The sequence below is a fragment of the Sceloporus occidentalis genome, unplaced genomic scaffold (assembly GCF_023333645.1).
Source record: "Sceloporus occidentalis isolate IW3139 unplaced genomic scaffold, rSceOcc1.0.p SCAF_76, whole genome shotgun sequence".
Taxonomy (NCBI): domain Eukaryota; kingdom Metazoa; phylum Chordata; class Lepidosauria; order Squamata; family Phrynosomatidae; genus Sceloporus; species Sceloporus occidentalis.
The window spans coordinates 4,856,716-4,991,477 of record NW_028317056.1 but is presented as its reverse complement, the minus strand read 5'-3'; the positions used below and the strand labels follow the sequence as shown (position 1 = coordinate 4,991,477).

Below are 134,762 nucleotides of genomic sequence, written 5' to 3'. Positions count from 1 at the left end.
CACACATAAATATAAATATGTGTGTATGCCTTTAAATATTCAACATACACATGCCTGTACATACATGTTATTTGCATGTCTGGATTCACTCACCTGTAACAAAAGCATGCTTTAATCAATCATTCAATAAACCCTAATAGCCAGATGTGGAATCTGTGTTAATATAATGTATATCTATAGATCACTCTTATCCAGATATATATATATATATATTTATTTATTATATATTTATATAAATATATTTAAAAGGAAGGGAAACTTAAGAAAGAGGAACCCACCGAATTCCTGCCCCGTATATCCGGGAGAAGAATACGAGATGATGTCTTCCTTTGTGTTTTTATATCACTAATATATGTAACTCCGTGAGACGCTTGACATTCTTTGCACATCCTTCTTGATTTCAGAGAGAGACTCGCAGGGAGACTGTTAACTCTATCAGTCACTTGGTTTTAAATTAAATAGAATTTTTTTTCATACTATTTTGTCGTTTTAAGCAAAATGACACATCACGATGACACGTACGTCTCTTCTTTGGCTGATAACTACAGAGCTGGAGAAATCCAAGCCATCATGTAACCATGGCTTCTAAAAATGTATTGCTGGCATGCAAATTTAGAAATTTCGCTTATATTACCGGTAAATATATATATATATATATAATGGAACCGCGCAGTAAAGGACAGTGGCACATGAAGGTACTCAGTCTGCATTAGTAAATTTGGTGGAAGACATTGAGTTTTCAGTTAATCCCAAGATAATGTTGTTCTTGTGTTATTACAGGAGTAAGTCATGCAAGAACACCACCCGGCGGGCAATTAGTTCCAGAGGAGATATAATGCATGGCTTTCCTCAAAACCTCGACAACATAAAGCGTTGGCTTCAGCAGATCGGACAGAATTTCAGAGACATCGATTCGTTCGCTCAACAGGTCCCAGATGGAAAGAGAACCGGCGGGTTCTTTCTTCTCCGCTCTGACCATTTTGACCCAGAAAGTGACGTCACTGATGGTGGCAAATTAATTCTCGGAGCAGAAGCTTTGCCAACCGTATTCCCAAACATGGAGACCTCCGCCGCCCAGGAAGATGATGCTCCTTTGCCGTCCGGCGGAGGTGAGGCAGAGATGTTTGAAGAATGTATCGGCTCAGACCAGGAAAGCGAACAGGACCGGTCCGACGGCAGTTACGTGGACGGAAGCCCGCTGATGCTTGTTACTGTAGAGGAGGAAGAATTTTGTCCAAACAATGACATTGATTATCATCCGAAAGATGCCAGCACAAGCACCGAGAGGTCCATTCCCTACATTTCAACGAGACTACTCATGGTTGATGCTTCTACATCCACGGAGCCGGTTCCCGAGACAGAAGACAAATGCTGTCAGTGTCCTGAGTATGAACTGGACCTTGAAACCCATCCTTGGAATATTCACCACGACCAGTTCTACAGAACTCCTTGTTTCACTCCATTGAAATATTCGGTTCCCCGCCAGGCGTCCACCCAAAGACATTCTCTTCATGGCTGGCCCTTACAGAAAGCCGACTCCATCATAGACTATGTGACCACATACAGGAGATCCGTGTACAACGGTGCCGAGTACCCCCCCAATTACACAGACAAGAAGACCAAATTGGAACAAGAGCTTAAGTATGAGCTGGTATGAGTGATTTTGGCAAGAATTTATCATTTGCTAATTTTTTGGGGGGGTGGGGGGTGGCTGCAGGTTATTTAACATCATTCTCATTTTGGAGGAGGGGTACTTTATTGATTGGTACTGGAAATACTGGCTTTAGTAATAATTAATACGTTTCTAACTAAATAGTAAATTCATAGTTGCTATTGATATTTTATTTTTATTTTTAATTTCCCCAAAATTTACAAAATTGTAAAAGGAATCATATTATGCAGTAAATATTTACTTTATTTTTAGGATTAATCCAGAATGGACCTGCCTTGTTCAGCACTATGAATGAATGTTATTTATGAAGAGTGAAAAGTGATCTAATCACCCTAGCAACCAATGGATTGTTTCTGCTGATTGGACCATTCAGTTGGTTGCTATAGTGATAAGACCACTTACTGCTACTTTGTAGCAAAAAGTAGCAATATTCCCTGTACCTACTGCTGGATACATTGTATTATTAATGTTCCAACCCCTTTTGCTCCTACTGATTAATTCAATTATAACAGCCGAAGGAATGACGTGATATTTTTTTTAATTAAAAAACAAGAATTGATCCTCAAAATAAAACGAGGAGCATTAACTGGAGAATCTGTTCTTTCAGAAACAATCCGAGTTTCATGAAGTCGCAGTTTACTTTTCCAAGGAGGAATGGGACGTCTTGAAGAAAGATCAGAAGGAGCTTTATAAAGATGTTATGATGGGGCATTACCAGATCCTCTGCTCTCTGGGTAAGGTCATTGCATCCTAATGAAAAAGAAATGGGGGAAAAACTCAGATTTTTTAAGGAAATGGCTTTTAGACATTTGTTTGGAAATTGTATTTGAAATTCTTAATAATAGAAATCTTTAATATGTATATATACAGGTCTGGCTCTTATAAAACCCGAGGTTATATCCAAGATTGAACAAGGGCAAGATCCTTATGTATCAGATTGCTGGCACGACGAGGAGACGTCTCAAATAGTGAGCAATATGGGTGAGTAATAAGTACTTCATTTAGAATTCATAAAATAGAAAATCTCACCAGCCTTGCTCAATATATATATATATATATATATAATTACACTACTGTACAAAAGTTTGGGGTCACTTAGAAATGTACTTAAAATGTTTTTAAAAGAACAAAAAAAAAGTCCATTAAAATAACATGCATATTTAAATGCCTCCTGTATTTAACCTTTTACTGTTAAATTGTTCACTCTGTAAAATATGTAATTATACAGGACATGCTTATATGAAGCCAGCTGTTATTACAAAGGTTGAAAGCGGACAAGAGCCCTACACAACAAATCACTGGCAAATTGAGGACGGATCTCCTATAATTAACAGCATAGGTAAGTAATGGGTTAACAAGGGGTTTCTTTCTACTTTAGTATGTTTCGCTAGGAACCAGAAAGTGGAGATGTGTGTATGTGTATATACTGTGTATAAATATATATATATATATATATATATATATATATATATATATATATATATATATATATATATATATATATATATATATATAGATTCCAAGAATAGTTGCCGGCACTTCTGGGACTTGGTTTCAATAAATCTCTCAAAGCTCTGTATTACAAGTCAACGTTTCAGTCTTTTATTCTCAGACTTTCATCAGGATTGGATTTTGTAGATATATATATATATATATATATGTGTGTGTGTGTGTGTACACTGTATAAATACGTGAAAACACCACCCAGGTAGCATAAAACAACCAGCTTCCAAAAGGAAGGATATTTCATTAAGCATTGTCAGGGGCAAAGCCTTCATAATAGAAACTGAAGACAGGGAGATGTGTATGGAAACATCACAAAATGTGTTTAGTAGAAGAATGATGCGGTGTATTTACACAATCTAATTTATAAAGACATAAATAGCTAATAATAGGTCAAAAAGTCACATAAAAGTCTTTACAAAGTCCTGTCTCTAAATCAAAAGTGAGAAGTGCGGAATATTTATTATACGAATGCAGTGGGAACAAGTTTGGACCTCACAGGTTCCCTGACAATCAGCAGATCAGCTTAGCTGCTCTTACAGTACAGCATTTTAACCACAACAGCCTGTATTTGTGCTCTTTTCCTTTAATTTGTCTGAAATGAATACCAGCTCAATCTTTTGTCCATCTTTCCCCAGATTGGATGACGTTACAAGGTTACGAGGGAAGCCTGTATGATTGCCCTAAGTTACAGCAAAGCTTTGCCTCTAACGCAAGCCTCATTCGTCATCACGCCAACCCCAGCATGGATGTCAGTCTGAGGTTTATCAAACGCGAAGACCAGTTCTCTCGCGAGCCCGACCTTCCCCAACAACCGAGGATTCGGCCCGCGAAGAGATCGTTTCCGTGCCCGGAATGCGGAAAGACCTTCTCCTCGGCCATTCAGAGTTTAAAGCACCAGAGGATGCATGAAGGCAGCGGACAGTTCGCTTGCTCACAATGCGGCAAATGTTTCAAGTCAAAGTCTTACCTCACTATTCACGAAAGGACGCACACAGGTGAGAAGCCATTCCTGTGCTCGGAATGCGGGGAGGGATTCATCAGCATGTCGCATTTGGTTGTACACCACAGGACGCACGTAGGAGCGGCTCAGTTGGTCTGCCCGGAATGCGGGGAATCCTTCGCCCGGAAATCCGAGCTCGTCCGACATCGGAAGCTTCACACGGGAGGGAAACCGTATACGTGCCCTGAATGCGGCAAATGTTTCAAGCGGAAATCCGAGCTCATGTCGCACGACAAGAGTCACGGTGGGGAGAAGCCATTCGCGTGTTCTCGGTGCCACAAAGTGTTCAGCAGAAGGTCGCACCTCATCGTCCATGAAAGGACACACACGGGAGAGAAGCCGTTCCTGTGTACGATCTGCGGGAAGGGTTTCATCAAGAATTCCGACGTGGTTCGACATTACAAAACCCACGCTGAGGATACACCTCATAAATGCCCGGAGTGTGGGATCGGATTTACTAAGAACTCGTGTCTATTAGAGCATCTCGATAAGCACCTGACCCCCGACAAAGAAGAGAAGTCATTCATATGTGCAGAATGCGGGGAAGGCTTCGCGAGTATGTCCGACCTATCGGCCCACGAGGCTGGCCACGTGGACAAATCCTATATTTGCTCGGAGTGCGGGAAATGCTTCAGTGACATCTCCAACTTGGTAACTCACCAAATGCACCACAAAGGGGAGAGAACCTTTGCGTGTTTGGAGTGCGGAAAATGTTTCACCAAAAACTTATACCTGGTGAGACATCAAAGGACTCACAGCGCCGATAAATCCTTCCTGTGCTCAGAATGCGGCAAATGTTTCACCAGCAAGTCTGATCTGGACATCCACGAGACCATCCACACCGTGGAAAAATCATTTGTGTGTTCCGAGTGCGGCAAGTGTTTCAGCCAAAAGGCTAACCTCGTCACGCATCAACGTAACCACAAGGGAAAGAAAGCGTTCGCCTGTTCGGAGTGCGGGAAATGTTTCACCAAAAGCCTGTATCTCTCGCGGCACCAGCGGATCCACACGGGGGACAAATCCTTCATATGCTCGGAATGCGGCAAATGCTTTACCAGTAAAGCCGATCTCGACATCCACGAGACCATTCACACAGCCGGTTTTCTCAGTCTGCACTCGGTTTGAAGATTCCGATCGTTCTAAAACTTGTTTATCAGAGAGGAAATATTTTAGAAGTCGCTCACGGAGGAGATCGGGGGCATCTGCAGATTCCCAAGTGAACAACAGTGCCGAGAAATGCTAGGAGTGATTGCAAAGCCCCCGCTTCTGCGTCCCTCTATAACGAAGCCATGGAATTCCCCCTCAGCACTTGTGACGTGTCATTGAGGGTCCCGAGGAGACCCTTTGTGACCGCCGCTTACTCATGGGATGGAAACGGACGCACTTTGACCATTCGTTGAAATGTCTCGACCGGGGAACTTGCTGCCTGTTAATGCTTTGTATGATTTTAGCTAGGTTTTCATAGACACGTAAACTCGTTGAGCCCTTTTACCGGGGTTTGACCCAAAATTGGTGTCCAGAGAATTGAAACATTTAGGACATGATTTTAAGGACATCGGTTCCAACCAGCACAGATCTGACCTCTGTCTGTTCATATCTGCTACTTCACTTCAACAAGAAACATTATTGTCTGGAAAACACTCTGAGGTTCAGCAATTGCCTGGATGCGCAGGTTTGTAAATACTATCTCTTGACGTGATTTTGTCTGCCACTGACTGACAGACCCATGTGCCTACTTACCAGGGAAGTCTCTGCTCATCAATCCATGTTCGGTGGTTGTGGAAGGACTCCATGCTCCAAGGCATTGCTGTATTTACCTTCGGGGCCGCCCCGTTCCTCTCCACCTCCATGGTCAGCATCTCTAATCCAATAAAAGGCGCAGGACCTCCCACTGACATCCGGGGGAACTCCCACCGACATCACGGGACCGCCCCCTGACATCAGTGGGCAGCCCTGGTCGCCTCCCACAAGGGAAGGCTCCGGGTAGCCGGAGCCCAGAAGTCCCCGGGTATGGTGGGAAGGATTCTGGTCTATAATACAAACAGGTGTATGTGAAGCCCTCTGGATCCAGGCACAGTCAGGCCCTGGATTGAAGCTCCACTAGCGCATGGTGTATGGTCCTTTTTAATGTATTTTTTTACTATAATATTGATAGGTTGCTATGTAAATAGTAACCGTATCTCCTGTAAACTACTAGCTGTTTTCTTGGTTGAAAGGTGGAACCAGAGAACAATATTCTGGTTATAACCATGCAAACCAAAATCACTAACTCATCCTACACCTACACACACTCACACGAATACAAGGAGATGTGCCTCTGCCTATAGGTAACTAAGGAGCCCCAATAACACAAGAACTGGTAACTAGCCGTTATCGCCTCAGGCTGGGATTTCTAGGGCAACTATTAACCAGTAGGTCAACAGTAAAGCTCGTATTTAGTAACTTTGTTGTTGTTGGGATCCCAGGACAACCATTGATCAGTAGGCCAATACTTCAGCCTTTATATCAGATCAGTTCTGCTGTCATTCTGCCGTCTATGACGTAAATCACATTTTGGAAAATCATATTCATAACAAATTGTAATATTTCCCGTTCTCTATGATAAAAATGCCTTATTGCTGGCTGACTCCTATAATAGGAAATAATTAGCAAAATTCATATTTATCTTTTATTTATTTATTTTTTAAGTAATTTAAGACTCGGTTTTAAAGATCGCATAGTATTTTATTATACAGAAAAACTGCAGAACTTGGTCTTCCAAGTGTTGAGGTTATCCTGGTTTGCTAAACCTGCTCTAATTGTGAGCTGTATTAATAAAATCTCTAAGTTTTATTCTTTTTATTATAATGAATCCAATATTCTCTTTATTTTATACTTATTAATATGGATGATGTGCGATGTCATAATGTCTCTACACGTTCTGCCTAAGCCATTGGCAGCTATCCATAGATTAGAATCATCCCTAAATAAAAACTTTGCATTGATCATGTGACTGTCTACATGTAATGTTAATGTGTTGTTAAAGGGCTTCGTTTTTCAAGGCAACATTAATATTACCCAGCATGGACTCGCCCTTCTCTCCTGATTTGACTCCTCAATTTAAATATTGTTTATGATTTATTTATGACAGGGAAGGCAAATGTCGGGGCAAATTGAGTTTGGAATGCCCCTAGCAAAAGTCACCTTTAATGCCCCCCCCCCCTCCAACTCATATGTTGGAAGCTCATATGTTTCAGCAACAGTTTGAATCGGATGTTATTGTCTCAGGTCTCAGTTTTTTCCGTGCTGCTTCTTGCGGTATCACCGTGTAAAATATGTTCTGTTTTCTAGTAATAAGAATACTGATCCTCTGTTGGCACGTTGGCTCCAATCAGACAGTTCCCGGCAGTGTCACATCAACACCGATACATGGTATCCTCTTAGTCGCCGACCATGAATAAAAGTATATGATGACTTCCAACACAAGCATTACCAAACAATAACATTGAGACTGTTCATTACTCATTGCCCTTTTAAGAAATGGTTGCGGGTCGCCACCCCAAAAAACAAGACTATTTTACAAGTGTTAAAACGAGCCATTTTTAATTTCACTCACGGACTGGACTTCCTCTGTCGTTTTCCATGAAGTGGAGTATTTTGAGCAGCGCTGGATTTCCAAGATCAACCATGCACTTCAAAAAAAGCACTTTGTTACTGTTGATCTAGAAGAACAAAAAACAAACAAACATATTTTTGATTGAAAAACAAAAACTGGATGGTTTCTTGGATGACTGATATCAGTTTTTTAAAATGTATATACTGTATCTACTAACACAACGTCTCAAGGCGGTGAATTCCTCATCTTTACTGCTCTTGCTGAATAGAACCTTTTCCATTGATGAAGTCGAGTGAACTTTATTGACTTTGAAAGGATTTGTTTATAGTTATAATTTTTTTAGGTGCCTCGGATCTAGTAAGCACTAAACCCCCTGTTCTATCTAGACGATTAATTTGTTCTTTGACATATTTCAAGTATAATGTCTTTATTGTAACATAATAGGAAGTTATGTTTTTTATACAATTAGCTAAAGACTAAATGAAAATTAAAAAAAAACTACTGTGTATAGTGTATTTTTTATTTATGAAACAAAAATATCAAAATGTTGCGAATTTCTTCTGAAACACGCTTCCATCCTGCCAGAGCACAAGTGAAATTATTGTGTTAAGTAAAACCTCAGGTGCTACACTGGAGTTTGAGCATGAATCTAGATATCCTTAAAGAGTTTTGTGCGCCATCATAGTACTTCTACACTCGACCAATGTCACAAACCCAGTGATTATCCTACAGGCTCCCAGTGGGATTTGTAATACTACAAAATGACCACAAGGTGTCACTGTGTCCCAGTAAATAACCAAGGGGTTTATAAGTTTCCAGTGTTCCTTCAAAGGCTTAAGTAGGGTTATTTACATATATTTGATTTTTTATATATTTTTCATTGTTCATAATTCCATAGATTAACGCAAAATGTGTAAAAGAATAGTCACAGGGTCTGTTATGTTAATTCTTGCCCATGTTATCTAAATCAACGTTATAAATATAATGGCCGATAATAAACTGCGCTCACCATGGGAAGCCATAGTCTTTAAACTGGAAACAGAGGATGTTTGCCTGACCCGTGACCCAACGCGTTTTCATTAACAGGGGTCACTGGTATAAAAAATGATATGTACGTGAGATCTGCTGTGATGTTACTACTACGTCTTTAAGTACAAATCTTCTGTAGTGACTCGCGAATGGTGGCCAAATAGCCAACATGAGTTGCCAGGAGCTAAATATATTCTGGATAAAGTCACCTGTTCTTAAGCAGGGATTCCATCTATACCAAGTGAGTAAAGCACCAGTGCTCATCGTGGCCGAATGTGAAGGAGGCAGCCCCAGACATTAAGAATGGGGTAAAAAAACACAAGACTCAAGTTCCCCGGAATCGTAATACCGTATCGCTAGAGTCACGGACATTCTTATATTTTTCCTTTTTTTTAAACGTGTTACTGATTGTACTCCCCCTGATGGCAGCCCTGTTAATATTGTCTTTGAGTCTCTCCCCACCAGCCCGCGTTCTAAATGGTATGGGATCCGTGCCATAAACCCCAAAGGTTGGTGAAAAAATACATCAGCCCCTACATGAAACCTTCAGGAGAATTGCCCCGGTGTCGGAGCCCGAGCTTCAGTGATCATTTTACCATCTCAGGCTGTAGTATGGAGCCCTGGGCTGACCATCACTGCTATCACTACCATCACTACCATCACTACAATCACTACTATCACTATAGAAGTGAGAAATGTCTACAGAGAATTCTGTGACTTTACAACAGAAAACATACAAAACTTTTTTTTTACATTTTGTAAAAATTGATTAGGTTTCATTTATTATGGGAGCGCTTTCCACGCATGCGTAAAGGAGGATCTCATCAGACCACCGGGCTGACTGGCGGTGAGTATATCACGGTCCTGGAGATGTGTTCAGCCCAGCAAATAATAGGTGGGATGAGGAACGGGACAAATGCATATAGGGGATTCATGCATTAGCATGGGGGACACCACGTAAATGTATAGGAACTGCTCACCTATCATGTGCGTTAAAGTTTTTGGGGACATTCCCCAGATTAAGACGTATGTCTCCGGTTAAGGTGTTCTGAACAAGGGATGATTCCTGATTTTTAACAGTTACATTTAAAAAACAAGATAATTTTTCGGTGATGCTACAATATTTGATTTTTTTCATATATATTGCAGAAAAATACATGAAATACATAGTTGTTCATATAATGATTCGCAAGTTTGTGTTTGGTAAAGCTAACGTTGTAACTGTATTTCAGATCTGCATCGATAGCCCGGGGTAGTTCACCCCCAATATACCCCCCTCCCTGCCAGGAACCATCCAGAAACAGTCACATTCCACCTGCCCAGAAAGCTTGTCTTCTCTGCTGCCCCAGGACAGGGGAGGAGTTTATTGACAATCCCTTAGCAGTTGAGGCTTGAGAATCTCTGCGTCCTCATTGGCTAAGGGTGAAAAGGAACTCCAGGCAACCGGTAGCCAATCAGAGGCCAGAGATCTGTTTAAAGGACTGAGGTCCCCAGAGAGGTAAGGTGACAGAGCCGATTCAGGAGGAACAGTGTTACAAAGTAATCCAGGGGCACAGATCACCGCCCCACACTGTATACTATATACCCTTCATCCGAGAGCCCCGTATAGCTCAGGTAAGATATATATATATATGTATATATAGATATGTATTTAATCCATACGTAATGTATCGCTGCGTCTTAGTCCGTCGGTTCTAGTTTTATCCGACCCTTTAAATGTATGGACTGTAAGAAACTCTGAGGAAATTGTTGGTGCTATAAAAAATAAAACATAATAATAAAATAAATAATAATAGTAATAATGTATGTTAAGTGGTATTATATATATATATATATATATATATATATATATATATATATATGTATGAGTGATACATACACAAATAATCAACGAAACCTAGTTGGGTGTCTTAAATTCTATTTTTTATCTATTATAATGAAGTTTTTTCATTAAAAAAAATTTTATGCAGTAAACATATATGTGTTTTAGCTGCTACCATCATTGATACAAAATGCATTATTTCAAGTTATAGCAATGAAACGTCACTATTGTACAGTTATTTGGACAGTTATTTTTTTTATTGATTCTGAATGCATACATGATGCAGGTGTGTGTGTGCGAGATTAGATATGGTTACTCAGGCATGTATGTAAACACACATACATATATATATTTATAATCCATATTTATATATATATATATATATACTGTCTTATTTATGTATGCAGACACAGTGCAAACTCCCTTAAAGTGTGAGAATTCCGAACCGTATTGACATGACAGCTGGTGTTGTGTATAGAGATTCTGGATACATAAATACGTATATATATTCACATGAAGCGTTACGGGTCACACGGATCAGGTAGATTCTGCTGTATAGAACGGGCTAATGGCTCTTTACTAGCCGTATACCTGTGTTGATTGCCCTGGTAGTCTGTGACATAGTAAGTGATCTCCTGGTAATGATCCCGGGGGATGTCGTCACATCAAGCCCTGCGTAGGAACCGCTAGGAGATCATTCAGATAATGCATGTTATCGCCTAAGAGCACAATATCGGGACTGGCTCAGAGACTGCTGGGTTTGTGTCTAATGTAGGGATCTGACTGCACATTATCAGGACCGGCTCAGCCAGTACTGATTTATATCTAATATAGGAGATCTGACTGCACGTTATCAGGACAGGCTTAGACGGTGCTGGTTTGTATTGCACGTTATCAGGACAGGCTCATGTAGGTTAGTGATCTCTTCCAGGCAGTGAAAGGGTTACTCCGCGGATATAGGAACACTCCCAGGGTGACCCGATGGCAGGCGCTCTGGCAGCGGCAATATATGCTATTTGTTCTGAACACATTAGAACAAACAGTCTCCGGGGTGAGGTCCAGGGGGAGGTGACGGTGCCGTGACAAGCCCCGCTGGGGACAATAATCTTGCTATATTTACGGTCATTATGCAAGAAGCAGCTAAATGGGGAGCAAACGGCAAACAAGCGGCTGTAGAGCTGTGCAGAGCCTCGCGCTAATTGCCGGGTCTGGTAACCTCATAACGTTATAAATCATTTCATCCCCCAGCTACGGGCAGTTCATTCTTCTTATTAATTACATAATATCTATCAGAATAATGTTAATATATGGTTTTCAGACAGCTAGATATTAGTCATTTGCATGTGTTCCTCGCTCTGTTACCTTATCATACTGTCTTATGGTAAAAGGTAGAATGGCTCAGTCTTAATCACTCACATGGACCATTTGACTCATGAAAGTCTATGGGGGAAAGGACTTCATTAAATAAACATGACTTCATTAGCATTTCCATAAGCTGAGTGTGATGTTTGAGCAGGGAATGTCCCCCAAAATGTCACCTACAACGGTGACCTACAGGTTCTCAAAAAACGTTTACTGGAATTAAACTAAATAAAACCCATTGCCGTGAGATTATACTGACTTGCCCTTCTCTCCTCACAGGGCTAGTATCATCTTTCTACCAAGCCAGCACAATGCCAGTGCTCTCTGCTTCCCACCATCACCGAAATCCTGCGGAAGGACAATTTATTCGGGAAGATGACAGCCTCACCAACCTCCAGTGGCTAACAGACTTCTCCATTCTAAGTACAGACTTGTCCTCCATCGCCACAACCTACCCTCCTCCCCCGCGTACTTCCCATGGTCCATGCAGTCCTCCAGCTGGTGATACAGCCACATGCCAGTCTTCCCGTCCCGGCAAACAGAGGTCTGTTATTGGGTCCAGCTCTTGGCCCTCTTTGCCTTCTTCATCACCAAGTCCTGCCCAGGAAGTGGACTATAGAACCAACCCAAATGTCAAGCCACCTTACTCCTACGCCAGCCTCATCTGCATGGCCATGGAAGCCAGCCAACAGCGAAAGCTCACCCTATCCGCCATATACAACTGGATTACACAAAACTTCTGTTATTACCGACATGCAGACCCCAGCTGGCAGGTAAGATAAACCCAACCAACCAAATACAGATCTTCATCTGTCTGCGAAACAGCAGGTCCTGATAACCTTCACCAACCTAAAGGGGCTAACAAAATATTATGGGACTCATAGCCCGATAACCAGTGAACGTTGAAGATATCTAACAAAATAACAAAATCTGTTGAGGTGTAGACTTTGGTTAAGGGGGTTCTCATGAGTTGGAGATATGAGAGAAAATCTGGCTACATATCTCTGTTTTTTTGTATTCATACAGAATATCTCAGAGGGTTCCATTCCTACTTGTGGCCGCTTAAATATTTATTGGTAGCCTGTCTATAGTTTGACATATGCTCTCTACGGTGATCTCAAAGACAGCTGGATAATGGAGCACTTTGTCTGTACTGGAAATGGGATACCTGGGCCAGAGAAGATGGGGAGGGGGGGGGGGGGAGAGAAAGAAGAGAGAAGTCCTTATTCTATTCACTAACGAGTAGGTTACCCAGTGCTGGAAGTCTGTCTCTGGACAGTATCCTGTAAGATATGATGTAATGTATTCTCCACTTAGTTTCATGTGATTGTTGTTGACAAAGGGAAAGGGCCACATACAGGTTGGGGTCAGCTGTGGATGGACTGGCTCTGGTGGCACATATACCTAGTTATCTTTCCTTTAGTGGTTTATTATCCGCATAACGCCATTGTTTATTTTCCTTTGTTTCAGAATTCCATCCGCCACAACCTCTCCCTGAATAAATGCTTCATGAAGGTTCCTCGGGGAAAGGATGAACCTGGGAAGGGTGGATTCTGGCAGATGGATCCCCGTTATGCCGACATGTTTGTGAATGGGGTACTGAAGAGGCGACGGATGCCCACTTCTCACCATGATCCTCCAAGGAGCAGCAAAGTGGCATCCCACCACCCCTATCAGACAGTCAACTGCCCCAACAAGCACCACCTACAGCAGATCTCTTGTGGGTACAAACAGCCTCGCAGGCACGAGAAGCCAAGTCCCGTTTTACCAGCTCTAAGAGTCCAAGAACGACAAGGAGACACGCTCTTTGCATCTGAAGACCCTCTTTACGGCAGCAATTTTGACGACCTAGATCTTCAAACGGCCTTAATATCGATGTGGTGGGAGGGAGACAGCGCAGTTTCTGCTATGAACTCCTCTATGTCAGTCTCCCATGAGATGGAAGCAGCTCAGCAGGAGGCTCCAAGGATGGAAAGCTCTTGGTTTGTGCAGGCAGACAATCAGCCATCTTGGGAAGAAGTGAATGAAGAGCCAGTAGTAGAGCAATGGTACAGTGAAAGCGGCTACACTGAAGATGTACTCTACGAGTGCCCACCTTGGGAACGAGTCGATACTTTGCTATGACATGTAACTTGCTAACAGCCTAGAGCTGTATGACATAAAACAAGATGGCTGACACAGGAGACAAAATGGCTGCAGACTTTTATTGACTATTACCCCTCACATGGGGAGATGTAGTATTTTGTGTGGGACTTTGCCATGGCACTACTTGACAATTAACTCATCTACTTGCAACATTAAACACCCATGGTGGCGGGCAAAATGGCGGGGGTTAGTTTGTTGCCATGGAGATGCGACATCACCGTCCTTCAGTTGCTTTGTGTGTTTTAACCATAGATCAACAAGCAAGGCTTTTTACTTATTTTAATGGATCTGATTATTTTCTTTGGGATGTTTTCTGTAATCGCGGGTCTATATCCATGAACATTAAAGTTTAACGCTGCACTGAAACCAATACTAAAGCTAATAATAATAATAAATAAATAAAAAACGCCAACTTTAATATACCAAGGGAAACAAAAATGTTAAAAATATTTTTTTACAATTTATTTAAAACAGCAAAAAAAAAATATAAATGGCAATAATTAGTGAGACACGGGGCCACGATGTGGAGGAGGGAGGGCGGCTTACATGATACGTCTTGGAGGACGTCGGAAAATGGTTTTGGACATTCTGCCTAAATTGTGGGCGATGTCTCTGGAGCAAAAAAATAAATAAATGAAACCAGACTGAAGTGTCTCCTAGTGTGATTTGAGGGCCGGAAAAATGGTATATATTAATAAAAAAGATAAATAAATGGTATATATTAATAGCTAATAAAAAAGATAAGTTCCATTTACATAAAAAAATAGGTTACTTTCTGATCTATCAACAGCTTAATTTGATTTATATGCTGTTTCTATACACATTATTGGGGCTTTTAGGGCTGTAGAACCCTGCGATGCCCTCATACCCGGCGAACATTCTGAGCTCCTAGAAAAGAGAGGCATCAGGGGAGGAAAGAGGGACTGTCACTCCTGAACAGAGACACTTAGGAGGTATGTAAATGCATCCTGCTGAGCAGTAATGATTTTGATGCGGCGTGGGTCTCCAGTTACAGGTGGGGGTCTGGTTACACTTTGTATACTTCTTGACTACAGGTGGGGTCCACATTAAGCGAGTGCTTTCTGCGCATGGACTGGCATTGTGGACTCGGGGCTGTTGGGTTATCGCGCGCTGCGAGTCTCCCAATGTAATCCTAGAGACCTGCGTGATCATCACTTCTCTCAGCGGATGTCAGCTAATTATTTCCAGCAGGGTCTCAGTTACACCTGGGGTAATTAGACAGAGCCAGGCAACGATTTAATGCAGGAGGTAAAGAAATGGGGGGGGGGGCCACATGTGACCTCGGTGACCCCGGTTTAATTAAAATCCGAGGATGATCAGAGCTGTCATGCTTCGGACTGCGGGTTTTCTTTCTGCCACCCTGCAATCGGCGTGGGGGGTTATAATGCCTCGTCTGTCATCGTCTCCATGAAAGCCCCCCGCAGCCTCTGCACTCAGCTTGTGTATAAAGAGAACAAATGTGAGCAGGTTGCACCTGGATATAGGCCGGCTGAGGGTGATGGGATTTTATAAACCCTTCCAAAAGCTGCATTACAATTGCCCCTATAACGTCCATCTTCCATCTATCCATCGCTTCCTCCATTTTGTTCTCTACATACAAACGAAACCACTTTTTCTGCCCCATTCTCGCCATCATTTATCATGACTTCCTTTCCACTCTTAGCTTTTTTGGCTTCCTTAACCCTTTGAGAATCAGAGGGGTGACCGGCGCACGGGACGCCAGCGGGGTTCAGTCTCAGCTTAAGCAAAGTAGGCCTACCCCTCGTTCTCCACCACTGACCCTTAAAACACGGGGCAAAAGGACGCCCTGATCGGTGCTCGGGTACCTGTGCACATGGGGGGGGGTTACCCCCAGAGCTTCTTTAGCCTGATCTCCCATCATCCTTTTCAGTTCCTCAGTGTTTTCCTCCTCTCTGATCTCCTATCCTACGCTGATTATCTCCGTTTCCACTTCAAGCACGGAACCTTTTAGATTCTTCCTCCTCGTTACAGACACCGGCCTTTCAAGCCTTTACATAAAAAGACAATGCACCGGGCGGTATAAATATTCCAAGACCAAATCTATTATTTACGTGAACAGTCACCTTCCGTGTCTGTCCCTATCAAGCATCTGTTTCTACCACGTCCCTCCTGTCTACCATTTAGGAGTCCGTTACCTCCCCTCCCGTCCATTGATATCTTTTGTATGTAGAAGTCTGGCTCGTATTCTGTTCCATAAAGATGGCCGATGAATGGTCTATTCACCCAATTCCAGCTTCACTCCAAGCTGTGTCCACATCCGCCTCTACTAAAACACTAAAGGAGTCCTTCGGAATCCACCGGCCGGGTCCATGACACCGGTGGCCAACAACCACATAAGTGAAAACTCCAGTTTATGCCAAAGAATACATTGAAACAATCGGCAACTTGGAAACGAACCGCGTTCCACCGGGGGGGGGGGGTTGGTAAACTGACCTTCTAGAAGCTCTGGAAGGCCTTCAGGAAAGGGGCGAAGGCCACAGGTTGGGTCTCCAAAGGCTGCGGACGAGGTGGTGCGGTCGGCCATGACGTTGAAATAATTTTCTAATCCCTTCCTTGTGTTACATTTGATCGAACAAAGAAATGTAACCTTATCAGCCCGCTGTCCCGGTATCAGATAGCTAGAAGTGTTAACTCCGCGCCTGCCAAGCCCGCAACCAGGCTTATTACATACTACATACATGCCTGCCCTGCATGTACCCCGGGATCTGATCGTCTCCAAGAGGCGATCCTGATTGATCCGCCTTCTACGGCGTGACCTCCGGGTTCACGGTGGGCCGGTTTCGGTGGACGTTTGATTCGACGGCACAATGCAAGAGAATACGTTCTATCATTATAACAAAGTAAATGTTTGTTTTAATCAGAGATCTGTTGCTTTCATTCCTCTTTTTCAATATCTGTAAATGGCTACCCTGTTTATTTCACCCCAAAGCCTTTAACGCTACAGATAATGTCATCTGTAAAGTCTAATATATATATACTTCATATGTATAGATCAAGTAAAAAAAGTGGCGTCTCTACCCTTTTGTGTCATTACGGTGTGTCATTTTCGCACAGCCCTTCTTTCTTGGTCTATGCAGTCTACTGCTACAACTATATTAAGTTCTACGTTAACACTGGTTCCCAATTTCCCAACTAGAGTTACCTTTCACCAGATCAGCCATTTAAACCGGACATCTATGATTAGTTGCCGGAGTTAGAGAAGGGCAGCCCAGCCGTGGGCAGAATTCATACACCGGGGGATCCTAAACCCGTTCAGCGAACGGATTCGCCAAGATTTCCCCGTATTATGCAAGATTCAATGCGTCCCGTTACAGTTGGACAATCTGAAAAGCCTAATTATAGACTCAAAACAACAGGTCTTGCAGGTTTTTAACCCTTTTTTCATCGGCAAGAATTTTTTGACATGACCAGACCTGCCCGGCCCTGCCTAGTTGACCCGGCTTCCTCCATTTACTACCTCCCAGGGCAAAGTGACTGGCAGCGGCATAATGTGCTGCTGTCACCGGGGCATGTCCAGACACATCCCCGGTATCACTACCCGCATTCCATCACACGCACTTAACCCCTTGCCCCCTGTGACTACACAGGGGGTGGCATTTTGCAGCCAGTTACAAGGAAAACAAACCTAAAAAAAGCCACTTTGCTTTCCTGGTAAAAGAAATCCTCAAAAACCACAAGCCTCCTATGCACGACAGGCTTAACATTAAATACCCCTTCTCAATAAATGCCAGGTCCTTATGCTTGGGGGCACGTTTTTTTTCTGGTTTTTAGTCTAAAGACATACAACCGGTACTAAGACGATAGAAGATTAGTGACCGTATGCCCCAAATGTCCGGGGTATAGCAGGGCATCATCAGCTGCCCCTCATCTGGGACCGGTGCCATATTGCCATTCCATACACCAAGGACTACCAACACCCATCTCTCCGTGCACCCAAAATAAATATACAGAATGTTGTGGGAGGGGTATAGCCTGGAAGTGGGTGGAGCATGCTACTTGTAAGCCCCTCCCACACCACTGCAAAAAAGCAGCATTATTCAGAATTGGCTACAGGGAACCCTAATTTTTTTTTTTTTATCAGACATTGAGTCAGAAACACAGCCCTATATATACACTAATATATATATATATATATATATTAGTTTCTTATGCAACATCAGACTCGTTTTACATCATTTCAGCATATCGCCCTTTCTTGGAGCCCGACGTAAGCGTGAAGACCTGTATATTCTTACAGCACATCATACGAAGCTAGAAGACTAAGAGAAACAAAAATCCACAGGGGATTCATGGTTACTCTGGCATAAATTTTATTATAATTTTACAACATTATTTTTTTTCATAAATAGAAAACACCCATATGATTTTACGACGACTCGTGTGATTATCTAAATGCAAAATTAAACGGTACTCAAGGACCGGAAAAAAAATAATAATAATCACAGGGTGTTACATATATGGTACACGCACGCACAAACACTCCATATATACTATCCATGAATACACGTATACATCGGGATCGTAGGACTCCAGCCTTCAAGGTAGCAGACACCCTAAGGGTTTAAAGGTAATTATTACTAACTTGTTTAGTGCTACTTAATTAACATTAATTAAAACGACACAAGGAAAGTGGTCTTCGTGCACTGAGCCTGACCCCCTAAACACTCATGCTTATACATATTAATATGCATCATTATATACGTACGATTCAGTGCATGAATGAAAGCGGCCCTTTAACTAGGAGCCCCGCAGAACGCCCGGAGGCTTACAGGGAAGGAAGCTTTGTATGACTTGTCCCGGTTGTACCTATCGGTACAGCCATGTGAGCTGAAAAATATAAATCGGAATAACTTAAAAAATGGTAAAAATAATAATTACGCAAGCGATATATGATATTCAACGCTATATTAAGGGTTTTTATTATTAATCTAGGACGTGATGCTCCCTCTCAACTTTTTTTTTTTTTTTAAATAAAAAGACTTGAGGGTAGGACTAGCCTTCTATTATACATATATATTATTATATATATTATATATGTTACAGTAAGAGGGCTCACTATGAAACAGGTGATAATGCTACTATACGTATCACTCACGTGACATATGTACATATTCAATCACATACATGCGTATACCATATATCATCATATTCCATGTGGTCCCTTAAAAGGAACTATCGCCTAAAAAGAAACGACAACAAAAGCTTCATAAACATCGAAGTAATCATTAAAAAAAAAAAAAGAAAAAGACATTTCTCAAGATTATTAAATGGGATCCAATGTAAAGTGCTAAATCTGGAACATTCTCCCCCATTTCTGATGAGCTGTTTTTCTTTTCTGAATTTACCATTTTACATCGGAATTCCTCCATTTTCTCTGATAGATCTCGGCCCATATTCTCTGTAATAACGTTACTTTTCTGACGAAAGCTGCAAACGTCATCCTCGAGCGGATAAATCTCTAGTCTCCGAGAAAAGATCCGCTTCCGGTTTAAGGATTTGTCCTTAAACTGCACACATTTCTGCTCACGGCTGCCTCCATGAAAGGCTTCAGGACCATAATTCCAGACGATGATGTTTTATTGATGCTGGCTAGCAGTGGCCAAGTAGTTTAATGTGTTACTGTCCCTTTAATGCTACCTGACTGTATGCATATTTATATACAGCGGGGTCCCTCACCTATACACCAGCAGACAAAAGATACAACTTGCCACGTTTCTGTGACTTTCTACAAGAGACTCCATCACATGGCATGAAGTCCTCAGTTCCCAGACTTCTCTCCAACACGGCAGGCTTTCAGGACCTCCTTGCAGAAGCAACGATCAATCAATGTATGAATATTGGCTAAAACCATTTGCCGATCCCAAAATCACAGGTTTCCCGAGGTGGAAAAGTCAGTGTTTCAGTCTTTCTTGAGGATCCATTTGCCTTCAAGCGAGGAGATCCGAATAATCTGCCACATTACGGAGAAGTGTTATGGGGAGAAAATGTCTCCGCCAGTCCTCAAGGGTCACAAATGCACAAGGGCTGTATACACATTCTGTATAACAACCAGCATACTGCCTAGAGATTCACAATGCATTTTATCACACAAAAAAAACATGTAATTCGGCCCTCTATTTATCCGCATAGTGGAATATATGGGAAGGAGATACCTCATCTAGCCCTCTACAAACCCACATTTACAGAGTTATGGTTTTCACCCGATGTGACTTCGCTGTACGCCGATTCTACCCTCCAAGCTGTAAAAAGTCGCCTCACCGTCCCTCTGCAGGCGTGCCGAGGGCAAGTTACTAAGTCGGGCGCCAATAGGTGTCACGTTATTCTTCAACACAACCAGAAACTCTAAAGCACAAAAAACATACAGCCCTAGGGCTCCAAAATGAGGAAGAAATAGGTTGTGCTAATGGGAGAATATTATTAAATTAGATCCAAAGGGGGGGGGGGGGGGGGGTAGGCTACTGGAGAAAGTAGAAGTAAACAAGGGACATAACAATAGGTAGAAGGATACACCCTTTGACGTAGCAGGGTAACCCGTTTAAAGTCATTGTTTTAAGTTCGGATGCACAGTGGACCCATAATGCGTCATGAACAGTAACCCCAACAGGCCTTAAAACAACTATACACATCGTGTCAGATCATAGAGGAGCCCCGTACGATGCGGGTCATAAGGCGGCACTGTCCTGCTGAGACATTGGCTCCGTGTCCTGTCTTGAGTCGGTGGAGAAGTAGATGGTGGAGGGCATCATTCATAGGTCAACTGCTGCTGTTTTGAGGCTCACAGATCTACAGAGAGAAAAACAGTCAGTCTTGACCTAAGACAGCCAGAAACGTAGAAAGCGTTCTGGACGGGCGTTTCAAGAGTTGTGATACAAACAATGACACCCCAAGGACTCGACAACTCAAAGAGTGTAAGTATAATGGCAGACAGAGCTCAAGCTGCCCAAACAGGCTTTGAATAGGACTTTCCCCAGGGCTGAGCAGAAGCACATGTACAGAGATAGCGCTAACTTCGGGAAGAGCATAAAGGACATTCCGGAATATATCGCACTGGTTGGTGGAAACGTACGTCCAACTCCACTACTGCAGTTACCTGCGGTCACATCGTGCGGCTGTACTCGATCCCGCTCTTGGCAGAGATGCCGGACCAGGGCAGCAGGCTGCGCAGGAGAGTGTGAGCTTGACGGTAGATCCTTTGTGGCAGAGAACAAGGACTGAGACCAGCCAGAGCAGAGCCCAAATGCTGCAGATAATCCGTGCGATAGAAGTTAAAGAAAATATTATATATATGGGCTGCTTGGAAGGAAGGAGAAAGATGGAAGAGAGAGATGCGGATATTTACAATCAGGTACAGAAGGGAAGCCGCAAGCATTATTAAGGTAGAAAAATAATAATGGAAGTGTACATTTTTCACTAAAAATGTATCAACAATACTAAATGGTTCTGAAACAATATTCTGAACAACTTCATATTATACTTTACCGAGTGATATATTGACAAACGGTTTTAAACCATAGTATAAAGCAGATATAACTAGAGAAGAATAAAGCGAGGAGTTAGATCTGAGAACATTTTGTTAGACAAACTGCAAGCGGTGCAGCGTATAACGCTCATTGAAGGATATAGGACTGTCCAAGGAGGGTGCCCTCCGTTGAGGTACAGCACGTAGGTGTAGGCGTCCTGCAGGACCCCGCGGATGGAGTAGTAGTAGGGCAGGTAGTGGTGCTGGTGGAAGTGGCGGTTCTCATAGAAGCGGATGGCGCTGCTGTTGGTGGTCAGGACATGCAGGTAGAGAGCCTTGCAATGATCCTGGGCTGTGCTGGAGATGTGGGTCTTCAAACTCTCCAACAGCAGAGAACCTGAACAGAGACACAAAAGGGGAGTAAAAACCGACGGCAAGCGTATTTGAATATTAATAGTGTTTTTGCTGGCCACCACTGGAGAACTTAACCAAAAACACCTAACACAGTAATATGAATGTTTAAAAGTCAACGAAACCACGCTTAAGGGTTTCTAATAAAAGAAACCTTGATTTGATAAGGGAATTATTATTTATACAGCAGTTCAGCCTCCATCCGAATCACAGCATATAATATTTAACGATGATTTAACACCAGTTACAAATACTGAAAGCGCTCATCCAGGCGTACCGTAACTTGGAGTACGCCATGGCCCTTGGTAGGGATCACTCATTAAAGAAAAGAATCATTCGAAATGTACTTTGCTGGGACACAAACCAACGTCACACATAATTAATGAAGCAATCAACATAGCTGGCAGATTTCATGTTCCTTTGTATATTTCCGATACACGCCGGGATTATTTTATACTATCTGGTCCCTGCTAGTGCTTAGCGGCTGATCACTCAACCCGATCAGACTACAGAACCACATTTACCGACAGATCGCCATTTGATGAGCGTATCTTGGAATAACATACTCCTCCGCTTTGCACACAGCTATAAACGTTACTTCATTTTTGACCGTCTGCTCCGAGTAACGGTGAACTGATCGCACGAGCAGCAGCCTTCGATGAATCTAGTGACCGACTTGGTCCTGGCTCTCATCAGAATGGTTTTTTATACTTTTTATTCTGCAGCGTTCATAATGTTGACTTGTTGATGTTTGAATTCCCTTTTCAATATAAATTACTTAAAGGGGGAGTCCTTGAACATAAAGCACGTGGGTTAACGTTGACAAAACCTGCTTTTACATAATTTTGCTCCAGTCAACTTTCTTTGCCTGCAGACCTGGAGGCCGCCATTTTCTTTGCACAAACACTTCACTGAGCAGTTACTTTACGGCAACGCTAAAGAAGTCCATTCGTCCATAGACTTTCATTAGCCAGAGTGTCCGGCTATGTGAGCAAGACTGAGCCATTCTACTGTTTCCCAACAGGCAGTTTGATAAGGAGTCAGGGTATTTGTCTAGTAGATTGGGGATCAGATAACAGAGCGAGAACTCATACAAATGGCTAATATGCAGCTTCCTGAAAACATTATATTATGGGGCAAAAACTAGAACAGCTTAAAAAAAAGTGCATTATTTTTAAAAATATCTGATACTAGTTATAATTAAAAAACTAATTTTAACTAATCAACTTTAAGTTTTTCGGTGTAATTATATCAGAGCTATTTGATTACAATTACAGCCAAATCTACATCAGCTCAGTTGGGTTCAATTGAACAACAAATTACCATTACCAACCCCCCCCCATGCATTTGTAATGCGGACTGAGCCAATCAGCAGCCACCTACGTGAATGAAGAATCATCCAAGTGTGGCTTTACTCAGGCATATCGATTTCAAAGGTTTGTCAGCTAGTTAAAGAAAAGTATCATGTCCATTTAAAAAGTGTTCCTTTGTCACGTGAGCAAAAATGCCATCAGCTGAAGAGGGGAAGGAGTGGAAACCACTGAAATCTGTCACTGCCATCGGTACCGGCAGCATCTGAGCCATTTCTTCAATCAATCGTATCAAGGTGTAGCCACGCGTGAAGTGGCTGCAAAACATTTGGTTCGCGAAGTGCAACAAAAATAACAGAAGTCAGAAAGTCACTAATAAAATGCATCGTTTCAGCCCTTCATGGGCTTTTATTAGGATTTTCGGTCTACGCGTCAGACAAAAAAAAAAAAAAAAAAAAAAAAAAAAAATTCGCACAAAATTTACACAACCCTAGCAAAAGGCTTCTGTAATCACGAGCGCTGACAAAGTTTTTCCTCACCGATCCCTTGTTTGCGGAAGTCCTTCACTACTCCCAGGCTCAGGATGTATGCCACCTGCGTGTCCCCAGAGAATCCGGATGCCAAGATGTCCCCATCCTACCAAAAGGAGGAAAAGGAGAGGGTAGAGAAGGCTTTCAGTCTTCAAATAACACAAATATAAGCAATGCCACTAATTCATATCTCAGGCTATCATGCTTTCTGACCTCTTTGTGCACTTTGGTCCTGCTCTTTATTTCTGCCACAATCATGCCCACGATTTGCCCGTGGTAAGTGGCAGCCAGGGAAAAGAATTTCTTGTTGGATGTGATGTCCCTGTACCAGGAGTCCGGGTACCTGCAGGACACAAAGACAGGGCTAATGATCAAATAGTCGGAGGGTCCGTGTGTTCAGTATCTTCCAACAAGTCCATCAGCAGATGCCGGGATCTGTGTCCTCAATGGGATGGCATGTCGTGAGACAGGTCACAACCCCAGAGGATGGATTTGGGAAGCTTGACCGGCTAAAATGGGATTTACTCCAAAAAAAAAAACGATACTCACTCGATGGGGAACCAATCGGCACATAGCTCCTTCACTGTGTCTATGTCATCATGGCAGAGGAAACGTAGGACGGTTTCAGCGAGGGCAGTGGTGGTATCCTCCTCGCTCATTCACACCTGCGAGGAACAGAAATACAGACGAAGCCTTTGAAACAACGTCATGACATGCAAAGGCAGGCAACCTCAGGCCAACAGGTACATGTCCTGGGGTCGCAAGAAAACATCAGCAGATAATTTTACTCATCTCAACATCTCTGTTCCTCTCCTTTAGACCAGGGGTTTTAAAATCAGCCCCTAACCTAACAAATGCACATAAAACATGCATGCCAATTAGCTATGTACTGGGCATTATCTGGTAAACGCAGTGTGTTTATGACCATAAATTACTGGGATCACTGCCTTGGATGCTAAATATATGCTTTTCTTATATTGATCCCCCAGGCGCTTACAAATAAGTGGCAATTTATGCACAGCAGATCTAGATCAGATCAGACCTCTGCACCATTTATCAAGCCTCACATACTGTGCCTAACGTCAATTAACACCCTCCGCTTTCCAGGTAGTACCGCTCGAGCTCAGCCTCCTGAATGTACGTACTGAAAGAGAAGATCAGCCCCGTGCACACTGACTCTCCGAAACATATTCTTGCAAAATGTAAACACAGACGACTCTTCCTGTGCCGAACGGTGCAAGACGAAAGCCACATCCTTTATCCTGTACCCCAGAAAAGCTTCCTTATTGCTTTACATAAATACAAATTACGCTCCCTCGCACCCACAGATACCTCCATCCTTAATGTAGGTCCTACTGATACATATGAACCCGATAACACGCAATGCATCCTCACCTTGTATCCGGAGCAGGCTGGTCTCCGGTCAGCTTCTCCTGGCTGAACCCTGAGCTTCCACAACGCTTACAGACACTCCATAAGCTAAATGGATACAAAGAGTCAATTGCGTCCCCTCCAAAAAAAAAACACATTATGGTAAATAACGTTAATCAATGATTGATAATAATATCCCTTTTTTTTTTTTCTTTTCTTTTCAGAACGACCAGCATCACTTCCTAAAGAAGCGTATCGCAGAACCACCATTATTTGGACAATGAGTAAAATAGCGCCACTGTAACGCTAGAGCTTCTTTATTATATATATATATATATATATATTCTTACTGAATCCAGGCCCCTGAAGAAGTCCAAAGGCCCTTCGGGATAATACCCGCATATAACAAAGACAGGGTATAGACGACACTAGCCTCTGACACCCCCGTGATCTAATGAGCTGACCACACGCAATGTCACGGCCACCGCTGCCTAATGGGATACGGGTATGGAGATTACATACTTCTGGGTTGCATTACAAGCACCGCATCCCGGTAAAAAAAAAAAAAAAGCACAAATAAATGGAACCTCCTGGTATCGTAGTTTGATGCGGACGCCGGACATTAAAAAATATTTCCACTAATAACAGGTTACGGGGTATAGGGCCACCGTTATAAACTAGATTAAGGGGTCCTAGGCCTCGCTATATCTCATACAATATTATAGAGTTAAAAGGTAGCAGCACAATCAGCAAAGATGCCTGCAATGGGGGGCTGTGACTGTGCCCCGTTATACCGGATTTCTATGAAGACTGGTCCTGAAAAACTGAGCTATGGGCCAGATACTAGCCAGGGTGGGCTCTGACCCTACTACACAAAGCCCCTCGCTCTGGCCCAGCCTTACCGGGAGTCACTGTCTCCGCAGACTGGGTGATTTTGCAAAGGTCACCGAACCAGCTCTACCCTGTAGGTTACGGACCCCCGGGCCCCTGTTGTGTTATATAAACCCGTTACCCTTTTACTGAAGCCTCGGCGTACGGAGCGGGGTCCCCGGCAGGGCTGTCCCAGCGTCACACTGCCCCCGTTACTTCCGCAGCTCCACTGCCCGTTGTTTTGCTGTCACCGCTACGGGAACTCGACAGGGTCAATCCCTGACCGCGGGAGCGAGCGCCTTTTTTTTTTTCCATCATCGGGGCTCGGGCACGTTTGCGTCTCCATAACAACAGGAGGGAGCTGGGAGCGTCTACGCATGCGCTGCTGGGGCTGTGCGCGATCTGGTTGACATGATTTGGTTGGCAAACCTTTCGCCAGGGCTGGCATATGGGTTGGATGGCAACTAGGGGTCCATCAGTTGTGTCAGTATTAACTACAGGGCTTAGAACATGGCTCTTAGAGTTGAGCTCAATTCACAAAACAGAACCATACACTTGGGGTGCAAGTTCACTAATTTGCGTTCCAATTTGTAATTTAAATCACTTCTTTATCAGGTTTTAAGATGATGATTCTCAGGGATCTATTATGAACCAACGTCGGCATCTGTGCAAAAGCATTTCCCAAGTAGCCTCTAAATACATCTGACATTTATTAACCCGTTCTCAGTGAGGGTATTTTGTACCCCAAATTTTTTTTTTCCATTTTTATATTAAGTTTCTTTAACTACGATTCTCTTTTTTGATTTTTCATGCATATTTGTTTTTTCAATGAGATAGAGCTTTCTTTTGATACCATTCCTAGATGTCGTGTATAGTCCAACATTTATTATGAACACATGAAACCTTTCTTGCAATATTTACCTATAATTGTCCCTTAATAAAAGTTTATACTTGAGCAAAATACCACAAAATATATTGTGTCTTGAAAATACCCGTGTATATTTTTGAATGGTTTGCCCGTTCCCAAACTAAAAATTTTCAGCTTTGATTTTGTGAGCCCTATGACCCATTTGGGACTGTTTAGCAGCCCGTCATTTTAAAATACCCCAGCAAATACCCCTTATCATGCAACCAGCTTTTCACCCATCTCTGGCAAAGTGGGCCGCAACATTTGTTTGTCACCTTTTTCTCCAACGCTTCTAAGTTTATTAGGAACGTTCGCACAGATTACACGCAACCGCAGAGAAACCGACCAAAGTGTATTCAGCTGCGTCACCAGATTACAGAAATACCCCACATGCATAGGTTTCTGTCTAATTTTTTAAATCTACGGGGCACATCACAAGACATGTTCACCCAGAATATAAAGAGTTAAAGGATAATACACCATTAAAGCACAGTTTAGATTTTAAAAAAAAAAGGGTATTTTTACAAGTATGCCAGCCTTTTTCTTTTCCTTGTGTACCCGTTTTTCTGGGCCAACACACCCATCATTTTGTTTGTGATTTATTGATTTTATTTGCATTTACTTACCATTTACTTTTTTTTTTTTTTTTTTTTTAAACAAAACGTTTTATAACATAGTATTATTGCATGACGGCATGGAAAATCACGAAGGCTTTAACGGGTTAAAGAAAGACTCGCATAAGAAAGAAAAAAAAAATGAATTTATTTATCCAGGAATCGAGGGGTTGTGCTTTAATCTTAGCTCCAAATTGAGTTAACCCTTTGAATGGCAGATTTGTTGTTTTTTTTCCTTGGATCACCAGGAGAAGGGACGATCTTCCTCTGCATACAGCGCATAACGGGACTCAGTAAAGGCAATGCTCATTCGTTAGGGAATCCGTTCCCTCCCCAGTACCGGCACTCGGATTCATAGAGGAGTGCAAACTGTTGTATCAACGTGGGACTTCTAATGTCAACATGTACAGAATGATGGGGTTATAGTTCATCACCACTCGAACTATATTGTGCCTGGCCTCCTTGCTTATGTTGTCCCTACACTATGGGTCTGTGGATCAGCACAGGGTAACAACACGGCTTCCCTCTGCTCCCAGCAATGCAAACGCGAGTCCAGCCTTACAGCAGAGGATAACTCAACGCATCGGTCGAAAAGGGAAGGTCATTCCCGGCATGAAAGTCTGTACAGGGTGCTCTGGTAGGGCTGAATGGGCTGGTAGTGGGGCATGGGCGGGTAGTGGGGCATGGGCTGGCATGGCAGGGTAGCCCAGCGGCGGTGTGTGAATATGAGGGTAAAATCCTTGGGTCAAAGTGGGGTGAGCAGGAGGAGGCTGTACAGGACCGGAGATCACCAGTTGCAGGAGGCTGAAAAACAGACATACAGAGGAGTTAAGAGATTTCACTGATTTATAAACATATGTATGTGCGGAGTAACTACGAGCTGAACTGTGTACAAAAATGAAACATTCTGTGCAACATAAATGGCCAAACTAGCCTTATCAGACTAGAAAGTCACCTGGGGCGCCCTCATCATCAGACTGTGGCAATTCTCACTAAAAGTTTGGTGAGACCTCTGCATGTTGGACAATTCATGAAAACCAACAGCATACCAATTTCCAACAACACACCAAAATAAGTGAGCGGTTATTCCCATTAGTTCCTTAGTTTAGGAAAGGACCCTCTGCACTACTCACTTGTTATGGGGAAGCCGGCCACAAAGCGTCCGAAGGTCATCTGCAAAGGACAAGAGAAGTGTCTGTTACCGGGGGCCACGACTCTGGTGGCTACTGATAATGAATACGCAGACTCACAGAGGATAGGAACACACAGGAACAGCTAACACACTATAGCATCCTTTTATTCAGCACAGGAACAGGTTAAATATTTTGGAGAAAAACATGTTTAAATTGTTTAGTACTTCCCGTTTGAATTAGTCAGCTTTCCTCATCGAGTACTCACCGCGTGCACAAAGCAAGGCCCCAGTAGCCATGGCCACTTGCAGGGCTTGCGCCAGCCGATCCAGGGCCAACTCCATTTCCTTCTCAGCGTTCAAAGGGTTAAGTTCTTCGCAAAGCTGTCCCAGCTCATCCACGAGAGGCACGAGCTGCTCAAATAAGAGAAGTCCCAGCCGCCCGTAAAGGCTCTTCTCGGTCAGGTGGGTCTGAAGAACCATTAGACCTTGTAGCACGCTCAGGTGGAGCTTGGAGTACAGGTTCTGAGTCTCCGCCATTGGCCCGCTTCCCGCGGCTTTCTGCTTGCGCCTGTAGGCCAACGGGGCTATCACGCACCATCGTATAAGACCCATGAGAGGCGAGAAGTCCAGGAAGCCAAGAGGAAGGTTGGCAGTTATAGGGGTGTTAAGGAAAGTGATGAGGATAAGTCGAGGGTCCTCAAAAATCCAAGAGACGATCATTTCTAGGAGCTCGTGAGGGGGAAGCAGCTCCTCTATATGGAGAGAAGTATAATTTTAAGCATTTCATTTTGTTAGTTATGGCAGCTTCAAGCTATTACAGGGCTGCTCTAAACATTCAGTTTAATAGAACCTATGGTGTTTTTCAGCAGTAAAGCCCTGAACAAAAAGCTTTACCACTGGTCAGCCTTATCATTACGAGAACAAACAAAAACCAAAATAACAGAACACTGTAAATAACTGTATTAATAGCTAGGAAGTTCTGTATGTCCTGGGTGTGACACAACACCAGGAGAAATAAAAATGGACCTCCGGTTGTTTTTTTTGTCTGCACCAAGTGCAGTGCGGAATCTAACTAAACAAACTAAAGCAGAAGTAGCCTCTACTCAAGCCTCGGTGAAGGGACTTTTCAGTGGAGCAACATTATTCACTAACCCGCGGTGGAGAGGGTGAAACTGGAAAGTTGGTCACTCACCTGTGGACATATCATAAAGAGCTGCCACTGCGGTGATGAACTGGCAGCAGAAGCGAGGGCTGACATTGAAGATCTGTTTGAGTGTATGGATGGAGCCAGGAACCAGACCACAATAATCATCTACAAGTGTCTTGGCCAGACGTACACAGTACACTGCCGGGGTCCGCTGTCAGGGGTGAAAGAGTTTACAAATTATACCATAGCTAAATAGGACTATTCCTTAGTAGTCATTACCACTCAAAATTCCACTGGTAGCCTTAATAATGCTTGACTTCGTAGCACAGCGATAAACTGCATACATAGCGTGTAGGTGATGGTTTTTAATTGTGCTTTCCACAGCCCTCTGACATTGTGCTCTCAGAACGCTTATTATCATTAAACATTCTGATGGCTTTAAACATTCTTTGTATTAACAGCTTGCAATGCTGAAGTTGTCTGGTTTGTAAAGGAGTCAAAACTCAAATCACTGAAGCTTATGTATAGAAAGCAGTTCTGATGCAGTTTTTAAAATAGTCTGATCACCATGGAAACCAATGGAAAAGCCCAAACTAGAGGCTCGTTCCATAAGCTGCTATGATAATTATAATTATGATATTTTAACCTAACATGACCTTTATTGTGCCAAGGACTTTGCACCATAGTAGAAAATTAGAGGTGTTCTCTACCTGCAGCCAAGAGGCAGCACACTCCAGCACAGGCACCTTACACACAGCGACGGCCATGGACGTCAGCTTCCCCAGCAGTACCATCCGCTGGTCATCCGCTTTGTTGCCTTGCGGGCTGAAGAGTGAAGAGAAGATAACTTGCCGCACTGGCTCCTTGTTCTGGTCCTGAAAGTAGCTGCATAGTATCTCCAGCAGCTGAAGCTCCTGTATGGCACTAAGACGCTGTATAGAATAGAAGAAAACATTATTAGCCGGCTGATAATTAACTGAAAAAAATGGGGGGAGAACGCACAACGTCAAAATTAATTTAAAATCATTCAAACCCGTATCAAAAAGGACTGAAAGAAAGGTAGAGAAGCTCTGTGTGATGTCTCTTTGCCCATCATTATTTCTCCCATGCATCTTAGTGCCTTACCCATCTTCTAGTTCCGTTGCAAATCACCTGAATGGGGCTTATTCGCTAAAGATAGAGTTTGCAGGAGAGTTGCAGTTTCATCTCACTCATGCTACATTCTGAAGAGCAAATCCCAGTGACCCTTGGCTTCTAGAAAATCTACCACACTTATTGAAATATGCATTATGCAGGGCCACCTCACAGATGTTTACCTGCCAGGAATGATCCTTTATAATGCATACCGAGTTAATTACGGCCTCCACCTTTCCCCATTTTACATGCAAGGTCCGGTGTCTCTCATCGCGTTTGTTACCCCGCTGTACCGCACAGAACTGCCGAACCTAGTGTCGGCTTAGCCCCTTGTGCACCACAAACTGCATATTTAAAACGATTAAAACATTGATCACGTAGAAAGCAGCCATGATTTGCTTCTGTTGCTTCAAATAAATAAAATCTGCTACAAACATTAAGCGCTGTGAATCCCCGTGACAATCAGCACTGCAGATCTGTACTGTCAGCGTTACCTTGGGGTGAGAGCCACGATCTTTCGGAACCTGGAAAACAAATTCTTCTAGCAGCTCGATGGGCCCTTTCTCCACCAGCGGCACTGGGGCGTTCTGCAGCTGGCTGCTAAAGTAGATATCTAAGTGGTACAGGACTTCCTTGGCTGCACTGAGAGCGTCTCTGCGCAGGAGGGAATGGCGGATGTCACTCATCTTGTTCCTAAAATAAAAAATAAGTGTTGCTTAAGACAGTCTTACAAATAACACAGCCTGGTTTATTATTTATTATTATTATTATTGCTACACTTAAAGCACAAATATGACACGCTATATTTACAATATACTTGTTAATATGTATTATTATTACTAAAAATATTAATAACGTGGCTATGAAGAGCCCATTGCCGTAAACCAGTATAAAGTAGAGGTTTCGGGAAATGTAGCACTTCGGAGTTACCCCAAACCCCCCCAAAAACAAATAAAGCCTTGGCATAGCTTATCACCTCTTCCCCTCAGGGTCATCAGCTCTTACTTTAATAATAATAATAATAATACACAACCAGAACCATGCACCGGCAAGGACGGCGGCCGCAAAGGCCCAATCCAGCCCTAAACGGCCACCATACTCACGGATGGGTGGTGCTAGAACCCACGCCTCGCTTCCGTACGGCCATTCTTTGACATGCTTTTTTTTTTACATTCAGGATAAAACTTTATTATTCTAAACAAGGCCGACACAGGCGCTCACAAACACACACGCACGCACGGAGCTGCTCGCTGCGGAGGGAGAGTGATGCTCCAAGCAATATGGGGATTATTGTGAATACAAATTATTTAAATTACAAGAAATGAAATAAAATTGATTTTCAAAATATAAAACTTTAACCTAAAATGTATTTACACCAAAATGGATCCTGTATGATTGACACATGTATAAGGACCGAATATTCGGTCACTAATGGCATTTTTTGCCAAGGATTCCCAGAAAAAAAAATATTTTGGCAACACAAAGTAACTGGGTGTTCTTATTAAATTGATAGTACGGTGCAGCAGAAAATACCGTCCCCCATCCTCTGCAATCTGTTCAGTGGCACCTACCCATGTATATATCCTGTTGCATGGTACAGTATGGGGCCAAATACATTTGATTGTTGTAAATCTACGAGCCGTTGGTATGTCAGCAAGGCCCCGTATGCTTACTAAAAAAAAAATACAAATGTCATTAACGGGCTAGTAAGGACATTCTTAAAGTGCCCCCATCTGCACCAAGAACCTTAGGGGCCACTAAGACTCTCCTAAGTGTATACTCATCCTCACCGTCAGCCCTAAAATCCTAACGTCACCCATCACTCTCAGAAACACCCAGCACTTTAGGAGGATGTCTGGCAGAGGTGTGACAAACCCATCAACATGATATTCCCTAGAACTGAAATACATATCTGCCCCAAGGTTCTAAAGCCAACGTAACAAGAAAACACGTAACGATGATTCGGTGTTTTGATTTTGCGGAGATTATCTAATAAAATACATGTGACAAGTGACATCAGATAAATAAATAGCGTGCCTTCGTGATGTTCGTAGGGCGCTATTTACTTATGATCATCTCCTTCTGGGGGTTATATTACTGTATACAGCGCTGGGGGGGTTATATTACTGTATACAGCACTGGGGGTTATTACTGTATACAGCACTGGGGGTTATTACTGTATACAGCACTGGGGGTTATTACTGTATACAGCGCTGGGGATATATTACTGTATGTAATACTGTACTGTGTATTTTATTCCCTTTTGATCATGTGGTTATCGTGCTTAGTTAGCAGAAAACTATTTCCCTATCAACTTCTCAGTTTAGAACTAATTATAATACAAATTAAAATGACAGCCGGTTCCATGTTTCAGGATATTTACCAAAGAATTCGAAAAGCCAGTTAAATGATTCCTTGAACGACAGACAGCATAGAAACGTTATCAGAGCAGCGTCAAAGGGTGCGGCGCAAAACCAAAATCATTTAAAAAATCTTAGGGATTTTACAAAGTTCTTAAGAATTCTTTAAGGTCAATAATGTGATTATCAGGGCATGCTGTCTGTTTTCAGGCCAGGGCCACCTCCAGCTTTGGGCTTAAATTCCAGACACCCCTAAGGTACAAGAACCATTGGCGTTCACTCGTTAAGGCTGTAAAGGGGGACCTTAGGCAGAATCCCCATAAGGATTAACGGCCGTCCTCTCGCCTTGCCACAAGGTCCTCTTAAAACCATGGTGCTCTAAGACATGCCTAGTGGACCATTCTGCCTGGGGTCTGCATCTATGGTGCACCTCAAGGACTTTAAAATGTGTTAGTTGTATATATATGTGTGCCAAATACCACTTCGGTGACCCAATAAAATATCTGCAAATATCAAAAATCAGTTTTGGCCACTTATTTTACATGATACAGAAAAAAAAAAACCTACAAAAAAGATATATAGTGTGTCTTTACAACCCCGCTTCTAGAGATTTAGAGCAGGTCTATTTCAGATGAGGGTTCATGTGATTCCATTCCAGACCAGACAAAAAGTGTGAGCTTTAGAATTCCAGTAAAAAAAAACACATTTTGAGTGATTTTCTCCAAACCTAGATCAGACCAAAAGCCAAGTCTGTGGCTGTTGTTCTACTAGAGCTTCTATTTTCATCAAACCTTGATGCTGTCACATATTGGGATCATAGGAATTGTAGTTTGGGGGAAAAAAGAACATTTGAGATGCTACCAAAACACATCACACCATCCTATATACAAAATGAAGCTTAAATTGTTTCAGCCCTTCCTGTATGCTTATTCTTTTAATTGCGTGTTTTGCCATCGCTTCGTATAATGCAGATTCTTGGTAATACAAAGTATCTCTCCCGAGTGCCATACGGATGTGCAATGTATTTCTTAGCAATGTTTGGTTACATAGAATGGCTTGATCACATACAATAACAGTCTCAAGGGTTTAGTCACAAAGAAGCACATGCGGGACATCTGCCCCAGGGCTCTTTAGGGCGTCATCATATACCTTTACAAGGCCCTATTACATCATTTTCTTTTCATTCACCGGTTTCTTTCCGCATGTCTAGCTGTCAGAAAAACAAGACAAAGGCATAATAACCATGTACTACAGAGCGATACAAAAAATGAATACGAGTGTCTGACTAGTTATTATACCTGCGGACTTGGAGCTCACCACTTGGTTAGTCCTGACTCGTTCTCCACAGATCCTAAGCTTTCTGGAGGTCATTACTTTTTATTAAGACCATAACATAGAAACACAGAGTTTGTCAGAAGATAAGAACCATTCAGCCCTATCTAGTCTGGAAGTCAAAAGCTTGTCCCCAAAGTTTACTTTTTTAGACAATCACCGCTGTGTATCTTAAGGGTCCCCCGTTATCCCTGTTGACAGCTTTGTAAAGTCAGAAGACAGATCTGAACCCTCAGGGTATCTTGCATTAAAACGTTTTAAAAGTGGTCATATTACAACCCCACCTAAAAGAAGTCCACTTGTCTTATTACAATACCACGTCATAGAATGTTCCTTGTCTTATCATGATACCATGTAATAAAATGTTCTTTCTGATTGATCCATTCCGTTGGTTTCTATGGTGATAAGACCACTTTCTAAAAGTGGCACCAGAATCACTTTTTTTTTATAATCTATGATCATATTCTACGTATGCTGCTATACATAAAGAAGCAAGTCTGACCATGAGGACGTCTGCCATCACAGCCGGCCAAAGGGGCCAAATCGGGTACTTAATAGCTATCAAATACATGAATAAAAATCTTGTAGTGATTTGGGGGCTTTTGTGTATTTGGGGATGTTTTGTATTCCCCTGTGGCGAGACTACAAAGCCTATCATCCAAACCCAACCCCCTGGATGATGGAGTTTGCAGTGTAACAGCAGCTGGAGAGCAGTCATTGGCAGGTATTATATGTAATATTTGCTTACACTGGATTAGCGTATGGATTGTAGCCCTAATAAACCCTATTATAACCGGATAATGTCAATATCCCTGGAGTTTTCCTGCTCTTATCTTCGTGGACCTTGAGTTCTGTTTTTTTTACAGAAAGACACCATTGTGCTTTGCTTTTATACGCTGACGAGGAACTGACTTTAGGACAAAGATAAAAAAATTGGGAGGTGCAGAATTGGGTCACCTCTGGCTTCGTGGGAGGATCTGTCCTATATAACCCTGAGGATCTCATGAAACAAGCCCAGAACCTGTTATTATCGGGTGGAACGGAGACGACTCACGGAACGAAGAGACAGCCTCACGGAACTCATCAGACACCTGCAGGTAAGAGACAATGGCGGAGCAATTTACATCATCCCGGTCATCATACTTACTATAGAAAATATTTGTATTAAATATATTTGAACCAAACTACAATCTCCTACACCGTTATCTTCGGTTTATGATTGAAGAAAGGTTGCGGAAGTATAAATGATGAGACTCACGGCAATGTATTCCGTCACGCGCCTGAACTGATTTTGATGGATCTTGGGGGTCCTATAACGAAGTCCTTTAACCCACAAACTATCATTGATTAGAAGGTCATTCTAGGTCATAAAGACAGACACACATTCTTTTATGTACCAGAATGAAACAAAAGCAGTATGATAAGGACGTTTGTCTAGTAGATTTAACTAACATGACAGAATAAGCAAAAATATGTACGTTCAGCTTCTACGCAGCCGGCCTACACTTTGTAGTATATAGAAAATAATATTATTTTGAAACAGAAAAAAACATTCTGTTTTCATTTGATAATTGTAGCAATAAGATCATCCTGTGAGTTCCCTGTAAAAGGACCATATTTTCATTTTAAATACATATTGGAGTCTGTTTTGCCGCACATGCTCAGTAGCACTTTTATTTTCTGGTCATGTTTAGCCAACATACATGTATATGAGACTGGCTGCCCCTGCCCCATTGATTTAAGCGGGGAAGTTACAGAGCGTTGTACAGGAAGTATACTTAAGTACGCTTCCTCCTTAAACTTCCTGGTTTCAGTTAAGCAGCCCGGGCAGAAGTTAAATGTAACAGAAGTCTGATTGAATTAATTTAAGAATGCATGCAGCAATATACGCACAAAATTGACTTAAAATATGCAATAAAATGTTAAAAACGTTATTTAAAAATGCATACACAATCTGAGTCCAGGACACTTTCCAGTTAAAGAGCGACGCAGCAGGCGGGGTATAAGTGGGAGGGGCATTCAATGGGCGGAGCCAACAGGACAGCAAAATTAGGTTTTGTCTAAGGTGGTAAAATCCTTGCACCAACCCCGCATTGGAGCTTATTTACCAAAATGTAGATATGTAAAATGCTTAAATGTAAAGAAATCGTCAGGAACATTCCATTCATTTCCATGGTAACTAATCCTCATTCAGGCCGGATATATAACACGGTATTCTATTAAATGGCAGGGATGTCAGATACAATTAATTAAAGTGATTTAATTGGCTATAATTTGCTAATGAACATGTGCCGTAGTATGTATATGATGTTTACGTTACAGAGTATGGAATGTAGAGTGTTCATTTACCCAACAGCTCAATAACAACCGATAATTACAGGCCACGGCATATATGTAATTCCTTAAGAGTCCGTGTCAGGTTGATGGAATGATTCATTCGCAACAATGTGTACAAATAACACACCCTCTTGTTTCGAGGGGATCTGGTTTTAGGCATCTGGTTATTCCCAGCTTGCATCATGCTTTGGAAATACAACACACCCATTCCTACAACCTAATAAACTTACCTTCAGCTGGTAATAGATTCCCAACACATCCATTGTAATATGTAATATGTATGTTATACGTCCAACATTCCGATACACTTTGCTGTTTTGTTGGTTAACTGTTGGGAATGTGTCGGCCAGGGCCAGGCTGCCAGTGACCAACGACAAGCCAGCGCCTGAGCACCTAAGTGTGGCTGATGTCTGGATATGCGTGGCCACACACTACATTTTTATGCTCGGGTAGCAGGTGGCCGGGCATTTCCAGCCGTTGGATACACTCTACAGCACCTCGATCTGCCGCCGGTGTAGTGCGTGGCGCTGTCAGCCAGGATCTGATCAAGCCCCTCCTGACAATTGAAACTAATGAGGTGGCTAAGGGTGCCCAGCAAAGCCTTCACGATGGTTAAGTAGTGGGGGGATTAACTACAGTTTTGAGAGTTACAGCTAACATGTCGTTCTTTCCTATAACCTTTCTATCCACATCTGGTCACTGTCATTGTGTTCTTTTGTGCCACAACATTTTATTAGAATTAATTACAGCCATCCCTAAAGTGCGCTCCGCAGTCCTACTGTGGTCAACATGACCTTTGAAGGTGGTCCTCTGTGTGGCCAGTCACATGACTGACAATAATGGCGGCCTCCAGGTCTGCAGATAAAGGAAGTTTCTTGAAGTTAAATTAGATAAAACCAGGTTTTTGTCAATGCAGACCAACATTACAGTATACAGAGCTGGGGGTTATTAATGTATACAGCACTTGGGGTAATATTACCGTATATAACACTGGAGGTTATCATACTGTATACAGCGCTGGGGGTTATGCTGAATGACAGAAATATTTTTTCCACGGGACGTCACCTTTCTATGAGTACCAAGGTGTTATGGAAAGGCCATGTCAGTCTGCCTTCTCACCCCTGGCTACAATGTAACCCTGTACCATGGGTAACTGTCCCATCCCAAACTAAGGGCAAACCATGCTTCCTCGAAAAACACATTTTTACATTGATATTTATTTAATAACTAATATAACAAAGCAATCAGAGATCATTGAGGAAAATAGGTTCTATCTGCCCCAGCGCCTGTGACGTGTGTCTCATTACAGGGATGTGGTGTTTTGCCATCGGGCTGACTCTGGCCCTGTCCCTGAGTGAGGTCTCGGGGCTGAAGATCGGAGCATTTAACATCCAAGCTTTTGGAGACTCGAAGATGAAAAATCCAGCGGTGGCTCCAGTTTTAATGAAGGTAAAATAATGGAATGTTGGATTATATTCCGAGAAGGAAGTCAAAAACCTTGTGACAACATTTTAACCACATCGCAGGACATACTACTACACATTATTACGCTATAAGTCTTTGGTTGGACAGTCCCCATATACCTCGGTCCCTTATTCTCCCCTTGATGCCCCTCTTTTTCTAGGAGCCCAGATGTTTGCTGGGTATGAGGGTGGTCACATCATATGGTTCTACAGCCCTGAAATGGGTTTATAATTGGGGGTCACAAAGGTATAGAAAGCATATTAGAAAACCCCCAGTCCATAAGCGTCCCTCTTTGGCCATTTGAGATGCTTGGTTGAGCTGGGACCTCGGAGGCACATCATAACCATGCCTGGGAACTTTCTAAATGAGCCAACCCTGAGATCCTTTAAATATTAACCCTTTATTGACCCATCACGAAGAGTCAATGGAGTAACTCACTAACAGCGGTCCTCATAGAAATCTTGACTTATCATTAATTTAGTCACCTGCATTCAAGCAGGGATATTAACTGTGATATACAGAGCAAAAACACTAATTAGGAGTCCTAGACATCATGGGATTATGAGTCAGCTACAGATTGTGTGACTCTGAGACAGCTGCTAAACCCTGAGACTCAGGGCCAAACCCTGATAGTAACTGGTTGCAACTGTGTCTTTTGCGCATGAAATGCTTAGTAATAATGACACGTGACTCTACGCTTTACTTTGTATTTGCAGATATTGCCGCGTTATGATATTGTTTTAATTCAGGAAGTCAGAGACACGGATCTAAGTGCGGTTAAAATGCTGATGCAGAAGCTCAACAGGTCAGTTTGCCTGCGAAAAGGGCAGATGGACAGGGGTCGATAGGGGTGATTTACGAAGGTTCTGCTGATGCTTTGTCTTGTTAATCCCTCAGTCTGGACTCAGGATCCGTGTTTTCCTACGTGATCAGCGACACGCTGGGGCGAGACAGTTACACCGAACAATACCTATTCATATACAGGTGAGCCACCATCATCAGGCTTCTCTTTTGTAGAAACACTAAAGATACGGACACCCACGGAATATAACCTGTGGATAATTGTCCATTACCATCCACGTGGAATTGTGCACGGCCATGCCAATTCCGCACAAAGACACATTGTTTCTAAAAATGGATCCGTCCTGCGTGTTAAGGATATGTTTTATTTACAGCGTTAACATTACTGAAAACGGGGACATCTGGCCTCTCTGGAACAAAGTTGCTGATAAAACTTTGTTATGTGTGAAGTACATGGACTTTTGGGTTTAAGGACTCTCCGTGTTTTTACAGATGAAGATTAGAGGATGAATCGGATTTAGAATTAGAATCTATGGCAGAAATATCATATTTAATACTGTTGTGCAGTGGGGGCTTCTTATTATGCCTCGCGTGCCTATTATCGATGTTACCGCTACTTACACGCCGGCCGATAACACTAAGTCATTTTACACCCGCTGTAACCTTATAGGAATGACAAAGTATCCGTGCGTGACTCCTATCACTACCACGATCACAACATGTACACAGATGAGGACACCTTCAGCCGGGAACCGTTCGTGGTCATGTTCCACGCTCCAGACACAGGTCAGATAGAATGAAATGAATACGCTTTTTAAACGTGAAACCGTTTAGGGGCGGGAGAGTCTAAACGGGACTTATTACCTGCTCTTATCTTATTTACTGTGTGTTTTATCTGGATTTATACTTTATGTTAAGTCTGCGATGCAGATTTTAGTTAGCGATCCCTGTCTTTCAGCTTACTGATTGGTGTTTCACTTAATGAGTGCCTTGTTTTGTAGGACAACCATTGTCGGTGTATATTATATATTATAACATTCGGTCTCTTTCACGCAGTCTAAATGCACAGCTTTTGCTGTCCGCTAACACGTTTCTGTCTTCCCCCCTCTAGCCATTGAAGACTTTGTGCTGGTCCCATTACATTCTGCGCCAAAAGATGCCGTCCGTGAGATAGATGCGTTATACGACGTCTATGAAGATGTCTGGAACAAATGGGAGACAGACGTAGGTGGAACTTTAAGACCAAGGAGAACGCCTGGTGGAAATCGGTTGATATCCAGGGAATAGTACAAGACGTCCACGGGATGGGCAAGCTAAGTGTGGAGGTTTGGTTGCCACCACTTGGCCTCTCCTGCCATGATTAATATATGATTTGAAGGGGGGGGGGGTAAAAGGTTTAGGAAATGAACAGCTAGACATTTATTTATGTGCCATTAATGTCTCAAATGTATAAAACTATCCAAAAATTCTTAAACCTGGACATCTTTGGACCTTTTGTGCATCCTGAAAGCCCACAATGTTTTTTATTAATGTATCCCTTTGCAGAATATCATTTTCCTGGGAGATTTCAATGCTGCCTGCAACTACGTCACGTCCTCCGACTGGGAGCATATCCGTCTCTGGACAGATGAGGCATTCTCCTGGCTAATTGAGGACTCCGTGGATACCACCGCGGGAGCCACTAACTGTGCATATGACAGGTTGGTACCGAGAAAGAGATAAATACGCCATATAAACGTTCAGTTTAATTCTGGGATTTTATCCCTAAATTTGGCGAGGGGCCTTGAAAAATAAAGTGGTCTCCCAAAAATATGTAAAAATACCTTTCTTCCTCTCTACTTAATGTCATAGTCAGTCTATTCTAGTCTCATCATTCCCCTTGAACATATGTATCAGAAGAAGTGCTGCATAAATAAAAAATAATAATAAAGATAAAAAAATAAATAATAATACTCACAGTTTGTGGACAATTTGAAGCCATACTGATTATTATTATTCTCTCCTACAGGATTGTCGTGAGTGGTTCGGAAATGCAGGACGCCATAGTGCCGAACTCTGCCAAAGTATTCAACTTCCAGAAGAAGTACAAACTGACACAGGAGGAAGTGAGTATACTGACGTAAAGATCGAAACATACGTATAACGAGGGGTTAAAATGATCTAATATGACAAAAGATGAGTCGTGGACATTAATAAAAATGCAACTTTCTATGGGGTTGATTTCTAAAACAGGTCAGGACTTTTATACATTATTTTTGGAAGGACGGCACTGTGGAAAAGGTTCATTTTTTTAACCCATATCTGTAGTATTGGGCAGAATCTTCTGCTTCACAGCGTCTGGGGCCCGTTAGCTGCAGCCATGTCGTAGCCGCTACTTACCCAGGGGTAGCAGCCGTGCCGTTTGACTAACACATGCAATCTATCTCTGTCTCCAGGCTTTAGCCGTCAGTGACCATTACCCCGTGGAGGTGGAACTGAAGTCCTAGTCAGAGGGGAACGCGTTATTTGTCACACGCGAGAAGACAACATATTACCCGAAATAGAGATTCAGCTAAATTAACGCAGGAGCAGCTACCTTCACAGTATAAAGTGTATATAATGTTGTACATCCATGCATTCTGCTACAGAATAACACTTGTACGTATGTATAATTTGCAAATAGGACTTTTATGATCACTTTCTACTTTTCTTACCATATCATGAAACTCCATTTTTAAAACAAAATTAAGACAGAATTTCTAGCTGGGCTGGCTGTGACCCCATTCATAAAACGATGAACATAGGATTTGAGGGTACGGAGGGATTATATTTCAGGTTCTGCAGTTTTAGGGCTAAAGCAGAAGCATTTATAAGATGAGTAAAAACAGCCAGAATACCATAGTCTGTCTTAATAAATACATTTCTATTTCTCGTCATGTGAAATAGGATTTTTACTCTGTGCTCCACATATGTATATATCATGTAAGAGTATTTTTGTGTGTATATATATATATATTATATATAAATAAAACCTGGCAAGTGTGCATGTACTGTATGTTCTGGCTAATGTCAGTAATCGTGCTATAGAGGAATTAGCCAGCTAACGCAGACCGTCTTAGATTCAGGAGCCGTATGTCTATCCCATGCATGTTTAAATTCCCTCACTGTATTACCTCTAACACTTCTGCTGGGAGGCTGTTCCATTTATCTGACATAAGGTGTGGTTTACTCTACAGAGAGGGTGGTAGTAATTTACTGAACGCGGGTTTGGTCTATCACACTTTTCCCTAAGATGTTCTGGCCAAATGGGGAAACCAGTTTGTCACACTTTTAATAGAGATCAGCCACCGTACAGAATACCTGAACACTATTTAGAAAGCCTCAATTTATATGATTTAGGTTTGATGATGAGCAGAAAAAACACCAAATAAACAATTTTGTTAAAAAAAAAAAAAAAAGTAAACAATAGTTATCTGCACTGAAATCTCTGATTATTAGTGCTCAAGATTTTTATTTCCACAAAATAATTTTCAGCTTATTCGTATAAAGAACCCATATTCAGGTATCTACACAAAACCCCGTACCCAAAAATGACACAGAAATACTGAGGATGAAGCTTTCCGCGGGTAACTTCCCTTAAGGCTTTAGGTTAATTTGTTTAATACAGTGACAAAATTAGAGAAGGTAATTTAAGCAATTTTCATAACATTCACAGCTCTTAGAGAGGTTTGCCTACTTTTGCTTCACTAAAGTTTATGGGTCTGCGAAGACCTACGGACTTAATCCTCAACATACGCATCCCCTTCGCGAACTACTGCTTCCTCTGTTTCAGTTTCTCCATATAGATCTGCAAGGATTTTTGGATGGAGTCCTTAGTGATAAAACCAACAAAGTTTTTGATATCAGCTTCCCGTTGGCTTACAAGCTTGTCTGTGGTCTGCTTGCGCATCATGGACTTGGTGATCTGACGGGCATGATCTGCGGGAATAAAAGAGACAGGGAAATAACCGTCTGAAATATTAGACTTATTGCAGTTTGTGACACTGCTGACCTTTAACCCCTTTGAGATCGAATGACTGCCAATTGTGCCATAAATGTGGTCTAAAAGACTGTATCAGAGCATCAAAGATTCCACTTTTTGCTGCAAATTAGATGTTCAGCGCTGGTATAGGTTCTTAAGCCATAGAATACCAAGATCAGGCTATCCTCAACAGGACAATTAGATAATGACATCTACCTGGAACTGAGAGCCACTGAGTCATAACAGAAGATGCTGTGCTTAGTATTTTATCTTCTGGCACTAACTGATCTACAAGGCCAACCCTTAGAGCCTCAGGAGCCGGGTACATCTGTCCTAACTGGAGGGATTGCTCAGTCACTCGATGACCAACTAGGTTTGTCATGGTGTCTTTAAACCTGTAGAAGAAAAAAAAATATTATATATCAGTAGCCATACATTGATGGAATGGGTTATCATAATAACGTAACACATCATCAAAGGGTTTATCGGCAAGCTGGCTGCTGTAAAAAGTAGACCAAAGGCGTAAATGTTCCCTGGTGTAAAAATTGAAATGCATCAAAAAGATGTAGAAATTTTTTTGATATACAATAGTTCTATTGGTGTTGCAGAGCGGTGAATATAAATGAAATACATATGAAAGGCCTCTTGCTAGTACTTGAAGGATTTAAGGATTGTGGTGCTTCCTAACGATGAAACATTGCCACAGCAGAAAAGCATTCACCCCCCTACCAGAATGGGGCAACTATGCCCAGTTGGGTCTCATTGAGGCCGATGGCATATTTAGGATTGTCCACCATGATGCGGTAGTCACAACACATTGCCATAAGACATCCTCCGGCTGGACTCGACCCCTAAGAGAGACAGAATTACTAATATATCTAAAAACACAGCAAGGGACTTGGAGGAACAAGGTAAAATGAGGTGCCAAGTTGGTTAAAGTTTTGATATGGTTTTCTCTATACAACAAATTTACAAAGGGCAATATTTAATACGGTGATGACTTGCATTGACAGCCGCGATTGTCACCATGCTGGATCCATACAGTTTCAACCACATCTCTTGCACTGCTCTCCAGAACGCCGCATAGTGTTCTGCGCTCTTTCCGCACATCTCGGTGATGTCCAGCCCCGCAGAGAAAATTTTAGGTACAGCCTGGAAGAACGAGAAAAGAATTGAAAATGTGTAACACCCGACGGCATTTCAAAACGGTCACAGAGGGATACTTTGCTTTACAGAGGGTTTTACTGTAACTTCGGGATGTATTGAGAGTATGTTATTGGGTATTTAGAAAAATAAAAATGTATTTACACAATTTTATACCTACAGCTTTTATACACAAGCTTTTTTTCTCTTCCAATAAAATGTTTGTGGGCAGAAGACTTGTCAGTTTATCTCCCTAAATGAACTATGCATTATAAAGGGTTACCTGGGGAAAATATCTCTGAACGAAGTGCCGAGTTGTGAAGTGAAGTAGAGCTCAAGAAATCTCAGTTAAATCTCAGCTATTGTTGAAAACAGAAGCTCACTGCGGTCAGATCTTCATAACACAAAGTAAAGGTAGCGAGATGAAACTGCAACTCTCCAGACAGCTATCTCTTTAAGGAATAAAACCCATTATGGTGGCTTTTAGGGCTGTAGCACCCTGTTATGGACCCAGCAAACTTAGATAAAAGGAGAATCAGGGGAGGAAAGAAGGACACAGGGCCTTAAGTCCAAAAGAGGGACTGTCCCTCCTAGACTGGGACATTTAAAAGGTATAAAGAAAAAAAATACATAACTTGGTATAGCTTTGTGCAAAAACAAACAAAAAAGCTGCGTAACGGAGAAGCTGTTCAACTGGCAAATTTCCCACACGCACACGAAAGCTAACAAATTCTAACAGACATTTATGACTCTCCTCCTCAATTTTCATTGTGGAAAAGTGACCCAAAAGCTCCAGCTCAAAAAGATGAACATCGGTAGGGTTTGGTAATATCTTTGCAACACATATATTTTAATAATCTATTATCAAACTGTTGTTCCACCATACACAGCAATCTGATTATTATTTATCGATTTATATAGCAGTAAGATATCCCCACAGTGCGGTACAACAGGTGCATAGACATACAGAGGTCAGTATGACGCCCCGACAGCCACGGTCCATCTCCAGCTTCTCCAAGCCGATGGAGAATTCTGTCAGAAAGTCCAGGCTGAGACTGTTGACTGGAGGGTTTTTCATTTTCATGAGTGCCACTCCTGGGAAAAAAGACAAAGCTCTATTATAGGACACATATGACTTATCGGTATGAAAGGAGGTCAGTGGGTTGTGGTCTTTGATCACTAAAGCATGGCTTTTGTGAGCAACCCGATCCACGCTGAAGGGCCATCGTCCCCCATTCACTGCCGTCAAATGAATATAAGAGAAAAAGTTCCAATATATTGGACAAGGGCCGAGGGTTCACATACTATCCTTGAGTTCTAAAACAGATACCCTTTTATTCCACACCTGGGAAAACGTCTCATTAAACCATCCCTTTACAAAAGTAAAGCTGCGATAACATACATGCTTTTTTTTTTTTTTTTTAGTGCTTTTTATGATTTTTGTTTTCAATAAAATTGATTTCCAAGGAAAGAAAAAAATAAATCGTTATTAAATCACCTATTGGGACACTTCAATACAAGTATTGCGCAATAATTACAGAACTCTTAAAAATCCCAAAAGATTTCACTATGGAAACAAATGGGATTCTTCTGCAGATTTTTATTCATAATATATATATAATAAATATATATATAAATTGTGCTTCGTAACCATGTCCCACTCACCCGTCGCTTCATCCAGTTCCACAAGAATCTTATCGTTACTGAAGTGCCGCCGACTGCCAGCATCCTTCCATGATGCCCCCGTTAGGGTGCTGCGCACACACCCTGGGCACCAAAGAAACAGATCGTATTAACAGGAAGAACCGTTATCAATATTCATTAGGGCCACATTAGGTTACCGTCAGCTGAGAGATCAAGGCCAGACATGTATAAAGATCCAGTTTTAGGGAAGGAGATCACGCATGGACACTCACATTATCCTATTCCCCCGTAATCTGTGTAATAATAACCGGAAGGTAATGCTAGAAAAATGTTTATATCCTACATAAAAGGATTAAAAACTTTTTTACAATTTCTTCTTAATAGTAAGTTAGTCATTTATAATGTTGCAGTTTCCCATTGTGTGTATTTATAAAACTCACAAATTAGTCCATAAAGTTAATTTCAGAATAACTGCTATAAAAAATATAAAATTTACAAATATAGAATTTGGTGGCAGACCAGATGCATGGCCCCGTCTAGTCTGCCTATTTTTTCTGCTGTAAATACCCAAACCTTATCACTTATTGGCCTCGTCTTAGATTCAGGAGCCACATACCTATAACATGCATGTTTAAATACCCTCACTATATTACCCTCTACCACTTATGCCCGGAGGCTGTTTCACTTATCTACTACCCCCTCAGTTAAGAAAAACTTCCTGACGTAACATCTACTCCTCCTGTAATTAATAACATTTATAATACAACCATAAGGACACAAGGTAAACATGGCAAGCATTGTCTATAGCCGGTCCAAACAATAAGTCTTTATTGGGGGACTCTATGGTCGCACACTGGGACAGACAGTCACCCCAGTCTGTCAGTGTGTGGGGCCTGTCGGAGGACACGTCTCTCTCCCCCCGCGGTTTGCCGGTCATTGAGTGGGAGGCGCGGGAAGACAGTCAAAGGAATAGGGGGAGGTGGGGGAAATTTGTCTCGCGCCGATGGAGCGGGAAGGGAGCGCGCGGAGAGTGGCGGTTCATTTTGGGCGGGAACCCACGCACCTGACAAGAGCCGGGCGGGAGCCGAACCCCTCAGCAAAGCCAGCGCCGCCATCTTGAGTGACCTTCACTTTTTTCTCCCCCTCACTCTGCGTCCAAAGCTCACGGGCTGGCTCCAAGCAGCAGGGAAGTCGCGTTTGTGATGTTTGAAGCGCGGCCCCTGGCGGGAGGAAAGAGGAACTGACTCGCAGCTGCCTCCCAATATCCCCGGCACGTCACGTGTTTGATTATCGTTCATTAAAAAATCAGATAATAAAAACTTATCTCCAAAATATAGGTGAAACGTAAACTACGAGCCAATTAGGACTTTAATGTATGTGAAATAGTATAGATTGCCAGAAACGCTCCTTCGCTTGCATCTGTATAAATACAGCGCAGTACATGGCCTGCGCATGGCAAGGTTACGCCAAAACTTGACAAAGTCCCCAGCGAAGGATAACACTCCAGTATTACAGGGGAGCTCCCGCCATCTTTTATTACTAGTGTCAGTTGAGTGGCTCAGTCTTGCTCACCTAGTCGGGCACTCTGACTAATGAAAGTCTATGGAGGAAGGGACTTAATTAGCATTGCCCAAAAGCATATGCTTGGTGTGGTGTTTGAGCCGGGAAACTCACCCAAAATATCACGTCTGACAGCAATGGCGGCTGCCAGGTCTGCAGATACAACCAAAATGTGATAAAAGCAGGTTTTTGTGGGTTATTGCTGTATACATCTCTGGAGCGATTATTACGGTATACGGCGCTCGAGGTATATCACTGTATACAGCACTGGGGGTGGTGGTATATTATTCTATACAGCACTTGAGGTTATTACAGTATACAGCGCTGGGGTTTATGCATGCAGCCTCCACCTAATCAATTACAACATACCCCGCGGTTATCATATGTATTAAAGTGCGCGTGAAGGCTGGCGTATCCCAGCCGAGCGGGCGCCACCTGGTGTTATTAATGTAGTAATTCTGAATGCAGTTGTAGGAACTTGAATTGTGGGGCAGCAGTGCCATCTACTGGTGGTCACTAGTTATACAAATCGTTGAAAAAGGTTTTTCTAAAACGGACTTCATTATTCATTGTGTAAGGTGCTGCTGCAGGAAGTGCTTGGCTGGCCCTGTATAATGTATAGTTAAAGCAATGAGATTTCTTCAGTCCCCTTTTCCATTGAATAATATATGATACTGGTCCGGTTATGCTCTTCTTGCTGGGGATGGCCCTCCTTAATGAATAGTGAAGTGAGTAACCACCACTCACACCACAGAGGAAAATTAACACTGCATTTACAGGAGCCAATAACCTTGGGATCTCATGGTTTAGCACTCTGGGCATTTTAGAGACTAAAACATAATTCTTGAGGTTTTACTAATTATTAACAGTCCCGATATTGTTAGATCACTTTATGGTGTCTGACAAACACTACAGTATCTGTACTGTGAACCATAAGTCCAGTCATACCTTTAGTGACTAGACCCGCTGGCTTATCTCCAACAACGAGCTTGTTGTCACTGAACAGACTTCAAAGAAAATTCTGGAAATGTTTCATTCATGTCTATTCCAATTGATCTATTATTAGAACATTATTCTATTGGAGAAGAGCGGACGGATTGTAGTAAAAGGAGGGAAGATACTTAAGAACGATGGGATGGAACTACCAGCAGGGCATATAGCAGACATCCGGACCTGCTACAAATACCTTGGTATCCCACAGCCACATGGGAACCACGATGAGGAGGCAAGGAAGGCAGCAACATCCATGTTGGAAGGAAGAACAAGATCAGCGCCATCGCCACATACGCCATGCCAGTCATCAGATACCCTGCTGGCATAGTGAGCTGGCCAAACGAGAACAGGGGGGCCGCCAACGTGAAGATCCCTAAGCTCCTCGCAATGTACAGAAGCCTCCAACGCAAATCCAACACCCAGAGACTATACACATCGACAAATATCTGAGGTGGCTGACAAATCCTACCAGTGGCTGGACTTAGACAGCACCAAGTTGGCAGAGTGATTCCAACAGATTCCAGGAACGACATCAGAACGCTCTGTCCATTGAGTCAAGAGTGACGCGCAAGTAACAGCTAAGACACTGCACAGAAACCTCAAACTCCCAGGCATCTTACGGATACACATGTGTGAACATTGTGAAACACAGAGTAGGAAAGTTTTATTAATTATTTCAAGGAATAAGTCATTTGACAAGGCTGTCCAAGCCGACTCAGAGCCAGGGACAAGGTTTTCTCTTTTGCACTGCTTGGTGACACAAAATAAATTGTAGATAAATCTATAGCTTTGGCAGGATAACAGCCCTTGGCAGGTGGGTTGACAGACACAACAGCTAAATCCTCCAGGCTGCCTATTTTCATATTTTCTTCCCCGGTGGATTAACTGTGGCTTCAACCATCACTCTCAGCTAGACAGCAGTTGAGGGTAAGGAACACACCTTAACCTGTATGAAACATAACATCCACTCGTATAAAACACACATTCTGCAGTCAGTGGACAATCGCTGCTTGTTGCATCTGTCAGAACCACAAAATGTCTAAAAGGGAATTGAACAAAGTTCAGTGTAATAAGAATTCTAATAGGATTTTTATTGTATATTCTATTAAATAGAATTATATTCTAATTACATTTCACCATTATCATGAAAGTTTAGAGTAAATATCAGTGTGTTAGTGAGAGGACATGTGAACTGATACTAGAAGCTCTTAGATGGCTTAAACCAGAAGTTCTTAACCTTTTTGATGCCGCACCCTCACATTTTAACAGCCCAAAGAGCGAGGCTTAGACAGGATGAGTTTGCGTAAAACAATTTATATAGTTGAGTGGCCGCTCACACCTCCCCTGGAGTCAGGCCAAACATTCCTAGTGGAGACGTATCCCAAAGGTTAAGAACCCCAGGCTTACAAAGAGAGGCAACTATGAGACAACTACAACGGGAAATCACCTTTTCCACTTTAGAAATAAAACAAATAAAGCAGAGTAGCCAGGGGCTACTCCTTAGAGCTCTTCAGCCATACTGCAGCCATATACAAGTATAATGACTGAACCTTCACTTATTCAGTAACGCTGTATGGTTAGCAGAGCTGCTGCCGACAGTGCACTGAACAGTGGAGCACTTTCTGTACTGCTTAGGCTTCATCCTCAAGAAGGCCGGTATATGATGTTGAAAAGTGTTTCTGGCTTAGTTCCATGGAAATCCTCGGAAGTCTGTACAAATCTCTAAAGGATAATTGCCCGAACTACAGCTATAAGGTGATTAGCCACCCTAGTTCACCAAGTGAATGAAGCAGAACAGGAAGATCCGTAACCCCTGAATATGCCACGCTAGGCTTCTTAAGAAGAAAATAAAAAAAGTGATATATATATATATATATATATATATATATATATAAATATCCCTCCGTGTATAGATACTACTTCCATTGATCTCTCTGCACTGGGACGTGTACAAAAGACAACTCAGGTGCGGCTAAACAGTTACAGAATTGCTTTCAATCCAGTAACATTTTCTTACAGGACAAAGAATTATGCCGAGATTTATTTATCTGAATGCAAAAGCAGTCCTTACACAGTTTGAGTATTACAATAAAATTGCTTTGTTCTCTGTTGCACCGTTCTTGGCTGCTCCTCATTAACACTTTTTGAAAATAAGTGAAGACTAAGACCATTGCTTTTTCTTTTCTTTTTTTAAGCTTGATAAAAAGAGACAATTGGGGGAAAAAAATTACAAGTGGCTGATTTGTCTCCATTCACATTGCAGTTAGAACAGGCGTTTCCTTCATGTGTAGTTGCAACTGGATCTGTTGGGACGTGAAGATGTGGTGGCGTATTTAGTTTTTATTTTGCTGGGGTCCATCAAGGCAAGTTCTAGTTTGGCTACATGGCTTCAGACTGGAGATGAGCATTGTCTCAAAGAAAGAGTCCAAAATATCTGCTCTGTGTATCCTCTAACCTAGTTGCTGGATGATCTCTTTCCTGAAAAGAAAACAAAAATAGCAGATACATTGAAGACAAAGTGTTAGAAGCATCAGAAATAAAAGTTGAGTTTATTTGGATTTGCCAAACAAGGTGAAAGGACAAGTAGCCCTGACAAGTCTCAACTATAGACCAAAGACTGTATAGAAGGTGTACCCATACACAAGAGTATGCATGTGTAAAAAAAAGTGTAAAGATCGTATTTAGATAAACAGCACGACTTGGGAACCTCTCCATCCGAGTACAGGAATTTTTCCAAAGAATATGCGCCTATATCAAAAGCTTCACATGAAAAGGAACTGAATCCCAGTCATACATTACAAAGCTGAAATGATTCTAACAATTTGGAAAAAAAAACAAAACACCCAACTTTGTCTGGAATTAAGTATCACCAGAACGTTAAATCCTGGCCCAGATACAGACGAGCTTCCGCTCCTCAAGGGGCCGTTTCTCTATGATGTTCATGCACCCAGGCAATCGCTTTTCAGCAAATTAAGACACTTCTATATTAAGCAGTGCCTGACAAAAGCCCATATCACCTGAGCATGTATGTAACACTGCATCTGGGATCAAAGAGTTCCCGGACCTCAGACAGGGAGATGTTACAACTCATAACACACGTGTATACAAGTCTCCTGAAACAGAACACAATTCGATTCCCCATCGCTATATAGGTCACGCTTAGTCCTTTTTCAACACCCAAGAGGTTGGTTTTGTGCAAAGAACCCACTAACATATGTCGTTTTAAAAATGCAGTTATGTCCCTTTTTTTTTTTCTTCCTCTGTTTGTTGTCACGGTTCTGGTCCTTCTGCTCTCCCAATGAGTAAAGCTGCCTGTTTACTTGCCCAGTCAGTCAAGAGCATACAATATATAACAGTATCTGCTACTGCATGATGTATCCCAGCATGCAACTGACCCCCGTCCCCTTCAGATTGGCTGCTCATTTTTCTTCTTTATTTAAAATCCTTTTTTAACTTGTGCACAACTAGGCCTCAGATAATGTATATAAGTGGAAAAAGAAAAAATGAAATATAAAGTTCTTTTGTTTGCAAACGTTGAGTAAGGTGCAGTAGATGAATACTCTAGACATCTTAACAAAATTGCACCTTATTTTGCACGTAAACAGAGAATCTACCCGATTAAAACTTCACAAACTGCATCATTTGCACATATCTAGCGTGGCTTTTTGTTTGTAAGTGCACTGATTATTTTTAAAGTATCTATTTTCTTATTTTATGGGAAATCTGTCTCATTTTACCGTCTCTATGAGTACTATTTGATTGCTATTCTGTTACTGTATGTTTTTTTTACCTTTTAAACTGCTAGTTTTACACAAGCACCCCATTTTAGTCTATGAAAACTGCCATGGCGCACTAAATATCAATAGCCCAACACACCAACAAACCAAGCAATCTTTAGTTATCTGCTTGAGGTTTTGGGACCGGTTCTTAGCTGTCAAACCCGTACTTGTTCGGAGGGAAGCAGAGAAAAGCGGACTGTTCCTACCTCACCCGGGTTCAGGAACTAAACATTTTCTTTAGTCTGCTTAGGAATCCCTCCTTGTTCTGCCCTGCCTGTTCAGTATCAGGGTTCTCTTCCCCGGCTGCAGATGTGTGCCGGGCGCTGCCTAATGAGCACAAAACATACAGGCGTCAACAGCCGTTCAAACAGCAACCAGCCTCCCACCGCCAAAAAACATCACAACCTCAAAAAAAAAACCTGCTGAACGGAGAGAAATCTCCATGAAGAATAACCGCTGATAAAGGCATTCGGCTACAACACTTACAAGCTCTATCCTAGGGCTACAAATCTTTGCTACAATAGCCAAGGAAATTCAGAAGTTCCGACGCACAGAAGCTGCCCTTACCCATTTGGCAGCAAGACACCGATTGTGAAATCAACCAATCAGGATGGAGAGATTAAAGAGCATTATTACAGAAATGGCACTAAAAGGACTAGGCAAAACATATTTTCTGAAGGTGTTTGCATATTAAACAATAGAAGTATAAAGTTACTTTTTCAACTGGATGCATGTTGTTCCTATTCATTGGGCTGGACCAAACACCTGGGATTACCCACCTGTCGCTGTGTTTGTTATTCCATTCACTGTCCCTTCAACCTCCGTCTCATCCTCTGCAAAGCTCTGCATCAACGCACGTTGTCTGTCAGTTAAATGCCTGGGGGAAACGTGGTAAAGGAGGCATTGGGTCATTCCGCAAGAAGAACCATAGTTTGTACTTCAGATTCAGGTGCGTTTCTTACCTGGGCACCTTGATCTTGATGTGGATATAGTGATCTCCAAACCCGTAGCTGTTCATTCGCGGGATGCCTTTGCCGCCGATTCGAATCCTCTGCCCCGGCTGGCTGCCGGCTGGAATCTGGAACCAACAGCGAGGGGAGAGAGAGTGAACCCTGAACAGTATTATATCAGCTATAGAACACTATGGAGCAGACGGTTCTGAATTAATCCGTTCTATTAAGTTATTAATCTACTCCTAACCAGCACAGCAAACGGCCATAGTTTTATTTATGGATTTTTGAGCTTGCGTTTTAGTTTTGTGTTTTTCTTTTTTTACAGTGAAAAATTACATCCGATGGCTTAAATATGCACTTACAGAAATATTAATCGGTTCGTAAAGTCCTTGCGCACGGGCTGTGCCTCCCAACACAGCTTGGGCGATGGATATAAACAGGTCTGAGTGGATATCGGGCCCTTCCCTTCTAAATATGGGGCTTTTCTGCACCTGTAACAAAATGTGAAATTAATTTAGTTTATCATATCCAATATCCCCAAAACATGCCATTACTCGCACTCTTATGAGCATCTATACGGCGATCGTACTGGTACCATTAAGACGGGGAGCTGGCGTGGGCTATGTCTGTGCCGATGTCCATACGGCTAAATCATACAATGAAGCAGGCAGCTACGCTTTCTGTAAACCTCATGTGGTTACAGCCCAGCATACACTCCGTGCCACAAGGTACAATTCAAATATATGTTTCTCTCATGCTCGCTTTGCTTAAAAAACTGAATTTCAGACAAGTCAAATATTGCATTTTATAAACAGATCACCTTTTCCCGCATTAGGATACTTCGAGAGGAGCAGCACATTCGTGGAAATCTGATGCAAGATTCTGAAATCTACACTAGTCTACACGAGGTACAGTGTGCAATTTGGCATTAACACTGCCCTCTGCTGTACAGAACATGCCTGCGCAGCCACATGGGAAAACCTTTCCCGTCTTGTACAATATTATAAATAATCATATGTGTAAGAAAGCACACATTAAAGATGAAAACTCACAAACAGGGTTCCCCACCTACCCGAAATGTTATGAATATTTCCTTCTTTCCCACTGGCATCCGCACAGTCTGCCCGTCTTCCACACCTGCCACAAAACAAAATCATATAACCAGCTCGTCCCACTGGATCTCATATTCCCATCTCAAAAGCACCATAAATATGTTTTGTCCTGGCTATTCCTATGCGCATCCCAAACTCTTTTCAGAGTTCTTGCATCTGCCACATTTTTTACTGCTGGACAGACACAGGGAAAGGTCACTGAATGGAGACAGACGTACACAGGAAAGCAAACAGAAGGGTGCAGAGGACAAGGTACATGTTGCACACAACGTTAGTTTCATTTAGAGGCAGCGTCCTGCAGAGATTATCGGCCACCAACCTGCAGGAACGGGCACGGTAACGGTTCTCTTCTGCTTGGTTTGACCAGTTCCTCTGCAAGAAAGGCAAGGATTGGTCATCAAGGATCCTCTCCCACCACAGCGGCGGCAAGTTGAACGCATAACAAAGGGGCCAGTGTTAATGGTCTCCTACAGAAAGATAAATGAGAAGGGTTAATAGATATAAAGCCAGAATTGCAGAGTGTGGGTCAGCACGCTCCAGGCTGACCCGATTCTTACCATGCCAGTGCCATTGCAGTAGTTGCAATGCTGCAGTTTGGTGCCTGGTTCATTGCCTTTACCGTCACACCTTTGACACGTATCTGTGATATTTACAGAAATCTCCTTATTCACTCCCTTGGCTGCTTGAATGAAAGTCAAATCCATGATGTACTGCATTAAAAGAAAAAAGTGTAAATTGACAGCACACCAAGAAAAACAAAGCTTTATGCTATAACGTGAAAGGTCTCTGTTTTCCTCAATAAAATTAGTTATTTTATTATTTTCAACAGGTTCACAGGGCATCAATTTCATTAAAACGCTTTCATCTGGCCAATGCCAGAAAGCAGTCTCCTGGGCAGAACCTCTGCTTGATCGTTGGGTAAGCGATCAACTAAATGCTAAACAGATAAATAAAACAAAAGGGTAACCCGCAATACACTGTAAACTACACAAGAACGGCATCAATACGTCCAGGCTTTACGGGATATGAGCTGAAGGTCCCACCTCCTGAGGCTGCTCAAACACAGAGTTGAAGTCGCCGAAAGGTGATCCGCCAGAAAACTCCCCAAAGATCCTACGAAAGAGTTCTTCTGGATCGATGCTGGGCCCCCCTCTCCAGTACTGCTGTCCACCTCCGCCACCTCCCCCGGCACCAAAATCTGCCGTGCCGTACGTATCATACTGCTTGCGTTTCACCTCATCACTCAGAACCTGCGACAAATGCACACCCGATGATTAACAATAACTTAGACAAGTTGATCATTCCAGCAGCCAATAAGACTTCTTACCTCATATGCTTCTGCTAACTGGGAGAATTTCTCTTTGGCTTGAGGGTCATCTTTGTTGGTATCCGGATGATATTTCTTGGCCAGCTAGACAAGCAGATAGGAGAGGATTTAATACAAGACAAAAAAAAAAAATCTAAAAGTCTGGTACCCTTTAACTATGGACATTCCAAACTACAATCTTTGGAGCTTACAGATATTTGTTAAACCATTTACTTGGCAGGTTTCACACTAGAGACCCTTAAAAAACAAAAAAAAACCAAAACCTCATCACAACCCATTATAAACAAGCCTGTTTTTACAATACCCTAGATACAAATGTTAGTTTAATTAAAACTGCATCCAAATGCTTAAAGGTGACAATTCGGCCGCCGCATGCACCGTATCTCTTAGCGGAGTTTTAGCTAAATAAAGAACACATTTTGTGTTTAAATTCAGAGGGCTTCATCAGAATCCCCACTATGCATACCCTTTTACCAGCCCCTCCCCCCATTGCATTTTAACTGAATATGGCTAAACTATGTTTTTTTTTTTTTCTTTTTCTAAATAAAAGTCATAAATGTGTATTAAAGTACCTACTAAGCACTTCAATACACATCGATCTTTGCCGAGGCATTGCTGTCATGTAAAGCATGCAATGATTTGCTTGCAAAATAAAATCAATATGGAGTAGTGGAGAGCGTGTAAAATCATTGTGTCGTAATCACTCATTTCATTTGGTCACCTAGAAAAACCTACAAAGGACATTCCGGCTTTTACAGATAAAACAAAAAAAATAAAACTCTGATGCAATAGGTCCCATGAGTAGGACGAGAGGTCGATTACCCCCCCACCTTATATTGTCCCACAGGCAGTTACACGCGAGCACTTAGGTAGTGACCCTTTACAACAGATTTGATAAGAAACTAATAATAATATTTAAGAAGCGTTAAGATGAAAAGTAACCGGAGGAATACCTGGTAATAGGCCTTTTTAATGTCCTTCTGGCTGGCGTTCCTTGGGACTCCGAGAACTTGGTAAAAATCTGTTTTGTTGTAAGATGATGAACTGGTGTGAAACTGGGATACGCCTGAGAAGAAAACACAGGAAGAATTAAGCAAAGGCCAAGACTATGTATCAACATCTACCAAATATGCCACCCGATTCACTGACCAACAACAAAGGCAAACTTTGGGGTGGCCACCTGAAGACGATGATATTATCAGAGAACGTCTGGCATTTCACCCCAATGACAAACCACACTTGGCTTAGCTATCAGGTTCCTTCAGGTTTTCCCCGTGGAGACACTTCGCCATTTGCTGTCCAGTTGATGCTGCAAACTGTTTATAAACTCATAGCAGTGAGAAAGCTTGAGCGCTGCCTCTCACCTCTCACGTAATGACAGCGTGCACCCAAAACCATCACATCCCCGATAGCATGAGCACCAGCTGGGTTTTCATTTATTCTCGCACAGAATCTGCCATTGTGGGCCAAAAGTTCCAGCTTTCAGTTGCTTGTCCGGGGAATATAGCCTGTTTGGCATTTAAATAAACTTTCCAGCCCTTCCTATGCTTTCTGGGGTTCGGATCGGATTTCTCACGGTCTGATCCATCCACCCATTAGTTCTTTTAACAAAGTACAGCGCCACAGAATACGATGGCGCTATATATATAAAAAATAAGTAATAATAAAGGGCCAATAATGACAGCAAGCGCTATAGCAGATATCAAAACAACTTTCCCATCACACGGGTAGACTCGCTAACACTTAAAGAAAGGAGGGCAACTTCTCCTATATTCCAAGAGAACAGAAATCTATATAATGGAGAAAAACACAGTGCCGATGATCCCAGCCGAGTATTTTTGTTACTCGTTAAAGTTTGACTCGGGGAAGATGGTTTAGGTGTAATGTGAGGAAGTTTAATTTTACAATGGAATAGCCACCCAGCAGAAGTGGTAGAGGGTAATACAGCGAGGGGATTTAAACATGCATGGGATAGGCATACAGCTCCTGAATCTAAGACAAGACGAATGACTGGATCTGGGGGCAAATTCTCTGTTTTAAGTGAAAGTCAGCACAGGGCAGCCTCATCAGAAGACAGACTGTAATGGATCCAACCGGCAATATAGTCAGATTCCGCCTAAAAACCGGCAGCAGAAGGCAACAACCTTGTAATGTCTTCTCAAGAGCAATGTACCTACCCTCCTTCTCCCTAAGCATGCATTTTAATGTATTAGCCCGAGTTACCCTTAAAATGCCCCTGGTCACCAGCAGCAGGTGGCGAGTGTAAGAATATGTATGCAGAGAGGCAGAGGAGCCATGACTCCCTGCACGGGGTGCTGTATAAGCTGCACATGACTGGGATGACATTTCACAGGCTGCCCTCAGGTAAGGTACCGGGTGCAGACAGGCTCCACTCACTCACCCAGCGCAGGCCCTCGTCCTACCCCACGCAGGGCCACTAGCAGAGCCCCCTCAGCACGTTGCCATCGTTTAACACCAGGGAGCAAGTGGCCCCGAGCCCCGGACACAGCGACCAAGAACCAGCGCGAGGAACAGCGAGCAGCCATCTTGCCTGATGTTAACCTGGACCTGCGCACGCGCCACTTCCCTGCCGGTGAGGAAAGTCATTGGGACACCGGAAGTACGCCACCACACTCCACCCAGCAGCCTCTGAGTTCCACACACCGAAACCCAATCGTCTTTCATCCTGTCAGTTGTTTTACAGCGAAGTTCAAAACACTAGAGAACGCTGAGACTAGAGACTCACTAGAGCGTGATGCTTGGGATGCTCGATGGCCATTTTAACTAAGGGCAATGGTCTCTTCTGCCAGCAGTGTTTTAATTAAGGCTTTCCATACGGCTTTTAGTAAAGCAGTGGGCACCAGTAATACTAAATGCTCGGGTTAAACGTGACAGTGTACTCAAAATCATTTTTATTTTATTCCTCAGGAACATTATTCCTAACTATGTATAAAAATATTTTTTTTTACAATGTATTTGGTTAAATACAGACATTCCTACTCATAGCTGTCAACTGTCCCAATATTTTAATAGGAACTTAACACATTTTGAAAACTTTAACACAGTGCCTGCTCAGGTATTCCACAGGCCTCCACAGCCATTGCCCTAGGTATGGGGCAGAAGAAGACCCTAATCTCCTACTAATGACCTGATCATGCCTGTAGTGTTTGCATACAACTGGCTCATACTTTCAGTAAAATTGCATGTATATGCTTTATAATAGTTAGATCCATTTAAATGGAAAGCAGGATTCATACATGGGACCCCTGTACACACCTTGCAGCAGGGCCCCTGAATCCTATATTACACGAAAGTGCGTGTGATATACAGCGGTCTGCGCTACTACATCTGCAGGTGCTTAGCGTGTAACCGTGTGGATGGATTATGAGCTGGCATTTTGCCCCTTCGGGGGACGAGCCCCGGGGCTACAGCGAGTTCTGTCATTCGGCCCCGCAGGAGCTCCGCAGATCTTCAGGAGAGCAGCAACCTCTGCCTCGGCAATGACAGCAGCAAAAGGCAAAAACGAAGGAACAGACAAACACCCCGGGCCAGGGGAAAGCAACAGGGCCGCTCCGCAATCTAAAACAGACGCTTACATGTAATTTAAGGATTTTTCTTTCAGGGAGAGTAGCAGATAAGTGGAACAGCCTCTCATCAGAAGTGGTAGAGGCTAATACAATAAGGGAATTTAAACGTCCTTGGGGTAGGCAAATGGCTCCTGAATATAAGACAAGACCAACGGCTGATTAACGTCTAAGTCTTTACATCAAGACCAGATGGGGCTGAATGGTTCTTATCTTCTTTGGTACCCCCAAAAAAAGGCCAAGAGCCGTTATGGACGGAGACTGGATGGACCCCCGAATCAGAAGCCAGATCATTCGCAATGCGAAATGTGCCTAGAAAGAGAAAAACATGTTTTGGGGGCCACTGGAATCATCTACAGAGAGGATAGAGGCAGAACTACTTAATGCCAGGAAAATAAATCTGGAAGGTGGTTTTGTTGTCGCCTGCGGCTACGCTGCTCTGAATGTGCTCGATCTTGTCTGACATTGGAAGCTGCCCAGCATCAACCAATTAGTCTGACGTCAGTCGCCGAATGGGAGACCTCTGTTGCCGCAGGCACTTTTTTTCCCTACTCCTGGTGGGGATTATGTTCCTCCATTAAAAATGGGTACATTTTATTGAGTCACCTGCATTCAAGCAGGGATATCACCAATAACATACGTGTAGCAAAAACACCAGTTGGGAGACTTTTATATGATCGCAGCAGTGTGGAATAGGAAAGAGTCAGTTCTAGACTGTGTTACCCTGAGAATCTGCCCCTTCGCCAAGAGATTAGGGCAAAACCCCAATGACTCAGGGGCAAACCCAGAGAGTTCCCAGGTACGGTCATGGGTGAAGCGATTTTGGAGGCTTCATGTGTTCCTGTGATTGAACAGTTAGAGCTCCCTTAACCAAGTGTGTGGGACACAAATCTTTGTTACTGTGATAGGTTTCTCCGCTTGCTCTTATGTCATCTGTCCTGTAGCAGTGATTGAAGACGTAAGATATGACATCATTCTCCAATCCTTCCAATGTAGCGGCATCTGTGGTGAATGGAACTGGCAATAGGTGCATAGAAGCACTTGGGAGATCCACCATTACGCCAAATGATTCTTATCTGCCGGCAAATTCTACGCTTCTATGCGTAATTTAGGCCCCATTGATTTTGACAAGAAGTATAAGCATAAGCATAATTATACTTCTAAACTGAAACCTAAAAATATAATAAATATAATGTTTTTTAAATTGTATTTTGTAATGAAATATATATTCACTTAAACCAAAATGTATGTTTATATATTATATAATAATTATAACAGTATCAAAATAATGAAAATTCTATCATTGCCAGCCATCCACAGCCGAGTGCAGAGCAATGGATAATGCTGGGGAGGAACAGGCAAGAGCAATAGACGGCGGATGACATCGATGGGATGCTGTCTTAAGGGTAGGGAGGGGACTCTGGGGAAGGGTAGAGTGAGAAAGGAAGCGATAGGCAGGCGGCAAGATACAGATAGCTGGGCAGATTGAAGGAGCAGCAGACAGACAGTCTCAGGGACAGACTAACAGCAGCTCAGGGACAGGGACTGTCTGCATCATGAACCGCTTCAGGACATCCAAATTCAAGAACTGCATACCCAAGATCCCCAAAAAACAGGTAAAGGAGGGCCACCAACTCCTTTAAGGTGGATTAGTTATGTGTGTGGCTTAACAAGGGTTAACATGTTCATGCACAGTGGCCTAATGATGTACATAAAGGGTTAAGGTGTGTTGTGGAATAGGTTAACATGTGATGTCCAGGTGCAAGAGATGGGGAAACCTGATGTGCATCTACAGGAAAGAGTTCACTCGTGATAGTCAGGTACAGCAGAGAGTTAACCGGGATTGCTAAGGAAATGAATTATCTGGGGGAAAAACTGGGCACCTAAGGGTTAATACGACCCATGCACATGTAAATGATATGTTTAATAATTACAGGGAGGTGCGGAGAGGTACACCCAGGTCTTATGTTTCCGCATGTACAGGGGGTGAACGGTGTCTGACATGTGAGTTAGGGAGGATCATGCTTCTTACATGTATGTGCAGGGGATGGGGCACTAATAGGGACATGGCTAATGTATGGTTAATATGTATGCTAGAGGGAAGGAAAGAGTTAACGCAGACAGTTGATTTCTGTCCTAGAAAGGGTTAAAGTGATTGTTACATTGGAGCTGTCATCTGTCAACCTTTGGACGAAATGCAGTATAAAGACCAGGCATTGGCGTGTTGGGAAGGAATGGTTTAACTCTTTGATTGCCAGCGGCTGAGCAATGCAGCCATTTTGGCAACTGAATAGTTAAAGAAAACCCTCTTTCCTCTCCGAAGATGGTGGATCTCTCATAATCCCTTTAATTGGGATAAAAACATGGTGGGCTTAACTCTTTCCGCCCCGGCTGTCAGATGTGCTTTGCTGGCAGGGGAAGCGGTGTTTGAAGAGCTTGCTGTGCTGATAGTTTCCGGTCTCTTGTTTGTTTGGAGATGTCACAAGATTCTTATTTCCTCCGTCTCTTCCTCTACCGGACACCACCTCGCAAGCCTTCGGGGCACAGATGCCGGGGATGCTAAAAATGATTAAAACCCAAATCACGTAAATGCATCGCAGGAGATCTCTTTAACTCAGATGTGGACAGCCAGCCTCACTTCTCTTGTTGCACTACCACCCTTATCACTCTCAGCCGGCTTACACATACGTATTTCTTTACAGAATGCACACTCACTCTGGGCTTCAGCAGATCCCTTCAAATGACTTCCACGTTTATGCTTCATTTATTCTCCATGAGGTTATTCAGTCTGTGCGGCCAGAAACCCCGTTCTTCTACCAGCTAAATGTAACTTTAGAAAATAATAATAAAATATAATAATTAATATACGATATATATAATAATAAAATATAATAATTAATATACGATATATATATAATAATATACGATATATATAATAATAATAATAATAATAATAATAATAAAATAATTAATAATATATAATAATATATATATATATATAATAATATCAGTGATTGGACGTAAACGCATCTTGGCCATTAAGCGTGTTTCTCTAAGCATCGTAGAGGTGTAGATCGAGACTGAAACAAATAAACTACCTTGGCCCGTCTAATTGTTTATTTACATGATAATACATAACATAGCAGCATGTATAGGGTTAATGGCCTTTGTTTAAAATCATCTGTAAAATACCCAAAAATCTGGGAAGCCGTCTTTCCAGGAGCCGGGTGATGACCGGATGACAGACGTGATGACCGGATACACGCGTGACGCAGGTGTCCATTCTCGGGTCACAGAGAGAAAGAAATGTGCGGATCAGTAAAAAGTTTAACAAAGTATCGTGACTCCTCTCCATCTTAAGTCATTGACCCGCACGATCGGCGGCTTACGTCGGTTGCGTGTTTTTTTTTTCTGTGCTTCTCTTATGGCGCCGTGTATGTTTCAGGACTGGATCGGGGATATTGGCGCGGCCTCGTCTTCATCCAATGGGAACAATATCAAGTGCGGGCAGCGGCTGATCGCGTATAATACGGAGAGCGCAGGTCAGCAGCTTTGTTTCTTGGTAAAACTAAAAGCAGCCTTTTTTTTAGAACTGCAATTTTTGAGAGTAACGCTGAAATTCCTTTGCAGTGGGTAAAGCTGCTGCTGACCGCTGGAATTCTGGTGCATGGCTTTAGTTACCTGTCTCGATCTCTGTGTGTGTGATTCTACCTTTCATCTCTTGTGTCTCTCCCGCTCCGCCTCTACCCGAGAACGGTCCTTCTATCGCTTCCCAAAACAGTTGGTGACAATTTGACATGTTGAGCACGTGTATCAGAATTTCAGTGGCAGTTTTCCAGCCTGATTCTGTATTGTTAGACAAGCAGTACACAAATGTCTAAATTTACAGCCTCCGAAATAACACAGATGGTATGCCATACGGCGCGCTTGGTTTTAGGAAACACTTCAAGCTTCTGTCAGTGTGATTATGCCTTTCTTATTTTGGGTGGGGGTGGTATTTATTAACCCTTTTATCTCTGAATTGGGACTGATTGTGCCCACCCTGCATGTTTGTTTCAGGGGTCCTGGGAATCACCCCGCTGGAGGTCTGCAACGGAGAGAAGAGGTCATTTTCTCGACTTCACTGCCACTCAGGTATCTTATTTGCTTCTCTAACACTCAGGCTTCTCTCCAGCGAAACACAGAGTACCCCATCCGGGGCTTATTCACAAACCCACTGGGCAACCGGGGCAGCTGGGACAGCCCAGTTGGCGCATTCTCCATTTCCAGATGCCCTTGGGCTGCTGGAATGTTATCAATGAATAACGGAGCTGCCGATCAATTAGCCTTTTAAACTTAAAGTTGGATCAGCGAACCCAACGTGCCATTGGGACACAGGAGTGATGGGAGTGATAAAGGGCCATTGGAACACAGGAGTGATGGGAGTGATAAAGGGCCATTGGAACACAGGAGTGATGAGAGTGATAAAGGGCCATTGGAACACAGGAGTGATGGGAGTGATAAAGGGCCATTGGAACACAGGAGTGATGGGAGTGATAAAGGGCCTCTACACCTATGAAGATGTTCATTAAAAATCAGCCGTTTCCAGCTAGAATATTCATTTACAACATTAACCCCATCTGCGCTGGATTTCTGATCCATTTCATGTTATTTTAAAGGACAGCATTAACGTCTGTACACGTTCCCCGCAATGCATTGAGGATCTGTGACCCCCCCCCCCCCAGCACATAAATACCTCTTCCCAGGGCAGAAAAAGCTTCAGAAAATAATCATTATTGAACCCTGCGATTTCCATTCTTTGCATTCAATGTATAGATCCGCTTTTTATGTCTTTGCCATGAAGTTTGTGTTTGTCGATCCGCCGGCTGTCAGTCTCACTTTAAGGGTCTTTATTCAAAGCTGTAAACGCTTTCTGCTGACCGAACATTTACCTGTCTGTGTTCTTTTTTTTATTGTCTTGTCACCTTCTTTCACACATTTTGCCTTTTTATCTTTATTTTATATTTTTTTCCATACCTTTTTTATTGATTTTTTTTTTTAATCCCATCCTCTTTTTTCGTTGGGTCTCTTTAGAAAGCTGACGAGATTCCTTTAGGTCCTTCTTGCTCAGTCTCACTTTTACTCCCCCCCCACCTCCCCTCATGCATTCTCCATCATTTCTCTCTCTCAGACTTGGTGTCCGATTTTGCTTTCTCTCCGTTTAACGACAATCTGCTGGTCACCGGATCCAACGATCAGACGGTGAGTATAACGCGCCCCGATTCTCCTCTGATCGCGAGGCTCAGACGCTGCCCGGGGACCTTCCGTACGGCTGCGTATTTGGATAAATACGTAATAAAATGTAATAGCATTTTTAGTCTTTTCCAATAATTTTGTTGGCGTACACAAATAAATGAAAATGAATAAAATACTGGCATAAAAAATATTGTTTTAATGATTGATGAGGAGTCTTACGTAGCCTTAGCAATATAGGTGAACACAGCTTATATATTGCCGCTTAGCAACGGCTGATATATATCCTGTTTTCCGACAAATTCAGCCATTTGAAGGGTTAATGTTTGGAGCGTCTCAGGGTCCGCTCATTAAGAAAGTACGATCTAAAGCTCCCAGATAGACCGCGTCTTCCTGGTCACCAAAGCTACCTTCCCGGAAGGCCTGCTGGTAAAGTGCCTTAATATAGGAATTGTAAATACGCTGGCGTGTAAAGAGTTAATATATCTTACGTGCGTATCCGCCGCGTTTTAGCGTTTTACGTTCTCTTCCGCAGGTGAAGCTGTGGGATGTCGCCAAGCCAGGGGACGAGGGTGGCCCTGCCGGTGTCCTGCCGGGGATCGGCGCACCAGTGCGGGCTCTGCAGTTCCACCCCACGGCAGATGGCCTCCTTGTAACCGCGGCCGGGAAGATGGCGCAGATATGGGATATCTCCCGCAAGACCAGCTTAGCAGGTAATACAGAGGATATTTTACCGTAAATAGCCAATATTAACACTGATAGCCAGGGTCGGGCAGACGGGCAGATTTTCCGAGGCCAGGCTCACCTTAGAGTGCCAGGAGTACCCCTAGGAAGCTTGCCCTGGGTCCCATTAAAGGTGCTGCAGGCAATTAAAGGTGCTGTCCCACTTAGACAAAATAACGCTTTACTATGTAAAAAAAAAAAAAAATAACCCTCAGCAAATATGCCATTTTATCATTTACTTTGATGGTTTAACCGCATAAAAGAACATTTAAGAATGTCTTAAGTGCCTGCTTTTGTGTTACATGCTAATTAAGTGATCCCAGCAAAGATTCTGAACGAGATAAATCTTTACGTGATTTAAAAAAATGATTTACAGGAAGGGTTCAGGAATTGAGCAGTATTAGGAATGAGGTTTCTAAGGCTGCATTCAGTGACTAGAATTACGTTCAGCGGGGAATGTAGAACAGCAGCCTTAAGAATGAGGTTTTCTGGCACTTTTATTTGCGAGCTGTAGTAACAGGCATGGCCACTGGGGGGAGTGGCAGGATAATGTGTACCAAGGCTTCAGGCTGTGTTCTATCTATCTATCTATCTATCTATCTATCTATCTATCTATCTATCATTATTAATAAACAGATGCTTTATATATATATATATATATATATATATAACTCCAAAAATGTTTCTGTTTCCAGCCCTAGATTTACATGGAGACCAGGTGCAGAGTGTTAGCTGGAGTCAGGATGGGTTCCTGTTGGGGACAACCTGTAAAGTGAGTAAATCTATATTATTCCGCACACCCATTGGTCCACCTGGGATCATCTAAGGATCATGGAGATGTATGTGTCTGCGGTTTTTTCCTGTTGTAAAGACTCAAACCTTAATCAGTCGTTGGTCTCGTCTTAGATTCAGGCTCGTGTGCCTATCCCATGCATGTTTAAATTCCATCAATGTATTATCCTCTACCACTTCTGCTGGGACGCTGTTCTACTTATCTACCACTCATTATGCACAGAGGCTAAACAGACTCAAGTGGTTAGTTGATTAGTAATTTAGGTTGAAAAAAGACCATCACGTTACCCTTTTTACCGATCCTTCCTCCTTTTGATTTAAATGGAGGCAAAAAAACCCCAAACAAATTAAGCCATTTTTGGAATGTTACCACTTAGGGGGGAAAATGCCTTCTAGGCTCCAGAAGACAATCAGATTTCCCCTTGGATCCATCGTATTTAATAGAACCCCCTCTCTCTCTCCGCAGTGGATTCCGAACCTTTATTGCCCTGACTGTAAAGAATCCCTTCCTTTATTGTGTATGAAATCTCCGCTCTTCCCATCTCTTGTTCTTTGAACATTTCTGTTAATGGACAGGTCACCGGAGAGCTCTTTATATTTGGCCCTGTAAGGGCTGCTTGTTTCTCAGACGGGGGCCGTGACGCAAGAATAGGGGGTTCATTGACTCCTGTGCCAAAAATAGGGCATCGGATCGTGTATTCTTCCCAAGAACAGTCAGTCTGCCTTCTAGGGTCAGTCTTAAGCAAAATAATTCAGGCATTGTCCAGCAGGTGGCGCAGTTTCCATACACAAATTTCCCATTTAACACATGAGTCTATACAGAGCAACCTTACTATATGACATCATCACTTAGAGCTTCCAGTAGGTTATGTTACAATATGTATGTAAGCACTTATCCATTTTTCTTTTTATTGGTATATTTGGAACTTACTACTAATTCTTTACATTTTATGTACGAAAATAAGTCAAATTCAGACTCCCTTTGTGATATAATTTGTAAATTGTGAGGGTTTGCTTTGCAAAGAAAATGAAGCAAAAATAAGAATATGGGAGAGTCGGGGGTTTTGTTGTAACTTAAGGAACTTTACTGAGAGGGTGGTAGATATGTGGAAAAGCCTCCCATCAGAAGTGGTAGAGCTTAGTACAGTGAGGGAATTTTAAGAATGCAAAAAAAAAACCAAAACAAATTAGGGGCTAATTTTTAGAGCTGGGAAATCTGTCTTCTTTTTTACTTCTTTTGTCTCATGATTACATTCCTGTGTTTCTGTTGTCAGGACAAGAGGCTGAGGGTCTTTGATGTCCGGAAGAATACGGCAGCCTGCCAGGTAATGACTTGAAATGACATCCTGGGACAAGATGAGGCGTGCGGGGGCCCTTACGGTGTGACATTAAAACCCCACCGGATACAGGGACGGGTTAGGACACGAGCACACGCAAGCATCCCGTGAACTTCTAGGACATGTTAGGAGACCAGGACCCTTACATAAAAATGCGGGATCTTCAGAATCGTGTAACATTCCCAGATATAAATCATTAATAATTACAGCACAAAAGTTTGGGGTCACTTAGAAATGTCTTTTTTTTAAACAAATAACGTGAAATGGCTAAGAAATCCAGCGCAGACGGGGTTAATGTTGAAAAATGCTGGAAACAGCTGATTTTTAGTGGAATCTCTTCTGTGTTCCAATGGCCCTTTATCACTCCCATCACTCCTGTGTTCCAATGGCCCTTTATCACTCCCATCACTCCTGTGTTCCAATGGCCCTTTATCACTCCCATCACTCCTGTGTTCCAATAGCCCTTTATCACTCCCATCACTCCTGTGTTCCAATGGCCCTTTATCACTCCCATCACTCCTGTGTTCCAATGGCACGTTGTGTTTGCTGATCCAAGTTTAAGTTTAAAAGGCTAATTGATCGTTAGAAACCCTTTTGCAATTATGTTACAGCCAGAAATGTCCTTGTTTTTCCCCAAACCTTTGAACAGTAAAATACATCATGGGGGGGGGTTTATGGGCGACTGAGATATTTATACAAAATTCTCTTTAATGGTTTAGATTTTTGTTTCGTAACAATGTTCTTGCAGGGTATTTAATGATAACAAATCACAATGACTCACAGGGAAGGAAACACAACGTCTCCTATAAACATGCGGGAGGATAACGCAACCATAGAATGCCGCGCACGTTTAACCCTTGAGTCGTGGACCGTTGAGGAGCACTTTGGGCTGTACTCGGTAAAGGTTGAGATGGTCTTGGAATAAGCAAGATATTTTTAAAGGGCTGATCGGATGTTTCTCGTGGAAGGCGTGTGTTTGGGGGATTCTACATTCAGATCTCCGGAGAGTTGGTATCCGTAGAGTAGCCGTCAGGTCATCTTCAGCTGTTGGTTCCCACATCCCAAAGGAAAGAAGGATGTGTTTAGCCTGGCCGAGCAAAATGGGAGTTGTAGTTTCCCAACAGCAGGACAGCTGACTATCTTTGGTGTAACTGACAAGCTTGGCCAGCGTGCTACATAACTCCGGCCACCAGGTGGCGCAGAGTGTCGGTGCTCGATGAATTGTTATAGTGTAAGGATAATTCCTCCCCTGTAGCTTTGTCCTTAAGGATTGCTCAGTTTTTACCTTTTACGTGGCGCTTTCAGGAAATACATTCGCTAAGAGGAATTCTATAGAGGTTATTCTATAGAGACTTTTCCCAGACACTTTTATGAATCCTAGTATATATATTTCAGATGAAGAGCGAGGGGGAGAGAGGGCTTTCCTCTTAATCTGGAGTGGAGCTGAGAGCGTGGAATATTTCAGTAGTCAAATATTTTCTAGATCAGATCTATTGCTTCGGTTACAGAGATCGTGACCCTTGTGCGGTTCTAGGCTTGGAGGACCTCTAGAACTTTGTCTTTAGAATTACCTTTTTTTAATCAATTTTTTTTATTTTTTTTTACTTTTATTCTTAAATGGTAATTAAAGGTGATTTATACTCAAAACACTAAAATTACGAACAGCCTAATATTTGACGTCAAGTTATTTTAATTATAATAGCAAAACTGAATTTCACAGCAGATCGGCCCCATTCAGCCCCCGTCTAGTCGCCCGTTTCTCCTGCTGTGAAGACTCAGTCGTTGGTCTCGTCTTAGATTCAGGAGCAATATGCCTATCCCATGCATACCCTCACTGTATTACCCTCTACCACTTCTGCTGGGAGGCTGCTTCACATATTTTTATTACCCTTCTGAAGCAGAATTGCACGAGGATACTGAGCGAACACACAGAGAGACTCGGTATAGATCTATATACGGACGCCTCAACCCTCCGCTACCAGAGGACTGTACAACAAATCGCTTTACGTTGCATTGAACTGTCCTTCGGCGTGTGAAGAAGTTAAGGCCCTTTTGTACTGTTAGGAGATTTCTTGGAGGGCAGTGTGATTTAGGTGCAACATTTTTAAAAAAAAAGTGTTGTTACCACCATAACAACCAATGGAATGGTCCAGTCAGCAGGAACATTCCGTAGGTTTCTATGGCAATAGGAACACTTTATTCGTCAACCCCATAGTCGGAGAAGGGATTGGTGGTTGGTTATCACTCATAGACCGTGCTCAGTATATATTAGCGCCTGTCCCATCGCTGCCCGTTGGGGGGTCTGTGGATGGGGGGGGCGGTCTGGCAGGACCCTCGGGGGGCTGCTGTGCAGTACTGGAGCACCGCATGCTGCGGGAGGAGAAACGGCAGCCTCCTTCTGGAGTGTGTGTGGGTGAGTTGGCCGCAGAAAACTCTTCCAGATGTTGCAGGGCGGTCCAGCATCCTTCAGCAGGGTTGATGGGGAGGGAGGAGAAGACATTCCTTCCTCGAGTATCATGCAATTCCTGCCCCCCCCCCATCTCCTCGCTGTCCAAATACACTGAATTTCCTTTTTTTTCTTGATGAAATGATCTGCAGATTGGAGGTCCTGGGGTGGGAGGTGTGGGGGTGATAATGGGAGCGCCAGCTGCCCTAGTAAAGGTTGCAGTGCTGATGGCTGCCCCCCAGCAGGGACTCCGCTGCCCACCAGTAAGGACTTGTGCAATCTGCAGCTGATCGCGGAAAAAATGGTTAACTGTTTCTGTTATAAAGCGCGCGTGATCTGTATAATGTGGCCCAGATTATGTGATTTATTGGTTTGTAAGTTTTTTATCCACTCCCTGCCTATCGTCTTACTTTCTCTCCTTTTGCCCTCCACCATTGCCTTTTTACCCCTCGTCCATTCTACTCCCTGCTCTTCGTTATCATTCACAAGCCCCCCCCCCCCCCCCCGCTCTTATCATTCAGCTTACTGCCCCCGGACCATCTATTGCCGTCCAACTCACCCGCTTCTCACCACGCTCTCCCTTACTATCACCCAACTTCCTCCTTGCCTCTCCCCCATTGGTCGGTTTTCTGTCCTCCATCACATCCCTTTCGCGCATACTTTATGATCTGGAGTGGGCTTTACTGCATCCCTAAAAACACGGTGCCCTAGGGGCATGCCTAGTCTCACTAGCGGGGAACCTGGCATAGTATGCGGTGTGGGAGCTGCTAGCAGGAGCGATGCTCTGCAGGTTAGAGTGTGCAGGGTTTAGAGGGCGATATTCTGCCCTGGTGTGATGCTCTGCAGAGCAGTTTTGAAGTAAAGGATTTAATTGCAGGGAAATGCTGCTCCTTGGCATAAAAATGTAGCAGCACATGGCTTCCATTAGCCCTCAATCAAGCTTCTCATGAGAAAAGCCTCCCCCACCCCACATACACCCCCACACACGGCCACATCAGAAGCTCCAAACCACCCCCCACACTAATATTTGGAATGGAATAGCCCACCCTCTCCTAATACAGATTCACCAGGACACGCATGAACCTTGTCCTAATATACAGACACCAGGACACCTACCCCTCACCCCTCCTAATACACAGACACCGGGACACCTACCCCTCACCCCTCCTAATACACAGACACAGGGACACCTACCCCTCACCCCTCCTAATACACAGACACAGGGACACCTACCCCTCACCCCTCCTAATACACAGACACAGGGACACCTACCTCTCACCCCTCCTAATACACAGACATCGGGACACCTACCTCTCACCCCTCCTAATACACAGACATCGGGACACCTACCCCTCACCCCTCCTAATACACAGACACCGGGATACCTACCCTTCACCCCTCCTAATACACAGACACCGGGACCCCTCCCCTCCTAATACACAGACACAGGGACACCTACCTCTCACCCCTCCTAATACACAGACATCGGGACACCTACCTCTCACCCCTCCTAATACACAGACACAGGGACACCTACCCCTCACCCCTCCTAATACACAGACACAGGGACACCTACCTCTCACCCCTCCTAATACACAGACATCGGGACACCTACCCCTCACCCCTCCTAATACACAGACATCGGGACACCTACCCCTCACCCCTCCTAATACACAGACATCGGGACACCTACCCCTCACCCCTCCTAATACACAGACACCGGGACACCTACCCCTCACCCCTCCTAATACACAGACACCGGGACACCTACCTCTCACCCCTCCTAATACACAGACACCGGGACACCTAACCCTCACCCCTCCTAATACACAGACACAGGGACACCTACCCCTCACCCCTCCTAATACACAGACACAGGGACACCTACCCCTCACCCCTCCTAATACACAGACACAGGGACACCTACCTCTCACCCCTCCTAATACACAGACATCGGGACACCTACCTCTCACCCCTCCTAATACACAGACATCGGGACACCTACCCATCACCCCTCCTAATACACAGACACCGGGACACCTACCCCTCACCCCTCCTAATACACAGACACCGGGACACCTACCCCTCACCCCTCCTAATACACAGACACCGGGACACCTACCTCTCACCCCTCCTAATACACAGACACCGGGGAATCTATTTCTCCTTTAAATAAAACAATATCTCTGCACTAGTGTGAGTGTATGAATGAGTTGTGTATCTCATATATATATATTTATATAACCCAGCGGTTTCATTTGGAATGATTCATCGCTCTTTTACTTTCCCGAAAAATAATTTCACAACTGCGCACCCGAGAAATAAAAACACGGTAAATCTGCCAGGGAGCCGACTAGTTACACACGAGAAACAAACGTCCGCCGTTCAGAAAACAACACAAACGTTGTGCAGCACACCGGCTGCGGCCAAGTCCTGTGTGTGTACTCTTATACAATGACAGCGCGACGTGTGACGGAACACGGTATAAAGAACAGCGCGATGCGACGGACACAGAATACAGCACAACACAGACCCACAACAGCACAGTGTGACGGAACACAAAGTATGGAAAAGTACAGTGTTATAGAACACAGAACAACATGTGTGACAGAATACAGGACAATGCAGTGTGACGGAACACTGAATATATACGCAGAATCTAGAACAATACACATTAACGCCTTCCCATATTCCTTTAGCTCACCTTTCCTGGTCTCTCTCCTGCAATACTTTTATTAGTGTGGCTGCTTCATCCCTAACAGAAGCCCTTTTACCTATTGTGTAATAAATCCCTCTAGATTGTAAGCTCTTTGATCAGGGCCCTCATCACCTGTTGTCTCTGTAAGTCAATTTGTTATGTTACATGTTACTTGTTGTGTCATGTCCACCCATTGAACATCGCTATGGAATTTGATGGCGCTATATAAAACAATAAATAATAAGGAACCAACACAGGGCACTTGATAAAATCTTTTTTTTTTTTTTTTGTGTAAAGGGTTAACTTCCCGTGAAAATTGATGTAGCAGAATACGTATTCCAGGCCATCTAATTGCACCTACGAGTAATAAGGCACTCTGCTGACTCCTTATTAGTTTGTGGGGGGTGTATTTATTAAAGGGGGGCCCGTGACAGTCACAGCTGTGACCCTGTTGGTGTTTCCCAAGGGTTTGATGTTGGCTCCCCGTGGAAAGGCTGGGGATACGGGGTCTCTGTTACCATGACAGAGCTAACAATGGGGTCAGCTGCGGGAACGGAGACCGGGGTTACGTGCCATTTCTGGACTGTTCATATAGAAACCACCAACACCTCATTATCTGTAACTCCAAGCATCTGTGTGTATATAGTAATGTATGGAAAGCCAAGACCATCGGGACTTAAACGCCTGGGGGCCGCAAAAGATGGGACGCAGGTCCTGTTTGGAAGTAGAATAAGGATTTTTCCAGACATTGTTGCATTTTATTCCTAAAACATAAGAGTTTATCGACTAAAGCAAGAGATTTAAATCATCAAACCCGCTATGTGTTAGAAAGGACCGGGCCCGTCGGGTTTCTCCAAAAGGATGAGCTCCAGAGCTGGCCCTGCGTAATGTGTCGTTCAGTCAGTGATGGGACTTCCAAAAATCATGATTTAACAATACAGGATACAGGGCCAGGCAGCGTTAGCTTACAGAGCCGGCTTTTTATAACATAAACCGAAATTTGGGAAAGAGTCCTGTAGACCCTCCAGCCGACTCCTGCTTTAGGGAATAAACCCCAAAGTGTATTAAATTAATTTTATATATATATATATATATACATACAACATCCCCAGGAGCTGCTCAGACCATGTCCTCTGCAATTTACCTAATTGTCTAATGAGGGATACAGGTAGATATGACATCCTTGGATAAACTGCTGTGATGTCAGAAGTCACAAATCTAACGATCCTTTATTCAAAACCAACTATTCAAAAGGGACAAAGCCCGTGATCCCTCATTTTGAAAGGAAAAGATCTCCCGAACCCTGACCCGGAAACACCAGAAGATATCGGACATTCTAGTAATCTGTAATACATGCGATCCCGATATCATTCATCCCATGCATTGTTTGGACCCAGGCAGCAGCGCGGACCCCGCATGTGTGCCGAGTTCTAATTATAGTCTGTGTGTTTTTTTTTCTGTCCCCCTCTGGCTCCGGGAAATGTGTGGGATCGGAGGGTTTGGGGTTGTGGGAAGTTAAGATTGCTCTGAGATCCTGGCTAAATATAGAAACAGCGAGATCCCATTCCATTCAGCGCTCTGGGGAAGGGGTCATCATCCGCATACTCACACAGACTCCTAATATGACTTATATAGTATATATGGTATATAGAGGTATGGGGGAACATGCGCAGGCAGCCAGGTTAGCCTTTATGTGCTCTCAAAAGACCAACCCTGACTATGTGTAAATAAATATGTGTGTGTGTGTATGTATGTATGTATGTATGTATATATATATATATATATATATATATATATATATATATATATATATATATATCTTGTAATATATATATATATATATAGATATATATCTTGTAATATATATATATATAGATATGTGTATGTGTTTATATATATATATATATATATATATATACATTTTTGTGTGTGTATTTATATATATATGATATAAATATATATATCTTTTAATAAATATATATGATCATCCTCTGACATATACGTACTCCGCAAGAAACTGTTTATTTACATTTTAAATTAGCAATCACACACATGTATGAATGTATACACACACACACTCATGTATTTATATGTTAACGCGTACGGCTCATGCAAAGATGTAAATATTTTTACGCACACACGTCGCTCATGTGCAGATGTGTACAGATACACGCATGTAAAGCTTACTCAGCTGCCGAATATACTTCCAGACTTTAAACCATTAACAGGTTTGATCCCGCGGAGTCTGTTTATCTTTGCTGTTCATCCATTGCTTTGTGTGTCCAGAACCAGACCGTCCGAGACCACAAGCAGCAGTCACTTTTTTATTATTATTATTATTATTTTTCAGGACGCACAAGGCCATGATAATAACAAGGACTCTCGGGTGCAGTGGACGAGTTCCGGCAACCACCTGTTAACATCGGGATTTAACCAGGTATGTCCCCCGAGGGTCATGTCCTCACTTTGTTGATGGGTGAGATGTTAAAGGGACCACGCAGCTATCGTATGGATTAAAATACACATGACGGCCGGAGTGTCCCTTTAAGCTTATTTCTTCTATGTGCTATATTTTATGTTTTTTTTCCTCTCGCACGCTCATTTCTTCTCTGTTTTTACCCGTTTTATTTTCTCGCTTAGGTCCGGGAGCGAGAGCTGCTGCTTTGGGATCTTCGGAACTTCAGCCGCCCATCGGCAACCTTCTCGCTGGATGCCTCCTCAGGGTAGGAAGCCGTTTTCTGTCCCAGATCCTTAGATTTTTTTTTTGGTAAATGTATTTCATGGCTTCGTATAGGCATCCCGTGCACGAAAGCTTCAGGATAGCGTAATGCGGCCCCGTGTTACAGCAAACAGCAGCTTAAAGGTTATATGGGTTTTAAACCCAAAAGGCGGATTCCCAGCTTGCAGCATTTAAAAAAAAAAAAAATTCAAATAGCACCAGCCTCTTTGAGCATTTTCATTCCTAGACAACCAGTCAAACCTATTTGTGTTATCGCAGCCCTAAATCACTTGGAAGGGTTAATTCGGATAAAATGGGTAAACACTGGAGAGTAAACATTCAGTGCAACTCCAGGAGATAAGACTTTCAACTCCCATTACAGGAAGAGGTTAATTTAACACTCTGACCCTCAAAGACATTAGGGGGTGGGGGAGAAGGGGCATGGGGTATTTGTATTCTAAAACATAAATAATATCAGCTTCTATAGGTTTTCTACACATTAACTGCAGTCCTGTCCCTTTAAGCCATACACTCTATTAACCCTTTTAGTGCCTGACTGTTAATGTGCGCATTGCTATACATAAATCTTTTGCTACCTTGGCATTGATGGGAGTCAGTCACTCTGTAAGACATTACACTATAAGTATAAGTATCTTCACTAGTTTGTTAGGGAAGAGCATTGTGGGAGTTGTAGTTCACAGACAGTTCAGACACACGGTTAACCAATCTTTATGGCATGCTAAAATTTGGCAGAGAGAAGCCAGAGTCAAACCGCTATCCCTAACCGACCTCAACTATTATTTAAAGTATAAATACAGACTTTAATTACAAGGCGGCATGAAAAGTACAACCTGCAAGCGCAGCAAAACCAGAATAATAAGTGCAAACGCAGCAAAACCAGACGGAGGAAAACCTGCGGATACGTTTTACGGCGGGCTGTGGGTTCTGTATCTTCAGAAACGCCGAATACCGACCCGTGCTGGACCTGTAGGAACAGAAAAGTAACTGGGGCGCAATTAAAACTTTCGTAATGTTTTTAAGGATAATTCAGTAGTGTTAGGCTTTTTTTTGTGTTTTTATTAATGACACAGTGACTTAGCATTGAAAACATGTTAAAAAGTACTAAATAGGCTTCCCCCCCCCTGTTGTTTTTTATATACTGGGACCGCTATATATTGTTAGTTTGATCCATGCAAACCCAGGCTGTTCGGAGAGGTCGCGCAGGTAGAATGTTGGTACATTTTGTATCGCATTACTCTAGGCAAGAAGCCAAAGCAAAGATTAGAGCCGAAGGGAATGTGTTTCCCATTTTATTAATAGAGGAGGAGGTCAGTTGGCCTGGGGTGCGTTTGATGGTCATTTTAATATGAAATGTGTATTTTTGGGGGTCAAAGGTCAAATGCCCCCTGGCTACTCTTTCTTTGCAGCTTATTTAGGGTTTCTGTGGCCACACAGTGAGAAGTATTTACTGAAACACAGTACTTATTTATTTATTATTTGGGATAATAGTCATCTGTATGTAAGTTAGCCACCAGGAATCTATGTTAATATGTGGGGTATGCCCTTTTGGTACAGCAGTTATAGGGCGAGGGGTCCTGTAATAGAGCAGTGATAGGTACGGGGCAGTTATAGGGTGAGGGGTCCTGTAATAGAGCAGTGATAGGTATGGGGCAGTTATAGGGCGAGGGGTACTGTAATAGAGCAGTGATCGGTACGGGGCAGTTATAGGGTGAGGGGTGCTGTAATAGAGCAGTGATAGGTACGGGGCAGTTATAGGGCGAGGGGTCCTGTAATAGAGCAGTGATAGGTACGGGGCAGTTATAGGGCGAGGGGGTCCTGTAATAGAGCAGTGATCGGTACGGGGCAGTTATAGGACGAGGGGGTCCTGTAATAGAGCAGTGATAGGTATGGGGGAGGGGGTCCGGTAATAGGGCAATGATAGGTACGGGGCAATTATAGGACGAGGGGTCCTGTAATAGAGCAGTGATCGGTACGGGGCAGTTATAGGGCGAGGGGTCCTGTAATAGAGCAGTCATAGGTACGGGGCAGTTATAGGGCGAGGGGGTCCTGTAATAGAGCAGTGATCGGTACGGGGCAGTTATAGGACGAGGGGGTCCTGTAATAGAGCTGTGATAGGTATGGGGGAGGGGGTCCGGTAATAGGGCAGTGAAAGGTACGGGGCAGTTATAGGACGAGGGGTCCTGTAATAGAGCAGTGATCGGTACGGGGCAGTTATAAGGCGAGGGGTCCTGTAATAGAGCAGTGATCGGTACGGGGCAGTTATAGGGCGAGGGGTCCTGTAATAGAGCAGTGATCGGTACGGGGCAGTTATAGGGCGAGGGGTCCTGTAATAGAGCAGTGATAGGTACGGGGCAGTTAAAGGGCGAGGGGTTCTGTAATAGGGCAGTTATAATGGGGTGGTACACATACACTCTCTCACACATTTTCAAATTTTCACCCGATTCTTGATTCTGTTAGTTTTCTCTCGCCCTTTTCCCCATTCTGCCTGCTTTACCTCTCTCTCTCTCTCTCTCTCTCTCCCTCCCTCCCTCTCTCTCACCTCGTTACCTTTTATCACATTACGCCTCTCACTCTTCTTTTCCCAATTCATTTTGTCTTTTGGACTTGGTTTATTTAATGGGGTTCGGATAGAGGGCCATCGCTATGGTAACGGTTAAATAAACAGACCTGTACGGAATTCTCATTTCCAGCGCCTTTTGGTGATATAATAACACCTTCAGCACCGGCAGGATGGCGCCCGCGGAGGGGTGAATCTTGAATTTCCACTGCGCTCTTAACCATTTCCATGCCAGGGGTCTGCACTGCAAACTGGTCACAGAACAAGTAAATGGTGCCAAACGGTTCGGCAAGCCATTCGCCTTTGCGTATAGTACTCTGGCCCCTGAAGGGTTAAAACCTTGCCCTCGATGGCTGTCCCGGTGGGACCTGTCCAACCCTACAATTATACCAGAAATAAGTTTTCCTTTTCTCCGCTTACCTCACCCCCACTCCCTCCCTGTCTCTCCAAGCTCTGGCAGATTTTAAAGTCAGCGCAGAAATGGCTCCCAGATGCTGAACTTGGTCTGCTTAGTGGATGAGATGGCGGAGAACCTGAAGCATTACCTCATGGGAGAAGGTTAACCCCTGTAATGCTGGAGGAAATGTTTGAATTGGTTTTAATGCTACAATGGGTGGCAGAGGCACTTTTAAAAGTGATCACAGGCAGCAAAGGAGCTGTTAGAAGAGGGGTTAATGGAGGCGCACTAAGCAGTACTGGCAGGCAAGAGGTTAATGAAGGAGTGCACTGCAGTACCTGGCAGGCGAGAAGTTAATGGAACAGTGCTCTGCGGTACCTGTTAGAAAATGGGTTACTGGTGTAATGCCCTACAGTACTGGCAGTCAAGGGGTTAATGGTGTTCTGGGGGTACCTGGCACACCAGTGGTTAATAGAAACGGTGTTCTGCAGTACCTGGCAGGTAAGGGGTTAATGGAGCCACGCTGTTCAGGTCCTCGGGTTGATGAAGTGGCACCGCTAGTCCTTGGCTGCGTCCCAGGCCGCAGAGAGTTAATAACAAGAAATAAGAGAGCTTTGTGCCGGGGCCGATATCCCAGCATGCCGTGCAGTCCAGAGTCTGGTTTTTAATTTGAGGCTAAAAGTTGGCGCAGGTTTGAGGGATTGGAAGAGAGACGCATCCAGAGTAAAAATATTTACACAGCAGCAAATTCCAGCAGGAATCCAGGGGCCTGCGTCTGAGAGCAGAACAAAAGGCCTCATTCTGAGGGCTCACTCCACGGTGTGCCTCACTCACTCCCCTATAGTGTGCGCCACTCTCTGACTTCCCTATACAGCTTGCTCACTCGCTTCTCTATACAGTGTGCTCCAGTCACTCGTTCCCCTATACAGTGTGCTGCACTCACTCATTCCCCTATATAGTGTGCTCCACTCATTCCCCTATACAGTGTGCTCCACTCACTTATTTCCCTATACAGTGTGCTGCACTCACTCATTCCCCTATACAGTGTGCTCCACTCCCTTTCCCCCTATTCTCTGTGCCTTACTTCCACCCCGTGGAAACCTAAACCTATAAGATATATAATTCATTTGTTTGTAATGAGGCTTGGAATAGAGGAATATTTTCCTTTTCCCAGCCAGTTATCACCAGCTACAGATATCACGTCAGCCGAGGTCCTTCACATCCTACAACCCCCAACATTTCTCTTCTCATTATACTCATTATACGTGTTATTTACTCATTATACGTGTTATTTACTGAAATTAAGCTGCCTGTTGACCACATCTGAAGCACCCCAGATACCCCAGAGTGAGAAACTCCAGTGTTTTGCTGGCTCGAAGCTGTAGGCCTCAGAAAAACTCTTAGTTGTGCGGCTCTGTCAGTGTGAGTGTTCCTCAGATGGTGGAACCATGGTAAGAGCTCCTTGAGTAATGTGAAGTGTCATATCCCAGGCATGCGTACGTTTCTTCACTGTATTAACCTCTACTACTTCTCCTGGAAGACTCTTCTCCATAATTCTTTATGACCTATGACCTCTCATCCTTGGATTCCTCCTCACCTTCAGTATACCTCTCTCTCTCCTCTCTCACACACTCCCTCTTTTCTCTCTCTCTCTCTCTCCACTCTCCTCGAGACCCTGACCTAAAACCTTAGTAATGCCAGCAACGTGATGCTCACCCACTTCCCCGTGTCTTGCGCTCACTACTGTTATTTATTGTGTTTAATGCCCACATTTAATATCAGTTCAGGTTTACACCGAAAGGACACGAAACCTCCGTACGGTCCAGGTGTAGAACCGGCGGCATTCTCTTTCTTTGCCCCCATTTTGCAGATCTCCTCTCTCTCGCTCTCTCGCTCTCCCTCTCTTTCTCTGCAGTCTGTTTTTTTCCCCCTGTCTCATACCTCTGTTTTTTCTGCCCCCCACCCCCTTGATATTCGGATAATATCTCTCTCCTTCACAGAGAGACCTTTCTTTCCTTGTAATATAAAACATCCCCTCAGGATGCACACACCTGCCTCCCCTCCCTGCAGCTCGCTCCCCGCACGCTCGCCACAGATTAGCCGACGACCTCCTGCCCGGTCGGGATAATCACTTCCAGATCCCCCCCCATCCCCCTGCTCTAGATTACCCCCACACACCAGAACTCTGCCTGTGTAGGTTCAGCTCATTCGTGCTGAAAGGACTTTCTGGCAGTAGTAGGTCAAGAGAAGCGGTAGTGTTGCACCCATCAAAAAAATTTAAAGAAAAACTTTGTGAGAGACATCTGAAATGAATTTTAGCAAGCCTTCGCCCTCCCCTGTCTTAATATAAGTCAGTCCTCGAGAGCCGCAAACGCTGCAGGAACTATATGAATCCCCCGAAAATAAATTCTTCATCAATTCTTATTTGAGACGCCTTCGCTCAAGTCGGGATATCCAAGAAATTGTGGCCCTCGAGGGCTGGAGTTAGACGGTGTGCAGCCTAGACCCTCTTGGGTCTTTAGTGTTACAGGGTTAGCTTAACCCTCAACCCTTGACCATTTTGAAGGGAGTGTATTTATGCAGGCAGGGGGGGGGGGGGTCTATGCCTTTTGCCCTACCTAGGGCCTGAAAGGCTCATACAGTGGCTTTCATGAAAGGGTGATGCTCTCCAGGGCACTCGAGAAGGGTGGCTTTGCTTATGGGTTTTCTGGAGACCCCATGACTCCAAATGCAAAGATACAGGTTCTGCATCAGGATACATCAAAATGATTTGGTCTGAGCGTCAACTGGAAATGTTGAGGCAGAATAGAAGTATGGTAACCCAATACCTTCTCTCTTTCTAGAGGAGTAAACCTTTGAGGGCCACAAGGATATTGCAGATTTTAATCCCCCCACCTCCACTCCTTTCCTGCTCTGAAAATGGGACTTTCCAGATTCCTTGGTTCTTCTATGAGGTCCCACATACCCCCCCCCCCCATCCCTTCCACCGGGGAGATTTTGGTCTGATTGCTCCAACAGATGAGCGGATACCTCGGTTTTCCCCTTACTTTATAAGTAGGAAAAAATGAAAGTGAGGTCTTGGCAGACGGGAGGACCCGTTAAGGGATACATACCATTTCATAGTGCGTGTATGCATGTGTGCTGCCTAAGGGTTATTGTAGAACAGAACTGCCCAACCTGAGCTAAGATGTGGCCAACAAGTCTTCCAAACGGCTTCTAGACTGTCTGATGTCTCTATAGAGCCTAAAATAATATTTTTTTGGGTGCCCAGCACTTGCAGATGCTTACATATGGTAAACTTCTGTAGATGACCCCTATAGATGCTGTACTTTTTGAGACATCACCCTTAGCCACCTGGATGCAGTATACTCTGTGCGCATTAAGCAGACACGTCATGAGTTGTGTGGCTCTGTGTGTTGATCATGCATTGATATATACACCATGTTGTGTAAAGAAGCTAGCTGACAAAAATAAATTTATTACTAAGTCTCTTACTCATTTATTTGGTAATTTGTTCTAAAACCCGCTGAGGAAAGTAGAAGAGAGTTGGAAACGAGGTTCATGGCAAGTTGAGTGTTCTATTTGTTAACATCTTTTGGCATTGAAATTGTTGTTACATGATACAGATTCCACGTGAGATTCCATTATTGAGCCTCATCAAGATAAAGACCACAAACACCAGGGTTATAAGAAAAATGCAATTTTTATTACATGGCGGCTGGTCCCATATCCTTGTGCAGATCGCTACAATATGGCGCCACCTTGTCCAGCAATCGGTGCCTTGTACAAAAACAACCCCAAATTAATATGACACTTTATGTTAGACCAGCCTAGATATTAACATCTTAGTTTTGTAAAGTATTGGTGTGGGGGGGTACATTGTTCTGCCAAAATGTATAAGTTTGTACTAGGCAGCAAAGACCTCAAGCATCTTCTCTTCTACTCCTTTTTAGGGGCGTTCAAAGCACTCCGGTAGTTCTCAGTGCATGAGCCCCCTGAGCTTTAGTCAAAGGATGGGCAAAGTGCATCCCTCTTGTTTTTGGCAAACTACGAATCCCATGATGCCACGGGGCTGCAGATTGGGCCCTTTATCACGCAATTGTTTGCCAGACAGCAATGATCTCATACGCCCTTAGTATGTTTAATTAAAGTTTGTAAACAGGTTCATGTAGAACATACCAAGGTAAGGTCTATAATGCGAGAAGCTGGTTTCCTCGCCTCCAGTTGAGTTCTCTGTCAAGCTGTCATCAATAAGTTCTTGAACAGAGTACTTTGTTTTTGGAGGAGAACTGATTCCTCGTTTAAAGGTCCGCGTCCTTAGACAGCACAGCTGTTCCTGGGCATGCCACCCAGTAAGTTCAGACCTTATGGCGGAGGGAAAGTATTTCAGGTCTTTTCCCTCTGTTTGATACTGAATTTGGTCCAAGGAAGGTAGTTGGCACACGAAGTACCAGCATTCCTCTTAGAAATATGAGTGAGGTAGCCTACCTATAGTGTGGTCGTTGTTGTTCCCAAGCCTTGTAGGATCCATGAGTGGCTCCTCCGATTCCACGCCTTTCCTCTGTGGCCCAACTGGACTTTCAGACAGTTTTTTAAGTTCCCCCTTTCCATCTAGGCCTTTTTTTACTCCTTCCATCTCCAGAGGCCCCACATCCTCTCCTGCGTGGCCCTTTCTGTTTCGTCTCTTTGCATAACAAATTGCACTTGCCACGGCAATGGACAAGAGGATGCCGGCAGCCACAGCGGGCACTAATACTAGAGTCAGGTTGCCATCTTGTGTGTGGTTTACATGGGCACTGGATTGTGGTGATTCTAATGCCGTCTGAGCTTCTGTGCACAGCTCATCATCAATACCCCCCTCACCAAGAGTTCCTAGGCAAAGCTTGTAGGTGCTGTTAGGTGCGAGGGCCCTGACGGTATATTCAGAGAGAGCTGGAGGAAGACTGTAGATAAGAGGTCGGCGGTCTGACCCAGAAAGGTTCCTAAGAGTGAGTTTGATTCCCCGTATATGTTTTTTGGTTCGACTGTAACTTTGAAGGTCCACTTGGATGGAACTGCCTGTTACGGCGAGAATTTGTAGCTGTAGGGCAGGCTGTATGGAAGCCGGAGCCGTTGTCAGAGTGCCCATCTCACAATACACACCATAAAATCCATCAGGGCATTCGCAAACCACTTCTCCATTGTGATCAAGATGGCAAATGCCATTGTTTAAGCAGGTGTGGGGTGGGCACTGCTGGTCTTTGAAACTAAACTGATCTGTAGGAATTGGGTCTTCTTCGGTCGGGTGGTCGGATAGAGTGGTGGTGGTGAGGGATGTGGTGGGTTCATCTTTAGGCAACGTCAATGTTGTCGTTGGCAAAGGAGTGGTAGTGCTGGGTGTCATAGTGGTAGGCACAAGGACTGTTGTCGGAGCTGGGCATCCATACTCAAAGTCACGTAACTGACGCAAGATCTTGCCTGCATTCTTTGGGGGGAAGTGGCAACGAGTCTCGTCTGAACGTTGCAGATTGACCCCACTGACCCTGAGCCATTCAGCTAACCAGCCCAGTAAGCACACGCAGTTGAAAGGATTTTGCGCTAGGCTTAATGAACGTAGACGAGGGCAAGAGCTGAATAGCCCCTTTGGAAGAGTGTGTAGGCTTAGCCCACTTAAATCCAACTCCTGTAGTGCAGGGTGGCTTGAAAATTCATCTGTTTGTAGTTGAGAAATGCCAGTATTGCCAGCTAAATTGAGTTTAGTTAAATCACGCAGCCCAGCGGGCACCCTGTCGAGATTATTTTCGGAGAGGTCGAGTTCATGAAGATTTTTGAGACCATTGAACAGTTCTTCTGGAACCTCATTCAACCCAAGACCAGCCAAGCGAAGGGTCTCGATGTTTGTTGCATGGAAGACGCCAGTTTGGATGGAAGTGATTGCATTGTAGCTTAGATCTAGTAGCAGAAGTTGAGGCAGGGAGAACGCTGGAGGCTCCATCAACAAATTACCTCTCAATTTAAGTTCTAACAAGTTCTCAAGGCCCTTAAAAGCATCTGGGTGGATGCTGCGAATGCGGTTTCCATTAAGGTAGAGTCTTTCCAGCCGTCCCAGCCCTTGAAACGTATCATCGGAGATCTCACTCAGCTGGTTGGATGAGAGATCCAGGTTGCTGAGGTTTGCCAAGCTCTTGAAGACTCCACCAGGCAGACTAGACAATTGGTTGTGTGACAGATCTAAAAGTTGCAAGTCCCACAGGCCGTTGAAGCTACTCTCTTCCACGGAGCTGATGCCATTCTCAAAGAGGTAAAGGTTAATGGTGTTCTGTGGTACCCTGCTGGGGAAGTTGTGATTCTTGCGACTGAGGCAGAAGACGGTCCGCGGCTGATTGCACTGGCAACCTCCGGGGCAACTCTGAATGAGTTTGCAGTGTACGGAGATCAGTATAACAACCCACACCTTCAGAGGCAACATGATTCAGTGTCTGGAACAAAAAAAAAAAAGAACCAATTATTGTCAGCAACATTCTTGTAACATTGAATTCAGTGCAAGTTTACATTCTTTGCAACACTGTATGGGTTGATTTACCAAAAGCGATCAATGGTTTGAATGCAGATCTGCAGTATCGTTTTCCTTTTAGGATCCAGAATGAAATGGTTAATTTCTTGTTTTGGCCTTTTTTTTTTGTAGCCTTATCATTTTTGCCTTAATGACCTTTCACCTCCAGCTTAAGGAAGGCTTGTGCCTGTCAGACCATGCCCTCTATGAATAAACAGAGTCCCTCTGGTATGCAGACCCCTGCCCCTTCCTATCTGTCACTTTTCAGAAGGTGACAGAAACAAACAAAGAACTCATGGCCCAGGTAGGCCACCTATTGTGAAGTCCTAGGCTTTTAACTCCGTAAAAAAACAACAATCCCTTTTAACCTATAGAGTGCCAGAAAAACTGCTCAGGGCTTGTGCTAAGTACTCCGGCACTGCATGGGACAAAAGGGGACACTGATATCCCCCAGATATCTGTGCACGTGCCTGTACGTGTAGATATCTGTGTTCCTGTGCCAGTACACGCAGTGTTAACGCGGGCTTCGCTAAGAAGCAGGTAATATTCTAAGGAATGTGCAGCTGGGGGGGACGGAGGTGAGAGCAGCGGAGGGGATACCAGAGGAGTCAAGCCAGAGATGTTGCAGATGGTGAATAGGGAGGAGGAGGGCTGCCTGGTAATTAGCATGGGGGGGGGGGGGCACACATCTTGTGTGTCTGGAAATGAAGTTGTATGGGTGGGGGGGGAGAGTCCTGTCTGGAGAGACAAAAATAAATCAGCCTAACTTTTTTTTCTTTTTAGAAAATACTTTTTGCAACGATCTTTCACTATTCACAAGAATTATAGTTATTATTGTTATTTATTGACTTATATGTAACGCCATCATGTTCAGTAGCGCTGTACAATGGCTAAACAGGACATAACAATTCTGGCTTACAGAACCTAATGGTAAGGAGGACCCTGTTCAAACAATCTAGAAGAAAAAATTCTAGGAGCCGGCAGCATATATTTTTGATGAGGTATACAGGAGAGAATATTTATTTTGGCCAAGGGGCTGCGGTATCTTGATTTAATCGGTACATTTTCTGTACTTCTCAAAAAAGTGTGATTTATACCCACCTTCCCTATGCAGCAGGACAGTGCCTGCCTGGACAGAAGGAATGTCCTAAAAAGGGTCCTATTAAGATAATGCTGCCCTGGGGGGTCTTGGTACCATCTGCAGCCATTAAACCCTGCAGGTCGCTACATGCTGGACCTTCTGATCTGTAGAGCCAGACCCTCCCTCCCGATTATACGACCAGACATAACCCTTTGGGGACTGTAAGGACTCCCAGGAGGCTCAGCCAAAGATATGGCCAAGAGGTTGCCATTTTAGTGCTGGAGCAATGGGCTGAATGGGTTCAGTGCCAGCAAGTTTTGAAAGCATTTAGGACCAGACTATCCCTCTCCTTCATTTGTGGCTTCCACAGTTATTTGCACCCCCAAATCCTTTAAAGGATCCCCGTAGCCCCAACCAGCGGAAAAATCCCAAAACTCCGTTCTACGATAAGTTACGCTCGTGCAATAAATGAGCAGCCGGGCCCCCATATATTCCCCCATCAGTTCCCCTATGTCAACATTTGAACAGTTGGAGTGACCTTGAACAGTTGGAGTCACCGGGAGGTGAAGGGGTTAACACCACAAAAGCCTAGGGTCATTGAGCCCAGCTCTGTTCCTAGATAAGGAGAATAAACTTTTGGCCGGTGACACAGAGACACATCACCCGCATTCCCCTTCTGACAGTTTTCTGGAGAGCATTGCTCATTAACAGCCTATCCCGACGTCTGTACATCATCACACGTATACCGCTAATTATCTGATAGGTAGCAGAGCATCGCACCCTTACCCCTAATTATCTCATTGGATGTAGAACATTACACGTTTACGCCAGCTGTCTCACTTTCTGCAGAACGTTGCATATTAGCATCTTTTTTTTTTTTTTTTTTCTATGTCCTGCCCCGCTAGTCCTAAAAATCCCCTTTCGAGCAGCAGTGAGTGAAGTGCGAGGCAAATATAGTACGTCAACCCTTCATTAGCCAAGAGAATTGTGCATTAACACTGTGCAATCCAATAATCCATCATGTATTGTACAAAAACATTCACCAAGAGGGTGGTAGATAAATGGGACAGCCTCCCATCAGAGGTGGTAGAGGGTAATACAGCGAGGGGATTTAAACATGCATGGGATAGACATGCGGCTCCTGAATCTAAGACGAGACCAACGACTGATTAAGGTTCGAGTCTTTACATATGGACTAATGGCCAGACTACATGGGCCAAAGTTCCTATGTTTCATATACGTCGGTACCCTTTAAAGATCTGTATATAAGCCGTCTGCATTCTTCTCTCATTCCCATATGGCTAAAAAGTACATCTAAAGAGGTAAATGTTACCTGTCCTTTGTTCCATGCGATTGGTTGGGGAAGAACCTTCCCTTTACAGTATTTTACTCTCTGGTCGACCAGTCCCAGGAAACAAAGTAACCCCCCCATAGCTTTCTATCATAAATACAGTTACAGATCACCTACGGAGACGGGGAAACGTGTACACGGATCTGCACATTGGCTTCTAACACAAAGCTCCCTTTCATAGGCGAGAAAAGTTTGTTTTACTTTCTAATTTCCTGGTAGTCTCCACCAAACCATTTGCCCCGATATGGCCGCTGGCTAAAGACGGCATGAACCTGTCTGAATTCCAGATTGCAAAACTAGGCTTATTATTAGAAATAAAGGACGTCTATGTCTCTGATGCAATCGCTGGTTGTCACGTTCCGTTTGCAGACGTCCGGACAGGTAGAGCAGCCTTTCGGGAACATCAGTAGCTGTGTGTTTTGGCAGTAAAGTGACAGCAGCGTTAGATGTTTCTTTATATTAACGAGATGCCTGGAAGAGGAGGAGGATCACATAAGATCCTTTGTTATAAAGCCTGGTAGTTAACGCACATTATTTATTTTACAGCATTAAAAACAGCCCCCTCCCACTAATTAAATCTGGCCTTGTCTCCTAAACTGCGTTTCCACCTCCGAGAATAAGTGATTTGCATATAGGACCGGGCTATGATGTCACACAGCAACTGAGCAAGCAGATTTAATGCAGCAAATGCATTCCGAAGAATGTTTCTAGCTTGAGTATTCCGGCACCTGATGGGGTCTTTTGTGAATAGACCCCCTAAAAGATATCCGCCTTCCTCCCCCACTAAGAAGGAGATAGTGAACTCACAAACTTCTGGATGACATCACTAGCTAAGAGGTCTGGGAATCTACATACAACTGTCCTTAGCATTAGAATTCTGGTTAGGTTTTTTTTTTTTTTTTGGTTTTTTTTTTAATAATAAAAGGAAAGATTTTTCATTTTCTTTTTAGAATTTGCTTTTTTTTTTAGTGGATGGACAAAAAAAAGGGACTGAAATATAATAAAAAGAAGAGAAGGATGGGTTAAACTGTAGGAGGAAAGACCCCCAGCAAAGTAGGTAAGGCAGATATGATGCATAAGAAACAGGAATTCATAAGGAGGAGGAAGATTTCTAAATTTTGACATTTGCCAAATGTGCTTCTTGAAAGAGTCCAGATGTTTGGGTTTTGTATGATTTGCAGATCTGAAATCCCCCTGCTGGTGACATCATTTAGCGGGTGATAGACTGTTGACATAACCTATTTGCATCACAGCAGCTCGCACCCAGTACACCCATGCACTGCTGATTTTGGGGGGGGGGGGGATGTATCCGGAGCATTTGTCATGACAATTAAACATGTGGGGTTGTAATTTGGGTGGCTTGCTTTGGTCGTTCCATGTGATGACATCATAGGAAATGGGGCAGTATGGATGTAGAAGTAGTCAACCTTGGCCCCTTTAGCCACTGTTGAGGACAACTCCCTTTGTGCATCGCTGGCTGAATTTGACAGCAGATCCTCCCCATTCGGCCCCCGTCTAGCCGCCCGTTTCGCCTGCTGTAAAAACTCAAACCTTAATCAGTCGTTGGTCTCTTCTTAGATTCAGGAGCCGTATGTCTATCCCATGCATATTTAATATCCTCACTGTATTACCCTCTACCACTTCTGCTGGGAAGCTGTTCCAACTATCTACCACCCTCTCAGTAAAGACAGTTTAGTTGTGATCTACAGCAGACCAGAAGCTATCTGACACTAGTTATGGGAAGAGAGATTGTAACAGGAGGTAACATTAGCGTTTCTGTGAGGTAATTGTACATGTCATATTAATAAGCACGACCCGTTAAAGACCGCTCGGTGAGTGATGGATTCCCCTTCGTGGATCGCTGGTATCCGCCATCAGTTTTTTTTATAGTGGTAGAAACCTGGTTATTTCTTCTTCCCTACGTTCTCACTTTCTACAATTTCCACAAGCATGATGGGAGTTGTAGTTTTCAACAATCAGTGGTGCTATATTTATACCTCCTCTTCTGCTTCCTAAAACCACTTACCTCTAATTACTGCTATAAGAGCTACTACTCCCTCTTTTCACCCCTCCTTTTGTTTCAATTACCCCCTCTACTCCTTTAGATTGTAAGCTCACGAGCCAAGCCCTCCATTCCTGCCAGGAATGTTGTGTAACAGTATAAACCGGGTATATATTCGTACACACAAAGCTCACCCAGGAGAGATTCCGGGCATCACATCACAGGCCACCCTCCACACCCAGTTTGTAATTGCGAGCTCTCCCCGCGGTTCAGCCGCAGAGGCTGGAAGGAGCTCTTATATCACCCGCCCCTCACCAAAACAAACATGGGGCTCTCGGGGGACAGAGCGCTGCCAATGTCTGACCCCCCGGCTCTGGTGGCTGACCGGAACCTGCGTGGCCCCCGACCCCCGGATCTGCTACTGACAGTGAGCATGATGTGATTTCCTATCATGCAATGCAGCCACGTGTCTAAGGGGGTCACAAATTAGGGGGTACCCTTTGGGTTTGGATTGTAGAACCGGTGGGTTCTGGTTAATCGTAGTATGACCCCCTGCCCCAATCGATCCCACCAGGGTATTTAAACATTTCCATCAGGTGAGAGATTAACCATTAACCAGAAGCTTTCACCTGACACCACTCCGCTCGAGATGCTGGCCCTTTAAGTGGGCTCTGGGTGAGTGCCCACCATGCCCTTTGGATCACCAGGCTCTTTGCTGCCGATGCGTTTTGCATAGGGGTGCAACACTATGAACACTGTAGTGCTGCCTGAACTATAAATGCCCCCTGTGTGTACCACCCTAATCATCGGTGTTGCCCCTGCGTGACCCTCGGCACATCCGCCCTCCTTGGATCCTCTGCATACTGTCTGCATGACTTAAAAATAATCACTGTACCGTAGTTTGCCTCAAACCTGGCTTTTTCTACCCGTTTTCTCTGGCATTAAAAGGAATCTGCTTATTAGACCAGTGAAGGGTTAATGGTTAACCCTTATTTGGCCCAGAGGGGCCAGTAAGGTATGGTTGGCCGGGAGGAGATTTAGCAGTAGAGTCTCTCGCTCGGTTTGGCTGAGTGTGCTATGTGTTGTAGTTCACAGAACCCTTGCAACAAAACAGTCTTTGGCTGACTGAGCGTGATAGGCGTTGTAGTCTACAGTAGCTAAGTTGCCCAAAGTCTGCACTGCAAATCTATAACCCCCTGGGCAATCGGGTAATAATTCCAATTAAAACCCCCGATCGATGGAAGTTTAAAGGTCACTGAAGGGGACATTGGCTGGAAGAGCGTGCTAGGAGTTGCACTCCACTGTGTCTGGAAGCTGGCACAGGCATAGCTTAAGATCTAAGATGCTGGAAAAGGATTAAAAGACACAGCGAATAAAAGATGGGAGCGGGGGCCGAGCCGGAGAGGCCAAAGAGGGGTTAGGCTTCAGAGAGGCACCTGGAGGAGAAGCAGCGAGTGGGAGTGGGAGTGGGAGTGCGGGTCGCTGCCGACCCTGGGCTCCCATAGATATTTCCTGTGCAGGAACTTTCAAACAAAGCCCAGGGACTAGAAATCTCATCGCTGTGCGGGGAAAGCAGCGGCGGCGGGCGCCCCCGGGCCCTGCAGGCACAGGAGCTCTCAGGGAGCCTTGCACCGCTTCCTCCGCTGCTCGCTGTGTGTGGGAAGCAGACGGCCGTCTGTGTGCGCTCCGCGCCTGCGTATAGTCTGCAGGCAGCGCATCCCGGCTTGTGTACAAAGTGTGTAATGATATTTGTGTAGCTCTGTTTGTACACTCGTGTCATTGCCTACACGTCTTTCTTGCTTCTGTCCGTCATTGATCGTGAACGTCTGTCAGTCTCTCCTTTGTGTGGCCATTGATAGGGCCGAGCAAATGTTTGCGTGTCTGGAAACCTATTTGTATCTCTGTGTGTCATTGTGTCTAATGACTAACAAAATGCAACATTGTAGCTGCCCGATCTCTCTCTCTCTCTCTCTCTCTCTCTCTCTCTCTCTCTCTCTCTCTCTCTCTCTCTCTCTCTCTCTCTCTCTCTCTCTCTCACACACACACACACACACACACACACACACACACACACACACACACACACACACACACACACACACACACACACCCAGATAAACACGTTGCCAACAGATCGGCCCCATTCGGCCCCCCGTCTAGTCGCTGTAGAGACTCAAACCTAAATCAGTCGTCGGTCTCATGTTCGATTCAGGAGCGATATGTCTACCCCATGCATGTTTAACTCCCCTCACTGTATTACTCTCTGCCACTTCTGATGGGAGGCTGATCCACTTATCTACCACCTTCTCAGTAAAGTAAAACTTCCTTGCATTGCATGCAGTAATAACATCAGATGCCATTGGGCATATTTAATTACATCAAAGTAAAAATAAAATCCCTTTAACAAGCCTACAAGCTGAAGTCGTGGGGATGTTACTAATACAAACAGCATAAGAGCTGGACGTCGCACCTTAGTACATCTCACTCTTTGTCTGTGAGTGCAACTCCCTGTTCAGGTCTGGCTGAGATTGCTGGGAGCTGCAACCAAAACAACTGGCAAAGTATTTAAAACAAGGAATGTGACGTTTTTGATCAGGCAGAGCTCTTACCGCGATCGGGAGATGTCCAGACGGTCAGGAATATGTCAGATCCGCGCTCCTCTCATCCCAAATTGTCCCGTCCTGTGGCTTTTCCACTGTGCTGCCGACACTTTCTACTCCCAGCTTTCTTCCTTCACTCCTTCTTTCCTCCAATCACCCCAGTTGTTGAACTCTACCTCTCGCTCCCTCTCTCTCTGTGGCCGGGGAAGTGATCATTTCAACTATTCCTGTGCTATTTGCCTGGGGCTAGTGGAGGCGTCACTGGGGGGCGGGGCTAAGCCTTTCTCCTGCGCTTGCTGTGAAGCTATTGGCCTGAATTAACCCCCCCCTTAGCCCCCCCTTTACCTTACACAGACTGACCACATACCTACACAGATGTTTGATCAGCTCCAGCAATGCAGAGCAGAACTCCCACTAAACAACCAAACAGCGAGGCGTGCGGCGAAGTGTTAGCTCAAATATACCCAGGGATTTCACCAAAGAATACGAGAGCGGAAAAAAGAGCAAGGGGGACGTTATCTGAATCTGAAGGGTGGGGAATTTGGGCATTACAAACTCTCCTTTTGCAGAAAAGAGTGGTGGGTGCATGGAACAGCCTTTCAGCCGAAGCTAAAACAGTAGCAGGGAAAAGTATGAAGGCTTGGGGCTGGTGGAAGAATCAGGAGTTGGGTTCACAATTAAGAAAAAAAAAAACAATAAAGGTGTTTAAGTAGGAGATAGGATAGGGGGCAGATTATTGCCTCTCATCATATTATCCATCATTTTATATACCCACTAGAAACGTACACGACTGTTTGGAGGCATTTTTGATTGGATCAGTTTGATGCGGCTCCGTGCACAGGTCTAAAAATGTGATTCTAGCACAAAGTTTAAAAGAATGTGGTCTTGTCACCATAGCAACCACTGCAGTGGTCCAAAGCAAGAACGTTGCTTTGGTCGCCATGGCGATAAGACTGCTTTGGTTACTTTGTACCTGATTCACTTTTGATATGGAATCCCATTGTGTTCTCAATAGTTGGGGATGCCCTTTAAACGGGCCGTCAAAGTCGGAGAAGTAGATGTGCAGTCGTATAATCTTTTAAGGACGCCATACCGTGTTTATTTGCAAACGTTAAATAAGTTTAAGGGACGGCAAACCTTCCGGATACAAGCAACAAAAAAAATAGGGATGTTATACATATGCACCAGACCAGAGGATGGGCTGAGTTTCTGACTTTCAGGGTACCTATGAGCTCCAAACAATAATATTGGTAAACAGGGGTTTATTAACTAAACTGTGAGTGTGCAGGCGCACAATGGCACGTTTTTATTCTGTCTTAAGCAAGTCAGCCCAGTGTTACTCGGACCAGGCAAGGGTTGGCCCTTCATAAAGCATAGTGAAGTTGATATATTTCACCTCCTGGCTTAGTGATGAGACCCCATGGTGCCCATCTGCATGACTCTAATGCATGTCCTTTGGGCAATACATTAATCTGGCATTCAAACAGTTAAAGACTGTTAAAGTTAACCCCCCCCCCCCCCCCATTTCTGTTCTGGATAATAATAATTACGTTCCCTCCCTGACTAAAGCAGCGTTGGTGGTTTATAGCAGGTGATAATAGCTGATCTCACCGTCCGACCTGTGAATGTTCTGGATAAGTACAGCCAGTCCCCAGACATATTGCGCAACCGCGACTGTTATTCCGCCGGCGCTTCTAGAAGAGAACACGGGGCTTCCCTGCCACCACTAGATGCGGACCTTCTGGAAATGAAAGCCAAAGACCCATTGTCAAAGCTCGATTATTATTTTTATTATTTATGGATACATATAAATTGCCATCATATTCCATAGCGCTGGATCCTTTCCAGGCTCTTCTATAGCTGCGAGAAGGGATTTCTTAAAGGTCCAATTGGAGCGTATGGAGGCTTCTGCTCTGGTTTTGAGGGCATCGTGAGGATTAGATGGAAGTGTAGTAGAACTGGGTGGGGTGGCTTTTTGACACGTTAAGCATTGGGTGGAGACGCTTGCATTGTTTGTGCTTTACCATGCTTTGTACATCTGCTTTTCTTTGGGTAGACGATGCAGTTTTATGGTTTAAGCCAATAAAAAAGGGTGAGCCAAAAGGGAGGGGTCCCGACGCTTACCGTGGCCAGTAAAACCACAGAGGATGCTAGGTCTGCCGGCCTGGTGGACAGCGTGAAGGCATGAGGTGGACCATACTATTATTGTGACCCCTGCTGTGCTGCCTTAATGGGCAGCCCCACCGTTCTGATTGTTGCGGACGGTGTCCAAGGCTCACAGCAGGGTCACCGCTCAGCAGGGTACCGGTGAGGGCGTCCGTCTTCAGCGACACTGCCAGGAGAAGACATTTTATGGCGACACCGCTGGATTGTCAGCAGGAAGGCTAGCAGCTCTCTCTCCGCAGCCTCCCAGGTGCGTGCTGCATCTTGCCAAGTTTTCTGCGTGACATTTTTGGGACCGGCTGGACCTGTTCTGTGCGCCGGGGACAGCAGGTGCAGCACGCGTGTGTCACAGTACTGACACATCAACAGGTGTGTTCGGTGGGGGGGGGGATCGCTGCGATTGCTCATCACAAACATAGCTCTGTCTGCCTTCAATAGGCAGATGATAGATTCGGCTATTAAATATGTCATGCCTCGGCAAAGAAGAAAGACCAGATGACAGCCGAGTGATATAACCGCGTAGCGCTGGAGACGTGCACCCTTTCCCGTCTCCTCAATCCATCACAGCTAAGATAACTTATTAACACTCTCTATATCAGGGTGTTTAGTGTAGCTGTGTGGCAAAAAGTGCCAAAACTAGAATATTAATTTATGGTCTTGATATTTTCTCCCCTTCACCTACAAAAGGCTGCCTCATCCAATCAGATGCCAAATAAAGAGTCATAGTGATATAATAATGGGGAGACATCAATATATATATAAAAAGAAAGAAAATATAACTTTTTTTATTTACTGTTTAAATTAAGGTTTATGCATTCATGTTTTTTTATAAGCAATCGATAGAAAAGTTATTTAACTTTTGTTCTGTGCCATTCAACGACCGTACCGGTGCTGGCGGTGTCCATATAATGTGGAGTTTAGGATCTGACATCATGTTTTGGACATTCTGGTTACCGGCACCGTCGGCGACCGGATCGGCCCATCTGGACAGAGAGAGAAGACAGGCGGCTGGAAGTAACTTTGCTTTTAGTATTGAATACCTGGAATCGCCGTTTCGAGGCCGATGCGGTGCGAGGGTTAAAGAGAACGCCCGGGATGGGCATGAATGCCGCAGTTCAAACATTTTCACCATTTCAATGAGTTTAAGAAAAACACAGATGGAGAGTTTTGATGCTCGCCGCGAGGAGCCAACGCTGAGCCTTAACAATGGCGTCTTTATATTATCAGTGGATTTAACAAAGTACAAGACGTTGGCATTTTACTCGGAACAAGAGGTCAAACTGCGAAGATGGGTGCAGGGGAGCGGGCGAGAAGTGAGGAAAACCCAAAAGGCGGAATCCATGCCCAATGAACGTGTCGGACCCTCACAGATGCCCCCACTTAAAGTACCCATCCGGATACAAAGATAATTTTAAATAGAGGCAGCGCAGCAATGAGGAGAGCGTAATTGTGATGTCTCTCTTTTCTTTTTTTGAAAGGAATGGTTGCGGAAGCATTGGCTAGAACAGCCGTCCAGCAGAGGTGGCAATGTAACATATTGATAGAAAAGCTTGTCCTGGGTTGGACAGGCTGAATGGGCCATTGGCTGCTTTTAAAACCCCTTTTCTTTTTTTTTAGCGTTAGAAGGCTTAACCACCTTCATATTAATGGGGTCTCTTTATAGGAGACTTCACCCGTCGCTGCAGGAGCTGAACCTACCGGGTGGAACCGCGCGGCCTGCCGCCGACTAAATGGCACGGCTGGCATTGATCCCGGGGCCCAGGCTCTATATTCTGCTTGGGTTTGCTGCCGGTAACTAGAAAGTAGTTACACGGCTGACGGTTCATCCGCCGGTGCCTCGGGAGGGCCACAATTTGCTTTATGTTTCAGTCTTCTTGCTGTGAAACCTTTTGAACGGGTCCAGCTGAAAACTGACTGACGAGGCTTTTCTCCATGCCAGAAAGTACATTAAATGGCCGTGAGCTGGAGATGGTTCAGTGATTGGTCACTGCAAATATTAAAGGAACAGGCAAATATTTTTTATAAATTTGTATTAATCATATATATTTTGGATTTTACTTTTATAGTTGCCAGCAGTCCCGAGGCAGTCCTGATGCTAGCCTGCAGCCTTCCGTGTCATAGAATGAGCAGCTTTTTTGTTTTTCAGTGAAAGCCTACTTTATCTGCAAGAAAATAACTATAAGTAAAGCAAACATGGTTTTGCTAAGCTGATCCCTTAAAATAAATGAATTAAAATGTATGGAGGTATGTATGTGTCGATACAGCGAATGAATGATTACTCACCTGTCAAGAAGGGTGAGGTTCTGCAAGCTTCTTTCCTTTCATTCAGAGATGCAGAACTGGGTAACAGGTGAAAAGTTATTATTTCCAAGTAAAAAAAAAAAAAAAATAAAGTCAAACATTTACAATGTTACCATGATTTAAGTCACCGGCGCGTCAACATTCCCTGCTCGTGGGTTTTAACTATTCATATATGATCAAAGTAGGCCGGTGCTTTATTGGTGAAATTACTTTGAAGTAGAGATCTGATCTGTCATATGGAGCAGGATAGAGCGGTCACTTATAGAACGAGGAACGGACAAGTCTTATGTCACCTATAGAGGTCGACGAGGATGAACAAGTGGTTGCGGAGAAACACGGGGTTAAAGAAGAGATTAAAAGAGACGATACGGAGATATGTCACGTATAGAAGAAAATTTAGCTGCCAGTCACCTATAGAATGTGTTATATATAATTTCTATCCATACAAGAGACGGCAGGACAAGCCCTCCTCCTGGTTTATAGGCGACCGCTCAGTGTATTTGTACTTTGTAGCAGATCAGTCTCTTTTTTCTCAGTTGTGTCTCCGTATAGGTGTGATGGCGTGTTAGGGATGATGCATTGGGGTAGTTGCTGTCGGGGTAGGTGACAGGTGGCTGCACTTCCTCACGTTAGCAGCGCAGCTAGTGTCCCACGGCAGTTCCCTTTTCTCATCCGCCTTCCATCTGTATCCAACCGAATAACCCTCATATAAATGTCTGCTCAGATCTATCTGTCTTGGGTATTTATATGTATGGTGGGTGGGGGCTGGGATTTTACTTGAGTATGTAAGCTTTGAGTTACCTATCGCTTTCTTTCACCATTACAAAGAAAAGGGGAAATAATATCTGATATATATATATATATATATATATATAAAACTGATGTCCCAGAGCTTGCACTCTACACAGATCAGGGACAGAGCTGTATGTAAAACAACAGGACAGAAAGCTCTACAATCTCAATAATGTGAAGGGACAGAGCTTCATGCCCTCTATAATGAGTGGGGACCGAGCTCCGTGCTCTCTATAATGAGTGGGGACCGAGCTCCGTGCTCTCTATAATGAGTGGGGACCGAGCTCCGTGCTCTCTATAATGAGTGGGGACCGAGCTCCGTGCCCTCTATAATGAGTGGGGACCGAGCTCTGTGCTCTCTATAATGAGTGGGGACCGAGCTCCGTGCTCTCTATAATGAGTGGGGACCGAGCGCCATGCCCTTTATAATGAGTGGGCACAGAGCTCCGGGCTCTTTATAATGACAGGGGACCGAGCTCCGTGCTCTCTATAATGAGTGGGGACCGAGCTCCGTGCTCTCTATAATGAGTGGGGACAGAGCGCCGTGCTCTCTATAATGAGTGGGGACAGAGCGCCGTGCTCTCTATAATGAGTGGGGACAGAGCGCCGTGCTCTCTATAATGAGTGGGGACCGAGCTCCGTGCTCTCTATAGTGAGTGGGGACCGAGCTCCGTGCTCTCTATAGTGAGTGGGGACCGAGCTCCGTGCTCTCTATAGTGAGTGGGGACCGAGCTCCGTGCTCTACGCTGCTCGCGGATGGACAGAGCTATACGTCCATAACTCTAGCATGTGACCAAGCTCCCTGTCATCCACGGAAGAATGATCGTTTTCCTCCTATTATCGCCGAATTCTCCCACAGACTAAAATAGTTTTTTTTTTGCTAAGATAAAAGATCCTAGAAGTTCCCAGCAAGCAAGAAGCAAGGCCTCCGGCTCATAAAGCGGAGAAATTGGGTGTTCTTTTGGCATCTCTAGGACATGTCCGGCCCGTTATACCAGGAGACAGCGCCGCGGAACACGGGGGATCTGTAGATGTTCTGATAAAAAAGTTATCTCAGTCATGAGATGTTTCTCCTACAGAGCGAGAATCTTTGTGACCTACGGATCAAGTTGTCCGTTTCTCTCTTTCTCTGCCACTCTCTTCCATTCTTTTTCTCTCTCACGCTTTCTCCCCTGCCTCTCGCACACACATTCATACTCTCTTCCTGTCCTCCTCTCTCTCTCACGCTCTACCTCCCCTCCTCCTCTCTTTCACTATACTTGAGATATTTACAGAGATAAATCTCTCTGTGAATGTTTGACAGGAGAGAAAGCGAGAAGTGTGAGAGAGTTCCTATCCCAACCAACCGGGGGTCATAGAAAGATGGCCGCCCGCCTTCCCAAGCTCTGCGGTCTAGGACGCAAGACCAATTAACCTCGGCTGTTTCATGTATACATTCCCATCTTTATTTTCCAAACAAGCTAAACATATAAATGTTGCATTAGAGGGCTTAATCCTGAAAGCACAGTCACAGTTGCATTGCCACGGTAACACAAACGGCATGGCAACCATGTTTTTAATTAGGCATATTTGTTTAATTACTTCAACATTCCAATTACTTGTTTGTCAAATATTTCAAAGCATAGCTTTTGGTGAAATTTAATGACCGTTGGGTCGTTTCAGATCATCACCCTCTTTTATGTAAAATCTGAAGTGGCCTGTAGTTTATGTGTTGGAGAATATTACGTTCTTCAACTGAGGCAGTCCATATCACTTCCGCTGAAAGACCATTCCTTGTATCCACCACTCGTTCTGCACAGAAACATCTTTGTAAACTTGGAACTTCCTTCCACAACGTCTTCTAAGATAAAGAAATAGATTTATTTTGGACCCATTGGAGAGTCCATGGCATCTCAAGTGATTCTTGGGTGGATAGTTATATTGTTCATTTGAAGTTCTACTGTTGACTAAGGATTTATTTTCTTACCAACCTTCACTCGAATCAAGACCCCCATCCTGATATGATGCAGATTTCCTCCTATTTGGTGAAGCTGTCACTCGAGTTGGCTTTGACCCCGACAAGGTCTTAGGTGGTGAGCAAGATGGACAAATCTTCTGGACCTGGCCCCATTTTTGTTTATTTTATTTGAGTGTAGGGGTCAAACTCCAGACCTCAAGGGCCATAACCACGCCTGATTTTCTGGATATCCCATCATGAGCACTAGCCGCTCAATCAAATAGGTTGGAACTCATTAAATCACTTGTGTCTGAAGCAAGGACTTCCCCAAATCCTGGTCTGTTTTTGGCCCTCGAGGCTTGAACTTTGACATCCCTGCTTCAGAATTGTGCAGAATATGGTCACTTAGGCTAAGTAGGAGAGAGAGAGCCTGGCCCCAGAAGACTAGTCCTGAATGGTACCACATGGTTTCAAAATGGGACAGCCATGCAGAAGTCAGAACGATTCGGCTTGTTCCTCCCAAACGTCACCATGGAGATTTTCAGTTTGAGGAGATACGTTGGTTGGTCTCTTAGAAGAGTTCTGGAACGTCGAATACAATAAAAAACAAACGTGCCACAGCTGCTGTACGGTTTGAAACCAAAATAAATGCGAGTTCCCTTTTTTTTCTTTTTCTTTGACCTACATAGTTCGTCCGGTGACAAGGACCTTCTCATCTGCTTTGAGGGACATCCCGATGAAGACGTCTTTATTATTATTATTTTTTATAGCCCCTGTGTGTGCGTATATGTAACGTGGGTGAGTGGTAGCTTTGTAGACTTCCCACGGGCCTGTTATTCCGGGGAAAGGTTTCCCAGCCCTGGGGGGGCTGATGAGAGGAGGAGGGAGGTGGTGAGCAGAGCAGAGGTAAGAGCTGAGGATCTGGGAGAACGGGCAAGTGTGAGAGAGGTCTGCAAAGGGTGACGTAACATTTGGGGATAGAGGCCCAGCAGGAAGTAGCCTGGGATGGGACAGGCGTCCTTGCAGGGATACACATGGGATCCCCATTGGCTGATGCTCTTGTGGAACCTCTAGAAGAACATCCTGTCCATCTAACCGGTGGGGTAATCCCGATCCTAGTGTGGCTTCTACTAATTCCATATATGGCATGATAAACCTTATATTCATCCATATGTTGTGGAGATTGGCTGGCTGGTGGTACTGGGATTGGTTGTAGCTGTTTGGCAACAGATAAAAGCTGGTCCGTCATGTCAGTGGAGATGATTTTATTTTTGGCTAGCTCAAGCCATTATTCCCAGCTCTTCCGACCTTGGTTAGTTTAATGGGGCCAGTGACCATACTAACCTAATGGGGCAATTGTGGACAGTTGAATGTGTCACCTGCCCAATTTTCACCTATGGTTCTGACAACTCCGAAGATGATGAGGGGGCTTTTATCTCATACACAGGGGTATCTGATGATACGTACCAGCGCTTGCCTCTATGAACTGTATACAGCCTTCTAGGACCACCTTGACTAGAAGAGCAGATACAGCTAAAACTGTGCTGATTTCCAGTTATCTTTCTGCAGTTGCCCATTTGCCCTGGTGCTGTGACTGCAGGTCCATTACTCATATCATGTGTGATTCTCACCCTGACGTGTTGTTATCATCTCAGGATGCCCCTATATATAAGAGGCCTACGCAGTCTGATTTCTGTGCTGCCTGGGGCAGAATTCCATGCATCATTAGGCCCAATGGAACAATAACTATTCACGATCTATGTATGTGACCTTGAGAATAGGACACGGCGCTAGCAGAATGGGTCTGCGGATTTTAAACACCTGTATGCGGGTCGGATGCAGCACGCCTGCCCCCTAGTGTCTCCTTATGGAAAGTGCGCAGAGCTACCGGCCTCGAGGGTTTTAAAAATACTATAAAAGGGGCAACAGGGGTGCTTTTATGGGTGATTACATGTGTTTATTCCAGAACATACTATTTGGGTTAATTAGCTAGCTGTACCCCAAATAAAATAGTCAAAATGTTTAACATAAATGCTGATATTCAGATCAGTAAAAAATGTTATGTACTTTAATATAATTTATAAATCACAACTAAACAAATAATTGTATAAATAACTATTGTATAAATATGTATTATCTTACTTCCATTTTTTTATTTTGTTAAGTTTTAGTCTGGTATATATATTATTTTCCTTGTAAGCTGTCATTATTACGTTCATTTATGTGTCGCCAGCCGATTCTGTAGCGCTGTTATTATAGGGAATAGGCTGGCCCAGTAATAGTGCCCCGATTTTATTCATTGTCTGTTTGCTTTGTAATTAACCAGGAGCCTCTTCTCTCCGCAGGCTTCTCATCCCTCTGTATGATGCCGACACGGGATTGCTGATTCTCGGGGCTCAGGTAAGTCCCCCACCGTTGTGTTACCCAGAATCCTCTACTACAGATTATCCATCCATAGCCTACCAAACCTCATAACGATTGCACTAATAAAACTAACACATTCCTCTAACAGGGAGCCCTGAAAACTGGAATACATGGCACTATCTATCCCGTGTCATTTATCATGATATCTGAGATTAAAAAGTCATTTAAAGCAATCAAAAGAACAAAATAAAAATACTTTACTTGCCACATATTTTCAGGATGCCTGTGAGGGTCATATATAGATATGTTCACTAAGGGGGTGTCTGCGTGTAACATGTATGTCTCTGTCTATCAGGGTGAAGGGACCGTGTACTGTATGGAGGTCAGCACCGAGCCCCCCGCGTTAATGCAGAGTAAGTCCCAATGCTTTTTAGCATAATTTTCTTCTCTCTTTCTTTTCTGGTGATTTCTTTTGTTGCCGTCTCGGAATAGAGAGACCTGTAGATTTAGCAAAGTAGAAGACGGGCACATTTTGCGCAGAAAGAGTGGCAACAAAAAAGAGAACATATCTGGAATTAAAAGGAGGGGGGATTTAAAGGAAGGAAAAGTTGCAGATCAGCCCTCTAGATGAAGCAATGTGGCCAATATAGCGGATCCGACAGATTTCCCGGATGCAATATAGAAAATAAAAAGTGGAAATCGGTGAAATGGGGTAAAACAATGAGTCAATGCTGCCATGTGTTGGTGGCCAACTGAGAAGTAAGTAAGAGGCAGGTCCTGGAGGTCGGTGCCCAGGGATAATGTAGTGCGATGTCTCTCTGTTCCCCGCAGTCTCGCAGTGTGTCACGGAGGAGCAGTCGCGTGGCCTGGCCCTGGTTCCCAAGCTGTGTCTCGATGTGATGAGCTGTGAGGTTCTGCGCCTTCTCCAGCTGACTGACAGGTTCATTATTCCCATCAGTTACAGCATCCAGCGCAAGGTACCACCGGGCTGCCACCATGCCAAGCACAGTGTGGATTTCTGACGCTTCCTTGTTTGTACCAACAAACTGTTTGCCATGTACACAACGTCATGCCTTCACACGCCACGCACACAATCTGATTACACTAACAGACCACGCGACATCCTAGTTCATCCCGTACATACGCTACCCGCTATGGCCGCCTGCTCACAATATGCACCCCGTCATTGTATTAAACTGTCATCGTTATTCACCCTGGTCTTTCTGTATGTATGGATGCCTGGCCTGTCTGTGCTGTACACCTGGCCAGTGCCTGCCGTACGTCTTAACCTGTCTGTGCTGTACACCTGGCCAGTGGCTGCCGTACGTCTTAACCTGTCTGTGCTGTACACCTGGCCAGTGCCTGCCGTACGTCTTAACCTGTCTGTGCTGTACGCCTGGCCAGTGCCTGCCGTACGTCTTAACCTGTCTGTGCTGTACACCTGGCCAGTGGCTGCCGTACGTCTTAACCTGTCTGTGCTGTACACCTGGCCAGTGGCTGCCGTACGTCTTAACCTGTCTGTGCTGTACACCTGGCCAGTGCCTGCCGTACGTCTTAACCTGTCTGTGCTGTACACCTGGCCAGTGCCTGCCGTACGTCTTAACCTGTCTGTGCTGTACACCTGGCCAGTGCCTGCCGTACGTCTTAACCTGTCTATGCCCCCCCTGTCCTGGTTGAATGTTATTGACCGATCCCCATCTTTCTCACAGTCTGTAAAGGAGTTCCAGACTGATCTGTTCCCGGACACAGCTGGCTTTACCTCTGCCCTCTCAGCTCAGAGCTGGTGGGAAGGAGACAACAAGCAAGTAAGTGTCCTCCGCAAACCATCATCACCCATCTATACACGCACTCCCCGTTCCTGCGCAGCATGCGGCAAGCTGTACATGGCTCTGTACGTGGAATACACCTGCATTGCACAATGCGCCACGCGCTCTCCTAGATATTAATGCGATTATTACCTTCAGGTGCAGAAAGTCTCCCTGGACCCGTCCCGCAAGCCGTCCACTGCTTGCCAGTTAAACCTCAAAAAACAGGCCAGTCCGAAGCAGCAGGACGTTGTGTCACCCAGTGCCGACCCGAGTGTAAGTGTATACGATCACAATACATTCTGGGAACCACAAGACAGCAAGAACTTGGTTAGTGTATGCTGTATAAAGAATAAAGGACTTTAATCCTCGCCCCCAGACTGTGAGTATACAGTCAATAAGCGATGGAGTCTCTGTCATGCTTGTCTACCATTAGCCGCACAGCGTTAGGATTTGAAATGCTCTGCAGATTCAGACTATCCCAATTATATTGATTATAATGTGACTTTGTTGGATGTATGAATGGTAATGCGAGGGGGTCTGTGTTTTTTTTTTATAATGATTATGTTATTTTATTAGGTTGGTAGCGGTCTCTCCTCTCCCTCCAGCTCCGTCACCAGTCCCTCTAGTGGAATCGTTTCCAGCGCCAGCCAGCGCTCATTGCAGAACATTTTGGGTAAGACCCATTCCAGCAGCTGCGATACCGCTGGAGATACACACTGCTGATACACACTGCTTTGGGCTTCTGTGTTGTCTTCCTGCGCTACAATCCGTACACAGAGCGATGTACACTGCCAGTTCTGGATAGTGTTGTCGGCCAAAGACATCAATTTTTTGTTTAAGTACCAAAAGATGTGTTCGCTAATGCGACTTGTTCTTGTCTCTTTAATACCTACAGGTCCCAGCTCACGTTTCCGTCACATTCAGGGAACCGTCCTGCATCGTGACAACCATATCAGCAACCTGCGTGGGGTGAGCCAGAGCACACCAGGGGAGAGTGATGGGTTCTGCCTAAACTACCAGCGCTTGGCGCTCCCTTTGGCTGGTCCTGGGGGTCAAGTAGCCGTGTTGGAGGTAAGAGGAGGGTCAGTGGAAACAGCCTCTGCTCTAAAGACAACTATATTCAAATTAATTACGTTAAACCACGTGAGCCATTCTGTAAGTCCCGCTGCTCTGTCCTTTTGGGGGTTTGGATCTTCTTAATTAGCCACTAGACGTAATGTTAGCTCCTTGAGTGAACAAAAGAGTATCCTTTTATTTTAGTTCCCATAACTTGGCTCATAAACCCATATACACAGTCATTGTTTCCATAGACTGTTTATCTTCTCTGTAGCTGTCGCAAACCGGACGTCTCCCGGACACACTGCCCACTGTCCAGAACACGGTGCCGGTGACGGATCTCACCTGGGACCCTTTCAACCCTCACAGACTGGTAACCGGTAAGTCTTCCCTACCCGCACCGCCATGCCCCAGTGCATCAGGAAACATGGGGCAGATAGAAAGTGAGGCGCAGAATAAGGATTATTTTACCTGCAAATGTTCTCTGCCGAGCAAACATTATGAGCAGTCCTGGTGAAAAGTCCATGAAGATTCCATTCCACATTTATAACTCAAAATCGCTCGTTATGAATGTTGGACAAAGAGGTCAACAACAGCCAAGCCGCAGTGTGTCCATGCTCTATGCTCATTCCTAATATCAGAAACCAGGACTTCATTTACTCCACGTGGACCCTTTTTTTGGTTTGGGTTATTAAAAGTGAAGGATTGTTGAAAAATGATTGCTCTTGGGTAGATGAGTAATCTGTGTGCCAGGGTTGTTTAATTTATGACGGCATCCAATATATACTTCCTATTTATTCTTCCGATACATTTATGGTTCTATATTTTTTCTTGTATATTATTTTATAGGGAAATGTGGAGAATGGAAATATTATAGGTGAATTTGAATGCATCCACATACGGTTAGGTTTACACCGTAGTTTGTTATAGACAGAGGGATGAACCCTGGAGGATTTGGCTCCCTTTCGTCCCAATGATGTACGCTTTTTGTCTCCGTTTTCGTGCAGGGTGTGAGGATGGACGGATACGTGTTTGGCAGATTCCAGAGAACGGTCTTACGGAGACCCTTACGGAACCGCAGACTGTGCTCACTGGTGAGAAAACACTATTCTTCTTCAGCCAATTCTGCCGTGCATCTGACAAACCTGTATGCTGGGGAGCTCTGCTAATCCAAAACTCCCCCCGCTCGCTTCACAGGTCACAACGAGCGGATTTACACCGTGCGATTTCATCCCTGCGCCTCTGACATCCTTGCGTCATCTTCTTACGACCTGACCGTGCGAGTGTGGGACCTTCAGACCGGAAAAGAAGTCCTGAAGCTGCGAGGACATGAGGATCAGGTGAGCGGTATAGGGGAGCTTTGTTTGCGGGGGGGGGGGGGTGTTTGAAATCCTAACAAATATTTAGTGTGTGTGTAATGAGGGATCTTCTCCTTGCAGATCTTCTCTCTGGCCTGGAGTCCAGATGGTAGATTCCTGGCCACTTGTAGCAAAGACCAGCGCGTCCGGATATATGAGCCGCGGATCTCCGATCAGCCATGTCAGGTGAGAATGAGGTGCGACGGTCTCTGTTGCATGTTATCATGCCACGGCTGTGTAATAACTCCATGCTTGGCTCAAACCACAGGAAGGAGCTGGACCTGAAGGAGCGCGGGGTGCTCGAGTTCTTTGGGTGTGTGATGGGAAGTACCTGCTGGTCTCTGGATTTGACTGGTGAGATGCGCCACCAAAATAGAGCACATCTAGACTGACAGCTCCTGGATCCTTAATGTCCCTCATATCTTTTGTTGTAGCCGAAGCGAGCGCCTGTTGTCCCTGTACAGCACGGAGGACTTGAAACGGGGTCCGATTATCTCTCTGAGCCTCGATGTATCCCCATCCACACTCATCCCCTACTATGATCCGGACACCAGCCTCCTGCTGCTTACTGGGAAGGTATGCGTTTTGGTGAAAGCTTCTGGGTACGATGAGACTTTCCAGTTTGCAGTGCAATATACAAAAGCGTTCCAGTAGACAGTGCATATGGCGAGATTGCTTTATTTCTTAGAACTTTGGATGTCCATCTTCACAGGTCCTTCTTACTCTCCAACAGTATTCTTATTCCCATCTATATCTGATTACTGCCACCACACGACACCATTCCCTGTAATAAGCCTCTAGCTTCCGTTGCACACTCGTTCGGGAGGTAGGGTGTGATATTTTCAACGTCAATTTCGTGAGGAACAGTGGGCAGAAGAACTTCGCAAAAGAACGCTGTATAGTGATGTGTTATATGTCTTGAGCTTGACCTTGTCTTCACCGGCCTTCTCTTTTATTTATGCCGTGACAGGGTGACACCAGGGTCTTTCTGTATGAGGTGCTACCAGAGTCTCCTTACCTTCTGGAATGTAATAGCTTCAGCTCCAGCGATCCACATAAGGTACATCCGCAAATAAAACAGAGCAGCTACATGGACGTTGGCTTCTAAAATCAAAGCAGTCAAATCCTGGCTTGTGGTTCAACTTGAAAAGCAGATACTTAAGAGTTTAAAACGTTCATGGTTCATCCTGAGATGGCTCCTATACTCTATAGGGCTTAACGTACCAATAACTCTACATGTACCCAAAGTTCTCCAGAATGAATTAGTAAATGCAGTTAAACGTTGGCAGACAGATGGGTTCCAGATCACATGGTAGCGATTGTTATTTTAGCGTCTTTGCAAGTTGATACTATCTTGCTTTTTTGTATATTTAACATGTATATTGTTTGGCCATTTGTGACATTTGTATATAGTATATGGACCTCTACCTCCAGGAGACCCCTTTAGACGCTCAGTGACTTGCTTCTAGGCACGTCTTTACTGTCACAGGCTCTTGATTTGATCCTAATGCTGCTTTTGTGTAATTGATATGTATCACAGTTGAGGTCTCCCTGACCCCACCAATATTTGAGATTTCTCTAGGCTCCTATGGTATGTCATCACAGCCTTATTATCCCTGTATATGTATGTTTAGCTCTCTAATAAATATTAAGTTACAAACTTTAGGAAATATATTTATTGTCCTAGTACAGGATTGGCTCACAAAGAGGGCCGGCTAGTTTGCGGACCAGCAGGTAGACGTTATTTACTTTTCTGTCCGTATATCCATTTTTGAAGCCATGGAAGCTGTAGAGAAGTACGGGCTGCTCTGTTCATACTGATTTTACATCGCAGGGTCTGCAGTTCCTGAGGAAGGTGGATTGTTCCGTGGGTGATGTAGAGGTTTTGCGATCTGTGCGGCTCAGTCCCAGTTCCCTTGAGCCTGTGGCCTTCCGAGTACCACGTGTCAAGGTGAGTGCTGCATGTCCTCCATTGCTTTGGGAAGATGCTGTTTCGTTTATATGGGTCATCGGAGATGGGCCTAACGATGATTAATTTGACAGCACAGAGAATGTATCTAACACTAGAGGAATGATGAAGTATTACAGGAGAACACTAATGCCTTTGAAGGATGGAGCAATGCGTTGTGGGAGGGTATCCATACTTTGTTGAACAGACAAATGAATATAGCTTTACGCCGTATTCCTGTCCGATGTTCCCATATAGAAAGAGTTCTTCCAAGATGATGTTTTCCCACCATCACGGGTCAGCTGGGAACCAGCTTTGTCTGCAGATAAATGGCTGAGTGGGAAAGACCAGCAACAGCGCAGTATTAACCTGTGTCCTGAAGGCATGATACCAGGTAAACATCTCTTCCCAACTCTGTTATGCTGTGCAGCTCCTCTGCTGATTTAAAGGACCCTGAAACCTAGTAGGGTTCTTACTATTGTGTGGGCACAGTATCAGATAACCCCACCCCCGCTGGGTAGAACATCAGATAACCCCACCCCTGCTGAGTAGAACATCTGATAACCACACATCTGCTGAGCCAAGTAACTCTCCTCATGTATCTCCAACCCCGTTTTAGCCACCCTCCCCGTATTCTTGACCATCCATTTATTTGCATGCGCCATAGTCTCTGTTCACAAAGTCTCCTGACATTCTGCTTAGAGTTACATGAGATTTTGGTCTTTATGTTTTTCTCTGCCGTGATTGTGACGACACTTTACCTCTCCACGCAGTCAGCAAGGCTCCTAAAGAAGCCCCCATCAGAAAGATTCTTCCATCGTCCGTCTACCTGCAGGAGAAGAGCGACGAGCAAAAGAAAGAGGAGGTAAGGGAATAAGCAAGCGCATGCATATCTCAGATACACCCAGCAGGCGTCAGTAATAATACTCCAAATGATTACCTGAACACGTAGAGGGAGCCCAGACTGTGAAACCTTAACTAACTAGTAGTAATAGTGTAAAGAAGAGTAGAAAAACTTTCAGTCTGCTGTATCATGTCCATGAAGAGTAACCATATCACTCAAGTTATATAAAACAAGGGGGTACAGTAAACGCGAAATATAATACATCACGGAAGCAGAACAAGCTTGCAGTGAAGTGGCTTCTGGGGTATTCTATCAGAACTGTTCAGTAAACTGCTTGAGACTACGATATACTGATACTTATTAACATTTTGGGTCTTCTCCTCTTGTCTTTCAGCTTCTGAATGCTATGGTAGCGAAGCTGGGAAATCGAGATGACCCCCTTCCCCAAGACGCCTTTGAAGGGGTAGATGAGGATGAATGGGTAAGCAAATCTAAATATAAATATATATGTTATTTTTATTTCTTTAAAAAAAAAAAAAAACAAGCTTTATTTATAATGGTCAGTTTCAATAAAGCAACTGACAATATCTTACAACAAGGGAGTGTTTTGTTGATAAAAATAAAATGAATCAAAGCCCAAAAGAAATAAATGTATATTCGTCAACCTCCACTGTCATCTCAACCGAGCATTCTCGGTGCCTATTTTGTGAGGATTATATTATATAAATATATACATTTATATTATATAATTCATACTTCCCTTGTTTAATAACACAAGAATTCATTAATATCATCAAAATGAGTCATTAGTAAGTAATACAAAATTTACTGAAAGATTAGATGGGAAATGAACACTTGAAAAATGTGAACTGTCACATTTGTGATGCGTAAATCCAATCTCGAATGTACTTTTTGAAACCTATACCAGGATATATGCGTAAGACAGTTCCCCTCTTCACTAACACGTCAGCTAAATCCCATCTTTAAGAACTCGTTTTATAGAGATATCGGCTCCAACTTAAATATTTGTTCAGTTGCTCGTTCACCTACACCCTATACCGACGCTTTAAATGGGGTATTGATCCTGGGGAAGTGGTTTCGGAGGATACAAGCTCATTTATGGGGGTAAAGTTTAAATAACAAGGTTAAAGTGCACTTTGAGAATAAGGTGCAGAATTCACTGGATACCTTAGCTCATAATTGCACATCTGTAAGTATGTGAGCATACTGCCACCTTTATACCCGGGGTATGTATACACCAAGATAGGGCCGCGCACAAACGCTCTCTGTTCTCCTGACAAGCCTCTGTTGTGTCTTTTACAGGATTAGACGTGACCTCCCGTGCCCCCCAGCTGCCTCCTCGCCCCCAGCCCTCTCCCGTCTAACTGGAAATCCTTTGGAAGGCAGCTGAGCTTCTGATACATTCCAAGGCCGGGGTAAAATAAACTCAGGACAAGATGTTTACGCACACCCTGCATTCCTAACCAGTCAGAAACGAGACTTCCCTCCGCCCCGGGCCATGTCTTCGAACGCACAGACTGTTAATTGGCAGCATTATTCCCCCGCCGTGCCACATGACGAGGGCACCTCGCTGTAGTGTCAATTAGTGGGAGCTGTGGACCTTTGGTGCCGCAAGCATTTTTGGAGCTTTATCCACCCAACATTGGACAATCAGTTCAAAATACATCCCAATTTACTGGAACGGCCCTTCCCAGCTGGAGGTTCCATTAAAGACATCATCAGGATCACCGACTTACCATGTCAAAGGAAAGCCCATGGATGGGCCCAGAGACTGTAGAACATGTCCAGCACATTCCCAGATACTGTTCTTATAGAAAGAATTACAATACAGTCGTATCGGGGTCTCCAGCAGCCTCCTAACATCATGTTTACCTGCCGTGTAGAAGCCATATATGTTACTAACACACAGGTTGCCAAATCTGCCCCTCCGAGCAGGGCAAGCTCCGCAACTTCTAATAAAATCCATACAAAGCATCTTTGACTCCTCTGGGTTGTTTGTCTGATGCCGCCGCACAAAGCATGCTAATGTTTTCAAAGAAATACACCTATTTTTAAATCATTCCATGAAATCAGGAGAAGCTGCAGTTCCAAAGCTGCAGCAGAACGTCTCCTCTGATCCAGTGTTTCACACCACTTATTGGTTACTTCAAGCAGCCAATCAGTGGCAGGAAAATGATATCAATGAGTGTTTTCTGTGTACAAGCATGGGGGGTCTCGCTCTAAATACTCGCTGAGCCAGTCCTAGAGCTGACTGGAGATAAATGTTTATCATCTTTTACAAAGCAAATCGGTGAGGAAAGGGGCAAACGTTTATGGATTGCATTATATGCATTAAAGTGCACACGGTGGCTGGATTGTCCCTTTAACCCATAATAAATTTACTTTGCTTATAATATTTGCATGGGGCAGGGCACAAGTGGCCCATTGGGCTCACGTGGGAATATATTTGTCCACCGGTGTTACCTGTGCATGTTCAGAACATGTATTCCCAGAGAGCCCTATGGCTCTTCAACGCTCTTATTCTACATCACCGAAACGTCTCAGGAAGGATTACGACTTCGCTGATAACTGCTGGGATTTCCGGACTTGAACCCCAGCTGGTGAAAAGGAAGATGAAAAATCTTTATTAATAAATAGTGGTTAAGTAATTCCACCCCAGGATACCTTTTCCAATTAGTTCAAATATAATGATCTCATTGGCTTGCTAATGAATGGTTTGAAGTCTGGAAACTTGGTCTAAGTGTAGTTGTGCCCGGACAGACACCCCAGCAGAGGCATTGCTCAGGGTGATTTATTCGGAGTTTGTCCGGTTCGGGGTAAGTGTTGGTATTGTTGGGTTGGAACAATTTTCAAACTTAACCCACCCAGTCTTGTGATTTTTTAGTAAATACAACAATATCTGCGCTAAAGCCAACTTGGTCAAGTAGGCCTCAACATCATATTTGCCCTAAAAGCCTTTACTGGACTAAAACAATACCCTTGAAAACTTTCAGTGACATCAGGACACCTACATCATTTATTTTGCATACCACAATTAAAAATACAACAGAAAATAAATTTTTTGTATATATTCATCTTTTAAACTAATTCAACCTCTTTCCCGTAATTATTAATCACTACGTGAAATAATTACACGTTCCTGTAAACGTTCCTACGATTTAATAGAAAATGTCCTAATAAGTGATTTGTATGACGCAAGTCAGTAAAACTCCTTTGGATTCATGTTGCGTAACCTTCCGGGTGTACAAAGATGGCTGTGCAGGATATCCGGTTTCTATGGTAACAGCAGAGCTGCGATAGAGGCGGTCAGCCCAGAGGCCGCTGTCAGGTACTGTATGCTGTGCCTTGTGTATGGGAGTACCAAGATGGCCGCGCACAGCGCTCTGCTTCCGGTTACCCTCTTCCCTCTGACACTGCCGCTAACCTTGAGTTCTCCGAACTGGTTGCCGGGGAAAGATGGTAAGTGGAACACTTGGCCCCTGAGGGCCCCGGTAAATCGTCGTACGAGGTATAACGGGAGGTTCATACAGGTTACGAGATGCTAAAGGTTCATGCAATATTAAGCGGTTGAGCAGAGAAGACATTCGCCATGTCACATGCGTACTGCTCCCACAGGAGGCTTTTTATCAGGATATGTATTCCATTATAAGGAGACTATATATATATATATATATATGTGTGTGTGTGTGTATGTATGTATATATATATGTTTAATACCCGTCAGCCATTTAATGGGAAATTTAGAAACCCGGGGCTTGGTGTAGGTAACGACAGGTCATAGCTGCATCCATTCTTTAATAATGTCTTTTACTCTGACGTCACACTGATTTATTAATTGGTGTGTAAGTTGTTCTCTGTGTGTCATGTAACATATGTGTTTTAGATGCCACATTTTTTCAGCTAGGACATCCATCAGGTAGACAGCCGAGCAGCTCTTATTAAACTTCATTTACCATGTTGCTCTGCCAGGCATGGGCAGGCTCATTTGGTTTGGGGGGTTCATTCTGAGCATTGTGGGAACTGTAGTCCTAAAAAAAAAAAATGCTGGGTCAGTAGTAGGCTGCTGGACTCCTCCACTGGATAATGACTCCGTGTCACAGATAATCTCGTACCGATACATCTATTATCGGACATGTCAGGCGTTATATTTTATCGCAGTTACGCATTTTAGACGCCCGGTCATTTGTGTAACCTTACCTGGCTGCTATAAAACTGCTCTGTAACTACAATTCTCATTATTCATCTCTGTGCTAGCATCGCTGGAGTTGTAGTTCCCAAACAGCTGGGGAGATGCCCATTGGCCACCCCTGTCTGCTATAAATATATATAAATATGGATTTATTAAAATAAGTTGGTTTCTTTAAAATACAATAAAGTCCAGCATTCACATAGGTAATAGTTTAGTTAGGTTAGTGTGATTTATTTATTTTTTTTTTTACGATTTTTTTTATGAGGTTTTTTTTTTTTTAATTTTATTTATTTTACGTTGTCTCTCTTTGTCCTTCTCCACAGGCCAGATACTTGGCACAGATTGTGGTGATGGGGGCGCAGGTGGTGGGGAGAGCTTTTGCACGCGCCCTGCGTCAGGAATTTGCGGGTAAGTAGGACCAGCGTATTGTAGAACGATTTGTTGGTGGTGGTGCGGTGTCTCAATGACGTCCCCCAGCTGTAGGTTTTTACATTCTCCTTGGATATGTACAGGAGGGTCTGGTGTAGATCCTTCATGGAAAGCACTGCTTGGCAAGATATTTCAGCCTCTCTGACAGCAAAGGGCATAATGGGATAATGGGTTGCTCTGCGGAAATTATCTCTTGTCCATGGGAACGTGGTCACCGATAATATGAGACCACCCTGTCCAAATGGAGTGGGGCGTGCTGCTCGTAGCGTGTGCCGCAGGGTGACGGCTTCAAGGCTGGAACATTCGCAGAATCCGCTCCGTCTTTAAAGCAAATCACCTCCAAGCAGCCTTTTATCTCATGTTCGATACCCGCTTTGATTACTTTGACTCGCTCACTATCCTGAAATTGGCAAGATTTTACTTATTTTTATTACCGTGTGTATGGGAGCCGCGTATTTTTGACAACATACTTTTTTCTTCAGAGCCAATACGTGGCATTTCAGAACCCTCCAAACTCAGTGTGTGTACTAAAGTTGGCACCATAAACCCCACCTGTTCTTTTGGTACCAGGGCTGACTATCACGTTATTTATTCGGGTTTTTTTTCTTCACGGTTTTCTACCCATCTGCTTCTTATTTTCACTTTTTTTTTTTTTTTTTTTTTTTTATTTATTATCCTGTTTTTTTTTCTTCTTAGCAAGCAGGGCAGCTGCTGAAGCTAGAGGCGGTCGAGCCGGGAAGGAATCTGCAGCCGCCAGCAGCTTGTCTGGCATAAGCATCCAGGAAGCCCAGCAGATACTGAACATCTCCAAGATGACGCCTGAAGAGATCCAAAAGGTAAAAGACCCCAGAGTGAAATACTCCGCATGCGACTACCTCCTTCACTAACGTGGCTTTAAATGGCCAATGATACACAACAGTAGTAGACCTGTCCTCTGCACTGACTCTTCATACATAGATAAATTACATATACATTATACTCATTCATGTAAATCCCATGAACACGTGTGGACATCTGGGTGTCTGGGCTGTCTCTGTGGCTGCGTTATGTGGGTGCAGTGACCCAGTACCCCAAACGTATAAGGTTTTATCTCCTAAACAGATGTGCCTCTATTGGTCTTCTAAAAAGATAAACGGAGCCCTTTTTAAATTTTCACTTGACATGCTGTCAACCCCTTGGCCTTACCATGTCGGACATGTGGAAAAACACCAATCACTCTGCGTTTTAAGGGAATGTAGTTTACATATAATTGCTTTTTGTATCCCAGTTTGATAATTTTTATAAGCATGTGTGGAATATCTGTGGGTTTTTTTTTTTTTTTTAGATTTTAAAGGCGAGGGTCATCATTAAGAAAAATAATTTGTAATTTATTTCTCCTCCAGAATTGACCTGCTGTGGTCTGGTGTTTTTGGGTTGTGTAATAGTCTTTTTTTTTTGTGTGTGTGTGTGTGTGTGTATTTAACTTTTGAGACCGTTCACCCTTTTCACGAACATCTGTTCTTATGTTTAGCTGTCCAGCATTTGAAGTTCCGTGTCTTTTTGTGCATTAACCCCTCTGACCATCCCTTTATTTATTTAACGCTCCCTTATCTGCGACCTGCGTGTATCTGGCCAATTTGTTTGTGTAAATATATGATAAAATAAGTGTTCTCCTTGCAATTTTTCTACAGAACTACGATCACCTTTTCAAAGTAAACGACAAATCCGTCGGTGGATCCTTCTACCTGCAGTCAAAGGTGAGAGGAAGCTGGTCTCAAGTTTTTCACGTTTGCCAGCTGCGATGAGTTAGAAGGTTTGGGTACAAAGGGGGTTAGTCCATGGTTGGGATTGTTCCGAGACCCTGGTGTTTATCCACACTTGAACCTGTTCCCGACATTTCCCGAGATGGCAGTGCACAGACCGCTAGGAGTTGGCTTCTTTGCAATACGCTGCTGTGTCTTGGTCCCTGCTTCCCACCCTTTACATGGACACAAGAGGGAATTATCAGTAAATATAGTTCTTCCAAGGGATCTGGTGACCTGGTAGTAACCAATTGGAATCTGTAATTCTGCAGAACTAATTCAAAGTCTTGCTTTTCAAACTGCGGTCTAAGAGCCATCGGTGATCCTCAGTATGGCACATTGCAGATATCAGATACAAAGACGATGACAATAGAACGTTTCCAGCTTCTAAATGTCCTACAAGTTACGTAGCTTTCTTTGACAACTACATTTCACGTAGAGGGGGATAGATCGTCTTTTTTAGTTTTGGGGGTGAAAGTTTGGAAAGCACTTTGTATAAAAGAGGAATATTCTTCTGTTTCTTTAGGTGGTTCGAGCCAAGGAGCGACTGGACCAAGAGATACTTATTCAGACTAAAGGACAACAATCGAAAGAGCAATCTAAAGAGACGTGACCCTGATTTCATCGTTGTCTTGCACCGTTAAATCTTATACTTCGGGTGAAAGCAACCTGCATCTCTCCGGTCTAATAAGCTACAGCTGCCATGATGATCTTACAGACACTTGTTAGCCGTGGGTCATGGGAGTTGTAGTTTATCCTCGGCTGGATAGTTGCAGGATTTTTTATTTTTTTTGCCTTGAAGGCCAACAACCCGTCACAGAACATCATCACAGCCCATCGGGAGTATGAAATAGGCCAATCTGGCAGCAAACTAGATGCACATTGTAATTTATAGCTGCAACAATAAAGATTCATTATTGTTTTGTTTAAGAGGCCTATCTTGGTATATTTTGTGATACTTTAAAGTTCCGAGTGGTATCGCTACAGTTCACTTTAAAAGGCAGTTCTGCTGATGTGTCCTTTGCTCAAAGTCCATGCAGAGAAGGTCTGTCTGTAAATTTTGTTTTAGGGACGTAAAAGTGAAAAAAGCGAAGGTGCTCTGGATACCAGCTTTAGTGCGGATCGTATGCTGCTGGTATACTGTAAATCCCAGATCCTCCAGCACTTCGCGTGTTATCAACAAAAGATACATTGTGGCTTCCCCAGGTGTCTATGTCTAGAGCGTCCTTCACTCACTAAAGGAGATGCTCCAACAGAGAACCTACTGTAGAAGAAGCCATTAAAGGTGCATGTTCTTGGGTGAGCTGGTCTCATAATCTACATGTTTGACTCGGCTCAAAGGGCCTGTCCAACGGAGAGCCTGGTTTTATCCCATTTTGTTCCAATAAACTCCCTTTCTCTGCATACCTGGGCGCCGCCATTGCTGTCAATCATATTTTTGATGACTTTCCCGGCTCAAACACCACAATGAGTGGATGCTTTATGGCCATGCTAATGAAGTCCTTTGCTCCGTAGACTTTCATTAGTCAGACCAGTGTCCCGGCTGGTTGATTAAGGCTGAGTCTTTGTATCGTTTCCCACAGGCAGCATGATAAGATCAGATTTTGTCCTTTTCTGCCACAAGCTCTGCACCGTATTATCAAAATAACGAGAGAGACAAATAGCATTTTTAAAACCAATGTCTTTTTTTATTAAGGTTTGTCAGTCAAATAAACGCTCTCGCCTTGGATAAGCGTCTCGTTGGCAGCTAGGCCCCTCGGGCACACAGGACAGTCTCCGCACGCGAGGGGCGGTCTCGTCATGAAACAGTCACACAACTTTCTCTCCATCTCATGCGCATTCAGTCTGAAGCAAGAGAAGTTAGACACGTTGGGGTAGGGGGGCAAAGGGAGATTCGTTATGATACAGAAGGCACTTCACATGCTTGCCTGCAGATCATCTCTCTGGTAACATGGGGTCACGCAGAGCATTGCTCCCTTAAACCAACAATCCCCTCTTAATTTTCCCAAATTGCAGTGTTCTATTGGGCTGAGCCCACCAACCCAGGTTGCTTAACGCTTTTCCTGACTATGTATGGCCTGTGTCACCGTAACGGTGCCCTGCAGACCACACTGGGAGGCAAAGAGTTAAGAAATAATATGCCACTGTAAGCCATAACCTGTTCTGCTTTAAGCCCGCAGGCTACGGCCTCTGCCTTCCCCTTTAAGAAGAAACCCTTCGATGTGGGGTACATTCATTAACCCATCAGACACACAAAGCACTCGCACGGTCTATAACATAGCTTGTTTCGCTCCTTCAAGGTCGGAGCCGGCGGAGATACTCCTCCTTGCATACATTGTAAATTAGTGATATATATGGGATTTGATTGGTTCAAAAGCAAAAAAAATATTCTGCTCGCTCTCTGGATGAAGCGTTGGATAGCGGCATTCACTGCGCCTGAATGCTTTGTCACGGTGACTCCAGAGAACTGGAGGCAGGGAGCTGGCCGGCTGTGTGTTGGGGTGAACTCTTCAATCTGCGTTCCAAGAAAGGACCAAGATGTCGGCTACCAGCCCCATAAAGCGGCCCAGAGCACTGGGGTAAAAGATACATTTGTAATCCTTATATCAGGAGAACACACAGTATCTGATGGGCTTGGGTGATGTGGTCCATAGCTGCAGGTCCACCATTAATATGGATCCTTTCAGTCTCTTAGCATTACATGTTACTAAGCGTCAGTGGATGTCCTTTAAGAGGTTTTAATTAGTTATAAAAATAAAATATCTCCGTAAACTAAAGTCAGCCATTAGGCTATTGAAGACCACTATAACTCCTTAGCCGCGGCTCATTGTGATCAGGTAAGCCAAGGGCAATTACCAATAATGTTGCCATGGCACCCGCCTCTTACTGGTACTCAAGCTACAGAATCGGCCAGGCTGACGGTGAGATAAGAGATGCCTTATTTGACAAGTACTAACAAAAACTGGAAATCTCCAGGAATCCCAAAATCAAGCTGTTATATTGCAAACAAAGCTCACGTAATTTTAGCATCTTTATTCTTTAATGAGTATCCCCTAAAATGCAGATTATACGGAGTGGCCCCTGTAAACCATCTTGGTCCTTTTAAGGATGCTGATTGACGCGACAATGTTAGAGAACCTCATGAACAAATTAGTGAGATACACAGAACAGATAATCTCTCGCCAACAAAAGGCTTTCAGGATCTCCTCCCGATTTCGTGGTTATTGATATCTTTCAAGTCACTGACAGATTCACGGGGATTGTGCAAGTTCCTGAAAGCCTGCATTGTTGGGGGGCTGAATACTGCCTTTGTGTACTAAACCTGTAACGAAAAAAAAGATGGGGGATCAAGAAAAAACAAAGTGCTACGACTGAAAGTTTAAGGAGCCTAAAAATGAGTGAAAGAAAGAAAATATCTTCCAAGGGATTAACACTATAATTTTTTATAATAAGGGCTTTTTTAGTGCTACTTCTGCCTCTTAATCAGCGTTCTCAAGATACCAAACCAAAAATGTTATCTCTTTAAGTGAGACCTCTGAGCCGTAGGGGTCGGCTAAATACCCTACAGGCGGCACATGGTCCCATGACTCCATCCCAGCCTGCTGATTGGTGCCTCAGTTGAAGCAACCAATCGAGAACAGGCAGCCCGGTATCTCTTGAATGCTGCGAATACCAGAGATGGTGATATTTTGTAAATTAAATATTTGTATATCTTGTAAAAGTAACCATTAAACAAAAGAAAATAAGTAACAATTGTATATATAACAACATTCTTAACTTGATAACTTGACACATTTGGAATTACACTGCTGCAGGATGCGGGGAAACAGGAAGTTCTCTTAAGAGCATGTGCCAAGAGAAATGTCTTCCCCCGGGTCTGCTAGAAACAAAAACGCAATTCACGGTTTTGATGTGATATGGAAACTATATGATCATATAGTGATATTCCTTTAACGACAGGGATGTGAACTGCATAAACCGGGATGTACGTATGTGCAATGTGGACACGGAATGTGACATGGATGGAGAAATATTGGCGCTTAAAGGAAAGAGGCTACCTCAACATGCAGAGAGGAACAGAGGACAGAAAGCGTGGCAGAGAATTAAAGCAAGTGGATGACACAGAACCATAGTCTCCAGAACATCCCCGCTCCACTCCCTATTGTCATATTGTTTTTCAGCTCTATTGGAGCATTTCCTGATTTATTGCTTTTCTCAGAAGGCATTAAAAAACCTTCTCTCGTAATTTTTGTTACAAACAAAGAAGGACTGCAGATCTCACAGTATCAACGTTGGGGATCTGCGGCAGAAACGTTCTTTCCTTCTCCTGTTACAAAACCTCTCTCCTTTTGTGCGACCTGTTTGCACAATTGCCCTGTGGACCTTTTTGTCTTTTTTTTTCTTTTCTATAAATGTTTCTTACAGAGAATTTGGCATTCAATGTCTGCCGGGTCTTTTTGGTCCCACTTCAAAAGGGGGGGGGGGGGGGAATCTGATGTATTGGCAAAAAAAAAATAAAAAAATAAAAAAATCCAGTAATCCCACCATGGAAAAAAAAAAGCGAGTTGTATGTTTGAAGGCAGAAACCGGCACGTCCGCTCCATGACTGTCCTGCGTGACGTTCGTAGAAGGAACACGACGGAATCACGGGGCTGGGAATGTACCTGGAAAGTTTTGAATCTGTGAAGATAACGAACCCGCCCAGCCAAAAAGTCTGTTTTTTTGCCATAAAATGCTGGGTGGCTGTGTCGGTTCACCGGAGTACAACTGAAAAGCTACGGTCTTCTCAGTTGACCACAGCTGGTTTCAGTAATACAGACCCTGGTGGGATGACCACCCATCCTGGCAGAAGAGACTCCGAGCCCACACCAGGGGAAAGATCTAACACCCCACTAGGCAGAAGAGGCAGCCCTTCAGCTGAGCTAGGCCTTAGTTTTGATCCTTCAGTCCTGCCGTTGTTATCCAACTTTCGGCCCTTAGGACACTTTTCACTCTCCATTTTGCTCGCTGCTACCAAGGATACTAAAGGAAGGCCGAGGCCTGCAGCAGAGTAGGCTTGGGATAGAAGGGAGCCCTTAGCCAAGTTCAGGGGTGAGCCAGCCAGTGTCAGCATAGGATTGGGGAGCCCCGCCAGGGCTGATGCTACCCCACTGCAGGCCAGTGAACTTAGGTCCAGAGGTCCTGGTGCCAGGGGAAGGGGGAGGGACTGACTGCCAAAGATGGCAGCTGGGTTGGGAATAATCAACTGGGCACCATTGGGGTAACCGCTGTCTCCAGACGTCTGCAGCTTGGGGGCCTGGTGTATTTTTAGCAGCTGTCGCTGCTGGTGTGAGATGAAGTGCCCGTGAGCCTTAATATGTTTCCTCAGGGAACTGGGGTCCGTGTAGCGCTTCTGACATCCAGGCATCTTGCAGTAATAGGGCTTGTCCACGTAGTGGGTTCGCGTATGCTTGAATCGGTCACTCGAGTTGGAGTAACGCTTGTTGCAGCCCTCGTACGGGCACATGTAAGGCTTTTCCCCTGTGGAAATAATAAAAATTGCCATGTCAGAAATGGGAGCAACGCCTATAGCAGTATGATGGGGAATTCTAGATAAAATGGACATGTATGAAGGTGTTATGTCATCGTGGCAGGATAATGGACATGCAAGGTGGGAGTATGAGAGTGTGGTGGGGTTATAGGCACGTCCAAGGTGTATGGGTATTAGGCTGGAATGATGGCAGCTACTGACCTGTATGGGACCGGTTGTGGATTTTCAGGTTTTCAAGGCGAGAGAAACTCTTGTGACAGGTCGGGCAGCAGTGCGGCCTCTCGTTGGTGTGCGTTCGGATATGGATCAACATTTTATATCTGCAGAGTTAACAGGATGATATCTCAGACACCGGCTGAATAAGGAGTACCCCGAGACCTTGCCATATATTATTTATTACCACCCCTGAATGAACCGTGGAGAGGCTTCATGCTGTTAAGCATGCTGAGACCCAGAATCTTCTCCATCTTCTTCCTAAAGAGAATACTTGGAATGTTCTGGATCCTACCTGGCATTGAAGCCTCTGCCCCGGCGGGCGCAGCCCTCCCAGTGACAGCAATACCCAGCATCCTTCTCCGGCTTGACGTGGAAATCATTGACGTGGTCCACCAGTTCCTGCAGGAGCTCAAAGAGCCGGTTGCACTGCAAGATCAATTGTCGCAGGGTGATTCTGAGGAAGGTGACAAGCTCTTATAGGGAGGGCAATAATGTTGAGAATTGGGGAGAGGCGCAGGGGAGGAAGCATAGACAGACTTAAGAAAGAGTATGGAAGGAGAGGGTCAGAGAGATCAGCGAGAGCCCAATGGAAGGAATAATAGAGAGAGGAGCATGGAGAAAGATGGACATATTGGAAAAGAGAGAGAGCAGGGGTAGCAGAGCTAGAAGGTGAGGAACCAGGGGTAACAGATGGAGAAATTAAGGGAATATGGTACCCGAGGGAGAAACAGGGGTAAAAGAGGTAGAAGCAGAGGTAGAAAGAGCGGAAGGAGGGAATCCAAAGGGAGAAATAGAAGGAGCCCGGGCAGAAATAATGATAGTGGGTAACAAGGAGAAATAGAGGCATCGGCTGTAACGGAGGGATGGTTCACAAGAGCAGTAGGGGTCTACAGGACCCGCAGGAAGCCGACATTACCTTTGCCCACTGACACACCAGCTGTTTCTGCTCGGTGTACTCCAGAGAAAGTCGCTTCTCCTTGGGAGGTGACAAAAACATGGAGGGAGGCAGCTGGAGTCCAGAACTGAGCGGCAGGTAGAACTGGAAGGGGCTGGGAGCCGCGTCACCCCCACAACGCAGCGACTTAGTGTCCTAGGGGCAACAGACGGGATCAGAGGTTAGATCGGAGGAGAAGTACAGATCAACGAGTCGACGAATGAAAAGGAGGGAGAAAAGACGGATACAAGCCTCGGATTTCTAGATTCCAATAATAAAATAATCGCATAGATACAGTGAATGATTTTCTTTCCGAAACAAGCGGGTCCCAGTGGCCCAAAATGCTTTTGGAAGGTGTCCCCTGCTCCTTCACGTTCTCATTTAACAGGATCCCACCCCACTCCCAGGCTATTATGAAGTTATTTTTCCCAACCTAAACATTTGCCTGTACTAGAAGTGATCGGGCTGGAGGCTCGACAATGTTCTACAAAGTATCTAGAAGATCTATAGCTCATGCTGCTTCATACAGGGGCGCTTAACGCGTTTCTCAACAATCCAGGTTTTGGGAACCCCTTGGATCAGCAGAGGCGGAATAAATCAGCGGCTGGCTTTCTGACCTGCGCCAAGAGGCTCTCCAGCACTGGGGTGGCAGAGGGTCAAAGTTCTCAAGGACTTGTGCAAGATTTATTCGACGTATTCAGATGTGAAATAAATAATAGAAACCAGTGAGAATTCTACGTATGAAAAGACTTATTTCCAAGCACTTGCTGGGCCGTATAGCAATCTAGATCTATACATAACAGTTGAGGGACACTCACCACGGGAGTGTCTACTCCGCCACCTCTCTCTGGGGACAAGGATGCGCAGCTTGGGGAGTCCATCTCCGAAGGGGGAGAAAGACTCAGATCCACAATTGGAGGAGAGGAGAACGGGTGGCTGTCCTCTTCCCGAAACCGAGACAGGAACCCTATTCAGAATAAAAGGGTGCATTTAAAATAAAGTATAATAACGGGGGGGGGGGGGGGTTCTACATCGAGACATCAAAAAGAAAGTCCGACACAGCTATGGGTGTTATGCAGCCGCCAAACTGGCCATACAAGTTGACCCTTGGCCATACAGGAGGCAGATGGCTAAGCCTCATGGGAGCTGTAGGCTACAGAACCTAGAAGGTTAAAGGTCAGATCGGCGGAAGGCGTGCTGCGCAGGTACCTGGTGGGGGTGAGGAGCAGACAGGTGTGATAACGGTAGTCCCATCATCCCGGATCATGAGCTCGTGGTGCACGGAGCGCTTTCTGCCGCTCCCTCCGCTGCGCTCTCGTTTCTCCCGCGCCGCCCGCAGCTTCGAGATACTCAGCTTTAGATCCAGTGGTTCATCCAAGGAGTGCATGGCCAACTCCGACACCAGGAGCCCCCCACGGTACTTCTGGGAAGAGAAGAGTGAATAATGTATTTTTACATCGTTTTAACCCTCGTGCGAAAACATTAACCCAATTCTTGCCAAAGATCTACGGGCCCTTTATGGTCAAACAAAGGGTTAAACAAGTAGGCTGAGTATCCCTGGTATAGAAAGGGTGCTGTGCGCTGCCACGTGTGGTTTCCTGAATGGGGGGGCGAGTACCCCCTCGGGATGTTAGAACCCCCCCCTTTGAGACTCTGGGAGAGGGAGGATCACCCAGTTAGTGCCATGTGGGGATAAAGGCGTACCCCCCCCCCCAACCCTACGCCACCCCCTCTCCGGGCAAATAGCCAACCAAGTCCAGACACTGAGGAATGTCAGGGAGAGAGAATGTGGCCGGGGGAAGATAGGGAGAAGGTATACAGGGGAGGATGAGAGGGGACGCAGGGGAGGAGAAATGGAGAGGGGGGAGAGCCTTGAGGGGAAAAGAGATTGATTACAAGACTGATTGGATCAGGAGGAAAATTAGAGGGATTAATGGTGTTTGGAGGAAAAGAGAGAAGCTGAGAGAGGAGAGAAAAACAGCGGAAAAACACAGACAAAAAATAAAATAGGGAGGATCCGGAGTGTGTAAAACAGGCAGGAAGAGAGCTAAACATGTATACAACACACATCAAACGTGTACGCAACACAACACAAACATCACACGTGTACGCAACACACTTACACAACACAACATACAATACACAACACCACACACACATCAAACGTGTACGCAACACACACATACACAACATAGAATACACATACACAACACCAGACCCACATCAAACGTGTATGCAACACACAATATACACACATACAACAATTTACACTTTATACACATATACAATAAATTATACACACACACAAATATACATACGCTGACACGCAGAACACACATGCAGTGTACACTTACACATAACATCAGCCCACAGAGAGCCGTCCACGTTGTCGTACATGCACAGCACCATGCGAAATTTACACAGACCGACAGACAAATGCGTACAGACCGCCCTCCCCACCCCCCATGCTGCAGGCTGACTCCGGGTCATTGCCAGACAGACAGACAGGGTGATAGTGTCCGTCCAGAGGGAGGAGAGACGAGAAACACAGAGATACCAGCCCTACTTATTGTGTTATATAGCGCCATTATTATTTATTGTGTTATATAGCGCCATTATTATTTATTGTGTTATATAGCGCCATTATCATTTATTGTGTTACATAGCGCCAACAGATTCCGCAGCGCTGTACAAGACAGGACATTACGATTAGTATATAACAAGATGACGTACAGGTGAGGAGGGCGCTGCTCAAATGACCTCACAATCTAGAGCCATCATATTCCGCAGCGCTGTACAATTGGTACTTTATTCACTAAAGGGGGAGTTGGCCGGAGGGTTGTGTTTCATCTTCCTGCCTTCAATTTAAATCTGACGCCAGCGAGCTTCTGCTCCAAGGACGGCATGGATGGCCCTGCATAAGGCATATTTAAATAACTGCCTGTCCTGGAAGGCCCCTCACTGATTGAACTATACATTATGCAAGGCTGAGCCAGAGATGGTCCTTTATAAAGCATAGCCAATTTAGGGAGCCTCCGGCCAACTCCCGCTTTAGTGAATAAATCCCAAGCCTGATTTGACAACAATGCTGGCTAGCCAGGTACTCCAGGCCAGCGGCTAGCATGGTATCATGGGAACCGTAGTCCTCCATAGTTGAGGTTAGCCATTGTGGCCCTGGAACATCTGGGTGGTGGAGTCTCCCCTGTCTGCCCAGTTCCTTCCTGTTCTCTCTCCTTCTCGCACGGCACCGGATTCCCGCCTGTATTACATCATTGCTTAATCCAATACATCCCACCAACCTCTTAATCAAAAAGATCCCCACCCCACATACGGATAAAGGTGGACCTTTTAGCTACAGATCAACAATCCTTAAATGTCAAAGTACAGACGGGGATCGGGATAGATCAGCCGCGGTCATCGGCAGAACACGGATCATCCACCCGGCAGTCATATCCTATTAACTGCATCTATACCCATCTGTTAGGCTGCCGGAGACCCCCCACCCTACAGCTTCCCCTTATTTATTTACTTATTATATATATATATATATATATATTTATTTATTTTTTATTTTTTTTTGCCAGGTTTTTGGGGGCTTTTACAGAAATGAAGAGGTTAAAATAAACGCTGCAAAACGAGGGACGTTCTTGGACGTGAATTGGTTAGAATCGCATCCCCACCGTGAGCCAATATTAGTGCAGGTTGGAAAGTAAATCCTGGCGAGTTCCAACATGTCCGCCGCCTTTTCCCTCCTCCTTCCGCCCAATCATTCTATGCTTTTTTGCCTCTTGTACACTTCAAATACCCCAAATCAGCACGTACCCGAATCCAGCGTATGCACAGGCTACACTAATTCACCAGAACCCACGTGCCAGAAACAACGCAGAACCTGCTGGCAGATCGGCCCCATTCGGCCCCATCTAGTCTGCCTGGTATACCTGCTGTAAAGACTCAAACCTTAATCGTTGGTCTCGTCTTAGATTCAGGAGCTGTGTGCCTATAATATGCGATATATATGCTGGACCCATACCTCCGACACGCCCCTCTCCCCGCCAATTTCCCCTTTAAATGGGGGGGGTGTCCAACAACATCAGCCAGAACACCCACTGAATGGCCACTAACATCTGCGGGATCACCCGCAACATCACAGTCCTCATAGTCCTGTCCGCATCTCGCAAGGGGGGATCCGGGTAGCGGTGGGGGACTTTGTAATTTATAGAGCCATTCCCTGCTGTTTCTATACACATGATTGGGGCTTTTTATAATATATATATTAGACCCTTTGCTGCCAAGATCCAGTACACGACAGACCCTATGCAGAGCTCCACTTATCCCAGCTTCGCTTCCACGTCACTTCTCTTCTGCAATCAGTAGTTTTTATGCAAATAGGAGCATGTAAAGGGTGTTTTCAGACAAAACAGCCAAAAACCCAAGACCACAGCAGTAAATGTTTGGACTTTACAGATTCTGGGATTTATCCAGCGCCCACATTATAAAAATACATATCCTGGCACGGTGCCCAGACCGGCCCCGAAAAGGATGAGCAAGAATCAATGGAACCAGCCCAGATGCGAAGGACACAGCTGTAAAAACCTCAGGGGTTAAATATAGATGTACATATTTACCCCACACCTCTGTCTCCCCAGACCCAGATATTCTCCTAGTTAATGTCCCTAACCGGGGCCGGTCCTGGACAGGATAGTTTTCCAAAGAGCCCTATTGTTACCTCTCAGCAGCGCACATCATGTCTTTTCAGACTGTTACAATGGCGACGTAGACATAAGTCACTGAGGAGGATTCAGTTGCACCCGTGTCAGTTTTTGGATTGACTGATGGTGACCTCCAGGCTCCAGTGTCACGGTCAGGACTATTTGCCAAGCTGTGACTGTGTAGAGGGCGTGGGCATGAAGGGGTTAATAGCAACAGGCCTCTGGATTAACTAACTTCACCCCTTAACAAGGCGTAAGTTATACCAAATTAACCCCCAAATCCTGCCTGTACCCCCCCAGGTAGTCTGCCACCACTCACGATTTTGATACCGGACTTGTGAGATTTCCGAATTAAAATATCTCTCTCTCTATATATATATATATATCAACCCACCCCGGGCAACCAACATATATATATATATCCTGTAGAACTTAATAACAATACGGTAACGTGTGTTCTTCTCTTAGGGTTTGTGGATATCCATACTAGAGCTCAAAGACAGATCAGGATTATGAATATTTTAATAACAAAAAGACAAAGATTACACAAAACAAGACGTACAAAAGAAAAACAAAACAGCTCCTGAAAACAACTGGGACTTAAACACAGGACCCTCACTCACGAGTTTCTCCAATAAGCCGGCCTGTGGGAACTCCTTAAGTCCAGATGGTTTCTTTCGATGTTGATTTAGGTCGCTGCATTGCCCCTAAATCAGACTCTTGCCAGAAAACACCCCTCTGGTCACATGACCAATAATATGACACCTTCCCCAAGAATTGGTTCCCGTCTTTGATCTGCCGATAAGTTATGGTGGGGTGAAGGTGATGGAAACCCCTCCACTTAAGCTAGGAATGGTGGAATTCCTATAACTCAGGGTCCTTATCAGTTGGGCCATGAATCACCCCAGGGGTCCTCTGGGAAGATGACGAGTCTATCCAGAGCAGATACAGAGGGCATGCACAAAGAAACATTTAAATCAACATCAGATTAACTCATTCAATGCTTATACAAAGAAATGAAGCACCTCTGCAGGATTACCCTTCCATGCATCCACTACATCATAAGAGTTAATCATGACATCCAGGTCCAGATATTCCGTAACTACCCTTTTCACACACACACAAGGTCCCGCACAGCATACTCAAGCAGACACTGGGCCTAGCGGCTCACACCATGAGCCTATGGGCTCCTTAAATCAGATCTGAAAGACATGGGTCCAAACGCCCAGAAATCCGGCAGGTGCAGATCCCACGTGTCAGGCATAGAACATGCAGGAGATACTCGGTTACCCATATATTCCGGCCCATTAGGCACAAATGTATGCATATGGCCCCCCGACATTCAAAGCTGCCCTATATAGAAGATGGATCTACCCCCTGGTGATGAGGGTTCAGAAACTATGGGCCAAATCTCATTAAAAATAATAAATATATATATATATATATATTATAAATATGGAGCTGTCACCATGGAAACCAAAGGCATTCTTGCCGCTTCTTCATTCAGAACATTCGAAAATACGTCCCTCTGGTTCCCGGCGCCCCTTTCCTTACCTGGTGTTGGAAACCATTGTGGAGTGGAACAGAAGTTACCCCCTGCCGGGGATTCCTCACCCATATTTTCCCAAGACAATAGCGCAAGCATGAAATTGCCTACAATGGGGTAATTATTTAGAAGAGCGCGTTATCTCCGTTGGCCATTCTTACTGATGTGCAAAAAAAAAAAAAAAGTTCATTCAACTGAGAGGTTCTTCATGGATTTCCACACGAGACCCCCTGCGGAGAATGGATGATATAATACCGCATTATCTGCAGATAAAGTCATGGCCGGTCTCCTATTACATGAATGCAGTCCTCTTTATGCCTCTTTGTTGCACGGTAATCAGTATTCATGAAGAGTCCCGACCTCTCTCTGGCGGAGGGGCAGTTGTATATTCTGGCCAGGAGGGGGCAGATCCAGGGGCAGAAGCCTCTCTGTCGCTAAACAGGTAATCTTTTGCCCTCCTGGGCTCCCTGTAGCACCACTACTTAGCGGGCCAGTTAAAAGGGGAGACCCGTGCCGGCTCCATATTTTACTTCCGCCCAGACCTGTGCGATTATGATGTCATATCCGCGCACGCAGCTGTAAGGAAGGTGGCGAGGAGGGGCGGCTGGTGGCGCTGTCCTGGGTTAGGCCTAGGGCAAAACTAAAGATAGATACACCACTGGAGGTGCCAAGGAGCCATAAGTACTAGCTGATTGGCCAATATAATTATTTAAAGGGGAACAGACACCGTTATAGCTTCAGTTAAGCTAGCTACAGGGAGAACGTTTTATTTTGCCATTAACTGAATTCTTTTGGTGTTTTTTAGCTTAAAAGAAAGGGACCACCGGTTAGCTATCATCAAAGGGGCCAGAGGAATAATCATACAGATCCCCAGAACGTGGAGCTCTTTATAGATCAGCCAAACGCACGGTCCCTTCACGGCTTGAACCAGTAGCCATCCAGTATTTCCCAGTCTTCAAGCCCCACCCAATCAGATCACAAGATGAAATAGTAGACGCAGCGCCTGAAAAGCCAGAAGCAGAGGGCCCAGGATCAACAAGTGAAGAAGTCCCCATAATACGGGTATAGCGTTCTGCCATGTATGCCAAGGAAAGGAAATAAGCAAATTTGGTACTTTCGTTGGCTAACTTAATTGTGGATTTAATGTTTTTATTTATTAATCACTACCAGATACACTTAGCGCGGTACAGTTTACAGTAAATGTACACTTCTGTGTACACAAAGGTTTGGGGTCACTTAGAAATTGTCTTTGTTTTTTAAAGAAAAGCAAATTCTGCCCATGAAAAATACATAAAAATGGATCAGAAATCCAGCGCAGACGGGGTTAATATCGTAAATGACTATTGTAGCTGGGAACGGCTGATTTTTAATGGAATCTCTTCATAGGCATAAAGAGGCCCTTTATCACTCCCATCACTCCAGTGTTCCAATGGCCCTTTATCACTCCCATCAGTGATGGGCCAATGGCCCTTTATCACTCCCATCACTCCTGTGTTCCAATGGCCCTTTATCACTCCCATCACTCCTGTGTTCCAATGGCCCTTTATCACTCCCATCACTCCTGTGTTCCAATGGCACGTTGTGTTCGCTGATCCAAGTTTAAGTTTAAAAGGCTAACTGATCCTTTGAAAACCTTTTTGCAAAACATAAGACAAAACCAAGAACCAAATAAAACTTGAGGTTTTACCTAAAATTAGAAGAGTGGGTTGACTATATGGGCTACCCTCAAATTCTTTGTTTCCACACAGCGTGTACAGGGCCATATAGACATATTTGTGACGGGCACACGCATGAGACAGGGACAAGGCCCTCCCCAGGACATTATACTACACTTTACACGGGACCTTCTGCCCGTCCGCAACACAGACCCGTTCAGTCTATTTCTAGAATCGGTAGAATCCCCAGTTCTGTACGCGCTCCTATTGTAGAACTTTGATCTAGGCGAGTCCAACACATAATACCCCAAATAAAAGTTATAAACATGGCAGTTTTATTAAATTAATGGAACAATATGTGGAATATGTGACTAATTAAACATTGACACCTGTAGATCTAGTGAGACTTTTATCCCCATCATGCTGCAAGCCAGACACAGCCCATCACGGCCCCGCACCCCCAGGCTGATAGAGGCCCTTTAAGACTCCCATCACTCCAGTGTTCCAATGGCCTTTAATCACTCCCATCACTCCTGTGTTCCAATGGCCCTTTATCACTCCCATCACTCCTGTGTCCCAATGGCCCTTTATCACTCCCATCACTCCAGTGTTCCAATGGCCCTTTATCACTCCCATCACTCCAGTGTTCCAATGGCCCTTTATCACTCCCATCACTCCTGTGTTGCAATGGCAGTTTTATTAAATTAATGGAACAATATGTGGAATATGTGACTAATTAAACATTGACACCCGTAGATCTAGTGAGACTTTTATCCCCATCATGCTGCAAGCCAGACACAGCCCATCACGGCCCCGCACCCCCAGGCTGATAGACGGCCCTGCACACCCAGACTGATAGAGAGCCCCCCACCCCCAGGCTGATAGATGGCCCCGCACCCCCAGACACCCAGAGTGATAGAGAGCCCTGGGCACCTGGACCACGTGCACCAAATGTAGATACCTAGACTCTAATTCACCAATCAGAGAATGCATTAGACACGGGACGCCTCAACCTCATATCTCACTGTTTACAAAGTGAGAAGAGAAATATGCAGAATATGTAGAGATATATATATATTTTTTTTTTGTAGCACAAAAGCCCATATCCATCCATCTTTACATGTATAGAGAACCCTATGCTCACGGATACGGAATGCAGAGATCCTTAAATCAGATGCAGAATACAGAACCCCAGGCACTATTATAAGTCGATATGTACAAATACACGCCTGAGGATCCACATCATACATCAGCCAATCTGGTTGTGTTTGGCTCTGTGGGTCTGGGTTTCTAGGCTCCAACCAGTGTTCCCTCTAAGCTGTGCGCTTGTGCGCGCGCACATAGCTTTTTTAGACAGCGCACATGTCCAAAAATTGTGCGCACAACAGTTTTTCCCAAAAAAAGAAAAAAATTATATTTTTTTGGAAACTTTACGCGGCGCGGATATTGTGCGCACAAAATTTTTGCTCTGTGAAACTTTTTGCACAAGAGAAATTTTCTGCGCACGCCAACTAAGAAAAATTAGATGGAACATTGGCTCCAACCAGTATATCCCCACGGACTCCCCGCTGCAGCAACGACAGCGGATTTCATTTATCCAACACTATGGGGTCCAACCAGCCCAATGTCCTGTGCGGGGTTCAAACTCATGGGTATCCGTTATTCGCCAAGATAATGCAGGCCTAGCTTGGGTGACATTGTCAGCTGATTTACGAGGGACCTCTGAGCCCCGGGAAAGTCCACTAGGAGCACTGTGTGCCCCCAGGTTAATCTGTTGGGTTCCCATCCAGGTCTACTGGAGAAGCCAGCGAGTGATGGGAAAACTGGGGAGCCACCAGCCACTGCTGCCTGAGGGCTGATCCAGAACCATCAGGGTTGTGTCTGTCTGTCTATCTATCTGTATCCATATAGAAACGGAAAATGCAGAAATTGGACACACACCTCATATTGCTTGCTGAAACATAAACATCTCTAATATACAGGACACCTCATTTTTACCCCTCCTAATACACAGACACCAGGACACCTACACTCACCCCTCCTAATACACAGACACCAGGACACCTACACTCACCCCTCCTAATACACAGACACCAGGACACCTACCCCTCACCCCTCCTAATACACAGACACCAGGACACCTACCCCTCATCCCTCCTAATACACAGACACCAGGACACCTACCCCTCATCCCTCCTAATACACAGACACCAGGACACCTACCCCTCCTAATACACAGACACCAGGACACCTACCCCTCACCCCCCTAATACACAGACACAAAATACCTACCCCTCCTAATACACAGACACCAGGACACCTACCCCTCACCCCTCCTAATACACAGACACCAGGACACCTACCCCTCCTAATACACAGACACCAGGACACCTACCTCTCCTAATACACACACACCAGAACACCTACCCCTCACCCCCCTAATACACAGACACCAGAACACCTACCCCTCACCCCCCTAATACACAGACACAAAATACCTACCCCTCCTAATACACAGACACCAGGACACCCACCCGTCACCCCACCACACCTACATTGACAGACACCAAGAACACCCAAAAACTCTTCATTATTGGCAATACACAGGAATAATAATAGATATATTGTATTACCTCCTCATAAATAGTGTTGCTTTCTCTGTGTATACACACATCAAATATACAGATCCCCCCCTATACCCACACATCAGACCCCACCGACACTCACATACGTGATGCTATATGTCACCTTATCTCACCCAGAACCAGAGACGGGTATTTCCCATTTAATATCCTCCCATATACAACAACATGGAACTTCCAAACACAGATCTGTTACAATGGCTCCCTCCGGTACAGTAACACGATGATACACTATTACACTGTTACACTGTTACACATACATGTCCTAAAAGTATTTCATCTATATTAAATGTCACATGTTTCAAGACCACCCATAGATAAATCAATGGTATCAATCCCCCTAACACTATATATATATATATATATATATATATATATATATATATATATATATATATATATATATATATATATATATATATTCATATCCCCCAACAAAAGATATTCGTGTTTTTGTGAATGGGTTCCCCTCCATTGCTTGCAACAAGGAATCCTCAGTTAAATGATGTCACGATCTCATGAAAGGGGTACAAAAGGTGTCCAAAAAATTGCACCCCCCTTTCCCTTTCTACTATATTAAATGCACAGAAACCCCTTCACTACAGCACATCATTTAACACTTTACGTGCCTAGCAAAACATTGACCACCCCCTTGCTGGCGCCCAAAGGGTTAATTGCCAGAAGGGCAGGGGGGGGGGGGTTTGCACACATCCCAGCACTTAGAGGGTTAATGGTGTGACAGGTTTCTCTTTAACATACATACATGTACATGCAAAGCAGGGAGTCAGCTCACAGCAGTGACAATGTTTCTAAATAAAATTGCATGTATTTGTAAACATCTGATATTATTAAACATTTGGGGTAATAAACAGCCTTTTTTGTCCCTTAAATATAAAAAAGCCCCTTTTTTGTTCCATTCTCACCTTCTGCAGGTTGCTGTATGATGAGTCTTTTCTTCTTTTGTGGTTCAAATAAAATCGGATTTTTCCAACAGAATCTTCCTTCCACCCCTTAGAATTTAGAATCTTCTTTTGTTTATTTTTATATAAATATTAGATTTCTGGAAGGCAATATCTTCACCCACACATTAAAAAATAAAAAATAAATCAGTGTGGATTATTGTCCAGATTTGGGTCTTTGAGGGTCTCTTCTTCCTTTAGATCCAGTTTTGGAGGGTTTACCCCTTTTTGGATAAATCCTGTAGTCCTAAATGCAGAATTAGGGAATTAGCAGGAAGGTGGGATACATAAAAGGGGGTTTCTTTCTATTCTGTGGGATACCACAGACTCCAAAATCCTCAGAGATAAAGGGGGTCTTTACTGTCAGATATAAGCAGGGTAAGAGGGTGCATTTCCCCTCCCTAATTTTATATGCTGAGAATAAGGGATAAGGGGGGGTCTGGGTTGGGGAAGCAGGGAGAGAAGAGGTTGCAAAGTGAGAGGTGGCAAGCTGATGGGAGGAAGGAAGGAAGGAGAGAGAAAGAGAGAGAGGGAGGGAGAGAGAGAGAGAGGGAGGGAGGGAGACAGACAGAGGGGAGGGAGGGGTGGGAATGTGCAGGGTGATTTATTGCAGCCCTGCAGAACTGTCTGAGAATGACCCTCCAATATCAGTCCCACTCCAGGGCTGGCGTATGTGCGCATGCGCAGGGCCAGCCAGACAGGGGCTGCAGGGGAGAGGAGGGGGGGCATAGCCACCCCCTCCCAGACTCAGCCCATAGGAGGGGGGGTGGCGGCTCCTGCTGCAGATCCCTCTCTCTCCCCTTCTCCTCCAGTACACAGGGGAAAGGAGTGGCTTTAAACAATATAAAATCTCACCCCTATGCACATACCACACAACTCCACCCCTGCACACACTACATGTATATTATTACACACAGAGGGTGCACTACATGTGCAAACACCCCAGCACAGCATGCAAACACACACAAAGCATACAGAGAATGCACAATGCACACAACACACAACCCCCCCTGCTCAGTGTACAACACACCACCTCCTACACACAGTGACATTCCTTACTCAAACGTTACTCACAGCCAACTGTATGTACAGAGGCACAGGGCAACATCTCCGCCCGACGGGCAACATCTCCGCCCGACGGGCAACCATTTATGAAAAGAGAATCCGTGGACGGCTTGCCACTGGGCGGATGCATCGCACAAAACACGCTAGGAATTGCAAGTGAAAACACCAGGGATAACATGTTTTATTAACCACGTCACGGAAAGGACAAAAATTTTTTTAACAACATAAAATCATAAGAAAGCTAAGTTTCGAGAGGTAAAACACGGGACTATATCTGAAAACTGGGGGTTGAACTGTGACACTTATCTTAAGGAGCTCAGAAAGGATCCAGTCATGCTGGGGATACCATGCAGAATGGTTGCTGATGCACTCACATGGATGTATGTTTAAATCCAAGGAAAACGGTGCTTATTTGCTGATGTTACTTTTGATGCTAGCTTTATTGGTTCCTTTACTCTTTAGAACCCCCTCTTCTCGTTGTCCCGGGGTAGACTGTAATGTCTGAGAATACAGTAAATTTTTTGTGATTGGGGCTCGATTGCCCTTTAAGTGCTGAGATCTCACTTGCTTTAGTATCGAAG

The 134,762-nt window shown here is 44.2% G+C and overlaps 10 protein-coding genes across 12 annotated transcripts; 4 read left to right on the top strand and 6 right to left on the bottom strand.

The window, feature by feature from the left end:
• Window positions 1-9,606: 9,606 nt before the first annotated feature.
• On the top strand, window positions 9,607-14,110 carry LOC149285864 (forkhead box protein J1.2-like). The gene is made up of 3 exons (XM_089494959.1): window positions 9,607-9,649; window positions 12,266-12,759; window positions 13,457-14,110. Exons 1-3 carry the CDS (start codon window positions 9,607-9,609, stop codon window positions 14,108-14,110), a joined length of 1,191 nt encoding a protein of 396 aa, XP_089351085.1.
• A 7,159-nt stretch (window positions 14,111-21,269) lies between these two features.
• On the bottom strand, window positions 21,270-24,542 carry LOC149285863 (N-alpha-acetyltransferase 60). Of its 2 annotated transcripts, XM_089495051.1 has the most exons (5): window positions 24,433-24,542; window positions 24,097-24,226; window positions 23,893-23,989; window positions 21,795-22,029; window positions 21,270-21,426 (listed from the first exon to the last, which is right to left on the bottom strand). In XM_089495051.1, the coding sequence occupies exons 1-5, from the start codon at window positions 24,540-24,542 to the stop codon at window positions 21,270-21,272; spliced, it is 729 nt and encodes a 242-aa protein (XP_089351177.1). The 2 variants fall into 2 exon arrangements, with proteins under 2 accessions (XP_089351177.1, XP_089351178.1); XM_089495052.1 differs by lacking the exons at window positions 21,795-22,029; window positions 23,893-23,989 and having other exon boundaries at window positions 21,270-21,433; window positions 24,096-24,226.
• A 3,678-nt stretch (window positions 24,543-28,220) lies between these two features.
• Window positions 28,221-31,744, bottom strand: LOC149285862 (integrator complex subunit 15-like). 2 transcript variants are annotated; one of them, XM_089495063.1, is made up of 7 exons: window positions 31,553-31,744; window positions 30,635-30,799; window positions 29,970-30,135; window positions 29,469-29,529; window positions 29,044-29,276; window positions 28,779-28,818; window positions 28,221-28,449 (listed from the first exon to the last, which is right to left on the bottom strand). In XM_089495063.1, exons 1-7 carry the CDS (start codon window positions 31,742-31,744, stop codon window positions 28,221-28,223), a joined length of 1,086 nt encoding a protein of 361 aa, XP_089351189.1. The 2 variants fall into 2 exon arrangements, with proteins under 2 accessions (XP_089351189.1, XP_089351188.1); XM_089495062.1 differs by having other exon boundaries at window positions 29,044-29,529; window positions 30,635-30,856.
• A 6,654-nt stretch (window positions 31,745-38,398) lies between these two features.
• Window positions 38,399-41,838, top strand: LOC149285861 (deoxyribonuclease-1-like). The gene is made up of 8 exons (XM_089494957.1): window positions 38,399-38,536; window positions 39,268-39,356; window positions 39,449-39,535; window positions 40,023-40,138; window positions 40,464-40,576; window positions 40,898-41,052; window positions 41,361-41,457; window positions 41,788-41,838. Exons 1-8 carry the CDS (start codon window positions 38,399-38,401, stop codon window positions 41,836-41,838), a joined length of 846 nt encoding a protein of 281 aa, XP_089351083.1.
• A 1,304-nt stretch (window positions 41,839-43,142) lies between these two features.
• Window positions 43,143-47,254, bottom strand: LOC149285860 (enoyl-CoA delta isomerase 1, mitochondrial-like). The gene is made up of 7 exons (XM_089494956.1): window positions 47,203-47,254; window positions 46,161-46,262; window positions 45,463-45,590; window positions 44,358-44,504; window positions 44,082-44,203; window positions 43,569-43,747; window positions 43,143-43,309 (listed from the first exon to the last, which is right to left on the bottom strand). Exons 1-7 carry the CDS (start codon window positions 47,252-47,254, stop codon window positions 43,143-43,145), a joined length of 897 nt encoding a protein of 298 aa, XP_089351082.1.
• A 5,434-nt stretch (window positions 47,255-52,688) lies between these two features.
• On the bottom strand, window positions 52,689-57,261 carry LOC149285859 (dnaJ homolog subfamily A member 3, mitochondrial-like). Its single transcript, XM_089494955.1, has 11 exons — window positions 57,228-57,261; window positions 56,817-56,929; window positions 55,864-55,947; window positions 55,580-55,786; window positions 55,094-55,246; window positions 54,856-55,003; window positions 54,497-54,561; window positions 53,787-53,915; window positions 53,434-53,549; window positions 53,247-53,348; window positions 52,689-52,794 (listed from the first exon to the last, which is right to left on the bottom strand). The coding sequence occupies exons 1-11, from the start codon at window positions 57,259-57,261 to the stop codon at window positions 52,689-52,691; spliced, it is 1,257 nt and encodes a 418-aa protein (XP_089351081.1).
• An 872-nt stretch (window positions 57,262-58,133) lies between these two features.
• LOC149285857 (coronin-7-like) lies at window positions 58,134-109,834 on the top strand. The gene is made up of 30 exons (XM_089494954.1): window positions 58,134-58,227; window positions 58,343-58,456; window positions 60,392-60,405; window positions 62,893-62,989; window positions 63,507-63,581; window positions 64,618-64,688; window positions 65,215-65,414; window positions 66,661-66,688; window positions 67,469-67,519; window positions 75,026-75,112; window positions 75,316-75,398; window positions 101,473-101,527; window positions 101,847-101,904; window positions 102,323-102,468; window positions 103,201-103,296; window positions 103,456-103,572; window positions 103,876-103,972; window positions 104,195-104,370; window positions 104,630-104,735; window positions 105,363-105,449; window positions 105,553-105,695; window positions 105,795-105,899; window positions 105,982-106,067; window positions 106,148-106,289; window positions 106,684-106,773; window positions 107,548-107,664; window positions 107,920-108,055; window positions 108,435-108,526; window positions 108,900-108,986; window positions 109,829-109,834. The coding sequence occupies exons 1-30, from the start codon at window positions 58,134-58,136 to the stop codon at window positions 109,832-109,834; spliced, it is 2,856 nt and encodes a 951-aa protein (XP_089351080.1).
• Window positions 82,832-84,817, bottom strand: LOC149285858 (vasorin-like). The gene has a single exon (XM_089494905.1). The coding sequence runs from the start codon at window positions 84,815-84,817 to the stop codon at window positions 82,832-82,834; it is 1,986 nt and encodes a 661-aa protein (XP_089351031.1).
• A 2,057-nt stretch (window positions 109,835-111,891) lies between the features above and the next one.
• PAM16 (presequence translocase associated motor 16) lies at window positions 111,892-115,538 on the top strand. The gene is made up of 5 exons (XM_089494953.1): window positions 111,892-112,017; window positions 113,039-113,123; window positions 113,841-113,980; window positions 114,815-114,880; window positions 115,452-115,538. Exons 1-5 carry the CDS (start codon window positions 111,892-111,894, stop codon window positions 115,536-115,538), a joined length of 504 nt encoding a protein of 167 aa, XP_089351079.1.
• A 4,173-nt stretch (window positions 115,539-119,711) lies between these two features.
• Window positions 119,712-122,992, bottom strand: LOC149285855 (zinc finger protein GLIS2). The gene is made up of 6 exons (XM_089495032.1): window positions 122,815-122,992; window positions 122,418-122,572; window positions 121,588-121,761; window positions 120,964-121,097; window positions 120,657-120,775; window positions 119,712-120,445 (listed from the first exon to the last, which is right to left on the bottom strand). The coding sequence occupies exons 1-6, from the start codon at window positions 122,990-122,992 to the stop codon at window positions 119,712-119,714; spliced, it is 1,494 nt and encodes a 497-aa protein (XP_089351158.1).
• Window positions 122,993-134,762: the final 11,770 nt, after the last annotated feature.

Excerpts from the sequence above, each read along its gene's own strand:
- LOC149285855 (XM_089495032.1), bottom strand. The coding sequence starts at position 122,992 with ATGCACTCCTTGGATGAACCACTGGATCTAAAGCTGAGTATCTCGAAG. Across the intron at positions 122,573-122,814 it reads CTGCTCCTCACCCCCACCAG|GGTTCCTGTCTCGGTTTCGG; the intron begins GTACCTGCGCAG and ends TATTCTGAATAG. Across the intron at positions 120,776-120,963 it reads GGCAGAGGCTTCAATGCCAG|ATATAAAATGTTGATCCATA; the intron begins GTAGGATCCAGA and ends TTAACTCTGCAG.
- LOC149285863 (XM_089495051.1), bottom strand. The coding sequence starts at position 24,542 with ATGAGCGAGGAGGATACCACCACTGCCCTCGCTGAAACCGTCCTACGT. Across the intron at positions 23,990-24,096 it reads GGACCAAAGTGCACAAAGAG|GATGGGGACATCTTGGCATC; the intron begins GTCAGAAAGCAT and ends TCCTTTTGGTAG. Across the intron at positions 21,427-21,794 it reads CACCCTCCTTGGACAGTCCT|GGATTATCTGCAGCATTTGG; the intron begins ATATCCTTCAAT and ends CTTCTATCGCAC.
- LOC149285861 (XM_089494957.1), top strand. The coding sequence starts at position 38,399 with ATGTGGTGTTTTGCCATCGGGCTGACTCTGGCCCTGTCCCTGAGTGAG. Across the intron at positions 39,357-39,448 it reads CTGATGCAGAAGCTCAACAG|TCTGGACTCAGGATCCGTGT; the intron begins GTCAGTTTGCCT and ends TTAATCCCTCAG. Across the intron at positions 41,053-41,360 it reads ACTAACTGTGCATATGACAG|GATTGTCGTGAGTGGTTCGG; the intron begins GTTGGTACCGAG and ends TCTCTCCTACAG.
- LOC149285864 (XM_089494959.1), top strand. The coding sequence starts at position 9,607 with ATGCGTAAAGGAGGATCTCATCAGACCACCGGGCTGACTGGCG. Across the intron at positions 9,650-12,265 it reads GACCACCGGGCTGACTGGCG|GGCTAGTATCATCTTTCTAC; the intron begins GTGAGTATATCA and ends CTCTCCTCACAG. Across the intron at positions 12,760-13,456 it reads ATGCAGACCCCAGCTGGCAG|AATTCCATCCGCCACAACCT; the intron begins GTAAGATAAACC and ends CCTTTGTTTCAG.
- LOC149285859 (XM_089494955.1), bottom strand. The coding sequence starts at position 57,261 with ATGGTTTTGGGTGCACGCTGTCATTACGTGAGAG. Across the intron at positions 55,948-56,816 it reads TTAAAAAGGCCTATTACCAG|CTGGCCAAGAAATATCATCC; the intron begins GTATTCCTCCGG and ends CTGCTTGTCTAG. Across the intron at positions 55,004-55,093 it reads ACTGCAATGGCACTGGCATG|GAGACCATTAACACTGGCCC; the intron begins GTAAGAATCGGG and ends ATCTTTCTGTAG.
- LOC149285858 (XM_089494905.1), bottom strand. The coding sequence starts at position 84,817 with ATGTTGCCTCTGAAGGTGTGGGTTGTTATACTGATCTCCGTACACTGC.
- LOC149285860 (XM_089494956.1), bottom strand. The coding sequence starts at position 47,254 with ATGGCGGCGCTGGCTTTGCTGAGGGGTTCGGCTCCCGCCCGGCTCTTG. Across the intron at positions 44,505-45,462 it reads GGGGCGTCATACTGACCTCT|GCTGTACCTAAAATTTTCTC; the intron begins GTATGTCTATGC and ends TCGTTCTTCCAG. Across the intron at positions 44,204-44,357 it reads TGACAATCGCGGCTGTCAAT|GGGTCGAGTCCAGCCGGAGG; the intron begins GCAAGTCATCAC and ends TGTCTCTCTTAG.
- LOC149285862 (XM_089495062.1), bottom strand. The coding sequence starts at position 31,744 with ATGAGTGACATCCGCCATTCCCTCCTGCGCAGAGACGCTCTCAGTGCA. Across the intron at positions 30,136-30,634 it reads GTGCTGCCTCTTGGCTGCAG|CGGACCCCGGCAGTGTACTG; the intron begins GTAGAGAACACC and ends CACCCCTGACAG. Across the intron at positions 28,819-29,043 it reads GGCCTTGCTTTGTGCACGCG|ATGACCTTCGGACGCTTTGT; the intron begins GTGAGTACTCGA and ends TGTCCTTTGCAG.
- LOC149285857 (XM_089494954.1), top strand. The coding sequence starts at position 58,134 with ATGTATGCAGAGAGGCAGAGGAGCCATGACTCCCTGCACGGGGTGCTG. Across the intron at positions 63,582-64,617 it reads TCGACTTCACTGCCACTCAG|ACTTGGTGTCCGATTTTGCT; the intron begins GTATCTTATTTG and ends TCTCTCTCTCAG. Across the intron at positions 103,573-103,875 it reads CACCCAGTGCCGACCCGAGT|GTTGGTAGCGGTCTCTCCTC; the intron begins GTAAGTGTATAC and ends TTATTTTATTAG.
- PAM16 (XM_089494953.1), top strand. The coding sequence starts at position 111,892 with ATGGCCGCGCACAGCGCTCTGCTTCCGGTTACCCTCTTCCCTCTGACA. Across the intron at positions 113,124-113,840 it reads CCTGCGTCAGGAATTTGCGG|CAAGCAGGGCAGCTGCTGAA; the intron begins GTAAGTAGGACC and ends TTTTCTTCTTAG. Across the intron at positions 113,981-114,814 it reads CGCCTGAAGAGATCCAAAAG|AACTACGATCACCTTTTCAA; the intron begins GTAAAAGACCCC and ends ATTTTTCTACAG.